The sequence below is a fragment of the Trematomus bernacchii genome, unplaced genomic scaffold (genome assembly GCF_902827165.1).
Source record: "Trematomus bernacchii unplaced genomic scaffold, fTreBer1.1, whole genome shotgun sequence".
In the NCBI taxonomy this organism is placed as follows: domain Eukaryota; kingdom Metazoa; phylum Chordata; class Actinopteri; order Perciformes; family Nototheniidae; genus Trematomus; species Trematomus bernacchii.
Window position 1 is genome coordinate 2,083,615 of NW_022987616.1, and position 144,179 is coordinate 2,227,793.

General features: G+C 40.2%; 3 protein-coding genes across 14 annotated transcripts; 1 reads left to right on the plus strand and 2 right to left on the minus strand.

Moving 5' to 3' along the window:
• Positions 1-1,068: 1,068 nt before the first annotated feature.
• olfm3a (olfactomedin 3a) lies at positions 1,069-17,285 on the minus strand. Its single transcript, XM_034132565.1, has 6 exons — positions 17,071-17,285; positions 4,564-4,707; positions 4,044-4,199; positions 3,254-3,473; positions 2,622-2,728; positions 1,069-2,324 (listed from the first exon to the last, which is right to left on the minus strand). The coding sequence occupies exons 1-6, from the start codon at positions 17,137-17,139 to the stop codon at positions 1,647-1,649; spliced, it is 1,374 nt and encodes a 457-aa protein (XP_033988456.1). The 5' UTR covers positions 17,140-17,285; the 3' UTR covers positions 1,069-1,646.
• Positions 17,286-32,641: 15,356 nt separating this feature from the next.
• On the minus strand, positions 32,642-100,109 carry col11a1a (collagen, type XI, alpha 1a). 7 transcript variants are annotated; one of them, XM_034132603.1, is made up of 67 exons: positions 99,757-100,109; positions 94,972-95,133; positions 94,279-94,492; positions 91,254-91,416; positions 84,884-85,009; positions 83,347-83,439; positions 81,977-82,072; positions 80,037-80,318; positions 78,720-78,785; positions 78,485-78,526; positions 78,295-78,357; positions 76,400-76,474; positions 76,163-76,246; positions 74,899-74,955; positions 73,705-73,758; positions 73,540-73,593; positions 72,436-72,489; positions 72,220-72,273; positions 70,904-70,957; positions 70,430-70,474; positions 70,174-70,227; positions 70,017-70,061; positions 69,418-69,471; positions 68,569-68,613; positions 68,081-68,134; positions 66,756-66,800; positions 66,068-66,121; positions 65,913-65,957; positions 64,414-64,467; positions 64,197-64,304; positions 64,006-64,059; positions 62,959-63,012; positions 62,362-62,406; positions 62,206-62,259; positions 61,955-61,999; positions 61,331-61,384; positions 60,703-60,756; positions 57,602-57,655; positions 57,184-57,291; positions 55,566-55,655; positions 54,611-54,664; positions 52,137-52,244; positions 51,905-52,012; positions 51,352-51,405; positions 51,114-51,167; positions 50,688-50,795; positions 48,629-48,682; positions 48,489-48,542; positions 48,238-48,291; positions 47,690-47,743; positions 46,023-46,130; positions 45,570-45,623; positions 45,348-45,401; positions 44,302-44,355; positions 42,015-42,068; positions 40,682-40,789; positions 40,183-40,236; positions 39,866-39,919; positions 38,927-39,034; positions 37,805-37,858; positions 37,674-37,709; positions 37,420-37,473; positions 37,058-37,304; positions 36,317-36,429; positions 36,014-36,082; positions 34,230-34,463; positions 32,642-33,944 (listed from the first exon to the last, which is right to left on the minus strand). In XM_034132603.1, exons 1-67 carry the CDS (start codon positions 99,869-99,871, stop codon positions 33,798-33,800), a joined length of 5,427 nt encoding a protein of 1,808 aa, XP_033988494.1. In that variant the 5' UTR covers positions 99,872-100,109; the 3' UTR covers positions 32,642-33,797. The 7 variants fall into 7 exon arrangements, with proteins under 7 accessions (XP_033988494.1, XP_033988493.1, XP_033988497.1 ...); XM_034132602.1 differs by having other exon boundaries at positions 94,972-95,136; XM_034132606.1 differs by lacking the exons at positions 80,037-80,318; positions 81,977-82,072 and adding an exon at positions 82,290-82,475.
• An 18,762-nt stretch (positions 100,110-118,871) lies between these two features.
• Positions 118,872-131,930, plus strand: rnpc3 (RNA-binding region (RNP1, RRM) containing 3). 6 transcript variants are annotated; one of them, XM_034132658.1, is made up of 16 exons: positions 118,872-118,888; positions 119,497-119,653; positions 119,748-119,795; positions 119,921-120,030; positions 120,246-120,335; positions 122,913-123,024; positions 123,627-123,695; positions 124,497-124,639; positions 124,878-125,003; positions 125,350-125,492; positions 127,473-127,658; positions 128,357-128,451; positions 128,662-128,720; positions 129,476-129,608; positions 131,361-131,438; positions 131,577-131,930. In XM_034132658.1, exons 2-15 carry the CDS (start codon positions 119,501-119,503, stop codon positions 131,427-131,429), a joined length of 1,536 nt encoding a protein of 511 aa, XP_033988549.1. In that variant the 5' UTR covers positions 118,872-118,888; positions 119,497-119,500; the 3' UTR covers positions 131,430-131,438; positions 131,577-131,930. The 6 variants fall into 6 exon arrangements, 5 of the variants coding, with proteins under 5 accessions (XP_033988549.1, XP_033988544.1, XP_033988545.1 ...); XR_004556081.1 differs by having other exon boundaries at positions 118,881-118,926; positions 128,357-128,455; XM_034132653.1 differs by having other exon boundaries at positions 118,881-118,926.
• Positions 131,931-144,179: the final 12,249 nt, after the last annotated feature.

A 144,179-nucleotide genomic window follows, 5' to 3' on the forward strand; every position in this document is an offset into this window, starting at 1 on the left:
CCTAAAGCCACTTCACGTCTAATATAGTCTGATATATTCTGATATAGCAACCACTGGAGCGTACCCAGCCTGTTCTGTGTATCTTGTGACAGTTTCTGAGCACAGATAAAGATGTGAGTGTGGTCAAACATGCAGATTTTGATCCGATTCTCCTATCTCTATGAGAAAGTGCCCAGCAAACCGAACAGCCAGATCAGATGCAGTGTACAGGGGAGGAAGCAAGGAGGTAGAGTGGGAAGATCAATGCTAATCGAGCTCTCTTCTAAAGCCATTTAATACAGATTTCCTGATGGGAAGGTTTTTTGTTGTTGGCGGTGCAGGTTAATACAGGGATGCATTTTACTGAGGGACACATGTAGCCTCAATCGCAAAATGGGGAATGAATAAAGGAAGGAGAACAGCAGTCAGGAATGTTAAAAACCCAATCACATAGTCAGGGGGTACTGTTAACCCACAGAAACAAAGAGGTCGTGCAGAGGATGAAAAATATTCATTTTCAAACCAAAACAAAATATTATAAAGCTACTATGGTGATACATTCCCTTAAGTCTTTACACATTGATTTGAATCTCTTTTCTAATTATTAATAAAAATCTATTTTGTCTATTTGAATTAAAGGCAGTTGTATTGATGAAAGTAACAGAATACAACCCATCGCAAAACAGTGTGTCAGTGTTGCATGCAAATGTACTTTGCCTCAGGTGTGTTTTACTACATATACGTGACCGGGTTTACCCATTAAAAAAATAAACACCACACTGTGGAGGGAAATGATAGTGATAGGTGTAACCTCAGTGGTTCATTGCCACTTCACGATTGAAATGTCAAAGGATGATCTCAATGCCTCATGTTGACCGCCAAAAAGAGGTTCCGTCTTCAGCATCATCAGTTACTCATATGTACTCATCTTTGTCAAAATATGTAAAAAAGATGAATAGGAAAGATGTCTTTTTATAATCGGAGTTCCTGATTGGAATGGGCTAATATCCTAGAAGATCATGGCAGCCAAAACCATTTGAATGAAATGTACAACATTTTTATTTTAATGAAAATGCACAGATAGCCTCTATGGTTTTCTTTTATAAAAAATACAAATATTTTTCTTCCACAGATACATACATAACAGCAATATTTGACAGGCCCATCTTTAAAAGAACGGCTATTGTACATTATAATCAGCCACCTCAACATGGTAGCAAATATGCAGAAGAGATTGACTTAAAGGTTTAAATACTTTTAAATAGACTTTTTTTTTTAAATAGACAAAAATGCAAACACTGTAAGCAAAACAGATTTGCAACAAAAACACAGCTATATCATAGGAAATCACTGCAGATCAATTTTTGGACATTCATGCAAAAGCTTTTGAGAGTTTTCAGCAGGCAGACCCAACACATAGTGAATAATGCCTTATTCACTATGTGTTGGGTCTGCCAGCTGAATCAGCAGCAATGGAAAAGTGTAAACATTGGTTATAAGGTATCAAGTGATTGGTGTCCATGCTCAATTCAGCCAAAAGACCAGAGCCACACATTAGAAGAGTTCACTTGGTGGCAAGGTAAGATACCATAGTCCATTTTTTGACAAAAGAATACATGGAGGTCCTTGTATCACCAATGAGGTGCTTAAGTTGGAAAAGTGATACTTTAAGAGTCATCATCAGTTTTTATGACATGAAAGAGAGTGACATTAAATATGACCTGGTGTCCGTTATTCCAGGCATACAGTGCTCTCTCTTTGGCGTTGTAGTCAAGCATGGAGATATGAAAGTACTGGTTGTGGAAAGGAATGTCTATGTATTCGTAGGTTGAAGTCTTGGTAGAGTAAGCGTAGTAAACCTTTGCTCCCGACAGGTGAGAGTTAGTGATATAGAGCGTCCCACAGATCATGAACGACTCACCCGCGTTCCTCTTGGAGTATTCGGTGTTCCAAGTCTTCAGGACATGCAGGGTGTCGGGGTCGATCTGGGACACGACGACATTTCCAGCGTTTTGATTGGTTGCGTACACAACCCACATTCCCAGTTCATCAGCCATGACGTCGATGTCGGAGAACCCCCCCCATGTATATGGGTACATGTTGTGGAAGCCGGCGAACTCCAGAGCTCTCTGGGCCAGAACGCTGCCCGTCTCAAAGCTGTACTTCACGATGATGTTGCTCTGGTACTTGTTGTAGTAGAGCGATCCATTGTAGACCATATGATTGGTTCCCTCCCATTTAAATGGGAGGCTGTATGTTCGAGAAACCACCCCCGCTACAAAGTCGTCCATTGTCTTGTACTCACGCACAATCTTGCTGTTGGTGTAACTGTCCATATACCAAACCTACAGCAGAGAGGATGAACAGGAAGGGTAATGAGAAACAGCTGACCCCTGATAGATACACATGTCAAACTGTCTGTTTCTGAGCTCGTTTTTATATCATCTTTAAATCATTCATGTGGTTTTTTGAAGAAATGCAGTTCAGAGAAGATCACTTCAGACACTACTATAATGTTGATTTAATCCTCAAAATACCCTTCACGCAAACAGTCAGGCCCATCTTGTTGTGATATTTACCTACTCTAAAAACACAGATATTGTACTGTACACACAACCATTTAGAAAGCTTTAATAACTCACCCTGTTGTTTCTGGTGGATGCCAGAGGGTCAGTCATCCATGCCCCAAACCGGGTTCCAGATGTCTTTATTGTAACAGGTCCAGTGATTTTCATTAATTTCCCACACGCTGTTAATAAAGAAATGCAGCGATAAGATGTGCTGTGGTGCTTTTGGTCTCTAACTAGATTTCACAAGCCAATTTCATGCCTGTGCCACCAGAGAGTGTGCCCTCTGTGCATACTAAGATAGCATTGGCAGTGAGCTGCTTTATTTAACTGAAGGCTTAATGGTGCTTCTGCTGTTTGTATAGCTCTATTGTTTAAGACATTTCTTTTCCTGCATTTCTGCTGTATTTCATAGTGAGATAGCTTATGCCTTATGGAGAGACAGAAACGATTGCATGGCCATTCAAATATTGTTTTTAAAGGAAACACATTTTTGTGTGGGACATAAGACCAACACAACAAAAAAAACATTACGTTACGTATACAACAAGGATACATACTCTTTCTATGACAGTGGATGTTATATAGCGAATAGCAAATCCAATTGTAATGCCAGTTGTGCAAGTACTATTTGTTCACTTGTACCATTGTTAGAACTATTCCTAATGACACTAAAGAAGACTCTTGAACATGCAGTGTTTACTCACTTAGCTTGCCCATGCAGCTGCGCAGCCTGTTGTCCAGACGCAGGACTCGCTGATAGAGCTCGTCATAGTCGAAGGCCCCGAGCTCCTCCTGGATGCTCGTCAGCACTGCAGAGAGGTTCTTGATCTCCTCTTTGAACAGGGAAATGACTGCAGCATCCATCTTGTACTGCTCCAGCACGGGGATCAGCGGCTTTAGCTCGTCCATCTTGTCGTTAAGCTCCTGCAGAAGTGACAGTAAAACAAAGAGGTGGAACATTGTTGGTAGGTAGGATGGTCATGGACAAACACATCTATAGTTTGTAGACAGAGAAGCAAGCCCTGCTTCAGGCAACGTTGACTTCTTGTTATCTGAACCACTGAAATATCTGAAATGATATACACATCCTTTGTTGTTTCAGAGCTCCATGCTAATATAATAGGATTATAGTCTCAAGTGACTTGCATTTTTAATCATTATCAAATATACTGATATTATGTTTACTGTACAGTAGGAGGCACCTAATGGAGCTATAAGCCAACAAGCCTTGATCCATTTATCATTCCATACATGTTCCTTTTCAGCTTGTTGGAAACCATATATTAATACACAGTAACAGATCAACGTGAGTTTGGAACTCTGATTTTCAGTCTTTCTTGAAGAACTCCATAGAATACTAAGATGAAATAGGATTTAAAACCTGTATACAAGCATCCCGGATGCACAATAGCATCCGTGAATTGAATGCCACATTTAACATTTCAGTTCAGATTTGATTAAATGAGGCAGTGATTAAGCGATGGTGAAGACTACCTGAAAGTTTCTGGCTATGATGGATTTTCTGTCATCCTCGATCTGTCTGAACTTGGTCCTCAGGCCCTTCATCTGGTTTTCCATCTTCATGACATATTGGAAATCCCTCTGGGTCCTGAGGTTCAGAACCTCAATGGACTGAGACATGTTATGCACCTGGAATGAAACAGTGATAAATAATCACCCCTAAGAGTGTAACCACTCACAAATTGGAAATGTAGCGGTGTAGTATAACATTTTATGATGAACTCAGCAGGTGATTTAAGGATGCCTTCCGTTCGCTGCTTCTTTCTTTTCACGGCAAATAATTGAAAGGCACTTTGATGGGTTTTCCCTGGTGAGCCTGCATGTGTACCTGAATGTGTGACAAGCTTATTTTGAAAAAGAACAAAGGTGGTAAAGCCTAGCAGCAGCGAACCTGTGTTTAATAAAACATATAAACTTGTTATTTCCTAATTCCCATATTAAACAGGAGAGTGTATCTGCCTGTGTCAGGGTGCTAAATACCCCCTCTGCTCACCTTCTCCAGCAGCTGGCGGAGCTGTCTGCTCTTGGCATCTCTGGAGCACAGGCTCTGTTCAGGAGCCACCACGGTGCAGATACAGCGGCCATCAGCATCCTGAGCCGAGCTGTACACCTGCCAGCCCTCCTTTGGGCCGATAGTCTGCGAGCAAACAAATGCACATTAGTTTTAGCATTGTATAATCATTGAGTTCATACTTAGGTGACATGGATGTTTTTCGGAAAAGCTGTTTACCTCAATATATTCTAAGCATGGGAACAAAGAAATGCTACAGAGACTAATCGGCTTTGCGTGATGCACAGCTAAAATAGAAGGTATAAAATATGGTCAAATGATCCAGGAAATAACCCTGTAGGTTTCTGAAGAGCTGTTGTGAATAGACTACTACATCCGGTTTTACTTTACTGAGAAAATGCCTTTATTGCTGATCCCTAGCAAAGATATACATTTATCACCGCAATTGAAAGTGGCATTGAACTGGAATGATTTGTTTTTGGAAGAAAGTACAGGACTCAAATCTTCCAAATTCTGGATAGTTACAGCCTCCATTCAAATATCCCTGGAGGCTGTCTGCTCTTTCTATGTTTCTAGGTTACTACGATGCCACTATGTCAGAGCTGTGGGGTAGTAGAAAACATGTTAATAACAATAATACATTAGATTTATATAGCACACTTTAAAAACAACGTCATCTCAAGGTGCTTCACAAAGCTATAAGGAGAAAATAATAAAACAAATAAAATAAAAATATATCTAAGGAGCATATTGAATAAAAGGTTAAGAGCATAAAAGGGTTAAAATAAAATAAATAAATAAAGTAAAGGAAAGTCAGTAAAATGCGGTACGGAACAGGTGGGTCTTGAGGCATTTCCTAAAAACTGAGAGTGATGCCGAGGTCCGTATGTTCTCTGGAAGCTGATTCCACAGACGTGGACCCAGGGAGGAGAAAGCACGGTCTCCCATGCTGGCCAGTTTTGTCCGCGGAACAGCCAGGAGATTGGAGCTGGCTGACCTGAGTGTGCGTGAGGTATGGGAATGTTTTCTGGTTAGCAGTTCCTGTAGGTAGGTGGGGCCAGTGTAGGGCTGCTCGATTATGGCAAAAATCATAATCTCGATTATTTGGGTCAATAATTGATATCACGATTATTAAAAACGATTATCCATTTACTTTGAAAACATCCATTTATTGAAAAAAAAATTGAACAGTATGTTTAGTTTTATTTCGATTACGTTGTTTTCGTAATCGTTGCAAGCCAAAATCGTAATTGCGATTAAAATACGACTAATTGAGCAGCCCTAGGCCAGTGTGGTTGATGGCGTTGAAGACCATTATGAGGACTTTGTAGTTGATCCGGTGTGTTACAGGGAGCCAGTGGAGTGAGTGAAGGATGGGGGTGATGTGCTCTGATTTGCGTGTTTTTGTGAGTATCCGGCCGGCACAGTTTTTTATCTTGCCATTCAGAATGGAGTATTTTGTATTGCCATTACACATTGCACTCCAAAATAATTGTTGTCGAACTGCAGCCTTTGAGTACTTAAATTCATACGACCTGTGGCCATGCGCTCTCCAGCAAATGAAGAGATGTAGCTTACGCTTCAATCAAGCAAAAACAGACAAACAAGCCTGAAGATTCTTTCGTATTCATATCAATATTTATGTACTTTGCCACAAAGGACTCTGCCTGTAAACCCTGCCATCCACTTTAATCCAGGTTACATATCTGAGCGAAAAGGAGGTACAATTGGAAGGAGAGGGGTTTATGAGCAAACATAAGAACTGAAGAGATGTTTATGTAGGAAAACAGTTCATGAAAAAAACAATGAAAAGAGGACAATGCTGACAAAGAAATACAAAGACGACGACTGTCAATTAGGCAGGAAGAGATAGAGAAGGAGACTAGGTATTCTGCCACCGCCACATATATCAATTCAGAGAAAAACAAAGACAGCAAGTATAATATGATGAGATGAGGGATTAACAGGGAGGGCACCAGCGTGAGGAAACAATAAGGGAAAACAGACAGAGAAGCAAAATAGAAATAGGCAGATTTACAGATATGTTTATATAGGCTGCATGGTATGTTCGAATAAATATACCCAGTAGGATAGAAATGTGTCATTGCACTGCCTTCTCTATCAACTATTTAATTGTGTGGTATGTGAAAAAAACGAAAAGGCACACATGCAGTTTAATAGCATTGAGTTTTACTCATAAAAAAGCGCTATTGATTAGGCGAAGGCTAACTTTCAATATTTGTTATCTCTCGCTCCGTTATATAGCAGGCGAGCAGACTCCAAGGCCACAATGGTTTCACAGAGCTGCGCGACAAACTCCAGTCATTAATCATCCTCACAAAAGAGCATCAAGCAGCTCAAAGTTCTCCCCCAGACGCTCAGCATTGTACACACATGTACACACACACACGAGTGGTTATATACAGTATGTACCGCACACACAAACACATTACTAGTGGCAAAGGCACGGTCATGCTCCCTCTGTAGTTTTCTTTTTGATCTACTAGTTTTCAATGGCCAGGGTTAGACTTAAGCCTTTTGAAGGCTGCTATGCTCCAGCCATCAATACTTTTGGAGCCTAGTTGCCAACAGACAATATTGTGTGGGAGTATTCAACCGTAAAACAACAGCAAAATGTATCTCTCTTTTCTTTTTGTATCAAAAAAGGAACCCTTTGGTGCTACAACAATCCGCACTAACCCTCTCTAAACTTCTGACCAGTTTAATGATGTCAATCAAGAGTTTTCATTTAAATTCAAGTTATACAACAGCATCACATATAGCATGTCAAATTACCATATAATTGCCTCTGCATATGTGTGACTGTCTCACCAAATGAGTTACATGATAATCTGAACACAGGTCGCAGAGAAATCAAACATCCAACAGGCTTATCTTGTATTTACACATTTGTTCCCAACAGGCCCTATTATTAAATGAATCAAGGACAGTCCAGTTATCACGCAAATAAATGAACATGACTTTATATGTTTAGTGCTGAAAATGTATTATCATGAGAGGTGCAATATGTAATACCTCCAAAGTAATGGGGGTCAGTATTTCACGTCTACTACTGTGTCCATATCATCTAAAAATCAACAGTCACATTTGTTAATGAATAAAAAGGCAACTTCTTACTAACAGCAGGACAAGAATGTGCAAAAGTGGACCAAACTGCAGAGACTCAGACTGGCAGTCAAAAAAGAAACATTGCTATTTTATAATCTTCACCTGAGGCGGAAGTAACACATAAGTGGCTCGCTCCAGATGGGCATCTGTTTCAAAAAGTTGCAAGAAGCAAGGAGCTCTGCACTGGCAACTTCCTTAAGTGCTTAAACTTGCAAATGCCTTGTTGATTTAAATATTCCCACATGTACCAGATACACCAGCATCAGCTACAGTATGGGTCAAAAAGGATTTCAGATTCATGCCAATGTTCTGGCCTGTATCCAAAATAACCTGTTATATGCCCCAATAGGCTACTACCAATTGTAGAACATGTTGCTGCAATTGACAGCCAGGATAAAGAACTAACACTGGAGAAAGAAATCCTAAAATACCGGGAGGATGTCATATTAGCTGGATCTGACACAAACTGCGACAAAACCTTTGATTTAACCTAAATAATCCTACAATTGGCTACATATTAAATACAATACCTATAACACTGACCATCTGCTGGTGGCCCACCAAAGCTTCCTATCTGGTCCACAAAACATTAACAAATTCATACAATATAAATAGGATTGTTATCTACTGTTCACACAGTAATAACAGTGCTAAACAGCTGGTTTAATCCATATCACATTGTGTTTCCAGAGACCACAAGAATCAGTAACAGTTTAGAAAGGGGTCAGGATATAATGTTAGAACAATGTGATCCACAATCAGTACAAATTCAACTAATTGCATATTGTCGAATGCAGCAACAACGTACGTTTGAAAGTCAATGACCTCGCTCTGCAGTAAGAAACTTGAACTTGAATCCCTAAAAAGAAAAGAACTGTGAAATGACATAACATAGCGAGTTTCTGCCATAATGTCTAGTGAACAGGCTCTCTGTACTTGGCTTAGCTGTGTCACACTTTTAACCTTGTGATCCAGAACTTATTGTGCAGACTACAAATGATTGCCACCGTTGGTTTCATGGTTACACTGCAATGTACTGCGAGCTTTATGCTGCTAAGACTCTGCACCTGAGCCCATTAAATAAACTGAAAACATGACATTCACATACTTCAAAGCACACACCAGCACCAGCTGCACCAGACTCTGAACTACGTTTGTATCTGAATGTGCAAAAGACCAACAGCTCCATCTTGGACATCTCCGGGCAGAAACATGGCTGTAATTACTGCCTGGTGGATTCTATTCTTCTTAAAGGCCTCCTGTAATGTAGAGGATGCATTACAGACCTCTATCCGATTTATGATTCAAGAAAGTTCATTTGAAGTGAAACAAAAAGGTTTTATTTTCTGTGTCAGTTTCATGTATTCTGTACAGCACACCCTTTTCTGGTTGTTATTCTGCCATCAATATGTTTTTTACTTACTTTGACAACATTATCTTTGCCCCATCAACATTTATTTGTGATTGAGGGAAAAACGTAGGGGGCTGATGAGGGGATTGAAAGTGAGTGGATGAGGCAATGCGGGTTAGATGTTTCAGATTGAAGATGGGAGGCATGACCGTGAGCAGTTTAACATTACAGTTTTGAAAACAGTTCTGAAAGGGGAGGCATGTTGGGTTGTGCTCTCTGCTTTACTTTTTTCTGCACAATGTTCCGTTTCAAATATATTTATTTTTTGGATATCTTTCACTCCAGTAAATTAAACGTCTGTGTTAACAGCACTTATCATTTAATAGCAGATCATTTGTTGCTCCTTGAAGCCCTGCATGCAACACTAGTTGGACTCTCGCAGACGAGCGACTCATTTTAGTGCTAAGTGAATCTGTTTTAGCCACTGCCAAGATTCACAGCGAGTCCATACTGTAACCGACTGTCTGCACCCTAAACTAATCTCCACACTGCTGAGTATAGCCTTGCAGTCTTGATCTAATTCCTGTTGCCTGTCTCATGATGGCTGATTCCATTTGTTATATGAGTCTGGCATTGTGAGGAACTCCCCAGAGGGATAGCACAGGTGAGAAAGTGAGGGTGAAAAATGAAATGATTGTCGGTGGCAGTGGCAGAAATCAATCCGTTATAAATACAGTCTAGATGAACAGCGGGAGCTAGCCAACTCGCTCTACCGCCTCAGCTGGAGCTGCAGAGAGGAAACAAATTGACACTAATCTATTTCTAAGGAGCCATTATCATTGTTTTGTCACTGTAGGGTAACATATGGAAGGGGACTATATGAAGCATACTCTCAGCTCCCATAAGTCACACATGCCTTTACATCTTAACTCATTATCTCTACTGGTTATTTATGCCCACATTATAGGACACTATACACACACAGATTGGCAATTCATTTATTTTCACTGCACTGATGTGGCACTTGGATAAAATATTCAGTTAACAGACATGTGTAAGGAACTGTTCTGTATCTACTTTGCTTTGCATGCTGTTACCAAACTTTAGAGGGCATATTTGACTCATTTTCAGTTTCACATTTGTACTTTGTGCCTCTGCTGTGACTTGCATTAATGTTGAAAAAGGTCTTTATTTTATTTACCTCTTTTCACCCTCTGTCTGAAACCAGAGCCCAGTCTGCTGTGATTGGTTAGCTTCAAGGCTCTGTTGTGATTTTCCAACTGCCTACAGATGTCCCGCTCCATATCACGTACAATGTGTTGGAGCCCTAGTAGCATGAGTGTTACGTAGTGATGTCACTATGTTACAGTAGTAAGCAAAGGAGTTCATTGGAGGAGTTTCATGCAGGGGGGACGAACCCTACAGAAAAGGGAAAACCCCCAAAAGCACAATAGGGCACCTTTAAAATGAGTATTGTGTGGTATTATACTTTAAAAAAATCCCTGTAACTACAGTAAATGTAGAAACAAATCCCGCAACCAGTGATGCCAATAAAACTAAATCTCATATCACAGTTCTGCTGCCTTCCTGTCTGCCACAAGACAAAGACCTTAACAGATGCTATCTATTCAGTCATCCATCAACCTGTCCAAACAAAAAGCCGCCAGAGTATTGGAGGCAAGTCAAGTGGAATGTGCATGTCAGTACTATAACTGATGATCATACTGCCTAAATGAGTTAACATTTGAGCTCTAATGGCAGAAGAAGATGAATTTGCACGTGCAGCCAGCTCGGAAGCAGCCTGATGCAGACAGCTGTGACAAACGGTAACACCCCTAAACACAGCAGCAACAGCAATCCTGACAACTATAATCCTGAGGCGGAAAAAAAAGTAAGATACTGACAAAGGGAGGATGCATTCTAGGGAGGGTAAGGGAATTGAAAAAAACAAAGCCCAAGAAAAGAAGATATTTTTCCTCGGATGTGACTTTGATGAGAGCCGTGCAAGGAGATGAATTTCCTAGAGGTGTGCCACCTTCTTGCCCATTTTGCACCCAGCGAAGATGGAATAGATCATTCTGCCCTAGACGGTCTCTGAATGAGCCGGAGCATTATCTTGTTCACCCTCATGCCTCCTCTCCGGGGTGTGCTTCAGTGAGTCTTCTGGCTGAACAAGTCATGTCAGTCATAAGCAAAACGGAGAGTGATAAGGAGACAGTCCTCAAACAATATCTGTGGAGGGAAGCAGGCAAACATCTCCGGGCCACGCCGAATGGCACATGTACACAAGCAGAATACCAAGCAGCTGTGACAGTGCTCTAACATAACATTTCATTTTCAATATGCTGAAATAACGTCAGGTTGAAGACGTCTCAAATTACGATGGGTAGAAGATGTAGATAGTTAAGACTGGTGTATTTGATACAAATGTAAACACCCTCATCTTAAGCCATGTAATTGGACTTTTACTTATCATATTCTAGTTTTACACATGCCGTGATAAGAACCCTTTCTGAATTGATGCCCTGTGTCATCAACATGCACTCATATTGGTCTCAAAGTGTTTTTAAAGTAAGAGTATGCTCATTAGTCTCAAGAATCTCTTAACCACAGATTCTGCAGGCTTTTGCAGCAAAGTTAGTCCACCTGATTATTCCTTGCTCTTTAACAACCTTTGAGTCTTCCCCTAATTATGCTCCACAGCGGCACCAGTGTGTTGGTATTGAAGACTTCGGCCTACATTCTGATGTAGAAGCAGTGTGCAGAAGAAGATTATGCATCACTTAAGGATGTATGTGTTCACGCTGGTTAGGTATCAGCGGGATAATATGCAATAATTGCAATTTTTGGATCTACAAGGATAAAACCATTTGAACACTGCTATAATCTTTTAGATTACATTGATTTAGTTTGTTCAGTGCACTCCCGGAAGTCCTTTGAACTGATACTGCAATATTTAAGCTGTAACGGGCCGTCTCTACGGCAGCGTTAAAAAATCTTGAAACGCTTCTGCCCATTCACTTTGAATGGGGTGACGTCACTTTTTTTCGCTTTCGCCGAAATGCATTGTGGGCAGGCGAGCGGAGATTCTCAGGATTTTCAAGATCCAAAGTTGAACAATGTTCAACTTTTGAAGCTGAGGAGGAAGCGTCAGCCAATCAAATCCCGTGTACGCAAATCTGACAGTTCAAGCTCTAGCCAATCAAACGGCGTGTATGCTGGGAGAGACATACCGCAGGTCATTTCCTCATATTCCAAAAAATGGAGGAGAAATTAGCGGTAGCGAATCAATCACCCGGTGCTTTATGACCAGACCTACCGGGATATAAACCGGAGGAGCCAGGCATGGAGGGAGGTGGCAGAGACAGTGGTATGTTTTCGCCTGTTTTGGGGAGTTTATATCCAGTTTACTTCGGGCTTTTTGGCTTCGTATGTCGCGGGCGGGAGATTCATGTGATTGGTTGATCGCAAAAAAATCCCCAAGCTTCAGATACGCCCACCTCCAAGATCTTTTTAACGCTGCCGTGGAGACGGCCCGTAAGTGTTTCCGTTTCTTAGAATGCTTTGTAGCAACTTTAAGAGAATGTGTCTAAACATGTTGCTCAAATGAAAGCAGCATTTCGAGCGTGCACTGTACATTCACAGATGTAGGATTTTTTGTAGGATCTCCTCTTGTATATTGAAGAAAAGAGCGCGTGTGCAATATTGTGACATAAGAATGAAGCGCTTTTCCTAATGTAGAATAATTAACATGAAAACTCATGTTTAGGTATTAGCAAGCTCCACGGCTAACCAGAGACTAACGAGCTGGAATGTGTAGTTTCTCTCTTACCATGAACTACATCACAGTTTTGTTAAAAGGCGCCGCTGTTGATTTAACATCAACGCTGATCGGACATCCACACAATATTTCTCTTTTAGGTTTTAGGCCATGGAAATCTAATTCAACTCTAGTGCCTGAAAATCAGTCCAGATTTTTGCCTTTGATTAGAGCTAATTAACGTTATTTTATATTTGATCTTCCCTAGTAAGAAATGAACAGGCATAGCCCAAAATCATCTCTCTGGTTGATTGAGTACAGTATACATTTATTGGGACCACGAATGTCTTCCCTTCCTCTCAGGTCCAGCTCTCATTCAGTGATACGCATGTGATATGGAGCCTGCTCGGGCTGTAATTATAGTAATCACAGGGGCCCGAGGGTCCCTAACTATGCCCCTGGTAGTTTCAACATCATGATTTTAAGCATTTCATAATTATACATAATAGTAGTACCTATGTTGAAAGAATAGTATGGACTAAAAGACAGAGGAGGGAAAGGCACATTGCTTATGTAGATGTTATATTACTAATCAACAAGGTGAATAAGCATGTCTGACATACTGTACCATAAGCTCAATCCAATTATCCACAACATGTCTCTGCCCCACATTCCTACTGACACATCATTACAACCTCACACAAACATCTTTCTACGTCCGAGCAGAAAGTGCCATATATTTTCCCTTCTGTTGGTATACACATTTCAAATCTATCATAAGCAGGCTTCCTTTATTTCCAGTCCATCAGCTCCGAAGACCCCCTCCCCTGCTTCAAACATGAAACATGCAGCGTCACGACTAATGACTTTGCTGGCAGTCTGGCGGCTGGCTGCTTGTTTGTGTAGACACAGACTGTTGATATTCAGAGGTCGTCAGCTTGTATTTGGTGAAAACAGTTGTGAGAAAAATAAAATGGCTGTGTGCATTTGTAGGTGTGTGCCCACAGCACGTCTCATTTTTTAATATGACTTTTGTGCCAGTCAAATGTTTGTACAGAACATGTATAACTGCTGATTCTAAAGGATTTGAAAAGCTTCAAAGAATTGCATGTTGTGATTGTGATTAATGATCGACTTCCTAAGAAAAACTCCATTCATCATGACTGCTACTGTTACTACATTTCAAGCTTGAATGAGCACTGTGTAACACAAAAAATGAAAGTAGAATAGAACAAAAACAGTTACAATGAAATATAATGTTGTAAAAACATGAAACATAACTTACATGAAATCAATTATTTTGAAACTCAAATCTCAAATTTGATTCCGAGCCATTAGGTGAAGGAAGATATGTTGTGTGCGTTTTAAGTGATCAATACATTTGGCCTGACATCAGACTCATGGACTCTATTAACTCTCTTTCTCTTGTAATCAATATGTCCCCCAGGTGCAGGACATAATGTGTAATCATAAAACACAAATCCCAGCCATTATTTTGATGCTGTTGAGAGTTAGAAAGTGCCGTTAGCATTCACTGTGTAATTACCCGGCTGGCACAGACCATAAGGGAAAACAAACTATGCAAATATTTCCTTTACTCACAAAGGCTCCTTGGGGATCCATTGTGTACACTGCAGAGGTAATATCTACCAAACCAAGAGAAAGGGGAATACATACCACTACCCCTAGCTTTAGTTTATTCAGAATAGTTCTGGTTCTCAATAGGTTATTTTAAAGTTGCTAAACTGAACGAGGAAAAAAAACCCAGCCCTAACACATGAACGTGAAGGCCAGGAGGTAGAGGCTTCCGCCCCTTACTATAATGAACAAAGCCTTGTGTAAAAGGTCTGACAGCCTGTGAGTGACAGCTTAATCATTTCCAGTTTAGTGTAATACCATAAAAGGTTTGCCTTTCCAGATCATTTTCAAACACTGAAGCAGAGAGGCCTTTTGGGCCGTGCAGCAATTTGCATGCAGCTCTTGCACCAGCAATATCTCATATTCCTCGATGGCAGCAGTGTATTCATCGATTTAATCAAATAGATGAAAGATAAGAACTGAGCTGAATGATGGTCATCCGAGGGAACCAGGGGCAGCACTGCACAAATATATTTCTAAACTAGAAAGAGAATGACAGAGTAGATAATATCTCAAGCTCTTTGTTAACGCAATAACAAAAACCTCCAGACCAGGGGTGCTCAGGGCTGTTACGGTTATTTTCATAAATCAATTAATGTTTCATGGAATTGCTTAAAGGTCCCATGTCATGGCCATTTCAACTGATCATAATTCCATTGTTGAGGTCTACTAAAATAGATTTATATTGTGCAATTTTCCAAACTCACATTGGTTTCTCATACAGCATCTCTGTATAGTATGTGTATTCACTCTCTGTCGTAAACAACTTGTTGGAGCTCCTGCCCCCCCCCCTCCTTATGAGCCCAGTGGCCGTCTGCGAGACAGCGAGACACAGCGAAACCCAGCCCGAACACACACACCCGCAGCCTGGCTGGGAGTTTGTGTGTGTGCTCACACACAGACTCACAGCCTCGCCGCGTCCCGCCGTCTCAGGGAGGAGAAATCGGCAGAGCTGCAGCTGAGAAAAGATTGAGTGTGTGTGTGTGAGGAAGGACGTAACGGCTCCACGGACGTAACGTAACGGCTCCACGGATTGGTCCATTTGGACCAATGGGTCCATTTGGGTACGGGCACTGGTACCCAGGAAGAAAAACAGAAATCTCCAACGAGGCATTCTGGGGCAGCATAGACAGGTCTTTTCTGTGTTAGAGTTTTACTCGCTACAGGGTGTACTTTGAGGGTTTGTGACTTTGCAGACCGTTTACATGAAGAAAAAGCTACATACTGTAACACACAAGGGGACGGGTAATAACCGGAAAAGCATGACATGGGACCTTTAACATATGAAAGCATCAAAGGCTGTTTCTGTATAACCACCACTCAAAGATAGGCATTTGAAATAAAAACTGGCGGCCAATGATGACAATGGAAGAGATTTAACTTGGAGATATTTGGTATTTCTACCTGATGACAATACACTGATTAACAATCAATTACATTTCTCTATGGACTATTTGATTAATCACCTCATTGTTTTAGGACTAGGAGAGGATCAAAGATCTCACTCCTTGTATAAAGCAGTATCTGCTCAAAAAGGTTTGGACAGCTGCATTTGGAATGATGGATAACGTTTCCTTTCTTCTGTGGGTTGCTGCACAGAAAGCGTGTGCGGTGAAGTTTCAGCACCAGAGAGTGGACAGCTCCCCACCCTCACCACCTGAAGACCCCGAGCAACATATAGATGTTCCAATTAATCATAAGGGACTTTGATCAGGCTGGTCCACTGTACTCACTGTTATTCCAGCCTTCCCTTTGTAAACATCTACGGATCCTATGCATGTATGTGATTCCATTTCCCTGAGACATCTGTTCCTGTCTGTATACATCACAGATGGAAGCATCTGTAGGTCTCGCTCAATGCACTTTCTCTCGTAACTGCATTATAAGCTAATCCATTAGTCTTACAAATAAGAAGATGCTCATTAGTTTAAAATGGGTGAATACTAATGTGAGTGTCACAAAGCCAAGAGAACTGTGTTCTACCAGATTTGAACCTTAAGTAAACGCTGGTTAAATGTTCTGCTTATTGTATGACTGATACATACTGTATATTTCCATGTCTTTTTCCTTAGAAATAGGGTGTGCAAAACAGAAAAAAACTGCATGTAAATGAGTCAGTTGTTCCGATAAAACAGCACCAACTAAATATACAAAAAAGGGTTAATTTGCTAATCCGTCACAGGTAACACAATACTTTATTACCCGTACTGGCTCTATATTTTCCCAAAAGTTTTAGAATGGATTCATATGATGTGTTTAAGCCCACCTTTGTGCATGGGCGCTGCAGGCATACCGATTAGGCATAGTTATTATTTGTATGATAATTAGGAGGGAAAAGTCCACGTAGGCCTATAGGTGAGTGTGGATGTGTGACACTTAACGAGCATGCCTTCAAATGTTAATATAAATGATGGAAAAATAAAGGAACATTGAATTGTAGGACTTTTCAGTGAAGTTTGGCATGACAGCCTCCATAAAAGAAACTGGCACGTATCGGGGCGAGGGTTGCTGTCCTCGCGCCCTGTTATAATATCACCGGTAAACAATACTGCGCTGTGTCAGAAATAAGTGGCAACAAGTCATAAGAAATAGAATAAAAAAAGGCACTCACCATAGAGGGATATAATCCGAAGATGGTGAGGGAGAGCACGGGGTACAGGACGCTCAACAGGACCCGCATGGTGACGGGCTCCGGGCGGCCACTTGTCTCCAAGGCGCAGTCCTACAACATGGAGCTCGTGTCCGCTCCGTTACCTCAGCGCCTCTCTACTGCTGTGGATCCACACACAGCGCTCCGACGGCCGCACAGGGTGCACTCGTTCTCCGGCATCACACTCACCGCTCCCGGTGCTCCGACTGAAGGTAGTGCCGAGGGAAAAAGTTTTGAGCGAGTGGGAAATATTCAAATATCTCAGATCTAGCAGACTGCAGAGGGGGCGCGACGAGGATGTGACATCACTGAAGGGTTTTAAGGGGTTATGTCTATCTATCTATCTATCTATCTATCTATCTATCTGTCTATCTATCTATCTATCTATCTATCTATCTATCTATCTATCTATCTATCTATCTATCTATCTATCTATCTATCTATCTATCTATCTATCTATCTATCTATCTATCTATCTATATATCTATCTATCTATCTATCTATGATTACAAAGATTGTGTGACCTTTATATTTAGTTCATTTGACTTAAATGAAAATGCTTTGCTCTTGTTGATTTCAGTGCCAATGGCTCTTTGATTTTCCTAAACACAACTGTACTGAAGAGTGTGTGTGAGTGTGACGTGTGTGTGTGTGTTTGGGTGTTTGGGTGTGAACTGACTCCCTTTGCAAATAGTTAAGACTCAATTGCTATATCATGGATGATAATAACAGTAACATCAAAGAGGAATAAAGTGGATTGATTAAAACTGTCAATATGTAACAATGGGCATAAAGAACTGAATACAACGATCACTTTTTCATCGCGTAATATAACATTCTGTGTAAAACAAGGTACAAATAAAAGTTATAAAAATGTATCGATGTGCAAATTAATTTCACAAGAAACTCATCTTTGGCATGTCATGGCTTTACAAAGAATTGTTTCTGCTCTATGTGATATACTAGCACAAGGTCATCAGCAACGAACATATATTAAGAGCTACAGCAAGTTTCCATCACTGAAAAGACACCACGGTGCCTCAGATTTTTTTTAGAAGAGCGTAGCAACCTAGGGTGCCTGGTTCTTTATGACTCTCATTCAGATCCAGTGCTGAAAGGCTTTTATTTACAGGGCCTGCGGGTGGGTTCTGCACATACCTGCATACAGTTTCATGAATATCTCATGCCAGAGATATTCATGAAACTATTCATCAGTGGAGCAGCAGTGGGGAGATGAGATGCCAGAGCAGTGTGAAGATGCTGCTCCTGGAGAAGCAGCCGTATGGGGCCATGATCTGTTGTGCTGCCTGCAGTGGTAGACAGTTGAAGTCTCGATGATTTGGTCATCAGCAGGGTGACACTGGTGGAATTTGCTCTTCTCATCTTTTGTAATGAAAAACAATATCTCAAAGGCAACACCCTCCTTTTCTTTTCAACTTTGTAAAGGCTTTATATGGTCTACGGCTCCTTTTTGTGTGGTTGCCAATCTTTAAAACCACAGAGAAAATAAAATATAGCTTTATTTCCCTCAGAGTAACTTAGAGTAACAGAAACATTGAAGATTGTTATTGGTCACCCGGATCATCCGTCTTCTTAGCTTGAATACTGTGAGGAATGTGGAGGGAGACAATTGTGAGATAATGATCAAAACAATTCTGCAATTTTTTGCCAATAATCGTAGTTACACGGAAGCACTCTACTGGAGATGTGTTGGAGGTCTTGTTGCTGTAGAAATACAGCCTTGGAAAAAGTCAACTTGTGTCTGGTTACACTTGAAAACACCTAAAGTTGGAAAGGCAGTCTGATGTGGTAACAAAGCCTTCTTTCACTGAACACTAAACTTATAACCTTCATAACTTTGGTAAATCCTAAACGTCGGAAAGATCCTCCTAACCGTCACATTTCACATGCAGTAGGTTGTGGAAAATATTGTATCTAAATACTGGAATTATCGAGAATACATTGTGCATTTTCTGCTGCCCCCATGCAGTTCGTCTGGTAAGTTTCTCCTTATTTAGGTGGCGTGCTGTGCTCAGACTGCAACACAGTGTTCCCTCGGTGGCATATAGAAAAATTCTCCTGTCATAGTACAAAGCAACAGGGAATGAAACCGCTTTTCATTACACCACTTAAAGCACTGCTTACCAATGAGCTGCACAGAGCCATCCGCAGCCCCATTTGTTTGAAGAGGAAACTTTGACACCGGATAGGAAAATAGGCTTACATCTGTGTTTGCATGATAATGAGCCAAGTGTGACCTCTGGTTTTTGAGTGATGTGATAACATGATTCAATCCAATTTATAAAGTAGATTAGGGAAACATAACAATCCAAGCTTAATGCAATGCCTGTTCACGCTCGTATAATTGCGTCTTCATAAAGCAGGTTTTAATAGAGCTGGTTCACACAGTTAAGTTGGAGTAATTAAAATTAAACAGACCTTATGCTGGAGGAGACCAACAGGCTTTTGGGAACATTCTCATTGTGAATTGCACGTTCTGCTGTTTGTTAAGTGTAATTCAGATTTATCTACATATATATTTGTAATTCCTCTGGACTTTTACAACTCCATTAGTGGCCATGTATTGGATGTTGCTATTTATTCTACTAATTAAAAGCCATCTCATATCATCCTGCCTCTGAACAGGTCTCTTATTCCTTCTCATCTATCTATTTTTGTGTGTCCTTTAGCCATCCGTTTCTTTTGATGTATCAAAGAATGTGTGTCAAATATGAGTTTTCTTCGTCAGACGTGCATGTACTGTACAACACCAGATCCTGGGCACACATGTGAAACATGTTAGCACGTGTGTGTCTAAATGTTGTATGTGCATGTCTATCTGCATGTATTTGTCCAGTCGGTCTGGACAGCACTGTTGTCTTCAAATGACTTAGGATCAAATTGTATTGCTCTAGCTAACATGAAAAGCTGATGAACACACAAAGCTGTGAGCATGAGCAGCAGTCCAAATACTCTTGTATCATCATAACCTTTGCCTCTCCTTCCTCCCCTACACTTCAAAAAGTTGACACTCCAGGAGTTGTCACTTATGTTGATGAGCTGATTGACACTTTAAAGCATATTTACAAATCCCTTGAGATAGCCAGTACGCGTGAAGAGACTTTAAATATAAATGTTCCCGCTGTGGGACGAATAAAGCCTTTCTGATTCTGATCAAGCAGAAAGAGACAACATCCAATAAAGAAATGCCTTTTGTTCGCTGGTGTTGAATGGGTTTCAGCAGAGGCGCTAGCTTCAGATTTGATTCAAAGGAAAAACATGCCACTGAAAAGTAACTTAAGCCGTATAAACTGGGGTATTAACATATTGGTTGCTCCAAAAAAGACAGACTGGTTAGGGTTAGGGTTAGGGTTAGGGTTACCAGACCGGCATATGTACTACAGCGTTTCCAGCGGTCTCGTTTGAACAGACACGTTAAATGAAACGAATGCATGTGAACGGAAGACTTTTTTGAAAGCGCATACTGTGCATAAACGCAAACGTTCCCGTGTGCATATGGCCTGAGCATCTAAAATGAACTTGTTATACCTATTGATTTTCATTTTCGGGGATGTATAACATATATAAATATCACCTAGTACAACACATGCTACAGTGAAGGCTGTGTGTTACACGGCCGCCTTGTCTGCAAAACCAAAACATGACAATCCAGACGACAAGAGGAAGTGTTCACTTTTGAAATGTTGTTTTATCCTTTTCTTCATTCAAAAGTGATAAATCTCAAGGAACTCATACAAAACAGCTTTGAGCTTTACCAAACTGTACCGCCAAATCCTCAACAGAGCCAGGGAAGGAGGAACAACTACAACTCCAATTTCCTACCAAAGCCTGTTCACGATCAAATCTCTTTTTTGATCCAAACATTATGAAAATACAGCTCACAGTCACCAAAAGGAAACCAGAACACTCTGCAGAAAACATTCTAACATATGAACTTAGCATCAAGTCCATATAAGGTCATGAGATGTCAGGGATGTTAACATTATGAGATGTTTGAATGTGTATAATTGTTTATGAGGTGTTTATGTCAATCAACAAACAAAGCTAATACACAGACAATAACATGAATGAAGCATGAGTTCAGAGTCCCATAGGATGCCTCTTCAGAACAGTAAGAGTCTCATGTGCCCCCCCCCCCCCCCAGCACGGTAGCCTGGGGGTATTTGAGGCAACCAAAGAAGCACCTGGGGGGCACTTGGACTTTGAGATAGTTTAGTATTGCACTTGAATGGGCCAAGTGCAGCTCTGCAGTGACATGACGCATTGGCAATATTCCACTGGGGAACATACCCTGGTAAAAGGAATGCTTTTGCATTTCAGCACATAGAGCATGAAGTACCTCGGATTGTACCGCAGCCAAAAAAGAGATACGTTCTAATGTTGTATGCAGAAGATGATTTTCATTCAGCAAAAGGTAAAGTGGATAACACTCTGCATCTCACAGTCCTTATACACCATTAGATAGTACCAAATAAAGCAATACAACTGGTGCACAGACTCAGTTTTAAACATGCAGTTATTACACCCATCACTATGGCAGCCGGGTCACAATACACCAGTATCAAGCACGAGCACTGGATAGCATCGAGGCAACAATGAACAATCATCCCTGCAGAAAAGCCTGAAAGAAGGACACTGACTGAACACACACACACACACACACACACACACACACACACACACACACACACACACACACACACACACACACACACACACACACACAAACACACACACTATATATGTACTACTATATGATAACATAAATAATACCATATAGTATTGTTTTGTGAACACATGCATTGATTGTTAAATTGTAGTCTTGATATCTCACACACAGGTACATTGGGCCCCTATCTTCTTTTTCCACGACCACAAAAGAAAAAGTCACAGTAAAAAAAACACCCTATGCACGTGTTCGCATTTTTCGTGTCAGAACTTGACAACATCAACAAACCAATATCCAATTTGTATCAAAATTGTTCCATTACTGCTTACTCTACTTTCCCGTCCCCCTATCCTCTGTTCCAGAATTGCTTTCATGCCCTTTCGCTCGATTAATCTAAAGAAACCTTATATGCTATTGCTGTATCGTCCTTCCTCTGTCATTCCCTCTGCTGTGTTATTCCTTTTCCATTCTCCCCTTGCTCTTTTCTGGCATTAGTTGCTCAGCAACATCAAGTGCTATTTGGTGGTGGAGAAAAATAGAGGGGAAAGAAACAGCACATTCAATGTGAGGGGTCTTTTGTCATTCTGCCGTAGATGGTGGGTCTAAAGAGCTTTGATGTTTGAGTCGACCTAAGGCTGTCATTTACTGATTAAACAATTCAGCAATAATGATAAAAAAACACATTATATTTTCAAATGTAGCTAATTAATGGTCCCCTTTAGTCTTTTTGACCACACTTGGTGTTGCTTATTTCTTTATTATGAGCACAGTTCTACGTGATGCACATTTCTGTGCCAGTTACTGTATGTACAGCTCGGGGCAGCAATAGTTGATGTTGCTAGACACTAAGTAAAAAGAACAGTACATTTCTACCTCAAACCTTATTACACTGTCTCTGTCAACACTTGGAAGCTGTTGCAATATCACACAGCATCTCTACCACCTGCAGATTCAACATCATCCTGAAATACCACTTGCTATTCACTTCTTATTATCAGTCACAATCGCAGGGCCAAATGGAGGCTATGAAAAAAGCATAATTTGTTCTGCGTCCGTTTCAGGGTCTTCGTATTTTGCATGCTGATAACAGTGAATCCTTCATTTTTCAATTAAGTATTTCAATCCATGCTTTCCCTCATGTGATATCGCAAAAAGTCTACTTGTGATACAGGCGTATGTCAGGGAGGGGGGGGGGGGGGGGGGGGGTTAAGCAATGTTGAATACAAATTGTCTACTGAAAGATACGCATCATTAAAAAAAAGAAGAAGTGTAGCTCTTCACCTTATATTTGGCAGGACCTTCACTCTCAGCAGACTTGCCTTTTTCACAGACTTTCCTTGCCAGAGGAAGGATTACTGGTATGATCACTTTAGGATATAATAAAGTGTCCTTGACGTGATGTTGCTTCTTCAAATGAAGCACAGCTAGTTGCATTGTACAGAGCGCCAATTAGCTCTTATATAATTGCCTCTTGAATTCTAGAAGTTGAGTGGTCTCTGGTGTATGACTCCCTCTTTGTTTGGACCAAATATAGATCTCTTTATTGTACACAACAACACTATATGCCTTTGCTTATTAGTCCCATTTGATATCCAAGAAAGTACTGCCCAAGTTCTGATCTGATTAAGGAGTCTAATGCACCCCGCACCCTTTGCAAGATTATGTTAATTTCGCCAATGGGTTATAGAGCAATTCACTGAAAACCAAACAATCTTTTCTCCTATCTATGTTCGAGGAAATGCAAGAATCTCCCGGTGGATATCCTAGAAATAAAGCTGTGTAGTGCAATACAATGCACATGTATAGCTATATGAAAAGATATACCTTGCACAATTAGAGTTCATCCTTTGATCATTAAACCAGTTAATTCAGTTTGGTTTATTCGCTATTGAAAGATCTCAGGGCATTTGTCGAATCTTAACTGCATGGATAATTATATTATATTACAAGAAAATGACGTAAACAGTAAAAGGATGGTTTCAAGGTGAAAAGAAAAGCACAAGGAACATTGCAGATAAACACTCAGCTACTAAAACCTGTTCATCAATGTACTTTCTATTGGTGTAGACTCATGCCTGGGTTTGCAATCTGCTGTCTAATGTTTCCTGCCGACCACTCACTAATATGATGCCTTACAGAAGAACACACTGACTACTGATGAGTATTTTCTCACTGATTGGCCCAACAGTAGTGCTGAATGAGTAATTATATACTGAATGCTTGCAGCAAATGTACACTTGTCTATCTCACTCACATCTACTCGTCGTGACACTTATCCCTCCATGATACTGTTTTGCTCCTGCGTTGGACATGAAAGCTGTTATTCTGCAGAGCTGTGGGGAAAAACAATCTTTCTGCTTCCTTGCATGAGTACAAAGACTTGGGGAAATGTCAGCTTGCCCATGCTGAACCACGGCGGGACCACACTGCTCGTGCATGATCAGGTTCAGCAAAAGTTCATTTATTTGGTCATTTTTTTTAATTGAAGCTACTTTTATCCGTCTAAGACACTTCATGATGAATAACGGACTCAGACACAGCACTTAATGGTCCCATATTGGCGCTATACATCACTCTAACACTAAGTTTATTGAGCATCCAGTTCTCACCTCATATAAAAAACCTCAAAGGCAGAGATAAGGATTCCAAACCCAAAAAAATGCTCATTTACTACTACCGCCACCTACACTCTGCTCTCTCCACCTACACTCCTCTATTGGGATTGTTGGGAGTCCTTTGGGAGACCAGTGGAAATCATTAACTGAAGGAGATATGAAGTGGTTTCAACAGCGGGGGAAATTACAACATTTCATCACCTCTCCTGCCTTATATTGATTATCACATGCTGATCAAATCTCAAAGCCTGAGGTTATTCGAGGCTACTGGTTTCCATTAAGACTCAAGCATACTGATATTAGGGAATATATTAAAAGTGCTGTGGGAGCGGTTAACAAAGACAGCAAACTGTTTCTCCAAATTGAATCCAGTGATTTCAGTCTTCTCAAAACGTGCCCAAACCTTAGAAAACGTTCATATTCTTGGCAAGGAATAAAAACAGAATGACGCCATAACCCACTCACATTTTTAAATATTAGAAATGGAATCAAGTAAACAGTAACAAATATGAATGAGTTTATATTATAGTCATGCTTTTACCGCACAGATGATAGAAGCAAAACCACAAATCCACTGAGCAAAAGCTGATACAGGATCCTATTATACCAGCGTTTATTGTGCTAATGTTAGCGCATAACTAGCTTTATGTAGCCTGCTGCTATCCTCAACTGGTGAGGATGCTGACTTTATGCGTGTTCTGACGCAATGGCATGCAACAGATTTGCCATCGAACGCATATTTAGGACTTCTTGGTACCTGCTTTATTGAGTAGATTGATGCTTTAAATCCTTAGCCATACACAATGATTTAAACCAGCTCATGACGCTAACGCTAGTTTAATTAGCTAGCGATTCATTCGGGGACAGTTGTCAATTCAACCGACAACCTCTCCAGTTGCTAGTGAGAAATGAGAAGTCTGAAACCAACCACCTGTTTAAAAAAAATAGACTATTATTTTGTATTTCTCCTTTGTGAGAATGGAAAGTTTGCCAGGCAGTAACTAAAAGGGATGGGAGTAGCAAACGGTCAATTGCATGTCTAATGCAGCAGAGGGAACATTGAATGAAACTCTAAGAGAATGTTTTGTATGTAGTCAGGGTCCGCTGGCCCGATTTCAGCCTTCACTGCAGCTTAATACTGCTCACTGACTCATCATCCTCCCTGTGTTTAACCCCCATGTCTCCCCTTTCTATCAGCCCAGCATGCATAGGATTTGGTTCTGAATACAGCCATCTCTTCATTATCTCGTCGCTCTAAGCACACACATTCTCTCTGAGTCTGCGTGTCTGTGTGATTAAGGTGAGGGTCAGTTAATTCTCTCAAAAGCCCCGCGAAGAAAAGTGCCGTAAATCCTCCTCCAACGTAGCCACACAGACGTAAAGTGACCCCTGAAACATGTCATTAAAATGTCAGTCTGCCTGGCTCATGGTCAAATGCTCAAAGTCAATGAACCCCTCTGCAGCTGAAGCTCTCAGCTAACCACCGTCCCTGAGCATTTTCATTTCTGATGCGAAATTGCCTCTCCAATTTTTTTAATTGAAATGCAGGAATAGTCCTTGCTCCTCTCTTCATGTAAATAATGCAAATAAGTACAGTTACATTCAGAAATAAAAGCTTGTCTTTAATCAACATGCTCTGAAGTGATTAGGCCGTTATTAGAATCTAGAAAGCTCATAAAAGCACCACGGCTTTCCTTTTGAACTTTGAATATATAGTGTGGTGGGATTCTTCAATCCCTTGAAGGCAGGAACAGAAATGATTCCATATTCCATAACATTAATTTCCTCTTAACTAAATATGACTGGTTATGGGAGGTAGTGAGGCTGAATGGGCATAATAGCTTAGATCACATTATGTCATTTACAATGTGAGAATTTCAAATCGGGAAAAAGGGAGGGCTGCTTCACCTCAAAGGATTAGACCACTGATGTGTGACATCATCGAATTTCAGCTCAAATAGGGTTTAGCTCACATAAATATTCAAGTGCACAACAATGGCCTGGCCCTTTCACTATGTCTGATGCCAGTGCTTTTTGGAAAATGAATGAATTTTATCCTACGAGTTAAAGCTAGTTTTGATGCTGCATGTAAAAAAGTATTATGTATATATAGTGTATTTCAGAGTTTTATGCTAAGGTCATAAGTTCTGCAAATCAACACAATTTCAATGAAAAGAAAAAAACAGTAATAGGAACCAGAAATGGTAATAATTTTCGGCTGTAGTGAAACGTAAAGAGGGTCTGGACAGAATTTGATAGCGCTAAAATGATAACAGCACTGTATAGTTCCTTTCCAAATGAAAATGCCAATCTCCCAGGTAGAATATTTCCCCCTCCCCGAGTGTGACAAGACTTCAAATATCCGTGATGTGAATAAGGCTGTATAGGAGATGTGGGCTAAATATCAAACCCATCAGAGGCAGGTCGATAGGTGTGACCTTGTATGGAATATTCTTTCTAACTTGTGTCGGAGTGAACACACTTATCATGACTGTGACAATAGAAGAGCGTCCTTTCAGGAAGAAACAGTGAATGGGACATATTTCTGTTTCTTATTCTTTCTGTTAGCTATCCAGTGGAATCAAGAGATCAATACTTGAGTTAAAGCACCAAGAAATACTCAAATACAGGCATTATAACTGCACAAAACTGGGTTTGATAAAGTGAGATAGTCACGTACAACCCTGAAGGTCACACGCTTTTATGCAAGTTGTCACAAGTCACAACATGGATCTTCTGATATTTGTTCTATGTAGCTTACTAACTGATTCGTGAATAGCAACTAACCCTGTTAAATAAAAAACAAGTACCCCACATTGTACCCAAGAACAGTATGTGAGTTTCACAGAAAAGCGACAAAATATCAATTTACTTTCATGAAGTTAAATAAAACTACTTTTATGGAAATATAAAGACGACAAATGTTATACCGCAGCGAAGCGTTACCACTTTTTATGTCAACATTGAAAACTGCGGTATGATAATGTGATGTCAAAAAACATGTGATGGAAGAAAGTTGAAACAGATAATGTCATGCGTACAGTATAATGTCTAGCCCCAGTCAGGTTTTAAACAGTGGTGTTAAATGAGGTATAGAGCAGGAGAATGAGTAGCTGTGATATTAAATGTAAGACTGTTTTTGGCAGACCAAACAGAATAGAGTTCCCTTGCTCATAAAGTATTTACTGAATAAATCCTTGCTTTATGTTGCCCTACACTCCGAAACAAAGACTGAGAGAGCGACAAAAGAAACAATTGACAAACACACACAAACCCAAATTATACACATGTACAATGGTAATTGCCAAATCAACTAACACCGGCATTTTCAAAGAATGAATAATTCACAGAATCAATTGTGCAGCCACTCACACAGACACAGGGAAGGTCTGCTTCAAAGACCATAATAACCCTAACTCAATAGACAGCCTTCTCCTTTATAAAACACCCACACGAGGCAGGTAACACCAAAGCAATGTTATTCAATTATTATTATTATCCATCCCCTCCTTGACTTTCATTTTCTTGAGATCTACTCTTTCCCTTTCAAGTAGAGGAATGTCTTTTTGGAAAGTCTACCTATTAAATGTTTTAACAGGTGCTGCCAAGATCTATTGTACGCTGTCTTCCCTCGCCCCGTGAGATTTGCCTCCCTTGTCCTTGGCTGGTAAACACAATCTTCACGCTTGTCCCATACCTGCTATTTAAGAGCTCGCCGGCTCACTACCTCCCGGGAGAAGCACTAGAATGTATTAGCAGGGAGGTCAGAGCGCCTGCTGTCCTGCTCGGGATTCATTGCCATGCACGGATACAATTCCTCGTGCGCAGGATAGCAGAGTGCTCATCTGAACTTATTTAAATGAGAGGGTGTCTTTGAAGCGTTTCACGGGGTTGAGCTTTGTTATGTGTCCCAGTGGATCGGCTGTTGACAGTCTCTCAGGTTTTATAACGAGGGGAGCCTTGGCACCCGCCTAAGGGCTTGTTCACAACCACTTGCTGTGTCTCTCTGATCACTCCCTCCACTTCTATATCTCCTCTTTTAAATATGGCCTTGAAGACGTGAGGATTTTGAAAGGCAAACAGAAAAAGAGCGTATACAAACCAGGTACCGGTTCAGCTCTACAACAGGAGCGCCATTTAGTTCACTGAATCATTGATGGCAGTCCGAGGCTTTCCTACAAGGATGCTCTGGGGGAGTGACTGATGCCTGGAGTCAACTCACACTGAAACAATGGATTCAGAAACTCATACATGTCTCTCCGCTGACACTCCCTATCTGTTACAACCACTGCAGGGTCTGGGATATTAGTATTACTCTTCATGATGTACTGCAGGAAGAGAGGATAGCAGTGATCAACACACAGGGAGCCATTATTGTCAGTGTAATGTAAAACAAAATGCTTGTTTGCTTTCACTCCAGGAGTTAGAAGAGAAGATTGATACCACTCTGTCACCAGTTGTTTGTCCATTAAACACCAAGCTACAGTAAGTAGGCGATTACATTTATGACTTCACTTCCTCATGGATGAAGACGGATAATCTGTCTTTAGCTGAAGCTTCATGTTGCTTTAGATGACAAGAATCCATGAAGCTCAGGTGGCTGATTTACCGAGAGGGAAATGGTTTGAGCAAAAACGACTTAAATCCAAGAAAATCACCTTCTTGTTTGAGAGGCTTTCCCACACAATGTGCAGATGATGCCTCCAGAATGAGAAGGCTATTGTGAAATAATATATGACTTATAAACCTCACATATTTTCTCCAGGAGTTAAAAACTTCGTAAGGTCATAAGGTAATTGTTGTGAGAGTCATTTTTTCTTAATTGCTCCTTACAGTGGTTAATCGTGCCTTTCATGTGCTCTGTAGAGAACACAGTAACATCAGGCCACTGGAGTTGTAATGAACTTAGAGCATGTTACATCCATTCATTTCACTAAGAATGGATGTGATGGGAACAGAGTGGTCGGAGTCAAGAAGTAAGATCATTCCCCAGTGTTTCCCAGCCAGTAATGAGCACATTTCCCAGGATGCTTTCTGAGGACTGTGACGAGCTGAGAGCCAGGATCGTGCTTTAAAATGATTGCCACTCAATCCCTATCTGTGCTGACCGAGCACTCGAGGCTAGTGAGTAATATAGGTGATAGGAAAAGTACAAATGAAGTGGCGATAACCCATCTGTCAAGTGGAGGTGCTATAAATGTTCTGCAGCAAATGTAAAGAAGAGGGAGGGGCATAGTGAACATCAGCAGATTTGTGACAGGAGTTGTTTTAGGGAACATTAGGGGTCTATTAGAGAAGTTAAAATCCCACTCCCACACATGGTGTCTGTCGGCTTCTCTCTCTCCCCTCTCCCCCACAGGCACACATTTACCATGCTGCTTTAAGTTTATTTGAATGACTTTTTGTTATGCACCTTGAACACACTTACACCACTGGTTATACAGACATTACATCCGAACCCCAGACTTTGAATTATCCTAAATTAGTACTTTATTTGACTTAATTTGTTGCTATTTGGTTAAGTATTTGTTTCTGTTTGTTGTTACCACAGAAGTGGTTATCCTCCACCAGGGCTAGATCACTGAGTGTACATATTGTTAGGGTGAGGTTCAGGCTGCATTTTCTTGTGTTTGCACATGTAATCTTCCAAAATGAACGACGAAAGGGTTTACGAGTACATTGGTTTCGTGGTGGATTCTTGTATTTCATAACAATTTGCCCCTGAGGAATTATAAATATTGCCTCAGCTTACCTTTCCTTGGAAATAAACATTGTTTTGTATCAACAATCCCCCTATTTCCAAGACATTTATGCTGTGGTCAGCAGTATTAACCATTACGCATTGATCATGATTGCCTCTAGAGAATTTATTTTGCATTAAAGTTGGAAAGCTTCCACTGAGCTGGTTTACCTCGTGTGACCCAGAGGAGCCGATCAGAGCCCCCAGTGTGACTGTGACAACTCCTGCTCTTCGTAATATATTCAATCATAAGCCCTTTTAACTAAATTACATTTATTTGCAGAACATCAAAAAGCAAATGTTCTTGTTCTACGTCAAAATAAAGTTCTGATAATTGAGTAATACAACATTTAATTAGTGTTTCAATATATTTGTTCTGGTGGGACTCAGAAAGCTATCAGCTCCAGGCTGGGTGTATTTGCCGCTGACATTAAGACCTTTTCAGCCCCTCTTTTTTCTAGCACCACCAGCAGGTTTTCATTTCTGTCTCTAATATATTATATTTACCCAACCTATCAGAACTTAGATCTTTCCAATACTTTAGTTTTTTACCAAATACCCGCCGACATTTTCATCAGCATTACTTTGTGTATAGTTCTGATTGGTATTGTTAGCACACGTATATGCCAAACTTCACATGGTAAACGTTACATCGATATCCTGTTAGCATGCCAGGCACAATTTGCCCCACATCTGCTTTGACCTGAGACACTTCCTGTGAAAGAGTGCTCACGCTGTGTCTCAGGGTGGGGTAATGTGAGTTAGATTGTTCCCTGATGGGTCTTGATGGAGAATTGCTGCTCTTGTCTCAGATGAGTATCTCAGCTTCACTTAAAGCCCACTGTCACCGTGTTCCCTCAGGCTGTGTCGTTCTTTCACATCCCCTGATCCGGTAAATGCTGCAATTTGGAGAGTCGCTAAAAGTTTTCCCTCTCATCCACAGTATGTTGGGGTAACTGGGAAGGTTGCTGAGGAAAAATTGGTCCCCAAGGGTAATGTCCTTTAATTATAGGCAATGTCAACACTCAACAAACAGGTTACAATGAATATAACAGAGCCTGAATATGTCAGTGTTTAATCATGGCTACTTCTTTCTCTTCTTCCTTCACAGAATGCCTGGTTAAGGGAAAAAAACCTTCCAAAAAAGTGACATACGATAATGAAGGAGAATAATACTGTGATCTTCCACAACAACTCAAAGAAGTTTGATTGCTTCATTTAAATAAATTGTACATCCTGAATATGTAAAAGCACCGGTTGAGGATGCAAGTCATCTCCAGAGACAAACAAGCTGAAAGTAACATGAGTGTGGAGTGAATCCTCTCCTGAAGCCATTGGGAGGGTTTCTTGATTGTTTTCCTTGTGTGTGTGCTGTTCCACATGAGTATTCTCTTTGGTCGTTTCTCTACAAAGACCCACATAAGATAAAAAGAAAATACAAAGTCCATTTATTTTGCTGCTCAGCACAGACTTGTCAGTTGTTATTATGTGGATTTCGTTTGCACTCTTCAAGGAGAAAAGAAAAGGTTTAGCAGTGGTCAATCCTTTGAAGTGACACGGGCCACAGCTAACATTTGTTCAAGGAGTCTCAGGCAGACTGAATACTAATGAGGCCTGTTTTTTCCCCTCTGTGGTGTGTAATAGAATCATAATTAGAAATAGGCTACCCATAAACGCAATAGTGTGACGTATTCAGAAATGAGCTTTCTTACTTTTTTGTAAAGAATAACATCTAAGGTTGATAGCACGTGTCCGTACAGTAAACATTTGTTTGGCAAAAAGCCTTATGATTCCATGTTCATTTTCCTTTGCTTCACCGCAGTCCAACTCTTTATCCCACCGTGCAATACCAAATTGAGGAAGACAATTTTCTCACTCAGACGTCAGACATGCAGTTCCTATTTGCATTAACAATCAAAGCACTCACAGGTAATTCCATTATGAGAAAAAAATATATCACATAGCTCGCAAAGCCCACATTGAAATTCAGAATCTGTATAAAGGGTTTTTGTCAGGGAAAATAACTCGCATTTGTCCCACATATGCTGAGATTACTGTGCTAAAAAACCCTCCCCACTCTATTGGAGCATTCAAATCCTTTGTGTAAGATATGCCTTGATATTTCCCATCTGAATGATCAAAAAACACTTCTCCTGTGAAGTTAAATGGCCTAATGCGTGTGCTTCTTGAGTAGGCACTTATTACGCTGAGATACAAAGGGAAATTCATAGCTATTGCTTCCCGGTGACCATGAAAAAAGCAGTAAATATACAAAAATGTAAATTAGATTGAAGTTTAAAATATTGCTATGACAAACAAAATGAGACATTTTATGTACTCAGAATGAAAGGAACTTATTGTAAGATGTCTTTATTGGTTTCAAGAGAGATGGAATTGCACCAGCCCAGTCTTAGTTGAATTATCATATTGATTTAAAGCATGTACAGTAGGTCGATCTTACACAAACCATTGAGACATTCAGTTCACTGTTGTTTAGAATCCAGTTTTTAATATTTAAATGAACTATAAAAAGCACATTAAAACATTTTCTCATTTTAGTTACAAAAATGGGTCACCTAAAGGGCTTCTCATTGCATTCACAGAAGGATTTGAACAGTGGATGTCTAACAGTTAAAGTATTTCTCTCTTAAAAAAAATCCCCACCCAAAATATATAAACTTAATTGCTTAACCAAGGTATATACAGGGCATATCATCCTTGCATCTTACAGGTTATCAAGAAAGTTTGAGGTATACAACCAAAATAAAAAGCCTGTCAGAAAACAAAACAGAAAAAAAACAACAAATGGAATTAAATAAAGGAAAAATGAATGCCATGATTGCTTCCTACAAGCACAGGATCACAACATTAGTGGGAGATGGTGTGATCCTGCCAGTTGTTTCACCTACGGTCACAAGGGCAAAATAGCAAATAACCTCAAGCTTTGGACTGTCAATATATACAAAGGGAATACAGTCAAATTTAGCGATAGAGAATTGTTTGAATGCTCAATTTATTTGCTTCATGACAAATACACAGTATGTGTTGAACAAAAAAATATCAGAATTATAAATGTATTCGATTGAAGGATGTCTTTAACTTACACTGTATAACTTTGAACCAACATTGAAATCAAAGAGCCGGAAGCAGAATCAGATACACATGCAAGTTTTGAAAGTGGATTCAGAAATAACAGTATTGTACAAAATAATAATTACAGTTTTTTTTAATTATTATCAAAATACACCTTCTTTCTTAGCACCTCTTTATATTTTTTGTGTGTTTGAGCAAGCACCATTGAAGTCGTTTTCATACAGCACCTGGAGAAACCAGAGAGGAGGTCTGTGTCCCCCCATGTCTCCTCCAATTCCCCCTCCTCTGCCACGCGTTCAAATGTCCTTCACCTTTGCTCCATAACGTGGTTAAGTCATGTGGTTCGAGCCCTACAAGGGCAACAAGTATTTTCCTGGGTTACAGGTACATACATGGAAAGACATGTTTGCTACACCATCTCTTATTCAAAACTTGCATGTGGCATAGAAAATGGTGGGGGGCTGGAAATGGGGTTTGGTGGTACCCAAAACGTCTCAACTTGACTTTCTTTGCTGGCCCCATCAAGTCCTTTTTTTCTCTTTGTTTTTATTTAGCCAAGGAAGCAGACGGGCCCAACTTCAAACCCAAACTTCTGGTTGGCGTCCCCAAAGTCAGTCAACATGACATCGATGATTGGAACCTGATCGATTTTGGGAGTATTAATCTCCATCACAGTCTTTCCAAAGCCCTTCCTCGTCTGCAACAGGAGAGACACACAAACACAGAGAAAGCCATTAGACAAGCAGAACAATGCACACACATTGGGTCACATGTTCCAAACTGCACAAAACGTTTTACTGTGTGTTCAGGCTCATCATCAGGTCTCCAGACTTGAGCTACTAGGAAAACTTTGCTAATGTGTGTCTGAAAAGAGTTTCACAGCTCCAATGTTAGCCTTCCATTCTTCTTGTTTCACCGCTGATGTGATTTCATTTCAGGAATACATTAGCGCCAAATGGCAGAGACAGTGGACAGGGCTTACCGCACATCCGTCTGAGAGGGCCGTGATGTAAGGGTTGTTGTCGTAGGACATCTCCTCATCGTTGGCGCCCAGGAAGCGCAGCGACTTGTCATAGCTGTCGCTGCTGGCCTCGTGCCACGCCACAGACTGGTGGCAGCTGTAGGTGAAGTTCTGCCTGGCAGAGGCTGTCAGTAGTCTGAGGAAGGTCATCTGGACCATGTTGATTGAGTTTCCATCTGCGTCAACGTAAGAAAGCTAATGGTGGAAAAACAGAGAGAGAAACACAGGTTGAAGGTAAGAAGAAAGATGAGTCTACACTATCAGATGTATTATTCATCAACAGTCAGCATTCACATCAGCATTTGCCATCATTCTGAATTTAAAAGCAATATGAATTTTCCTAAGACTCCCTGGTGGAGTGAATAACTAACATTTATAAAACCCTAACCCTACCCCCAATAATACATACATACTATTATTGGACAGGGTTTTGATAAACATTAACCATTTCTGCCTCTCTTCACCCATTTAAAACCCAAAACAGCTTTGACAATAGTTGCATGGTAACATTAACCCTAGCTGCTTTCCTACTTTTAACATGACTGACTAGGGACACAGTACTTTCATCAAAAGATATCTCCTTAAGAGAGTGAATATGGCCACTAGAAGACATGTTACTCACATAAAAGCCCTCTATACAACAGAGACATTTTGCTCAGACAGACAGATGGATTCAGGCTTCTCGTCCCCCAACCCAAAAGAAAAACTACTTCACAGACTGACGATTTCTACACTCAAGCGTCAGTTATTATGGTGCTTAGATTGTAACATAACCAACATTATCACATTACTTGATCAAATCTGGAGGTTTCATTAGTTGGTTAATTTGCAGTGGAATGGCACTATGTGTTAAGATATTTGGTCCCTTTCTAAATGGAGTAGGATAACAGGGTTTCCAAAAAGGCTGTGAGAGATGCATCAGTGTGTTCTATTGTGTGTGTGTGATGAAACAGTTTTTCTTTTAGTAGTATAAATGGTAGTTTAAAAGCACATGCTTGTTTGTCAGCAAAGGAAAATAAGTTAGTCTCACTTTATTACATTTCAACTTATTTCGACTTGACTTTTTGTCTCTCCAACCAAGTTTGAATCTAAATATCTTCAGGACACACGTGACCCTGACTGAGCCTTTCACTTTGTGTGAACCTTGTCTGAATATGTGCATTAAAAGCACCCTCGATACGTTACCAGGAGATGTACGGTTCTGTACAACGCTCTGTCAACGTCAGACTGTTAAAGTCTGTTTTATGTGGAAATACATCAGCTTGACAATGGTTTGATGGAACAGGACAAACTTGTTTCTCTCATTTCTGACTAGTTGATGTTTACTGGAAAAATGTTTAACTGTTCAAGGACAAAGTGGGGACTCCTGGAATAATAAAATACTGAGGCATTGTTCTAGAATCCTCTGTAATGATTTATTGATGCTCTTTCTATATTAAAATTGTTGTTTTCTTCATGATTATCTGGTTTTGCCTAAAGTATGAATTTACCTAAACCACTTAATATTTAGTTGTTTCTTTTTGGGGAGTATCTTTGGGTCTCTGCCTCACAATTTCAAGGGTAGTGCTGCTATTTGAATATAGATGCTGCTCCTTGCCATTTGCAGTGTCCCTGCACAGGTACAAAGGGGAATGCAGGGGAAATAGGAGATGGAGCAATCCATTCAGTTTAGCACTAAGTGAATGAGGCTGTGTTGTGCAGTAAACTGAAGGGGGGGGGATGAAAGAAGAGGAAAAAAGACTTACTATTTGACCACGCTTAAATTCACTGAACCATGTCCCAGGAAGTTCTTTGGGCCATGAAGATATTTTGACCTGTGAAAAGCAAATCATATTAATACCAGACAGTGCCATGGGTATTACACTTAGTGATGAGATCATGAACATGAGGGGAAACGTCTTGTTGAATGAAGTAAAGCCTTAAGGGTAGCATGAAAGTTTATAATCCAGGAGCAGAAAATAAATACCTTTACTATTTTAACATTTTTGGAATAGTGTTTTCAGAAACTTCCTAGAGTCAAATCATTCTACAGTATTATAGTCACTTACTCCATCAGACTTCTTATCAGGATAGATGCAGCTTTCGCCTCCGGCGGTGAAGTTACAGTAGACTCTGAAGGAATCCCCGGAGCAGCCTTGGTTTGGATCGATCCAGTACTCGCCTGAGGAGAACCAGGCACACTCAAACATCCTGTTTCACTTGTGTCCACAGAAAATGGCTTAATGCTCCTTTTCAAACGAAGGCATGCTAGAAATCCTTGATTCGATGTAAAGTTCTGTTATCCAGTCATTTAATTATCTTTGTCGTGGCTTATAAACTGCTAGATAATAAGATGCTTTTATAGTGATCAGGTATACATTTTGTGCAGCAATTTTCTAAATATTCTCCTCAATTATGTCAACTGAGGGCTCAGAGGTAAAATTGCTTCAATAGAGTACAATTGGGACATATTTTTAAAGTTAGACGAACCAAAAGTAAAAAACTAAAATGTTCTAACATTGCTGAGCCCAATCTTCTCAGGGCAGTGTTTTCAATGTCTGTTTACAACAGAGTTGAAGTTTGATTTTGTTTCTTTCACTTGAGTATAAGTTTGACAGATAAACAGGTGTATTGATGAAGAACAACATTTGAGAAAATGGAGAGAATCTCTAGAGTCTCAACTACATTGGATTGAATGAAGCTCTTCTCTGCTGCAGCCTGTCTTTGTGAAGTTGTTTTGTTGTTATATCAAATCTCTAGCAGCATTTATTTTCTCTAAACTCACACACTGCTGCTTTGGTTGAGCTTACCATCGGGGAACTCAGGTTGGCTGAGCTGCAGGTCCTTGCATGTCCTGGCAGGATTGTTCTGTGTGCCCATGGGGTATTTCATGCGCTCGATGTCTTGTTTGAGGTTGTTGAGTGAGCCGAAGATGTCCTCCATGCCCTCGCCGTAGTCCATGATGTTAGCAGCTGCGTCTGACTGCATGTCAAAGGAGCGCTTGCTTCTCTTTGGAGACCGGATGGGCAGGGGCTGGATAACTTCACCAGGAGGGCCCTGTAGATAAGATTTAATGAAAGAAAACGGACCTTAATTGTTGAACAATTTTACAGTAGAGAGAAAATATGACATAATGGGAAAAGAGACAACAGTAGTAGTCTTAACTACTTACAGGAGCACCAGGAGGACCAATTGTACCGGTGTCTCCCTTTGTACCAGCCGGACCCTGAGAGAAAAGAAACATTTTATCCACGATAAATCAAATGCACTACTATGATTATTTATATAGCACATTTAAAAACAAAAGAAGCTGCCTAAAAATGCTTTATAGTCTCTGCAGATGGGTTACCACATGTTTAAATACGGGGGAGTCTCATACTGTGACGCACAGTGACAGTATGTCTTTCAAAACACGATTGTACTCACAGATGAACCCTTGGATCCCTTGGGACCTTGAGGACCCTGCACAACACAGGACATAAGCACAGCAATTTAAGAAATGCATTCCATCATCAGTGTAGATTCTTAATGAATGACTGAATCAGTAAAATACTTACAGGCAGACCAGGGGGACCTGGAGGACCAAGAGGACCAGAAGCTCCACTGATACCCTGGGAAAAGAAGAAAAGTCAGATATATGTTAAACAAACAAAAGGAATTATTGTGAGGCTTCAATAATGAGTGCAATACAAATATATAATATTGGCACATGATTTGGAAGTGAGATTTAGTTTGTGAGCTGAATAAAAGCAGCATATTAATAGAGAAGAAATCTTTATTTCAGCCATCAAGGGACGGCCAATCACTGCACTTGTAAGATTGTGTTTCTTTGAACCCAGCCATTCACAATCTTAAAGCTCAATTTTGTCAGGAAATAATGCCAAACATTATGAGGCCTATTTTTTTAGAGTCTAAAATAGAAATGGTAAACTGAGTGAAAACTTTTCTGAAGCCTGTGTGCTCTGACAAAGGGGTCATTATGATTTCATTAGGCTTAATCTCCAGATACTTCATCCAACCCATCATCTTAAATCACTAAGCTAGGGCAGTCCAAGGGCCACAGCAGGACAGAATAGCATATTCAGTCATGCTGCAATGTTTATTTAAAAATGGATGAAGGCTGCCATCAGTCCTTTATCCAGACTGAGCCTTAACCTTCTTTCAGGACTGCTGCCTGTTTTTATGGAGGGCAACAACAAATGGTGACTTTAATGCTTTAGTTCAGAAGGAAACTTTTTCAGTGTTTTCCACCATGCAGTTATATCATCAGAGCAGGCATCGCATACACACAAGTGATTACAATCCAAGCAAGAGCACAAAACTAGTTTGTGTTTGCAGTGAAGATGCTCATTGGTAAACAGTGGGAAATTAGGAAGAATAGCTGAATTCCTTCCAACATAGATAATTAACAAAGTTTTATCCTCCCCAGAAATCAATTTTTTTTATACATTCTTTGTAATCAAATCTGCCAAAAGCTAAAACCAACAGAATGTTTGCCCACTGTGGATATTGAGAGTAAAGGGATGCAGTGCATGCTGGGAAGCTGAGCCCCGGACTGCAATGTGTTTTAGTCAACAGAAAGCGACTGTGGAAAGACCCATGAGCCAGAGTGGAAAGACCCATGAGGTGAAGGGCAAATGGCTCGAGGACCATGTGGGAATGGAGTCATTATTACTTACACCGTCACCCTTGCCACCGGAAGAACCTTGGGGTCCGGGCAAACCTCGGTCTCCCTTCTCTCCTTGCTCACCAGGGGGTCCGATCAGACCAATCAAACCTGGATGACCCTGTAGGACGAACACAAATGTGAAAACACAAATAACAGTCAAGTATAACAGCAATGTCCCTTTGTGTCCTCAAACTTTAAAGCCTTTGCATACATTTCTGACATGGGAAAAACTGTAATAGCTCTCTTTCATAAAACTAAAACGCACATGAGAGGCTGTGAAGGGTGAAGTCCATTACCATACAAATCCTCAGGCATTATAATTGAAATGTCTCTCCAGCAAAAGACCCACGAAAAACACTCAAAAAAACACAAACAATCCACAACAAAGATGATGACTTTGAAGTAGGCAAGCTCTAGCCAGGCCCAATGATTTGACAGCATTATAAACGCACTACACGGTGCCACTTTTGTGTGCTTTAAACTGCTCTCTCTCATGCCATCATGTCATTGTGTAGGAGGCAATTTAGATGTGTCGAGTAATATGTGCTGTCTGAATATCCTTTGCAGTTATATTTCACCAGCAAATGACGGCGGCAGCGAAGAAAAATAGTGACGAAAAGATTAGACGGATTAGAGTGATACATCACATTCAGCTGCATATTCAATCCTGCTAAGAGTTTTTCTCTTAAAGTAAGGTAAAAACTAATTTTGTTTCCATAATGTTAACATAAGAGCTATTATCAACGTTGCTTTGTAATACTAAAAGATGTCTTGCATTGATCAAATGCAAAGATTTGGAAGCTGTGTACAGCTGTGAATATAAATCTGAACCTAGATCACGGCCCTGCAGAGTCCTGTCACTGTTTTTGGGTTTATTGTCCAGCCTATTTGGAACCTGGGAACTCTAATCAGCTTGCAATCAGTGACAAGAACATGGGGGTACGCTCACCTTTTCACCCTTAGACCCAGGTTCTCCTTTCAAACCAGGAAGGCCAGGAGGACCCTAAACAACAAAAGCAGAAGTAAAAACTCAATTTCATAGAGAAAGACGGAAAAGAGAGAGGATAAAATAAGTACAACTAGCTAAGACAAAAAATGTCAGAAAATTAGGCAATAAGGACAAAGAAACATGAAATGACAAAATGTCACGTAGGAAACCATCAATGTTTTACAGATATAGGGACAGTTCTGTTTTTTTATTAAACCTCTATAAACTATTCCAAATCAAGAGAGATTGTGAGAAAAAGGGATGTTATGCATACTAACCATAGGACCAGGTGGACCATCTTGTCCTGGGGCTCCAGGCAGTCCTTGTTCACCCTGTGAAAAGGCATTAAATTGCAGTGAGCATTATAGCCTGCTGTATTTTCTCCGGCCTGCCATTGATTTGCTGTGCTCAGCACGATGATTAATAGCCCAAACAGGGGGAAAAAGTGTGTGGAATAAACAAGAGAAACTAAAGTAAAAGCCAAATGGGCGTATTGATTATTCCATGAAGTCTATCATCATGCCTAAGCAGTTCCTTTTTATGTGTACACTGTATGTGTGTGTGTATGTGTGTGTGTGTGTGTATGTGTGTATGTGTGTGTGTGTGTGTGTGTGTGTGTGTGTGTGTGTGTGTGTGTGTGTGTGTGTGTGTGTGTGTGTGTGTGTGTGTGTGTGTGTGTGTGTGTGTGTGTGTGTGTGTGCATGTTTGTTTGAGAGTGGAGCTGGATGAACAAATATTGTATCACAGCGGAAGATCACTGTTGTAGTTGAGACTTACCACAGGGCCAGGGATTCCACGCAGACCCTCTGGACCGGGCTTTCCTGAGGGTCCCTGGGGTCCAACTGGTCCGGTTTTACCTGCTGGACCCTCAAGTCCTGCTTCACCCTGTATACAAATGTTGGAAAAGCATGATGAAAAATATATCACAATTTTAAAGTAGACTACATCTGATGTATTGTTTTTTATATTTTTGAGAATAATTCAAATGTCAATTTCAATCAAATTCATGTCTATATTTATTTACATAAATTACCGACCCAATAGTGCAAAATGTTGTTTTCAGGTTTTCTTTGGAGCCTCTCTGTATCTCAGAGTATTTTTTTATCAAAATGCAGCTGCAGGCTGCTTGCAGCTTTAAATTATGCTGAGACAGTATGCAGTGTGAAGATGGGGTGGATGGGGACAAGTATACAAGAGTCTAAGTTATCAAATGTGCAGAAGTGCTCCGGCTCCTCCAACTGAGGTTGTGAACAGGCACAACAATATATGATGCTACATCAAATAATGTTGTTATTTTAGGTTCATGACACATATTTGCCTCAGCTGACTTTAATCTGAACTACATCAATATGCACACAGACAAACAGAGCTCATGGAAATAAGATACCAAGCTCCAGCTGCAAGGTGTTTAAAGATTACAGGCTTACTGCAAAGTGTTCAAAGTACTTTACTTAGTTTGTTGCATATGTATATTGAGAGTTCAAAATACTTACATAATATAGAAGCATAGCGTACTAGCAACTGAAGTTTTAAATCCATACTGATGTAACCAGAAGGGCGTAGTAGAGAGGTATGTTTGTGTAGTCAGTTGAATATATTCAGCACGCACCAGCTGGGTATATCTGATTGAGCTTATGCACCAACCAACAGAACATATGTATAGATTGAGACTATGAAACCAGTAAGTTGTTGTAAAACACGTGTTAACTCAGGAAAACTTTATTTAGGCTCTGATATAGACAAAAATAAAAATAAATATGATAACTCTGAATACCTGAGGGCCCCTTTTTGTTAGACTAGAACTAAAGTTACAGTACACTGCAAGAAACAAGTGTGTCTTAGTTTTATTTAAATAGGCTGGATCCATACATAACTGTCTAGTGTGTGTGTGTGTGTGTGTGTGTGTGTGTGTGTGTGTGTGTGTGTGTGTGTGTGTGTGTGTGTGTGTGTGTGTGTGTGTGTGTGTCAGGGGGGCGGTGTGGGGTTAAATGACTTTGACATTTTAGCACTTTTAATTCAAGAGAGGGAACACCGTGGGTACGGTGAGGGGGGTAGATGGGGGACTTGCTGAGAGGACTCTACTGTGTGGAGGATGAATTGATTTTGTTACCTTAGCGCCCTTCTCTCCTTGCCTGCCCTCTAAACCAGCAGCCCCCGGGGGTCCCTGAGGAGGAGAGGACACTGCATGTCAACACAGCATCAACACAAACTGACCTTACAAGACCGTACAACAAGTAAATGTTCATCATTGACCTTTCACAATATTTCAGAGAAGAAAACACAACTCTATTCATCTGTTAGTATTTTGTTTCATTATCCCTAACAAGCAATGATCATCACCAATATATATTTTGTAAGGTCATCTCGAGAGCCTCTTACCATTTCAGTTTTTTTTTTTTAAATATAGCTTGCCTGGTAAATACTTGGTGGGTGCTGTTTTTGAACAGGGTAATGATCCAATGCCCTTGAATGTGCACTCCTTGAGTAATTTGAAGATCTATTTGAATGATTGGACATGCCTTTGTCTGCCCTAAAAGACGTAGCCATGTGTGAAAACACGCAGGAAACACACACAGCCTTCTCCAGCCATGCCATGGGTTGGCAGGTTGTCTTGTCTGTCTGGTGAGCTCCACCTCCAGTCGTCCATCTTCAGAACCGCTCTTCATCCAGATTCCACTCTCATCTTTGGCCGACTGAAGCCTGAGTGCTATTGACTGAGAGTCTATAATGTAGGCTCGCCTCCTGTGTTGGAGCTTTCATCTTCTTCTGATGTGTGCTTCAATTGTAGTATGATATAATGCAGCTAAAGTCTTAGTGTAGGTGCGTTCTCTTTTCGAGGTTGCGAGAGCGCCTTTTGGTCGGCTCTGCAGCATCAGGTGTGTCTTAAGTGCGTACAATTGCTATCAGTCCCGAGAATGGATAAAAGGTTAAACAATTAAGTAGTAGAATTAAAACCAGATAAGACTAATTACTTTTTAATGAAGCAAAGGTTAATGCATTTTTAAGCATTAAGGCATTAGCAAATGAGAATGAATACTATTGGCTGTTATGTTAAATTGACTTATTCAGAGGCTGTGCTGGAGAGAGATTGTTGCATTTTTTTTCTACAGGCCGAATGCTGAGAAGACAGATTCTGAGGCCACCTAAACAACTCCTGCTGTAGAATTTTGTATTCTAGAGAACCACCTCTCGGGAGCAGCAGGATTCATGTTAGGTCCTATTTTTTCCCTAAGCGATTAAAGACCTATGAGTGATAAAATAGCCCTATTCCTTCCCATAATCCCGTGGCCATTTAGCTGCAGCATATGCTGATACCATGCTAAATACTCAGAATGCAAATTTCGTTGGGCACATTAGAAAAGCAATCAACCCCGGGTTTTAAAATGCATGACATGTTTTTCTCCCATTGGACTGAGCCTTGGAGTCTTTCTTTGAAATGCAGTCAGTCATTTGAGATAGTGACTTTTCTTTCAAATTCAGGAGAATAGCAGCTCATTTTCATGTGGACTTGGAGCTTCACATCATATTGGAAATATGTTAATGTTCAACCTCAGATGTGTGCATTCAAAAAGCAGCTTACTGGCTTTGATTTCAGTTATCTCAAACTCATACTGTAATATGAGATACAGAGAGAATAAACATCACATAAACATACACTTTTAATTTGGTAAAATCTTAGTTTTTTTACTTGCTTTTTATAACTTTGGAAATACTAACCTAATAACCTAGAAATAAAGTATAACCCACTTCCCTTTTAAAATCACATCAAAAGTGGGCAATCCCAAAGTCCCCCCCTCTCCTGTCATAACCTCCTAACAACTTTAGCTGGTCTATGTAATGCCTTTGTTTTGCTCTGACTGTCAGTCCAGCAGCCACGGATCAATATTGTGTCAGACTTGCTGTATATCTTTCTCGCTTTCTTCCCACAGCCACAAGGGCGTAATGAGTTTGGACCCAGGGCTCTTTTGTTCCAGCTACTTTGGAAAGCCTTTTCAATTTCTTGCTAAAAAAAGATTCATGAATTTCACATCCTGCCATTCATTTCTCAACAGGCTTTAAGGGGGATTTATTTTGCAGACAGCGCAACGCCTTGACCCCTGAAATCTTCCACTTTGTTTTCCCCACTCTACTTTGAATGAAAATGAATCTCTCCTGCTTTTTTCTGACAAGATTGAGCTGTTGAGGAGATGTTGTTATAAAGCAAAGTGGGATACCGGTCTGTTGGCTAAAGAGCCAGATTACAATGCCAACAAATACACACAATAATGTTTACAACACTGTTGAAGGGACAGAGATTTGACTGAATAATACTGAGTAAGAGATTTGATATCAAAACAACACACTCATGCATTGATAAAATGGTCTATCTTGGGATGTTTTGATGGCATCACACTTACTCTTTTGCCAGGTGGTCCAGGTGGGCCAGCTTCTCCTGATGGACCTGGAGGTCCCTGGAAACATGAAAGAGAAAGGAGGATGCTATTACAGACACAAACACAAGTTGTGTTAGCAAATGAGTCAGTGCTGATATGAATTTTGATTGAGCAGCATGCTTCACTAAATCTCCCATTTTTTCTGCCAAAAGGACAATAACAAAGAGAACATATTGACAGCCAGGATCGTCCAGAAGAGTTGAGCCAAAACTCAAAGTTGGATGAGGCACTTAACTGCCTGAAATGATACATACTGTGCTTCCTGACACACTCTCTTCCAATTATGTGAGGTAATTGCAAGCAATCAAACCACTTTTTTTATCATTCGCATTGGTAAATGTTTGGTAGGCAGCGTTATTCAGCTGTTTGATAGGACACAGTTACATGTTAATTACAAATAACTCAAGGATAGATATGGTTTCCTCTTAAATAGCACTGTGTCATTATACAAACGTTTATCAGATTTTAATAAACCTTTCTAAACACTGTTTTCCATTTCAGAATTCAATCAGAGTTCATGAACATTCATTCATTCAAAATTGAAATATGTAACATTCATGGTCAATGGTTTATATTTTTTTGGCATTGATAAAGGCTCATTTACATTCATGAATGTTAATTGAGTTGTGAATCATAGCGCTTTGCACAGAGCCAGGACATCACTGGCTTGTATTTCTAATTACATTTCATGAATCAGAGCAGATAAGTCTATTTACCTTACTCCCCAGAGTATGGACTAAATATCATGAATTAAAACGCTGCAGTGTTCATTTGTTACTGACTAGATGTGATAACAGCTATCACTGCAGTCCACTTTTGGTGGACTTCTTTAATATAAAAATAATGTCAAATGTAAATATTTATACACAGTGGTAAAGTAGCTGAATATGATGAAAGTTACATTATATAAGGTGTTTGTAAAGCGTCCCTTAACTGAATCATAAAAAGTACAAGATGTATGCTCATGCAGTCATTTGCTCTGGCCAAATATTTGTGAAAAATCAACTTACCGCCTGTCCAGCCTCCCCATCATCTCCTTTCTCTCCTGATTCTCCATCAGTTCCCTGTAAAAGAGGGATGTGCTGGTTAGATAATGTATGCCAATCAAAATATTGATCTTATACCTTAGATATCATAATGCTCCAATAATAGAGTTAACATCATTTACAATACGAAAAATTGCATACATGAGCCTGTATGAAGTAAATATGGCTACAATATTTCATACTTACAGCGACACCGGCTTCTCCAGGAGGACCAGGGTCTCCTGGGAATCCAACAGGACCCTGCCAGAGAAAAGGAATGCATCAGAGTGGCACTAGTAACCTGAGGCGCTGCAATTAAGACATCATTTCCTTGAACATTGGGATTAAGGAAATGTCAGTAATTAAGACAGTAATTTATTCTAGGTGCACCCGATGACAACCATTGAAGGCACTTTGATGGACTTAATGATGATGTTGCAAATCCATGAGAAAAAGCCCCCCTCGCATTCCATTACCGTGCGGCATAAAATATAAACTCTGTCAATTAAAAGGCTTTTTAGCTCTTGAATATGTTCTAGGATCAAATTGCCGGATTCAAGGCTGGTGAGGGAGGTTTACTCTAAGCAGTGTATTTGAGCATGTTCGTCTGAGCGCTGGAAAACACTCTTTGCTGATTGTGAGAGTATTTGGCAGACTTACAGGGTTGCCCTTTGGACCGTCATCTCCAGGGGGTCCTTTGGCACCGGCAGGTCCAGCAGATCCAGAGGGGCCAGACTCTCCTTTTTCTCCTCTCTCGCCTTTAGGCCCCTACAGTAGCAGGGGGTAAAAGAGGACATTCATCAGTACAGTACCACAGGGGGCCGCAATAATAGTCTACACTGAACTGGATAAAAACTGATGTGTGGACACAGCCTGCTGAGAGAATGTTGGATTCAAAGCGGATATCAGTGTGAGTGCCAGAGGACCGCAACACTGCTGATGTTGAATAAGGTAGAAAAGTCTACATGTGTTTTTCAGCTGAGGTACGATGTTACTGGGTTTTTACAGTCCTGTTTTGTATTATGCATGAAGGGAATAAGCATAGCAATGTATTGTAATATTGTGTCAAATCATCAAATGAGTCATAACATTTCTTTTTGTGAGTAGTATTTAATGCACACACTAATGATGTCTACAGTAAATTGTATAGTTAGGAATTATTGAGTAATTACTGTCCCAATGCCATTAGTACTTAATGAAACACTTCAATGTAGAATGACTTTAAGGATAACTGAAAGGCTATGGGTTGGGCTGTACTTTTGATTGAGACTCAAGCTGCACACTGACTTTGGCAATGTCAATGACACCAGCCGTTTGCTGGGAAAGTAGCAGGGGACATTATGAATGCTTGTTATCATGCTCCACTCCCACTGGAGATAGGCCATATTTTCAATCTGCTGTTGTACCCCAATAATGATAAATGACACAGCCATCAATGATGGGTGATTGGTAAAAGTCAAAAAAGCGAATCGAATAAATATCTGTGGGGCAATTACATAAGCAAGCACCTGGATATGGTAAATGAACATGCAATCTTTAGAATTGTTTACTTTTTTGGCAATCACCATAACAAACACTAATACGAACAATCTACAAACACGGTATTGAAGTGGAGTAACACACCTTTGTATATCCTTCACTTCTGCACCATTGTGGCTATCGAAATAGGGTATAACTTAAAGCTCTACAAATAGGGTGTGTTGTTTTAATGCCAACTTGCTTCATAGTCGCTGCAATCATTGTTCTTTAGGACAGAAGCACCACAGCGTATCCTCCTGGTAATTATGTCTTAAGAGTCTGGGAAGAGACTCAATTTGGCAGGCCATGTGGACATGGTGTGCAAAGCAGAAGAGCCATGCTGAGATGAACTACCAGCCCCAATGTGAGGAGAAATTACTTTCAGTCTGATGAATACACAGTGCCACACCGAAGAAAAAAAGCCTTCTCGTCAGATTGGATTTTGCTCTATATTTGCCTTAAGCTATCCATTAAGCATCTGTTTTCCTGGCGATAAACTTCAAATGTATATTGCTGTTGTTGCTTATACTGTTTACTACCTTGTTGCAGCAACACAACATTTTACCAACCTTAGTAGGGTGTACTTTTAAGTATTGTAGAATAAAGACAAGGTACTTTTTTATAAAGAAAGGCTCTGTAAATAATCATGCTAAGGGTGATTGGTATGTTAAAGCCTAATAAAAAAAAAACGTCATACGTGTTGATAAGCTACCTACACACACACATAATCATGATGGCATAAACATACATAAAGGAACACAAACATTAGTTACTCCTGTAAAACCAGATTGACAAACAATCTCACTCACCCCAGTTCCAGCCTCTCCGGGTTGTCCTGGGTTTCCAGCCTCACCTTGTTCGCCCTGTGGTTAGACAAATGTCAGAGTCTGGACAAAGAAACCTTTACCCTCCACATGGAGAGTTGCAAATTCACATGAAGTATTTTTAAAAGTTACATTATTTACTGAAATAGTTCTCCATACAGTAATCCATATCAACAAAAGACAGTCATATAACTTTACTATTACAGCAGTTGATACAGGAACTGTATTCAAAGTGGCCCTTTTAAGAGTTGGTAGCCCTTCATTTTTCATATTCCAGACTCATTTCAATTGACATGGTAAGGCATTAAGCATTTACTGTATAGTGCAGCAGCCTGCAGTAAAATGGACGAATCTTGTGTTGTAAAAGGGACATTACTAGGGTCAAGTCACTAAGTCAGACAGAAAGCCTGGGTTTATAAAGGGAAAAGGCTGCTGGTAGTAACAAAGGGGGCTGGAATTAGTTGGCTTGGCCAGCAGTATTTCAGTCTCATTGACAAACGTCACGTCAGGCAGGCTATAGTTGTGACTCTTACCTTCTCGCCAACTGATCCCATGGGGCCCACACCACCTGGAGGGCCTTGGGGACCCTGCAGCAGGAAATGAAGAAAGAGATGAGTCATCCTCCATTTGGTAGTGGAGTACACTTGATGATATCCAGGCAAGACCAGTTAAGATAGGTGAGTTATTGCCACTAATGATGTGTTTAACATTATGTCACAGTCTTAAACACAACAGGTACATTATTATTATATCACTTTATCTGTTATCAATCAGCCATACGTACATCAGCTCCACTAGAACCCTGAGGACCTCTGGGACCAGGGGGACCGGGAGGGCCCTGTAGAAAAAAACACAGTGTTTTTAAAGTGCATTAAACAATTAAAGTAAATGAAAGTGTTTGCAAGAAGCAGAGGAGTGTCTTACCATGGGGCCAACATCACCGTTCTCTCCCTTCTCACCAGGAGGTCCAGGAAGCCCCTGAGGATAACAAAAACAAAGAAAGTTTTATTATCAGTAAAGAAAGTAATCATCATATGAGCACAAGATGCTGTTGGATGAATAAGCAATTGTTATCTTATTGATTTATAATTGTTTTGCTGCTGTTAAATGCATTAACATCAGCTGTAACGGCTTGATATTCATTTTTCAAATTTGATTTGACTGTGAGAATAAATTGCAGTGATGCACTGAAATATGTAATATCTTCGTGGGCCAGAACATGCATGAATGAATCATTTTGAATCCATGTTTTAGCTGCAGTCTAGTCCTATTATATGTTCAATAAAATATTCAATGAATATATCCTGAGCAAGAACAAGTCCTACTAGATTAACTAAACCAGAGACTTTAAAAAACAGACAATGTTGTGCAGACAAACTGAATAGAGGACTAACATAATAAGGAGCAGTGCAATTCAGTGATGACACAAGGAGTCATCTCAATATTTATCCCTAGCACATATACTAAATATATCAAATAGCTATTTGAATGAGGTACAAGGCATAGAAGGGCAAGCATGCTATGCATTGACAAGCCAAACTTAACCAGACTTTCTGAAATATCTTTTGATAGTGAAGAACTCAGTTGTGTATCTGAAATGTTCACATTTGGATGTCAGCAGGGTTTAAACTTCCTTATCAATACTCAGGCAAAGGGGGGATTGTTTTATTCTACAATGCTTTCCCCGGCTCCGCTGACATGTAAGACAAGACTCCTCTTGTGTTTGCTTTTCCTTTCTAGTCAGTAAAGGTTTCATCTTCACACAAAAGGTGCAGACATAGATGTAGCTCACTCATGCATGGGAAATGAGCCGCTTGGTCAAGACCTCATATGTGCGTTTGATCCCTGACATTTCTTCCAGTAATTGCCATGATTAAATAGCTGTACCCTGTTTCGCCTTCTGTGTGTGTGTCTGTTTTTAATTCAGAAGCAGTTTGTCATCAGTGTAAGGTGTATGATTGCAAGGGAGGATATCAGAAAATGCATTGCTTTCCATGTGGTTGGACCATAAACGGACTATACGCTGGCAGTTTGTGTATATGTGCATTGCTATACATCAAAGTTTTGTTTGACATGCCCCTGTTTGCAAGCATTTTCTGTGGGGACTAAAAAGTGTAAGTAGCTGCATGCTGATTCCTTCCGTGATAAGAAATCTCAACTGTGTAAAGGTCGCCCCAGTCTGAGATCATTAGCCGCGCTACTAATTATGCAGCATGGTGAATGTGCTCGATGAGGAACTGACTATTGGAGCAGGTCAATCCCCGCAATTAATGGAATAGCTATGGGAAGTAAATGACTTCCAATTAAAAGTCCATTGAATACAATCCTGCTGAGATAGGATAGTACCTTGGAAGGATGAACAGTAGTTTATGTAATTTCATCAAGACCCCAATCTCTGCAGTAAACTCGTAAGGTTTTTAGCTAAAGGAGATGATTACTTATAAAACCGATAATTACTAACAAATGGGTTACTAAAGAGGGAAAGACCTATCTCGTTAGATTATTATTACAATGATACAAAACATCATTAAGCCTAGTTGTAGCATGGATTGGTTGTCTATACATTAAGTTGTTCTATTTCTTTTTAACCTTAGTATTTTCAGTGGGGCTTAAACTAAATCCTTGGTTGCGTAGAGCCTACTTTACCTTACGCTTATAACATCAAAAAGCTAAATGTAGCACAGATTATCATGCCTTTTTCTCAAGTGGCATCAGTAGATGGTGTTGGCAGGAAATAAAGGCAGTAGATGGAATCTTTGAGGCTAATATCTTGGTCAACATACACAATGCACCAAAGATCTGATCAAAAGGTATACTGCATAGGCGACTGTGTAGGTGTTGACCAGCTTAACCAGCTAGTGCTTTCATTGCAACGGGTGATTTTTGGAGAGCATGCTATTGCAAAGCAGTTACATGACAAACATATCATCCATAGCAGATAACTGTAGTTTAATATATCAGCAAATGTTTGAATGGTACTGACCTGCAGACCAATGGGACCAGGAGGTCCAGGGAAACCTCTGGAACCTTCATCTCCCTTCTGTCCAAACATACCCTGCTGACCTCTGGGACCAGGCTCTCCATCACCTCCCTTAAAAAACACACACATACACACACATTCACTGGGTCCATTCCTCTCAGGTTTAACAGTTAATGCATTTGCATGTGTTGTTAACAAATATGTTCTTCTACAAGCTTTCAAAGCATTGTTGGCAAAGATGGTGTTGCATGCAATTACTCAAATAGTCATTAACATGTGTGTAATGATACAATATAACACAGAAGACACATTCAAAAGTGTCTGGTCTCAATCAGGAAAAACATTTTTCATTTTAGAGGTATTTCGGTAAGTTTTGTGATGCTGCAGACATCATACATTCAATCAGGTATTTCGGACAGTTGTACTTACAGCAGGACCTGGTGCACCTATGGGACCTTGGAGACCAGATGGGCCAGGAGGACCCTAAACACAAACAAGAAAAGTTTACACAAATGTAAAACAATTATGTATTGGGTTAAGTGTGTGGTTCTGTAACTAGGCATCTCTTAAGGAAATCTGTAACACTACTAACTACTTAATTATTTTTGACAAATGGATGTGAAGGTGTGTTATCTATCAAGGAATAAATGGACTTCCGAAAACGCACCTGTTCTCCCTTGTCGGCTTTGCTTCCTTTCTGACCGGGCTCTCCAACCTCTCCCTGGAAAAGAGAAACACACTCAGCTCAGATTCACTTATTTTCCAAATGTCAACAGCTTATGAAAAAAAGACTGCAGCTTTACAAAAACAACCAATATCTGCAGCTATACCTGGTTGAAGGCGCAAATATGGAAATGTGAGATTATTACTGTCCACTATGTTGCATCGTTAAAGTCCTCAGAGACATATGTTTGGCAGCTCAGTAGAATGCCATAAAGTAACATTCAGGGGCATAATTATTACAGGAGATGGAACGAGCAACAGTATTTCACTATAACAAACCTCGTCTAATTGTGTTTGGTGGCACATTTGGTTATGAAGATGGATAGGCAAAAGTGAGAGCGACATATTTCCCATGCAGATGGAAAGTGTGAACTTGGGGATGAAGATTGATTGGCAATCTGGTTCCATCCTTAAACATGTCTCAGTTTTGCAATGGAAAAGGAGTTGTAACTGGGCCAATAAGATGTGGTGGGTGGTGGGGAGTGTGGGGGACTGACCTTGTCACCATCTTCTCCAGGTGGACCCTGAGGTCCAGCAGGTCCGGGCAGACCAACAGGACCCTGGACACCATCACGACCAGCAGGACCTTGAGGCCCTTTCTCACCCTATGTGAACAAAGACATTTGTTTTAATGATATCTTGAAACACCTAGTACAGCAGAACCCAAACACGTTTTAGATAACAGAAAGATTTGTTGTTGGCCACTGTAGCAAAGAAATAAATACTTACAGGTGCTCCCTTCTCTCCTGCAGGTCCAGGGGGACCCTGAGGGCCAGGTCTGCCAGACAGGCCAATTGGACCAGCCGTACCAGCAAGACCTCTTTCACCAGAAGAACCCTGTGAGTGTGAGAAAGGGAGTGATCTTATTTTTTTGTCGAGAGTTTGATACGTATCTTATATAGTTCTGTTAGCCTGAGTCTAAATATAACCTGAGTATTCTGAACAAAGCCACAACCCACTAAGTCCCAGTGCTAATGGATCAACTCACACATACACACCTACATACACAAAGCTCTTTTAAGAAAAAAACTGAGAAAACAGCAGGGGCAGGTGGCTTTTAAGTTCTCAGAAAGCTGTTCTGCTCCTTAAAAGCAGCCAGCATTGTCTGCTCTAGGGGAGCCGACATCTTGGTGGCTCTCTGAGCAGCTCACTGCGGCTGCTGAAAATGCATTTCTGGATGAAAGAGGCTGATGCCGTGTATCAGTACTCAGATACGCCTAAATCCATAAGACATGATGGTGAAAGACACTCTACATTTTGTTGTATCTCTGATGCACTCAATTATCTCAATGTACATTTATACATGTACACATTTATTAAATGTATTTAGTTAATTTTCATAATAAATGCATTTTCCTCATGCAAAGGCTGTGTGGTAGCAAAGTGAATTACACTGCTATCGTGAAAAGAGTGTTCCATTCAAATGTTGGAGGTTTTTCTTTTAAAATAAAAAAGCCTTGAGAAAACACAACTTGACAACAATCTTCAAACTAGTGTAACCCTGTTATTTCTACTCTACAGTGTGAAGTAAGGCACTCTTAAATAAATCACCTATGTATGTCTGCATTACATCATTATAATCTTCATTATGAAAATCAATGAACAATTGCTGATAACACCTGTATTCACTTATGTAGAAGAGTGAGGGAGGCAACGGTCATGAACAAATATTTAACCAACGTTTGTGTGCAGGTTACTTATTTGTCATTTGTGTTGTCTTGAGTAGTATTTTATGAGTCCAATTGATGCTAAATTAATCAAAAAATGTTCAATCAAGATATTGATGCATATCTAAGTGCTAGAGTATATCCTGAGCAGAACATTAAACACAATACACGCACCGTTTTCCATTAACACAATCCTATTATGTGGAAACCTGACTTAAATTAATAACATAACATTTGAAACTTCAATTACTGTAGGGCCGATTTGATGATATAACATGTTTGTTCATATTGTGTCATATGTGTAGCAGCTGGTGTTTTGTGATTTGACTGTTGTCATGGATAGGTGCAAAAAACAACCACAGCATGATTAAGAATGAAAAGAAAAACAATCTATTTTGGCAGCAGCAGCCCGTCACATCATGCTAACCATACCGATCGGTTTTGTGAAGAACCTCTAGAGACTCTGTGACAGTCTGAGAAATATGAACACAGCAGGCGTAAAATGCCACGATTCAGCCTTTGCGACGGGTGAGGCAGGTGTAGGAGCAACACCGGGGATGACTAGACACTGACTCACCGTATGGCTGTGGGGGTGATGTTGTGTATGTTTGTGTATGTGTTTGTTTGGGTCTGTTTCTGTGTGCCAAAGCGCAATGGAGCAGACAGTCTTGATACTCAGATTCTCTTTCGGATGATCGCTCCTACGACAAATCGCTGTGTGCATTGGGACAAGATGACATTTGGTGATGCTTTCATTTGAAAATGAATGATCAAACACTGATTACGTGACCATGATGGCGTAATGAGTTGATGTTTACTACACATGTACTTAGTTTACTAATTTACACAACTAAATGAATTTTCTTTGACTTAAGTTTGATTTTCTCTCATGTCTGAAATGTCATTGTCTGACTCTAATGCTAGTGTGGCTGCAGTTTTAACTGATCTTATTTACCTTCTAATACCTGCTGGATTTGCAAAGTCAGAGGCTCTCCTTTATCTACTTGAGTTTCAGCTGTGATGGTCTTGGGCAAGGCATTTAACAGCTGCTACAGTGCATTTACATAAAGGACAAGACAAGAATGTGTGAGTGTCTGAATTCAACACTGTCCAGCTAAGAAAGAGCATGCAGCTAACCAGATCTTACCTGGGGCAATTGAAGTTTAAATAATCCAAAAAATATATATTCTGTCTGTTCACAAGTTTTCCTAAAATATCCCGTGTCCCTGATGGTTCTGTCCTGGCCAGGTTTCCTTTGGAAAATATTTTTTTCTAATCTCAATGGGGCTTAGCCGATTAAATAAAGGTTTAATTAAATCATAAATCATAAATGAAAAGCAAGTATAAAGATGGGCTGGCAGTTAGGCAAGGGAAATAAGAGGCAGTTTCAAAACTTTCGTCTGATGATGTAAACTGCCCTCTGGTGCTTGGCATATGCAGGCTGCACTGAAACATGAAATACACTGCACAAGCCTTCACGCTAAGCAAGACAGAGAGGAAAGAAGATACTTTGATCTTAGGTAAAAGTATACTTACAACAGGACCAGGTGGACCTTGGGGCCCCTCTCCTCCCTTCAGACCTGCAGGGCCCTGAGGAACAGAAGGGATAATCACATGAGATGTCGGTTGAAAACTGTGTTACATTCAGCCTGCGCATTCTTTCTACAGTATGGCTCTGTATTTAAACATCTCAATCATAAGATACTAATCCAGTCTGGACTGTATGTCTTTGTTTACTACTTTGTTAAATTGGCCAGACAAAATAATTGTGAATTTGAGTTTAATTTGCACATGTGTGTATAATTTGTGATTTCTGGTATGATTTGTAATGCCAATGTTTATGCCTGTGTGTATATATGTGTAGCTACCAAGTGGACCACAAAAGAGCACATGGCAGTATGGGTAATGAGTCTCTGTTGGCTGTGGCTGGGTGCTGAAGTAAATTCCAATTGGAGGAAACAATCAGTAGTGCTGCTGGCCTGCAGAGTCTCCCTGACCTTGAGAATACAGGCAGCAAAACACTCCCTCTCCCCACAGTCTATTTCCAAACACCTCAGTCTAATGCTAACATTTCCCACTTAATAATTTATTACGTAAATAATAACTTTGCTGTCCCCCAAAACACGGTTGGCACTGAATTAAGAACAATTTAAGTCGTTGACCTAAACCAGCGACATTCTTTGCAAATGGATCTCTAACCGACCATTCCCCTACTTCTATAATAGCGGCCCGTGATGCATTGTGGCGGTATAAACAGTGCTGTCAGTGTTGGTGGAGCGATGCATAGGCACGCCTGTTCATTTGTAAGATGTCGCTTTGAGTTTCCTCTGAACCCGATTGATTGCTAGAAGTGAATTCCAGGGCTGGTGTTTCTAATGAAGTGAATGGCTCTAGATAGATGCTGGTTATTTGTTATGTAGCAATGTTCTGTCACTTTCTACTAGCAAACACATGCAGGGGGAAATAGGTTCAGGTGAAGTGTAGCTCTTACCGTGGCGCCAGGTAGACCTCTTTCTCCAGGGAAGCCTCGAAGGCCGGGAGGTCCGTCTTTACCAGCAGATCCCTGGGGTCCTGGGTCTCCCTTTACACAGAGACACACATGTTTGTGTTAGCATGTGTGTACTTAAATGTACTTGCTTTATTCCATGAGTGGAATTAATTGCTACAATATAAAGCTTGGAGATCAGCTAGAGGGAATTCAAAAAATAAAAAGATTATAGATTATACACATCTGACAAATATAATGTATACTAATGGCTTTATACATCCCAGCAGGAACAGAAGTATATTTGTTTTGTAGCTGACATCCATCTCAATGGGCCATTAGCCGCAATTAGTTTGAGATATGTGTGTTTTCTGTGGATTCAATAACAGTCAGCACTCGGTCAACAAGTCTCAACCAAGCTGGTATTGCTTTTACAGAATCAGCTATAACATGAAAAGATGTTAGCCTCAAAACTCTATCCAATCTAGAGACAGAATTGTGTTTAAAATGTTTCATAATATATAAATAAATATGTATTGTTTAAAGGATAAAAAAATCTAAACAAAAGTGTAATATATCAAGGGTGACTGACATCAAAAGCACAAGCACAAATATATGTTTTGACTGAAATGAGCAGACAGTGAGTTTGCTATAAGAAAAGACAATAAAAGCATGTAAGCAAAACTTGGTTCAGATTCTACAACTGTACACATGATCTCAACCTTTCTTAACCCTCACCACAAACACTGAAATAACTTCTAGAGTTAGCGCCGATAATTGCATGGAAACCTTGTTTACTTCTTGGTTGATTTTGAAAGGCACAAAACAAGAACATTTGACTCCAGAAAAAGTTAATTCTGGCTTTGTTCACTTTCCTTCTTAATTGGCAGGCAGACTTATCTGCAAACATGGAGGCAGAGTAGAGTGGGCTTGAGAGGTAAAAGAGGATTTGGGGCTCTGCTGCCAAGACCTCCACAAAGTGTCCCTGGCATACAGATGCACAGGACTGAGTGGAGAGGCGAGGAAAGTGGGACTGTGAGTGGCAGAGGGTTTGGAGTTTGCCGACGGACTTGATTAAACTGTCTGCTTGGCGAAGACGGGAAGAAAATGAAAGCAGAAGACAGGGTGTTTGAGGGAGGGGATGATCAGGGCAGGCTGAGTGCTTCTGGGAGTTAGTTTTTTTCTTTTGGAGCAGCCCATATTTCTACATAATGCCTACTGTCTGCTAATAATGGGCTCTCGATTGCTGGCCAGGGAGGGCCAGGAAGAGAATGCCCCAACTCTTAGCTACTGTATCCTCAGCAGTTGTTTCCAGAGTCTAATAATGTACATAAAGTATTGGTGGGACTCTGGTGTTTGCTGATGTGTATTTCCGGGTTGAATTTAGAATTGAACTCCAGAAATATAACTGTTTGTGAAAGCAGCTGGCCAATCTCCAGAATCGAATCCTGTACGATAATTGCAACATTTCATCTTGCAGCCAACCTCCATACTGTTTGTCGGAAAAATCTGATACAGACAATAACTAAATCTGAACCCACTCTACTATTAAGACCGCAAATGAACATTCATTTAAGAACAATAATTGTTTGGAATACTTTTCTGCTCTAAATACTGAACATACCTTTGCTCCCTCCTTGCCAGCAGATCCTGGAAGACCCTGCTCTCCGGGCGGGCCGGGGGGTCCAGGGTGTCCTCTCTCACCAACGGGACCTGTCTCTCCGGTTGGACCCTAAGATGCCATAACAAAGTAGATTTGCAGTTCAAAATATCAAAATGAGAGCTGTTATAGCTGCATTGAGGCCATTGGTACCCAACACCACTAACACCATACAATACACTGCTTGCTCTACATGTACATACATTTAAAATGTTAGCAATGCCCTGAAAAGCTGTTACAGTTTTAATACACAGACAAATGTGTCTGAGCCACTTTAGTACTGCTGCAGTGATTTTCCAAAAGAATAAGCAGTTGTTTAAGATGATTACAATGTCAGATGTCAATTCAAAAATGTATTCTTTAAATAATAAAGGTCTCTTACCTGGGGCCCGACGACACCTCCTGGACCTGGTGGACCAGTTTTTCCTTGGAAACCCTGGAGAGAAACATTACAAAGGGTTAGTTAAAGGGTTTATAATATCAAAGGGAAGCACATTGTTAATCTACTAAAACCCAAGGAAAGAAACCGAAGGGATTCCACTGGAATTTGTTTCATAATCAGGGAAATATGTCTTGGCTTTGTATTACTATATATATATAATGTAGTAAAAATACATTCTACGGGTATATTAAACAAACAAGGATTAATTTAATAACACTACATTGCTGGCCGGTAATTACCTTAAGGCATACAGTATTGTGATTGTAAACAGAGATCTTTTAATTGATTAGACATTAGGGGGAGATGGGCATATGTCAGAGGGTGTACATAGGTATGTACAGTAGGCTGTATACACATGGGTACAGGGGTGAATATAGATGTGTGTATGTGTGTAGATATTGTATGTTCAACTTTTATATCTATGGATATATATACTACTCAAGTAAAGATGTGGGATTGAAAGTTTCCCTGAGAACTGAATAACGGCTTGCATGCACTGCAGCTTGTAAACCCCTCTTATGCATAAACATATAAAACTGGAAAAGGGTTTTATGTAAAACAGTTAAAAAAGTGAACTTAAATTCAGAAATCCCATTAAAATGTTTGCCTTGGCATGATTATTAAATGTAACATAACACTAGTGGTCATGAATCTTCTCTTTGATATAACCAAATCCGCTTCAAAGAGCAATACAATAAATAAAACCTGAAGCGCATCGTGCACAGTTCTCTGTTTCAAAGCCTAATATGATATCTAGGGAATCAAGCTCCAGTGAAGGTCTCTCGCTAGAATGAAACCAATGCTAATAACAAAGAGCCATCTCTTTCTCTGCTCTACTTCAAAGGAGAGAAGGCTGAAGGCCACAGACCTGTGATCGGGTTGCCATACCTACACAAATCCAGACAACTATTCCATTTGCATCTTGTCTGTTGCACAAGTTTACATTCAAAGCCCATAGTTGATGTGCTTTGTGTACAAATGTAAACAGCAGAATCGGACCAATCAAGAACGATACAAGTTCAACATCTCAAGTATCGACTCAAACACTGCAGCACAAATAAGATGAATTTATGTCTGCTGGGTGAAAAACAATCCAATCTCCATTGGATTGAGATAAGGAAAGACTGGTATCTTTACCACACATTTAGTCGTCTAATAGAGACCCATCTGCCATATATAAGTTGCTAAATGCTGGTGTAAAACCAGGCATGTAAACATGTAGATATCCATTAGTGAAACAGTACATGGGAAGGGATTAGCATAAAGCAAACACATCAAACTCCAAGGTCAGAGTTTTAGGTGCACACTGACACAGTTTGACTTTGCCACTTGATTTTTGAAAACATCATTCATCACACTTTACACAAAACCACTTTTTAACTGAGGCACTGCATTTCTATATCATTTTAAATCATAGTTTATTACCCTAAAACCAAGCAAGAAAGTTTCCAAGCTTAGAAGGCAAATCCTGGCTGACTTATGACTTCCGTCTTATTGATCATTGTGTTGTGATTTATGGAGATGTTTTAGTCAACGGCAACCCTCAAGCCAGGCTGTTCAGCCACAGCCCTGATTCAGAGACACCAATTCAAATCTTTATTTGCCCTTCCTTAAATGCAAGTTGTGTTGCTGGGAATGTGTGCCTTTGAGCGCCTTTATTGCTGTGATCTATTCTCATATTGGATACTTGTGGAGCATGTTCATAAGCGCATAAATCTACAGCCATTACAGTAACACCTTAATGAAGACTCTATGGTTATCGCTTGAATAGCAGCAAAGGCAGGGAAGCACTCATGTGTGGGGTATTCAGTATCTATAGGAAAGAGGCAGGCGGAAAGGGAAGCTTTAATGATAGAGGCGATGATCTGTCAAGCTTTCAGTAGAATGTATTGCTTCTGAGTCTCGTCAAACCGAGGTTCACTGACGCATACAACGTACAGAGGTGTGGCAGTTGAAACAGGGGATTGCAACTAGATGTGATCACAGACTCAAAATTTGACTTGATTCTGTTTTTTTATGTCCCATGGGAAATGCCATCTTTGCACCAATACATCTTCATGAACAGCTTTGAAACTTTAAAGGTTAAAAGCCTATTCTCATTAAGCTCATAACTGCATTCTTTAAACTGCTGAACCACTGTTTTGTGCAGCTGCAACAAATGTATGTCTACTTGTATTGTTTACCTCGGTTACAGTATTATTGCTGAATTATTTTAGAGCAATGACACCTTGTTGCAACTGGACAATCTTAGTTTAGCATCGTTCTATTGCATATTTGTAAACTTGCCAATGTAATAAGAAGGAAAAGCTGATTTCCCAGCTCCCTGGTGTCCATCTCTATGAGATAGGAGTCTGAGCCATCTGCATTTACTCAGACAGAGCATGTGTGTGTGTGTGTGTGTGTGTGTGTGTGTGTGTGTGTGTGTGTGTGTGTGTGGTGTGTGTGTGTGTGTGTGTGTGTGTGTGTGTGTGTGTGTGTGTGTGTGCGTGTGCGTGTGCGTGTGCGTGTGTGTGTGTGTGTGTGTGTGTGTGTGTGTTCTGCTTAAAGAGGAAGGCCTGCCCATTTGGCATCACTCTGAGATGATGCATCAGTGATTGTAATCCCCTGCATATAAGAGCAACAGAGATAAGATGTGGGAGAGGGAGAGTGGGAGATTGAATTGCAGTGCAGCCCACTGATTGGAAGGATCAGGCCTGTCCTGCAATCGAAAGGCAATTTGAAGAATGAGAGCTAAAAATGGTCTTGTTGGAAACGTTTACATAAATAGCAGTGGGTACCAGCCATTAACAAAACCAACCCAATGTATGTGGGATTAAGATTAGAGCAATGTGAGGAGATTCATAATTCAACATTTCAAAAAATATGTTAAAATGACTTGACCCACTCTTGTACTATTTGTTTCAGTGGAAATCTGTCCAGGTGTGATACATTGTGTTTCATTGAGTTTCTAGCTGAATTGTAGTTCTTCTCTTTCTACACTCAGCAGGAAGTCTCAGAGATGACTGACATCTCAAACAGGGTAATGCATCTTTAGGACTCACCGTCTCTCCTCGCTGACCGGGGTGTCCAGGCAGTCCATCCTTTCCAGATGGGCCCTGTCAGGTTGAATTCACAACACACCCTTCGTAAGTTACAAAGTGCATTTATCTTAAATACATTCATATCTCAAGTGAATAACAGCAGTATTTTTCCAAATATTCATATTTATTATAGCAGTATATTGCAAATGTTTTGTAGGCACAGAACAAGTTACAAACATACTTTTCACACTGGCAAAGTCATAGTTAGACAACTGGAACACTCTGATGAAGAAATAACAGGTTCTGTTGAAAGGAACAACATCAGTAGCTAAGGGCTAAGAGCCAGCTATGAATCTAACCTGAATCAATATGTGGAAATTACCACTTGTCTCCTGCCTAGACTGGGGAGTGAGAAAATTGGTTCTGCTTCAGTAAAAGTTTAACTAATGATCCCATCACATAATTAGGGTTATTGCCATATATTACTACACTCCATGAACTTCTCAAATGTAATAATGTAGCAAACTAAGCTAATCTGCAGCTGGAACAGTAGGAAGAGCCGACAGTAGACAGTGAACTTTAGGAGCCATACAGCCGTACTAGTGGTTTTACACTTCGAGTAAAGTGTGAACGCAGGAGGAATACTTACAGGGGGGCCCTTTGGTCCAGAGAAGCCCACTGGTCCCTGAGGTCCTTGAGGCCCCTATTGAACAAAAAAAAGAGTCAGATGAATATGAGATGCACAAAGAATAAAGTTATGCAAAAGATGCTCTGCTAAATGTTCACTGAAACCTTAGCTCAAATCATTAGAGAACTCATCATATTGTATCACCTACTGTACAAAGCGAGGTTTGATCAACTAACAAAACTGGTTGCGACAGAAGGGTTGCGACAAATGGATGTCAAATGAATGAGTAAATATGAATTGTTTTTAATGTATGTATCCCCACAATTGAAGTGCTATTTATTTAATTTGTGCATTTAATAATCTAATGATGGTTGAGAGCAGCTGAAATAAAGAATGCCAGTGAGAAATGATAGAAGAGATAGAGGTTGGATCCCCATCAGCACACATATGCTGATGTCTGGAATGTGTAACTGACAGAGATGTTCATATTCAAAAGTTGTTTGTTAAAATCAATTTATATTACGCTTTCAAGTTTATAATATGTTGAAGTCTAAAAATCATCATCATGTCATTAATATGGGGATATTAGGGAAATATTTAAGATATGAATGACACTGAATGGCCTAAACAGAATAATAGACTTACTCTCTCTCCAGGTCCACCCGGAGGGCCGTCGTTGCCTGATGTACCCTGAAACACACAAAAACAACCATCATCACCTAATAATAATGTGTTTTCACAGTACACGTATTAAGCATGGAGTATAATAGGAGAGTTGAAGCATTGTTTAGAAATGGTTTTCCTTATTTGTATTGCCCAGGTTTAATTTCTGCTTGAAGGAATATTTAAAAATATGTGTGAGTTGTGTTTTGTTGTGAGTGGTATAACTCTTGTACCTTGGCGCCAGGTTTCCCTGTTGGACCTCTGGCTCCTCGACCCCCACGAGGACCCTACAGCGAGAGAACAACAGAGTCAAAAGAAAATCCCAAAAACAAAAAAAGTTATATTAACTAATCACAACATAACATAATCCAAGAGTGAGATATACATACCGTTGGCCCTCTTTGGCCTCTTGGACCAGCTTTGCCTGCAGTGCCCTGTTAGAGAACCAACAGAAAAACACCTTGAGATATTCATTTGAAAAGGATACTTTTTTTCACTATCTCCATGAATTAAGAGTTTTCTGAATGTGAATCAAGATAGGCAATGTCATAGTTTACTGTTGAATGCAAAACCAACATCTTAAACATTTTCTCAGGAATTTTTTTAATTGTGTTGAAGCAACAAGTTTTACAAGTCTAGAAATAAGGGAGAGGGACTCAGTGAGAGCACATTCTTTCCACAGCTTTTGTTCCCTCCCCAATATTGATTTTGTTTTTGTTATTTTCTGTGCCAAGACACAATACAGGTGCCTTTATTATAGCAATCAATTTTCTTTTGTGCAGGGATATCATTGCGTGGTGAATTTGAAACTGAAACAGGTAAAGTGTGTATTTTCAGTGAGTGAGTGAGTGAGTGAGTGAGTGAGTGAGTGAGTGAGTGAGTGAGTGAGTGAGTGAGTGAGTGAGTGAGTGAGTGAGTGAGTGAGTGAGTGAGTGAGTGAGTGAGTGAGTGTGTGTGTGTGTGTGTGTGTGTGTGTGTTTTCTTACCCTTGCTCCTTTCTCGCCATTGGCTCCAGGGAACCCAGGGAAACCGCTTGAGCCCTGTCAATAACAGAGGGAGTTATCATGGAGGGGTAACAAGAGATTCTGGATCGGTCAGGGCATGCATGATGATGACGTTTCATACTGTAATTGTCGGCACTATTGTTAGGTATTATCCTCGGTTATCCACGATTGTTTGACCCGGTAACCTCCATGGCCCTTGATTTTTCAGTTTTCTTAATTTTGTTTTCTAAAAAATATCTTCATGTACTTTTTAAAATTGTTAAACACATCCTAAATATTCCTGTTAAGTGAACGTTTTGCATCAAAATCACATTCCCAGCTTTTTCTACAATGTTTATCAAGTTGGCATAATAGAGGAAGTTTGCCATGCAAATTCTCTAAAGTAATATGAGCACACGAACACATACACAAAGAGAGGAGAACTTAAAAACAAAAGGCTTAGCGTAAGACCATTGTAAACACAAGCCAAGGTGACATGTTTTTGCCTATAGTCAAACTCTGTGAGCAGGGGATTAAGAAGCAGCTTACCCATTGTGCAGCACCTCACCACAGGTTGCATTTGGGACATTCAATAAAAAGTCAATCAATGACAAACCATGACTTCCTCCAAATGTAATAATTCCACAAATCCCTACTTCCAAATAATGTTGAAAACATTGTGTTTAATGAGTTATTGTCTATAAAATGTTGCTCTGTCAAACGTTGATTTGATAATGGCCTTTAATATGTGATCTAAAGAAACCCTTTGGAAATTGTGCCTCATTAGAAAGTGGTACCAATATTTACTAAAGGCACCATCTTTCAAAGGTATGCTTCATTTAAAAAACTGTCATGTTTGAGTATTGCCATATCAAAGCATGATGTAAAATATGTATTTCACAAAAGATCAGCACCATCCCGTCGTTTTCCCTGGGATTGCATGTAACGTTTGTCTGCTTTGACTGTCACTCTGTTGTTTTCATGACAAGGTGCAAGTGCAGATTTAGTTAAAAAAACATCCCCTATTGTTGTGAGAGTGTAGTAAGTTACCTTAGGTCCTTGTCTTCCGGGATAACCTGGCAATCCTGGAACGCCTAGTTTACCCTGAGAGACATTAACAACACGAGACATCAGCCCAGCAACACAACTTAATCACAATGAGAGCAACAACATCAACTCAGAAGAAAACACATGATTCTTGTGACGGCTTTCCATCATCCCTGGTCATTCAGCCATATTACCTTTTCTCCAGCAGGACCGAGGGGACCTGACTCTCCGTTGGGGCCAGATCGGCCTTTAGGACCCTCAGGACCATCCTCTCCACGGGACCCAAGCATGCCAAGCTCACCCTATGACACAAACACAAAGAGTATGAGGACGATGTACGGACATCACATGTGTCAGAAGATCTGGCTGGACACGTAGAAAGACATTTGTATGACAGATGATCTTCCTTACCCGGTCTCCTTTGATTCCCATATCTCCCTTGAAACCTGGGAAACCATCCTCGCCCTAAAACAAGACAAAAAGAAGTTATTGCATCTGCCAGTAATTGTTTGGCTATTTCATTTTATTTGGTTTGAGGCATTTGCTTATTTCCCACCAAGAGACTTAGCATGGACTGTTTTGTAATATTTAATAACTGCAGGAACTACTGAAGTGTTCTGATATGTTGTATTACATCTGTTAAGAATTCAGCCTGCTCATGTTCACTCTGTGGAGGTTTGGTGCTGCCCTCTGCTGGCCAGAGAGTTGAACAGCATGTGCAGGGACTTCTGTTCAGCTGTTGGGCTGTGCTTTATGTACGTATTCTCCAGCACCTGCACCAACTGATTAAAGGCATGTGGAATAGTTTGATGTTATACTAATATCTCATACTCAGATATGACCATTTTAAAGCATTTTAGCAGTACATTGAAAAGAGCTTTTATGCAATAAAACCTTAAACCTTTTAGTGAATCTTAAAATTGAATCAAAAGTGTCTGAATCAAATCAAATAGATTGTGAAGAACACTGTTTAATTTAGCCAGAGCCCTTTCTTTTTTTTATTCTGTCACCTGTCCATGTTTTCATCCTTATCTGATGCATAATGCAGCAAGGAGCATGTTTGTTGCCATCAACTCCCGTCACAAAGACCACACACACACCGACAGGTACACTCACACCTGAGGTAGAGCGCATGCTTAATTCATAAAAAAACCCTTTCTCCTTAAGGTTTGGCTTTTTAATCTCTTTCTTAAGTATAAATAATGTAACAATGCAAACAAAGCATATACCTGATCTTTTTGATCACCCCCCTGTAAATTGATTTTATACAGCAGCATAGTTGTATTGATCTCAAATAAATGTCATGAATATTAAGGGAAAGCTTGCTTACTTTAAATTCTGCATGTTGGCACACACAGGCACACTTCAAAAAGGCTTGAGATGGATTGCAGTGTTCTTTGAAACCAAAAGCCTCAAGCATGACAGCTTTACATTCAACAACTGATTGAGGGTCACTCCAAGAAAGTCTCTGTCTGCTCTGAAGATATCCAGCCATCCACTCCAGCTCAAAAGAGCCAAAACACAGTTGGGAGGGCAGGTGGACAGCCACAGCTACAGACAGAATATCTGTGACATGAATATATTTACAGGCTGCTGTCTTCACCTTTATCACAGAGTGAGGAAAGTTTAGACAAACCCTGACATAGTGCATGTGGATTTGGACGTGTATTCAACTTTAAAGTCTCAACTTGTCCAAGCAATATTTGCTGGATCAACTTAAAGTTTCGGCTGTCATCAGTGGTAAACATATATTAATAATCTGTCTTTACAAAACTGCAAAAATCTTTCTGGAATAGTTTTTGTATTTAGATTCAAATAAACTATATCAATTATAACCTTTGTTGCTGCTCAGTGGCTATAATCAATTGAGAAAAGATGGGAAAAAACGTAGCATTTTAAAAGGTTTATACCTTCTCTCCCTTTCCCCCCTTAAGACCACGGACACCATCAGCACCCTATTTGACAGAAAAGATGGATTAATTAGCATCAAAATCACAACAGAATTCAATACAAGTAATTACAAATAATCCAATCCAATGCCCACATAATCAAAGTGAAACTGTACCTTGACACCACGAGGGCCAGGATAACCAATAGGACCCTGTGGACCTGATGGACCCTGTAGAGAAGAAAACATTGCATGGTCATGATAGTCAATGCTTTACTGTGGTAATACGACAGGTCTTTAGAGATGCAGGGGTGTACCACTGCATGTCTTCATAAGCATATAAGATGCAACTTTGAGGACTTTGTATGAAATAACTTTAGGTTTTCAGTTGTTCTGAGTTTATATTATATTTCCTAATACGTCATGGCGAGTTTAACATTATATCCACATTTGTTATGAAAATGTTGATTATACTAACTGTACTTTAAAATATTAATGTTCATCCATGAAGAAACGCCTGAAGACGTATTACCTGATCTAAATGTAAACAAAAAACGAAAAATTACAATATTGCCTTGTAACCCTAACTATTTTTTAATTAACATGAATTCATTAGAAACAATACAATTTGAATTGACAAAAAACATGTTATTCCTTTCTTGAAACCTAATCTCAATCGCGTTATTTTTCCTAATGCAAGAAATATTGGTAAACGCTAAAGTGACACACATGGTACATTATCCTGTAAACACTACTATGAGTACTTCAACTGTACTAAGACATCTTGGTAATCTTCCCGATGTAGCACACACACATGCATATAAATATCTTACCAAATGATTTCTAAAATATGAAATACACTTACCAGGGCTCCTTTCTCTCCAGGTGGTCCCTCTTTACCAGGATGACCCTGTAAAATAAGCAGTCACAAAGTTGTTAAAAGTGCTTGTCACAATGATGTGTTGGTCGTAAAAGCTGCTCTAGATTGCATGGCAAATCTGAGAATGACAGCAAACACCAGGCAAGGAGCTCACTAACCAATGAACTGTGTTTATGAAACTCACACAGAGGAATCTGTATATACCTTCTCTGGTTGAAAACCATTTTAAAAGGACTTGGTCTGATTCACACCAACAACACAGGTTTTTTTCTCTTTTCTGCTGTACAAATTCGATTGTTTGTGTGGTGGCCAATGGTGGTCTCAAAGTGATGGGACAGGTAGGCATGCCCATACACACTTCTGCACACACATCTTTGCACACACACATGGAGTCCTTCAGCTGTGAACACCTGGCACCTCCAATTTGAGGCACGAGGTTGAAGCAGAAGGCTGTAAATCACGAGGCTTTGGGGCCTGAGGGAAACTAAGGGCTGCCTGCATCTTGAACTTAGACACCTCTCCTAGCGAGGGGAGAGAGGGGGCCATGACATGAGCTGCAACAGGTCGAGAATAACTAAACTCAAAGGCACATTTCTTATATGTTTGCCTTGAGAGATTTCTGGGGGCATGGAAGTATTTGACAAGAAGGCTCTGTGTGTGTGTCATACACCAAAAGGGTAAACCTATCAAAACGAGTGTCCATAGTCTATATATCATAAATAATTGTATTTTGTTACATAAAACAGTTTGCAAACCTTCTTAAGACATATAGTCTAAATGCATTGTTATACTGTATATCTGAATACATTTCTAGATGGAGATTTGTTTTAATGTCAAGATCTTTAAAATAAATAAACACTATAAATTAAGATGAATAATGTCAATTTTGTTTATAAACTGGCTGTTATCTTTAGGATAGCCACGTACACCATGTTACACTATAAGCTAGGGTATCCAGCAACTTGTAAATTAAAATAGTTTTAAAAAGGCAGGACTGTCTATGGAGTACACAATGTCACAAACTACCTACTCCATGCTTATATTGTGCAATCGTTTGATAAGAATATTACAGGTTATCAAATGTGCTTTGAAAAGGTCATACACAGGTCAGCTCTGTGTTGGGAACCGGAGGTTGAACTTGAGCTGAACCTCTACATCCATCACTTAGCTTGCTGATTTAAAAGGGATTATTGTATCCATTGCATGTACATGCGAGAGTAGTGTCTGAGGTTTGGGTTGATTTAATGGGACTTAACGGTGACATATTTCTATTTGTGTGTGTGTAATACTGATATACTAAGAGCACGCACAGGAGGTCCATCAGCTCCAGGTAATCCAGCCAATCCCGACCTGCCGTGAGGTCCCTGTATGGAGAAAAGAAAAATACATATAAGTTCAAAGGTCAGAGGTTACTAGTTTCAGAAAACTATATTACCTAGGTCTATTGAGGTTTAATTAAGAGTATCTCAGACTTACAAAAAAGCAAAACATAAAACATTTTAGCGTTCATTTCCTTTGTTACCTGGAGTTGGCTTTAAGAGAGCAGACTGTCACTGATTAAACGTAGCTAATGAAATGTGTTTAATATCATATGTTTTGCGTAAAATAAAAAGCAGGAAACGTAATGCCAAGTTGTACTAACAATAACTTTGATCTTTTAAAATGATAATAATTATCCGCATACAGTATGATAATATGGTGTAAATTAAACAACGTTAACTCATTGTGACACATATATTGTGCTCGGATTTTAGTTGTACTTTTTCACATACTATAACAAGAAATAAAGGTTACATACTTTTTCCCCAGGTGGTCCAATAGGGCCTTGGGGACCAGGAAGACCCTATAAGAAAGAGACAATAAGGAATGAGTCTGTTGCTATAGTTACAACACACATACAAAGTATTCTCAAACACACATACAAGCTAGATAAACAGAGGAGTTTGTTGGAGCTGTAAATAGTTGAGCTAGTAAATGTTTGTGAGGCTTGTACCTTTGTGTATGTGTATGTGTGTGTGTGTGTGTATGTATGTGTGTGTAATAAGGGGGGTATGTAGGCACATTAGCATCTAGCATACACAGTATTTCTGCATGATTTTTTTCAAATATGTGTTCCTATGTTGCTACCTTGTGTGTGTGTGTGTGTGTGTGTGTGTGTGTGTGTGTGTGTGTGTGTGTGTGTGTGTGTGTGTGTGTGTGTGTGTGTGTGTGTGTGTGTGTGTGTGTGTGTGTGTGTGTGTGTGTGTGTGTGTGTGTGTGTGTGTGTGTGTGTGTCGCAGGGGTAATTTGAGGCACTGAAGCTTGCCCCAACAGGTGTGGCAGCTTTGCAGGAATTCCACCAACATGAATAAGATGCTTTCAACTGGATCAACCCCGAAACATTCCCCTTTCCAAGATAAACCCCTGAAAAATATTTGACAAAATGTGTTTGGGGGGTGCGTGTGTGTGTGTGCATAAATCTAAAGTAAATCTTATTTTCTCTGTGTGTGGAGTTAGTGGAGCACGATATAAACACTCACGAGGCACAAAACAGAATGTATCTGTGGCCACTCCACTGTATAAAGAGATTATGATGCATTTATAGGCAGTGTAGTTTGTATATATTCCTTTGTCTTAGGTGTCATGGGTGTATGATTGATTTGTTCACCTGTGTTCCAGAGATTCCTTGCTGCCCGGGTGGGCCTGGCTCTCCTTGTGGTCCCTGAAAAAAAATGGAGAATGTCAAACACAACAGTAGGCCCAGACTAATCTGGTTTCCCAAAAACTGCCACATGAATAACTCACATTAAAGTCATTGTTAGCAACCTGATGGGTACCATAATACTTGAAATGAGCTGTTTGAGGATCAACCTATTCCACAAATGATTTGACGACATAGTTGAAAGAAGTGTTTTGGTGTATACTATTCTCACTGCCTCATCTACTCCAACATGAATGCCTGCCAGTTTGCCTCTTAACTAACTGGGGCTGTGAAGCTAATGTATTCTATTGTGTCCTGATGTGATGACTTTGTTAAATGTTTTCAAAGGCTTGTTTATTTATTAGCTGTTGCACATTTCAAACCTTGCCAGTTAAACTTGCCACACTACTTTACTTCTCTAAGGTCTGACCTTTGAACTCCAGCTAACCAAGACAGTGCAAAAACAGTCATGTACAGCTCACACATCCCCCTGAAACTCTGCCTAGTGAGTTTATCAAGCAACATACAGTATTTATCAGTTTAGTAAGAGTAAGTTGTGTTTATACCATGTTTCCTTTTGGACCTGGAGGTCCGTCAACTCCAGCAACACCCTGCGAAGGACAGGTGAGAAGAGACTCGTGAATATCTTACATATACAGTATATATTGTATCCATTCATAAAAGGATACCAGAGATAGGTATGTTAAAGGGAATGGTACGTACAGGAGATCCAGGGGGTCCGGGAGAACCGCGAGGTCCCAGCAAACCTCTAGGACCCTATGAAAAATCAGAAGCAATGTCTTGTATGAATGAATAGTTACGTATGAATTATCAGGGCAATTGTGTCCTCTGGTGGATACTTTTATCAATGAGAGATCAGACATCATTGTGATGTTAGGATTGAAGACGATTTTGTTACAACACATTATAATCACATGTTTTGGATAGCCTGATCAAACCAAACCAACAGCAGCCTTACACTCTCGCCAGCTAATCCTCGTGGCCCAATCTCTCCATCCTCGCCCTAAGGGTAGAAAAAGGTCAAAGGCAAAAGATTAAATGTATTGAATTGGTCTTTATCACACAGGGTTATTGTTTCATTTAAACAAATACAATCTGAACAGTAAATATCTATCACCATATTTAATAGTAAGTCATCAAAGGCCTGTATTAGGCAAGGCTTATTCTCAACCTAACCAATATTATTGAATGCAGTAACTGCCTGCGGGTGGAGGTGGAGGTTATTGTGGGGTAGTTAGTTTCATAGGGAGGAAAGGTTAAACACAAACCCTCCTCCTTCCAAGTTAATAGTCTCCGCCCAGCTGCCGCTGCCTGAGGGCTGAGCTGGCGGACCACAGCTAAAGGAGCTGAATGTAGTGGTTCCTCTAAGTTGAGGGCAATTTGCTTATCATTTATCAGGGTTTTAGTACAAAAAAAAGAAGAAAGTACTTACTCTCTGTCCATCCTCTCCAGGGGATCCTGTGGGTCCCATTGGTCCTAGCTCCCCCTGAATAGAGACAAAGATAAATAATAACAGAGATGAGAAAGAGAGACAGATTTAATTTAGTTTATCATTTTATGATACGGGAATAAATCAGCTTGTTACCACTTACCGGTGTAATACTTTGTTCTTTCCATTTCTTACATATTACTTTACATATTCTGCTTAATATGTTGTTTTCATTTTTAAACTCAATAATAATGATAATTCAATATACTTTCTAATCATACTGTTTTACTCGTGGGCCCTGCCGTGGTGCCCTTGAGCAAGGCACCGGACAACCCCCTTCCCCCTCACTCCCATTGCTCCCCGGGCGCTGTACAATAGCTGCCCACTGCTCCTAGTACTAGACTCCTGGTACTAGGATGGGTTAAAAGCAGAGGCCAAATGTCAATGTGTGTGCTGTGTGCTCTGCATGTGTGACCATTAAAGAGGGGTTTCATCCCTCCCATTCTATTCTATGCGTTAATTGTAGGTTACTTAAAAACCTTCATCATTCTTGTGTAACGCTAGTGTGTTGTTGTTCATATATGTTGCTATTGCATCTCCCTAATGTAGGATTTGTAAATATCAGTAGATTTTATCAGGCTCAGTCATAAAACATACTTTGATTTATATATATCCGCCCTCCACAGTGAAGTCATCCCTGCATCCAACTTTATAAACTACAGCTTATTTTACAAACTTGGAATACATTACATGGCTAACCGGCTTTGATACAAAACTGTCATCACATTCTTCCATGTAACAGTTAATAATGTAGGCATATTAGTGGAATGAAACAAATTACAACTTCTCGTTCCATAATTTCCCCCATGTCATTGCAGTATTCCCCCATCACACTGAAATGTATGCAACTCACTCAACATGATCTCTGACCAGTGACCGCAGCCAGATATATTTCATTACATCTAAAATGCTTGCCCTCTTAAAGCTACCCAACCCTCCAGTAAATCATAGTAATCTAAGAATACAAATCCCCAATAACTAAAGGATTTCATTTTAAGGCCAATTTTGCGTCTTATCAAATGAAGAAAAGTTGTTTTGCTCATAAGCTTTCATAAGCCTAAAAACATCTACAGGAGTCATTTTTCAGGCAAACACTACTCTGTTGTTCATGAGGATTCCAAAAAACAAATCTGGTTTATTATTACTTTCAATGGACAAATTTCACAGGTGTTCTACTTCAGTGGAATCAGCAACAGTAAAGGACTTCAAAAACAGTTCAGTTTGATCACAACTGGTCACAACTACCACGCTTTACTTACCCTGTGTCCCTTTTCACCAGGCAGTCCGGGAAGTCCATCAAAGCCTCTGTCACCCTGTAAGGAAACACAGCAGAGGATGTTACCAGACCGCACAGCACCATCACACATCAAAGTCATCATGCACTGCACAATGCAGGGAGCAATGCTGTATGACAGTAATACACTATTTCGTATTAGTGACATAAACATGAACAGTTGTGTGTTGTCATGGGTTACCTTGGATCCCGACTCTCCAGGCATTCCACGGGATCCGTCAGCTCCGGCACGACCCTGGAAACATTAGCAGAATAATTACACATGTAGATAAAGACTTATATTTGTTAGTGGTGAGTTGAAGGAAAAAGCTTTTAAGATGATAAGAAGTCGTTTTATGGTGTTATTGTTGTGTTATCTGTTTGGCCATTTCCTGATGGTTGGTTGGATTGTGCCAGAAATATGAAAAATTAAATCTGCTTAATATTTCTTCAATCAGTCTAAAGCATTAGATAATGCTGGCACTAAAAGTGCAGGTAATAGAGAAAAGTATTGCTGACTGACACATAATGGTGTTAAACGAAGTATTAAACTCAATATACAAATCAATTAATCAATCAAGAGGTGTTACTAAGGAAGAGTGGTAATCTGAAGCCTGCTGCCATTATACATTACTGATGAAGAACTGAATTGATAACTGCTGATAAGAACAGTAAGTATTTGAAATATATTTCTCCTTATATTACTCGGATTTTCTGTTGCATCTGTTTATACAATCCTTTGAAACAATAACCTTTTCCCTTTTTATTCTTTAATAAAAGAAGTAAGAAAAACTGTCCCAATAAAGCAGGACATGAACAAGTAATAAATGAAAATTCACATAGGAGATACTTTTGATCATATTTAATGTCATCAAAATCAGCGGCTTTGTGAATGATACTTAACAGTCATATAAACATTCAAAAACATTCCTTTACGGTTATGAAATTGTGATTTATATTTTTAACTGTTCAAATAAAGTGTTTCCTAATGTTTATTAGTAATCAATTTGGTCAAAAGTTTAGCCATGCAGAGGGGCTGCACTATGCACTATCTTTGTCCCAAATCCAAAGCCAGTTTTCCCATTTTGGCATTTTCAGACAGATTTGCTGCCTGGCCATTGATCCGAGGATTGGAGTGCAGGCCTTTAAGCACATATCAAGCAATTATTTGTTGGATTGGAAATAAGCCTCTCAGCGTTTGAGCAGTGACCACAAGTACAAACAACTACGCAACAACAAACACAGAGACATGTGAGCACACACACACAGAACAGTGAGAGTTGAGCAGGTCAGCGAGTACACTCACCCTCTTGCCAGCTTTGCCAGGTTGCCCTGCAGGCCCTTGGATACCACGGGGGCCCTGTACAGACACAAGAGGACCACTTAGTGACAGAGAACTAATAACCTGGGAAGTTGCCTTCAATCGCTAGTGAGGGATTTAATGTTTGCATTATTAGGATCATCTCTTCACCTGAGGACCATGGTCTCCACCTTCACCTTTAAGTCCATGAGAACCAGGAAGACCCTAAGAAGAGGAAACACAAACCAAACATTAATACTTTGTATTTCAATTGGGAATGTGCAGTTTGCTACAGGGAAGAGAAAATAAAAATTGCACAAAGTAAACAGCAGATGGCGATGTTTAGCTCAGTGTGTGCATTCTGTTTGTGTGTTCATCTGAAGAAAAATGCATCCACACATTCCTGTTACTACAGATGCATGAAGTACCTGAATAAAGTGATGACATTCAAAGACAAAAGGATACTTTGAAGTCTTATAAAGCACTCTTCTATGAAAAGTTTCTAAAATAATGGATTATTTGCCGCTGGCACAAGCATTGATGTTATTTGGATGTAGAACTGAGTGTTTAAAGTTAAAAGACAAGCAGGCACATCAACAAAACAGGGTTTCCTTTAGCATGTATTGTACTTAGGTCTATAATGCAGTGCTACATTCAAGTTATGGGAAGAGAATTGGGGAATATACTATAATCTGTCTGCGGACAAGTGTGGATTCAAAGCTGGTGTTTTGGCAATTACAGACAGAAATGTTACAATCATAAATAGATTGAATGTCTGAAAATGTGGGTTTTAAACATGTTATCAATCAAAAAGGAAAACTTTTTGGAGCGGTACAGTACATTTCAGCAGACACATATTCCTTATCTCATCCACTTTGCTTTGTATCTATTTATTGTCATATCATCATTTCGGATCATTATTCTTGGCCTTGAGTCTGAGGAGAGCAGATTTAACAGAGGGTATTTCTTGTGTCTTTTGTATGGGACTTTTCCTGCAGATAAATAGTGGATCTTGTATCAACAAGCCCAGGAGAAAGGAGGAGTGATTTTCTTGGCAGCTGCTTGCCCCGGCACACAGGCAGTGTGGCCACCGAGCCACCAACCATTAATACAACAACACTTCTCAACTGGTTTCTGGACTCTTCCATTGTCCTGAAAATACTAGGATGGTCATTCTTAGACAATGCAGAACTGTCGACAGCGCGTTTGAATAAAAAAAATGTATTTCAGAAATATTGGTTTGTGTTTGATAAAATGATAATACCTATCTCATGCACCTATCACAGGATGAGTAATAAACAACTGGTGGAGAACAAAAATAGTGTATTTCTAAATTCCTACAAACAAAAGAAAAAGCAGACTTACCACTGGTCCTGATCTTCCTGTCAAACCCATCGGCCCTGAGGGTCCCCTCATGGCCAGCTGTAGGTCAGACGCACAGACAAGAACAATGTCAAAGGTCCACCAAACCTCATCAACATTTTTACTGTATATCCATTTTTAGAAGGAAACTCCACTTTCCAAATTGATCACATATGATGTGTTTTCACCCGTTTGTATAATTGTTCACACTTTTATAGTTTTGTTCCCTTGTAAGGCTTGAATTCTATACACAATAACTTGTTCATCTTAAAACGATATTAGATATTAGTTTCGATGAACTCTTCTTGCATGTTGGTGTTAGGTGCCTAATTGATTCTGTCATTACTTCCTTTTTACTTTGAGTTATTGTTGTTGATATGTATTTACTGTTTTATAACAGAATCCAATCAAGGAAAATAAATACAAATAAATATGATGGCTAATATGAAATGTGTTTAATGTGGTGGTGTCCAAAATATATGTTATTTTTGTCATGATAGGCAAATGGCCAATCATATTTCATATTAGCAATTACATATTCCAATTGGACGTTTACCTTTAAGCAAAACTTTTATTTCTTTACAAAGATATATATTTTATTTTGTATATCTTGCTTATTCTGCTTGCATAGTGTTTAAAAAAAGTTCTTCAGTGCAAAACATGCACAACAATCATTTCTTAATGTATCTACATTGTATAACAAGGTAGCCTATGCAATTACTTTTGGTCTACATCCGTATTGTATTCATTCTGGATCATTCTTTAATTGCTTTCTAATTATGTTGTTTTAAGGTAAAGCAAACTCAGTGATTTATTTTCACAATGAATCTCTTTGTTTACTGCGGTCTTTGACTGCGTAATTCATGTGGGATATTTCACATTAATCCAACAGCTCTCCTAAATACCAACACCAGATTTTCTCCCTTTCTCTTGACCGCCCACCTCCTCTCCCACATATGCACAAAGATATTTTCTACACCTGTTGGTTTAGCTCACCCGCAGGTTGAGAGACCCTAAAGTATTTTTAACAGTCTCTCCTGCCCATCTGTTCAAAGTGGCCTTTTTATGCTCTTCAGCCTGCTCGGCATGTCTCCTTTTAGCCTTGCAAGGCCAACAAAATGCCGTTTTCTCCCCTCCCCTCACCACCAAAATACTGTCTCCTTCATGCTTTCCCCCTACAGCTGTGTGTAAGGAGTGAGCGGGGGTGGAGGTTTGCCCACAGCCCTTTGGCTTCCCAGTGGCTATTTAAATGTCCTTTTCGACTCACTCTGGCCTGGGACAGGATGGCCTGGGCCTGGGCTTCTTGGGCTGACACAACTGGACCCTTCTCACCATCCCCGCCAAAACGGAACTGTTAAACACACACAGAAATCAAACTGTTTATCATGCTGTTTATATGAATAATTCAGTAACCCAGTAATGCACCTTATTATGGAATTACTGTATATTGGTAACATATTTAGGTAGCTGGCATGTTTTCTTTTGCATTATTCTGAACACGTACTGGCAGCATCAGCATGGTACCAGGGGGTCCTGGCACGCCATCAGCACCAGGCAGACCAGCACGACCAGTAGGACCCTGTAATAAAGAGGAGACAGACAGTTTATACAACTTTCTTTAGATTAACTGTAAGATTTGTGTAGGAAATATAATATAAATACAATTATATATTTAATTTTTATCATCAAACATGATGATGGGGATTTGGGTTTCCTCTTCTTGATTGTCAGTGATTTGAAAAATAAAAATGACACATCTGCTTGTATGTATAATGTACACGTTTTCTTTCTGAAATAGCTGGATACAAAAACTGACATGTTTTAAATTAAAGCCGTCTTACTTTCTACCCTGCACTGTTCTACATATGCACTTTTTATTTGTAATTGTTATTAATATTGATTATTAAAAAACACTCTTGATTGCTGTAAGAAGGTTCAACAACAAAGACTAGTCAAAATGAAATAATACACAAACAAATTCTTATAAATGCTGTGTTGTTTCTTTGAAAAATGTCCCTGATCCTATGTTGTTTTCGTTTTACTCTTAAATTGTGCTTTTTCATTTAATGTTGTGGAAGTAATATCTAATATATAATGAAAACACAAACATGAGGAGACACACAGATGAAGCTGTAAAGGCTGGAGGTGTGCTGTTTGTACATTTGATTAGCATATGCTCCTCCTCCATCACACAGACTGGGCCTGTGTATCTGTAAACCACGCTACTGTCTACAGTCCAAAAACAACTTCCTTTTCCACTAAATCTGGTGCGCATGTTTGTGTTTGAGTGTGTGTTGCATGCTTGTGTTTGAGTGTGTGTTGCATGCTTGTGTTTGAGTGAGTGTTGCATGCTTGTGTTTGAGTGTGTGTTGCATGCTTGTGTTTGAGTGAGTGTTGCATGCTTGTGTTTGAGTGTGTGTTGCATGCTTGTGTTTGAGTGTGTGTTGCATGCTTGTGTTTGAGTGTGTGTTGCATGCTTGTGTTTGAGTGTGTGTTGCATGTTTGTGTTTGAGTGTGTGTTGCATGTTTGTGTTTGAGTGTGTGTTGCATGTTCTGGGGAATTATGTGCACCCATATTAAGTTTTAGTATGAGCAGTAACAATTGTGAAAACAAAGGATGTAGTGGAGCTTGCGAATGCCAAATAAATTAAATCAATTCTGTTTTAATAAGAGACACATTGGAGTGCTTTGTTGAGCATAATGGGGGCTTGCAACGCTTGTTTGTGTCAAATTTGACATACATTTAAGCCAAGGTATGGTTATTGTCGAACTGTTGAGCAATATTCACTGCTCCTGGTACTAGGATGGGTTAAATGCAGAGACCAAATGTCACTGTGTGTGCTGTGTGCATGAACATGTGTGACCTTTAAAGAGGGTTTCATCCTCCAATTCTATCTATCTATTCTTAACTGCTGTCCGGCAATCAAAAAACATGTTTTACGGGGCCATTTGGAGTCAATAGTTGTATTGATCTTATTTTAATGCAGCACATACAGCACTGGGCTACTTATCTTTTGTTTATCAAATTGATTTCTGATAAGAATGTCTGACAGGTGACGTTTTGAAGGGATGAAAATATTAAATTGAATAGATTATTGTCTGTAGTGTTAAATGCTAACACATGGAAAGTAAGTAGCATGATTTCAATAGATAATATAAATTAACTTTAGCATCACTAGAAGGACATTTATTTAAACAATACGCAGCTGAGTAAGAACATTTTATGTAGACAATTATTAAACGTATATATATATTACTTACAAAAATGTAATTTGACATATGAGTCCTAGCATGGATTAGCCAAGTCAATGATCTTCCAGTTTGACCTTGGTTGGATTATTTTCGAACACACATTATATTTACGGCTTGAAAATAAAAATAAATAAAAAGACCACTCACCCTGTCACCAGAATCTCCAGAAGGACCTGGGGGTCCCTGAAGGCCTGAGGGACCTGGAAGACCCTAAAAAGACAACGCTCAGTTAGCACACCACTAGCATGCGATCTTAATCAATTCTGACAGCAATGGTGTATAATTAGGCCCAGGTGAAGAACACTGACTGATATTGATGTTTTAACAGTATACTCACATATGGGCCTGGGGGTCCAGGGGGCCCTTCAATCAGCATGCCCTTTAAAAACAAACATTTTGTTTCTCATCACAAACACTGTCCTGTGTAACATCAGGCAAACTGCACGTTTTGGGTGTTTCAAATGATTATATTTATCATTACTTACTTATTTTTTGCAATTTTCAATAAAAGTGTAAGAAAAGCTCACAGTAAATAATAAATTGGCCAAAAATGATACAATCACATCACTTACAGGCTCAATGACAGCCGGCTCGCCCTTGTCTCCCTTCTGGCCGAAGGCTCCTTCAGCTCCAGCAACCTGTAGTAACAAAGCAAGCACAGAGGTGACATTCTTCACACACCAGCTTTAGTCCACAGGTGAATGAATAGCAAAGATGAACAAGGAGGAGGCCGTTTAGCCATCAACAAGAAGGGTTAGTGCCTGAACAATCAATAATTTCATCACTACTGCAGCTATGTCAAAGGGAGAGAGGGAATCAAATAATGTTAGTTGTGATGAGCAAGAATAAACCTCTATGTGCCCAAAATGGAGCAATGCAATCATTGCAGTGCCATTGTGCAGTGTGGCTATTGGTGATCAAATAACATTTTGCTCAACACCAACAGGTTATTTTTGTCATGCAAACCTCACGGAATAATATAAAGAGAGACACTGCCTTACAAAACACCTGTATTTCATTAGTGGTAGAATAAGTTCAGCTGTTGTGTGTTTATGTCTGTTTTGGGTGTAAAATGGGAAGGATTAAGAGGTTCTTGTCTAAGAGTGGGGGGGTGGGGTCAGTGGTAATAAAAACCATGCAAGACCATTTAACGTCTTGTCTATGCAACACTAACAACACTGAGGCCAAAATCGCAATAACAAATGCAAATAAAAGTAGAAAAATAAGCATGTACGACATGAAGTAGGAGGTCTAATGTTTGACAGGGGAGTGAAAGGACTCTATACCATATGGTTTACAATATGTGTGAGAGTGAGAGTGCACTGTGAAGACAGATGCCTTTGAGTTATGGGCTAATTGAAATGCATACAGGGAGGGATATGTCAAAGACGGGCGGGTTGTTAAAATGGCAGAGGAGAAGAGGGAGGGATCAAATCCGACTGTTGAGATAAGGGGTGTGGAGGGGGTGGTATGGCTCGTTGGGAATGTATGGGTGGTGCACAGGTTGGGTCCACATACAATGACAGAACGCTATGAGTGGAGAAACATGAATTTGGAAGAAAGAAGACAATAATATGTGAGTGTATATAACTTTTCTAAGCATACACTGTACAGTATGCTATAATGTGATATACTAAATTAAGATGTAATCAGTTACACCCATTCAAGGTAAACACAGAATCATGCATTGTCTCTTAAAAAAAGAAATCACCAAACACACACCAGTAAGACAGCAGCAAGACCCCACACTCAACATGTCAATGACACATTGCCAAGCAACCAACTAGAAAGGCGTGCACTTGAAGACAGAGTGAGTCCATAACACAAACAAAGTCGCGTGCCGTTCATGCTCACACCCCTCAGTCGCCAGGTTAGGGTGTGGTACTTACGGCGCTCTCAGAAACGTCAGTTTCAGCAGCGACCCCAGGCCCCACCTCATCATGGTAGGTCCCCGTGGGTTTGGGCCCCGCCCTGCCGTACTCATCATATGCCCCGTAATCATACAACCTGCTGTCAACCTCGCTCAAGTCATACTCCTTTAGGTCATAATCCTTTAAGTCATATGCTTCCGCACCAGTGTCCATGTTGTCCACTGTTTCTGGGACAATGGGCTCCGGTGCAATGGGTGTGGCCTCGGTGACATATGCACCGACAACATCCTCCTCCACAGCCTTCCAGGTGTTAACCAGGCGGAGAGGGGGGAAGTAATGGTGACCAACCAAGGAAATAGAGATGTTAGTTAAGCAATCAAGGCAAATTGTCTACTTTAAGATGTTATTAAAGCAAATTCAAACTTCAGCATGATATGCAAAATAAGGAATTTAAAATAGCAACGGTAACACATTATTTATACCAAGAAGAACATTTTGGTTTTTTGGATTGTAATTATGTGATTGTAATTTGAATATAACCAAAGGGCCAAACTATAAACTGTTAAGTACTGAAGCATACTAATAAAAAGTACCAATAAGGATCATTAATTATTTACAACCCTGTTGGTAAACCCTTTCAAGATAGATGTTACCAACACTGTATGCTCTCTTAAATCGCGTACTCAAGGAATACATTATTGCAGTATTTCCTACAGCAATACTTAAGTTCAGTAAAAAGGTATGTTATAACTCAAAGGAATAAATAAAGTGTTACCAAAATGACTAAATGAGATAATGATAAGATGATCAAAATGTTGTTTACTACACATATCAAAACATATGGGATGTTATTTCAGCCTTCTTTTCTTTCTTATCATACACTCATACATGATAAACTGCTACAGACAGTATCAGAAAGAAAGGCTGAAATGGATGTTTGAAATGACACAAGCAGCAATTAGCAAAGGAAAACTTATCAATCATCAGATTGTAGTAGCTGTGCAGATATATAGAGTGCATAAAAAAACTACTACTTGCTACTTTGTTGATTTGTCATCAAATCTGTTTTGATAGAATTTGTTTTAAGCAGCTTGTAATATTACCCTGGTACACTCACACACTGTATTCGGCACAACTAGTACAATCACCTGGCAATTTGTGTTCTTTGATTCTAAACTGATCACTGCTTAGCGTTAGCTTTGAAGAACAGCAAAGTGGATGCAATTACACAATATTGCCAGTACTCCATCTTGCTGAATTAGTTATATTTAAAATTGCCTGTAGAATGACATCCACTTGTCAAACACATTGGTAGATATTGCACATTCATAGCTAGCTGTGAGCAGTTTTAAGCCTTGGTGATCACAGTTCTTTTAGAGGTAACTAGCAGAACTAGAGATCAAAACCAAGCCTAAAATGTGATGGACAGGGCATATGTTGTTAAACAGATAATCTCCACTATCAATTACTTTAACTAGTATTAGCTAATAGAGGCTCTGTCTTTGTCAACCATTTTATTCCTGGATTAGGCTGCAAATCTTGTCAAATCTTTTCTCACATGTATCTTGCTGAGAACTGAACAAAATCTGCAGCTTTATCCAGATATATATGACATGACCTGACAGGAGTAACAAGTAACCTGACCTGACAGGAGTAACCTGACAAGTAATCGCCACATTGTCCACTGCATTATGTAGCATTGCATCCTTGTAAATGCACATGGTGTATGCAGAAGACAATGTTTGTTGCAGCTTTTTAACACAAAGAAAAATCTGCCCACTGTCCATCAGTTCTGTCAAGCACAAAATTAAGTCAAAAGACACATCGATTCATTAGAATGGTTGTGTCTTAGTCATTTCATACCAGATACTTCCTTGGGTCAAAACTTCCTGGCTCACATTTCCCAAAACATCTAACACTGGCTTTTAGAAGCAGATGAGAATGAAGATAAAAATTACCTCATGTGGTCCGCTCGTGGCAAAGGGTGACTGAGTATGAGTATCATCTACAGTTCCGTAGTCAAAGTCTGTATTGTAATCCACTACATTGTTTGGCTGAGTCATGTTGAAAAAAGGAAAGAAATATAAAGCGAGGGTTAACAAGAAGGCTCAAACCAGAGGTTATTTGCTAGGGGCCCTTTCAAGCTGGCTACAGACTCTGCTACTTCTACACAAAAGAGGTTAGGGAGCTTTAAGTCTGCCATCATAGATTTTACCTTCAAGGCAGGAAGATCTTGATGGCATTTAGCCTTTACTTTACATGAACCTTTACCCTAAAATTGCCTCTGGGTCGTGCTGGCGCTGTGGCCTGGTAGCCAGGCATCTGTTGTTTCTTCTTAGCGGCCAACTTTTTAGCTGATGATTTTTTGGCAGCAAAGAACTTTAAGGGCTTGGCCTTAGTTTTACTGAGGGACTTTCTGGTCCTCTTCTTTTTCATGGAGACACTACGTTTCATTCTCTGGAAGAGGTAGCGGCGACAAAGACACCAAGACAAACATGGAATATTTAAAAGTGGAAATGATTTAAAGGCACAATCCGGACTGTAGTTCAACATATTTTCCAACCCAACTGTTAGTACCCATGTGCTCCACTTTCCAAGAGCAGCCCATGTACAGTAGTTGGCCTTCATGGTCTTCCCTAAAACGTTGACCATGAACATCAACTACAAGGGCTGCGTTTGGAATGCCGGCCAGGTTAACATTAGCTTCATATGATGTTATAGTTGGGTGAAGAGCATGCTGAACAACAATGGAGGACTGGGCCTTTCATATAACACACAGGAACATGTTTGGACACATATGAGTTTCCATCTGGGACAAATGCACATATAAAAACACACAGGATTTGCCTTTCAGCAACTCTTTGGAGCAATTGCAGTAATAAAATAGCCAAAGTGCTTTTGCTTTTACACAATAGTTATAAAGACTTGCTGGAATGCAAAAGATAACAATCAAAGCAGATGGCAATTACCAGTGAGAGAATAAAACCGATGTAAGGAGGACTGGCACACTGAGTCTGTTTACTTGCACACTTCAAATGATACCTCGGCTAACCTATTGACCAGGTCAGAATTAGAGTAGGTATAACCATGTTAGGACACCTAGAATATGGCTTATTATTTAAAAGTTGTTTTAACACTTTTGGCTGAAATATTCTTATAACAATATTATTATTAAACTGATTACACCAATTACTTGATTATTGGTGTGCAAGTAAACATAATCTTGAGACACACAGACAACACATAAGACACACGGAGGGATGGGATAGAGTGACAGAAAGAGACATTATAGGAGAAACATATTTTTTCTTTTCCTTTTTTCATTTACCTGTGGTTCAGAATACTCATCGGTTGGAATGGTGTCTGTAGCTCCCTCAGAGTAATCATAGAACTGAGAGTAATCTAAATCATCAGTAGTGTACTAGATAGGTTGAGAGAGAGGGAGAGGAGAGAGAGAGGAATGAAGGGAGGTCTTAGTGTTAGCATTAGTGCTCTTTCAGCAAGAAGATGATACATATGGTACATATCATCCTGGGCATGCATCCTGTTCACAGAGTTAAAGCATTATTGTGATGCTATGGTGCATCACAAAGCATAACTTATAACATATTAAGATTCAGGTCCAAAAATATGTTAACAGCTTTAGTTAATCAAATCCAAGTGTTTCTTCAAACAAATAAACAAATGCTGAAACTAGCCATGTGGGTTTAAGCCTTCAGACACGTTAGCAGGTGGGATGTTTAAAAGGCTCATAAAACACAGGAAAACAACCGGGAAACCTCAAAGACACAAATACCAGCTGCTTTTCAGGGATACGGCAATGAGACTTTCTCACTGAAAGCATATGAATTGTAGACTTTAGGCCCTTTAAGTTCAGCAAAATGAAAGGTGTGCGATTTAAGGAAAGTGGTTCATCTACCTCTGTTATATAGCTCTCTTGCAGTTTTTTTATCAAAGACGAAAAAAATGAAACTATGCAACATCAAAATTCTCAGATAAAGTACATGTGGGAAACCCCAGCTTGTAGTCGCAAAGGTTTATCATTTTATGCTGCAACTTAGAGGTGAAGTCTGAACATGATAGCATGTGCATTTACAATTGTTAGATTATTGAAATATAGATTGATATCTGGAGTTAATCTGGCACTGACTTCGGTTCAGGCTCCATATTGTTATTTTATAGCTGGTCAGTGTCCGTGATTGTTTCATCATGCCCCTACAAATTATTAATAAGCACATTTAAAATAAGTGTTAAGCTGTTGCACTGATGCAGTTTTAAGGGTGTGAATGGTTAAATTGGCTAACACATCTTTGAAATGACAAAGAGTTAAACATAGTGCCCTGTGACCTTGGCAGCTGCTTAGTCTTTTTGATCTCTTATTCACAGGAATAAGAATTATAAATGTAGTTTGTGTTAATAAGCTTTTGTAAATTGCAGAAAAAGATCAGAGAAATAGAATTGATAGCCCTATTGGATGCTTTCATTATAACTTCAAACTTAACATGTTACTCTTCATGTTGATCAGTGCTGATGGAAAACCTCATCTTGGTACTGCTACACAGTTTACCTTATGCTACATTTTGTGTACATGATCTCATGATTCTCTTTTGTATTATAATTATCCTTATTTATATTATAATTGTATAATATAATTTCCAAATATATAGAAAAACCTTATCAAAACACGAAAAATACGTGTTAATCAGTTACATTCATTGACAAACTAAGAACATTAAACAGCAAAAAGCAATGCACGGGTCAAAGTGAAAGTCTTCGACATCTCCTAGTTAGAAAATAGAAATGATCATTTAGGGCACTCAATTAGTTCATTTTTGAATGTCCCCCGCCCTCCCTGGTTGGCTGACCTCATCCTCTGGCTGCTGGGCCTGCAGAGATTCACCGTGGGGGGTTTCACAGTCGGGGCTGTAATGCTCACAGTAGTCATATGCTGCCTTGGGATCAGCCACAATCAGAAGTTGCTGGATGTCACCCTGCAGGAAAGAGAAGAATAAACATGCATTACATCACGTATCTTCACACAGGAACACATATAACACACGGATAGTCTACATCTACAATGACAGTTTGAAAAACATACAGTTGGTATTAGAAATAGCTATTTTAAATTAGATCAATTTACAAAGGTTGATGAAAACAGATCACTAGCCATCTGACGAGACAAGGCTGCACACACGCACACGCACGCACGCACACGCACACGCACACGCACACACACAGTCATGTCTCATCCTGCTCAAACATACTGGGTTAAGTGGCATAAATGTAAATCTTAAATTGTATTGAGTCTGGCAGGGACCCCCCCCCCCCCTCCCCCTGTATGATTAAACAGCTTGTACAAACCCCACAGAGTCCACACTCACATGGTGCAGGGAGGGAGGGAGGGAACTAAGTTCAGACACTGGAAAGATTATTATTATCAGCGCCAGGGGTTTACCTCAGGATATCAAATAAACATGTATCATCAAGACAAAAGCAACACCTGGCATGGCCCTGTGCGCTAAAGGAAAATACTTTTTAAGAGAGGTTTACTCTTCAGCATTCATGTTTGTTTTATTAGAAATATAAATAATGATGTCAAAATACATGACTTTGTTGTAACAGATGTTTTAAATCCTTGCCCTACTGTAAATGTTGTGCAAAAAACATATTTACATTTTTTCTTTCACACTTAATTAACAATATTGCTACAAGCCACAAAATCAATCAAGATCAAAATCCAAACCATTTGTCAACAGCTCCTCATTTTAAGTTTGATGTTTAAGTTTGACCAGAGGGTAACTGATGGTACAATTAGTGTCAAAAGGTATTTTGCTAAAAATGAAGCCTCTACAACTGTCGCTTGAAATAAAGTAAATATATAAAGAAACAATGCACAATGGCTTTGTCTGAAAACTACTAAAATAGCACACAGGAATGAAAATACATGGTTTGGGAACATTACTGAAGCCACAATGTTCTCTCAATGGTCAGGACACCACAATGTTCTGACACCATTCTAGCACTGCCTCGCCTTGTTATCAGTCCTACAGCTCACTGCATGAGAGCAAACATATTGGTGAAAGCATCTGGATTTTTATTTGGAGTCTATAATTGCTTGAACAAGTTCCTTGAGGCTGGTTTTTGAGCCTTAATTCACATTGTAAAGACAACTGGGGGGGGGGGGGGGGTTCTTGGGAGGTGGAAGAAGGGGCATGTCTTTGGTTAGGAAGTTTGGCAGGCGAGCACACGGAGATGCCTGAGCCCAGAGGTAAAATCCTGATGCACTTGTGTGAGCAGGGACACTATATGTTGAAAAGCAGAATAGACATGAGGCAGAAAAACATGAGAGAAATGAAGCAGGCTGCAACATGTCTAGAGAATGTGCGTGTGTGTATCTTCCATGAGTTAAAACTAGATCTATGGATCCTTAACATGTACCTTAGTATAAACATCCATCTGCTAAGGCTTGTCCCATTGGAAAACAAGCAGTGCTCCTTGAAACTTTCTCTCTGCAGCCATCCATCAACATCTCATTACACAGCTCCAGTCTGACAGTGGAGAGATTCCTCACTGTGTGCTCAGGAGGGTGGAATTCTACTTTAACTTGAATGCAACTCTAACAATTTAAGTATATATATTTTATATATATTAACATAACAAATGTGAAACTATAAGCAACCCATCCAGTCATTCTCCAGTCTGAAAGATCAGCTGAGAGTGCAAAAGAACAAATAAATATCACTGTTAAATATAAGTTCAAACCAGCAGCTGTTTAGCTTGAAATCAATAAGCCTGGCTCTGTCTTAACGTAACAAAGTAACTTCCAGCATCTCAAAGTTCACTAATCTAGTCTGATTTATCTGTACAATTAATGGCTCCAGCTTCCCATTCAATGGACACATGTACGAGTGTGAGAATTGTGTGCCATTTTTAAAAGATATAATAAAACGTAACATCTCTGTTAGCCTTTAAAATAAGTCTGCCAAGTCTGGAAAGGCCTCAGCTGAGTGTGTGTCGGTGTGTATGCGTGTTTGGGAAGGCTCGACAGAGGAAGAGAGATCCAGCTTTGCTCTGAGTCAGGTTGACATGTATTACCTCATGTGTCACCCTAAGACCAACAGTGAATGCTTGAACCCTGCCTACAGTCAGCTCTAATTAGTCTAAGTCTGAGAGCCACCCGTCTGCACACAAATAGTCTGTGGAGGAGACATGGTGTTCCACCGCTGGACCAGATCAGGACAACTGGCACACTTTTGACCGTGTCATGGGAGGATAAGAGCAACATGAAAGACACATTAATGTACGCGGAAACAGGAAGAGACATAACCATAAACTGTAGGTGTGAGCAAAAACTCAAAAATACACATAATGTGACAGAAATGACACTTAACAAGTTTTTCCCTCAAGTGTGCATTACACTTCCAGCTGAAAATAAGAGCCAAGTTACCTAACAAACAAGAGCAAACTCACAAAGCCAAAATGAAGCAAGTAAGAAACTGGTGTGAACTCAGGAAGGGCAACCCAAGAGGGATCCAGAGACAGACGGGCAGGGATTTAGAGAGAGCAGCTGGGATGGTAAAATATGTTTTGTGCTGGGAAACACCTGGGGATACTTATGCTGAGGCTCTGGGTCTGTCTTCCATTGTGAACTGCTGAGATAAAAGCCCATGGCAACTTGGAGCAAAGCCAGCGTTCCAAAATATGCCCCTCCTGGCTACAGCATAGCATAGTACAGCAGAAACAGACCCACGAGGCTGTGTTAATGACCGCTGTGTCAGAGGTCAACAAGAAAAGAGAGAAGCTAAAACAGGGAAGCAGGTTCAAGATCAATAGGTGAGACTTGTAAATACCTGAATTCACCTCCATTGAAGCTCATCAAGTATTTAAATACATCATTAACTTTTGAAAAACTTTTAAGGGCATGACAATTCTTACTATCAGAGCAGACATTACATTTTAAAGTTTAAATGATTGCATTATAATACACTGTAGGATTTTTATTGAGATAAGTGCAGCATTCAGTTTTCAAATGGAGGCCTGGTTTATCACTCAAAGAGCTGTCTTGACTTGTCTGTTTAGAACAATCTGTAGTGACCTCATCTTGGGATACCATTGGATATAAATACTCAAAGGGGGGTCAAAGGTTACAGCAGTGCACGGGGTAACCACAGAGGAGCTGCATGAAGACCACCTCCATGTCTTGAATGGTCATTAAACAGCACTGTTTAGTTTCGTTGTGACAGATAGCTCTTTTGTTTTTTCCTCGACTAAAATCCAACCACATGTTGTAATTACAGGGCGAGGGCAGGGCATCACACTGGCCAAATCAAAACATAAGTGGTCGTCACCATTGGTCCTTTGACGTACCTTTGTCCAGGGCAACAAACCTATAGTCCAACCATAGCTAACTGTAATTAGACAGCCCTATACAACAATTAGTCACTTCCCCAAAGCCTATACAGTAGAGTGTCTCTGGCAAGAGAAGAGAACTGAGAGACCAAGAAAAGGCAAAAGGGAGTTTCCACACCAGACAGTTGCAAGATCAACTCTGTAAAACATGAGATCAGAAGATAGACAGAGAAGAGCTCATTTAAAATATAACATTTTTGAAGGCTATATAGTTGTTCAACTCTTTTATGGTATTATAATCCATTCACATTTTTATTTTGCTTCCGGCTATCCAGGCTAGTAGACAAATCAGTATCTTGTTTTTAAAGGCATCTTCTGGCAATACTGGTGGTGTGGGACTGAGACATAGACCACCTCAGCCCAATGTAGTCCTGAAGGTAAGACACTTGAATGTGTGGAGGAGTGCACGGATGAGTGTGTGCTTCCTAGAAATAGAGGGAATAGGTATGTAAACTAGTGTGCTCAATTCAGACAGGTAATGTCAGCGAGGCATGAATAGACGGTCTCATGGCTTTGGCACGGTAGGGAGGCCTCAAGGTGGAGGGGGTGGAGAGGGAGGAGGAGGTGGTGAGCAGGGGAGACTATGCGGGGGGAAATGAAAGACTCCCATTCATCTAAACCAGATCCCTTTGCGACGGTGGTCTACTCAAACGTGGGGCAGGTATGGCATGAATAGACGTTTATGAAGAATGTGGGTCAGCTTGTGAAAGCGAAAGTTAGGGTTTGAATAAGGGAGCAAATGTTTTATTAACACTGAAGTGAATTTACTAGAACATCTACCACTTGAAGAATATATAAAAAAGTCACTGCTATAAGCTTAATCCATGCATTTTGTGCATTCCTACAATTTTGCTATACATAAATTGCATTGTAATCTAATCATGTTTCGTGACAGACTGAAACAAAAAAATAGATGTGAGAAAGAGAATCAGAAAGCCAAGGTATTTCCTTCCTTGGTATATCCCAGCATGCATCAGGCCCTGTGGATCTCTGAGGAGAGCAGGGACAGAGAACAGACAGGAGACCTGTTCGAGGAACCACACAGAGAAGACCCTGTTAACTGACTAATGGCTCCTATTTTCAGCCCTTCCACCGGCCTACCTCTGACTGGACACACAGTTTCATACAAATGTTGGTTTCACTGCCCTTTCATAAATCTAATCCAAACTGACAGGAGATATGAAAGCAATCTGCTCATAAAACTTGCACCTAAATAGTCTCTAGCTCTAACTTGATGAATATTATGACACAGTAACGTCAGTCTCCAATAAGATATAAACTGATTAGAAAATGTCTTCCTAATAAAGGTCCATTTTAAGTGATATCAGTCGAAAAAACATACTTTTTAACTTTATATGCATCATTATACGAATCATAAAACATTTATAATGTTTATATACAGTATGATGAAAATATATTTTCAAACAAATACCATACAACACTTTCCTATAAAGTAAATTGATATTTCTTTCATTATCGCATCTGACGTAGGATATTACCAAATGTATCTCTGAACTCCTGCATGATCCAAATAACCTCACGAGGTGAAACATTTCAAACAATGCAAGACAAAAAAATGTAAAGTATGATATAATGAGCAACACGGAGATTATACAAAAAAAGATTGTGGACACAAACAATGGCTTTAAATATACCCGACCCTCTGTTCCCATGAGGATGACAAAGAATGCCCAAAAAAAAGGGTTTAAAACAAGAGCAGCAGCGTCAATCATTCAAATGTGGCATTTCAATGCAGAGTCTTTACAGCTGACAATAAAGAAACCAGCACCCTCTCAAGCAAACACAATCCTCATACAGCCTTAGTGACGTTTACTTCCCACCAAAGGAGACTATGAGCGTCGTGACAATTCAGCCATTGTCTGTCATTATTTACATCTGCCTGACCCCACGCCAGGCTCCACCTCTGGATAAACTGTGTCTCAACTTTATGTTCAAATCACTGTCTATGGACAAGGGAGAGTGTAGCATACCATGGTTAAAAGTCAATAACTGCCTATTTCTCAAATCTATTACTATTCAAAATTATTTTTTTTACAAAGCAGGTAGAGATAGAATAGTAGAAAAACCTTTTGACATTAATTTCCGGACTCAGAAAAATATTTACTCCAGTGTTCAACACACACTATATGGGAGAGCTAATGTATAGTTGGTGCTAGTTCTCCACAAGTCCAACAAGACCCCCCACCATGATTGCTTGTGGCACAGTGACACCCTTAAGCTTACAACTGACTCAAACTTACAACTGACTCATTGTAAAAGCAGCACTCATTCTTCTCTAGAGACAAGAAACATGTTCTAATCGACAGAATCATAACATGTTTTTTAAATGTATATCTTTGAAATAACATTTGACATAACTGCAGTTGCACTTAGCACTTAGTAGTAAAAGGACAACTTTTTCCATAGCAGAGATTAAAAAAAATGACACCACTTCACTCCATGTCAATTCAAACGATAATATTAAAACATTCCAAGAAAACATTTTAACAAGGCCACATATTTTTGGTAAACCTATTACACGTGAAACTCCCATGGCACTAAGTGTCTCTAATTACAAGGTAAGGAGAAGCTTTAACAACGGATCTGTAAAGTCTGAGAAGTTGACTGATAGCCAATGTGTGCTTTGCAGAAAAACACAAACAAACAAGCAATAACAATGCACAAAGGTGGCAGATTGCATCCGATTAGACATGGCTGAGGTCGAAATATCACCACTTCCATGTGTTAAAGTTTCCACAACCAACAACTAAGTCCTCTTAGAAATGGTGGCAACAAGCAGCTTAACAATCACACCAAAAACCTTACCTGGAAAACGTCCTCATCCATGATCCTGGTGCCAAACACGGTGATGCCATTGGTGCTGATGGTGCCATAGTCACTCCTGAGAAGAGGCTTGGTGATCTTCTTCTTACAGTCTACAATGATGGTGACCGTCTGCTTCTCCACACTGATGGCCACACGATGCCACCTGGTCAAGGACACAAAAGGATCCAAGGTCAATAATTGTAGATTCATTATTTACGAAAGAGTTAGGTTACTAGGAGCACATAGGGCATTGTAAAACATTTTAGGCATGGTAATTACTTAAATCAGAGGTTGTAACATAAACGACACGGTAAAATGAGGACAATTTATTTCTGTGTGGGACAGGTGTTAAGGTAGAAACATGAAAATCCTCACGGACAACACTGTGGTGGTTGATTACATTCTTAGGTAATGTTATCATTACTTTGAATAGGATTATAATCTGCCTTTGATATATCACAACACACAAGTCCAGGAGAGATGAACTCTGGTGTATCATGTGATTCATCACAGAGGTAAATGCTCTAAGGAACATGAACCTCAGAGTTATTTATGTAGGATATATTCTGATAAACACCACCCATAGATGCAAAGGGTTAACCGGGGTCACACGTGAGTCTGACACCTCCGTTGCCTCTGGACCATTTGCCACTGCACTTAAGGGCTATTGCATACCAGGCAGCGGTGGACCACATTCTTGCCCCCACACTCTGGCCCTGTTTAACACAGGATTACACTCATTAAACTCCAAACTTAATCCTTCTGGATTACTCGGCATGACAGACATGGTGAACATTGTGGAAAGTGTGTCTCAGGATCCAGGAAGGCCTGCCTTGCCAGAGCAGGAGACACACAGTCAAAACATTGTTCTGAGGTGGAAGATGAGACCTGGCACCACTGTAGCTCAAGATACGCAATATAAGAAGCGTTTATAGCTTAACTGTAACTCTGACATCATATAGATATATCTGTATGGGAAATCTTGGTATCAGAAGAGGAAACATTTCCAATTCTTTTGAACACAGCTTGATTATACAAACATATTCAAGGGTAGGCAATAGAGCTTGGAGGAAAATAAACATGCAATGCTCTCTAGCCTCAGCAGTACAGCAGGACGGATTACTTGTCACCTTATATGGCAGCAAAGCAAAGGTTGACAGATTTAAGACATTTCTCAAACATTTGAAGTGCATTATGTTAAAAAGAAGAATAGTAACATTTCATTTTGAAAAGCATATTTAAATGCAATCTTTTGAAAACCATGTGTGAACACTGAACAGCTTGAATTAGAAACCTCTGAGGGTATACATTGTACTGTGACAGCTCATTAGAAATCCTCCTTTTCACCTACCCTTCCCTTTAAAGAAAGGATATTGCTCTTTTTAACCTCATCAATTCCATTATTGTGCCTCTCTTTTCAGGCTTTGCAGATGCCTCTTAGTACCAATGAATACATCTCCAAGGATTGTAGTCTGTACACAGCCTGAGCTGTAGTCAATGAAGATTTAGAGAAGGCATGGAGCTGGAATGCATCCAGATCAAGAAGTGTTAAAATCCTCTACAGAGAACACTGCTCCTTAGGCCCCGTCCACACAGAGACGAAACGGGTGTTATCCGCTATAGTTCTTTATCGTATGGACGGTTCGTCCACACGAGGCCGTAACGGAACCGCGGAAACGGAGCCCTCAAACGATAAGGCATCCCAAAGTGGGAAGGTCTGGTAACGTAGCGCTTGCGGCACCGTGTGTACGCCCTAAACAATCATAGCCCCGCCTCTTCCCACCTCTCCTGCTCACCCCCGCGACACCCGCGTCATTGCTGATCCAACAACACAGGGTATCGTTCGTGCTCCAGACGCTACTGACCATGCTACAGATGTTAGTGCAAAATCTACAGCTCCTCTACCACAACCATCAGCAACAAGTGGACATGGAGAACTACATGAACTACATGTTGCTAAATCCACCGCGGAGAATAACCAGAAGGGCAACCAGGCAACCATGGCAACCATGCTCGGGGGGTCTTCTTCGAGCTTTTTTGATATCGACATCAGTTCGTTTTCATTTTCGTCTCCGTGTGGACGGGGGACTGGGTCACCAAAACTACACATGGGACATAACAGCTCTACAAGATGAACACAATATTGGCTGACTTTCTCTTTGTTGCAATCTGCACATTTCTTCTGATAACTGCGTACACATCAAGTCTCATTGAAAGTTAATTTGGGTCACACAACTATTGTGAGGGTTATGACTACCTTCAAAAGCTGAACTATCCTCACATACCGTGTTCGGCAAGTGAAACAATGTGTAGAATAACACTGGAAGACATTATAAAATAAATTTCAAGTGATGCACTATTTCCCAGCAGCCAATCTGTTTTTGTATCCCCTCTTGCCCCTGCACACAGGCTCATGTCAGCTAAGCCGAAGCTCTGAGCGAGAGTTCTGGGATTTCTGAACCTGGGAGCAGATAATCAGGTTTATGCTAAAGGGTTTGGAGCGCTGTTTCTGGTTGGGTAAGGTAATCCAAAGTGGTAAAAAAGGAAGTTTGAGACTGCCCCTTTCCCTCCTTCCTTTCCCCCCCTCTCTAAAATAACAGAGACAGTGAGTTCATGGATGAGGTCAGGTTGCCCATAGCAGTCCCTGCTGTGCCCCAATAATCCAGTGTCTCCCTGTCTCTGACCTGTCTCTTTGCCCATGGACCCATGATGGGATGGATTATCCGGTCATGAGCACCTGTGGCGCAAAAATGGGAAGATGTTGTTTTCTTACTTCTTTCAAGAAGAACAAGTCAGGGAAAGTGTGTTCTTAGCTGATAAATAAAATCAAGTTTTAAGATGATCAAAATGACTCCACCGACAATAACAATGTGAAATCCATTTTTATCTCAGACAACAACTGTACCCCCCTCCCTGCAAGCTGCAACACCCATTCCTTCTGAATCAGCTTAAAAGATGAGTCGGAGGGTGTGTGGGTTAGTTTGAGTGTTATATTACATGAGTGGATGTTTGAGCTTTGACTTACTTTCCATCAGCGAGGTTGAGAGTACGGAACAGAGGGTAGTCCTCCGGCGCTGGCTTGCCGGTCTGATCCTCATACAGGAAGACAGGAGAACGTCCCACCTCCACACCCAGCTGCTGGACTCCCTGCTCATTGTAAATGGACAGCAAGAAGGACTGGAGGCCGGATTTGGGGCGCACTGTGGTCAGGATGGAGAAGTCCTCAGGAAAAACACCTCCTGCACGGCCAGAAGGGGAGGGGTGGCAAAGAAGGTGAATGGGTTAGAGGTATTTAGAGGACACTTCAGTATAACTAGTTAAAAAGTATAAATCTATTATAACAATAATATTGTGGTTACATAACATTGAATTCAATGCAACAAGACAACTACTTTTTTTTGTTAGTAATAAATTGTTTTATTACACTGTACGGTAACACTTATCTTTAAGATTATAATGATGTGACCTACAGATTTCACACATCTTCAATTCATTCTTTATAGATGTCTCGTATGACACTTTATTAAAACATAACTCATTGTTTTGGGCCGTCGTACAGCTCTGTTGGTAGAGCAAGATTTGCTCAGCCTTGAGTCTTACTTAACAAGACAATACACGATCAAAAGAAGAATCCACTGTCAAAAGACACCTTTGAAACACACTTCCTAGTAAACACATAGTGGATGAGAGATGTTAATGGATGAAAAGTTGATCTTACCAGGGAACAACTGCGTGGTGGGGGCACTGATCTGGACCTGCTTGGCAACTCTGTAAGCTGAGTCCGGCTTTGATGCTCTTCGGTTTGTGCAAAGTCCTGATGTTTTCGTCACTCCTTCGGGGTAATTTTGAAATTCTAATACATTTAGCACGTCCACTGGCTCTGCTGATGGGGACACACATAAAAAAAGAGTTAGGTCATAGCAATGGTTGATGGGTAACAATATTGAAAATAACATGCATACTTATCAAAGTATGTTATTGTAAGTTGGTTATATGGTATATTGTTATACTGTTAAAGGGCAGTGATAGTGTCAATGCTTTATTCATGTAAAAAGGGAAGACTAACCCATCTAAGCTGTGGAACATTTGACAGTTACCTTCACTATATCCCTCCTATACCAGTCCATCGATCATTAAAATTGCACTATAGCGCAGTATAATGGACACGGTATACCCAATTAATGATAAGAACAATATACCCCATTGAGCATTACATGTTTAAAGAGTTTTTTGGGGGGGAGGATCCTTATCTTCCTATGGTTCTACAGGCTCATTTAAGGGGACATTTCTCAGTTAATGCCAACCAAAGAGCACAAGGAGCAATGTGCCAACATATATCTAGTTTACAGTAAAACACCTGGATAGGTTTACCTTGATAAGGCTCTCTGGGTTTTCCATTCTTTTAAATCTGATTCACTTTGTATAAAAGAGCCTGTGTGGTGATGGTGCCCATAGAGACCCCTGGGAAAGGATTATAATCATGCGTCTTCATCGAAACACCCTCACAGTATCAACCGTTAGCTTGGTTAATCTGACAAGGGAGAAACCAAAGTGCTGCAGTATATGCACTACTGTAATGTAGGCTATTTGTACCTGGAAGAATATTATCAATGCAAGGTTGAGACAATGTTGATACTTGACAATGTTTTCGTTTAGTGGGAGACCACATTTTGATGCTAAGGACATACTGTGTGCACTATGAATAAAGCCCCACATAAAAACTTCAAAGCCATATGTTAAAATAAAAAAAGGCACTCAATTCAGTCCACAGAGCAGCTTTATCCCACCAAAGCCAGATAATACAATGGCATACTGTTACATGGAATTGCACTAATCTGTTTTTGTGGGGCAAATTAGCATGCAGAGGTGTCTGAAAGCATCAGAAACTATTTTCCTACAGCTCTAAAACCACTGTTTTGATTGGCATGTAGAGGTAAAATCCTTCAGAAAGTTGTTTTTTAACTTCTTGATACAAGGGGGATCTTAAAAAAAATGTGTGATGTTGCTCTCAACACTCTCTGGTCAACATTCCATCTGTGGCATGGAAAAGCTAATTAAGAGCCTGTTCCAGTCTCTTAGGAGAAGCATGTGCTTTGGGGACAAGTCTCGTTTTAGACATGAATATATTCCTGCTAAATATAAGCTTTTAATATCACTTAATGATCCTGAAGGAATTGTCAAATAAAAGGGCTTGTCCTACATCTGGTCTCCTTATCTTCAAGTACCTTATACACCTTCAATGGACCAGATGTATATCATGAATTAAGCAAACCAATCACACATATACTCACAAAAGCAATCTTAACCTGTTGGTAAAAAATGTATGACCTTCTAAGGGAAATCTGTGACATGGTTAAGCTCCTCACTGTGGCAACACAAAAGCTTATAAAAGAACATTTATGTAAAAACATTGAAGAAAAGTTCAAGTTGAGAGCAAAATCAGCAAACTGTTGCTCCATATGAGGGCCATCACTAAGAAAACTTTTTTGAAGCTTGTAAGGATGAACCAGCTACTTACTTTGGAGAGCGAACTGAGGACCTCATTGTGAGTTCCTGCAGAGTTGCTTTCAGTTCAAACTCCAGGACTCATATGTTCCAGATGTGGCAATTTGGCCAGGCTACGACCCTCACACAGAGGTGCTGAGAAAACGTCAATACTGACCAATCCATTAAGGTTGCCAAATGAGTGTGCACAGGTTTTAAAAGAGTGCATCTGATGAGCTGGTGTGAGTTTGCCCTCAGGGCTGAGCAAACAGGCCCTATAGAAACAGGCCAGCAGAACCCAGGTGGCATGAAGGGATGGACCTACCTACGTCTGGAAATGAGTGATCATTCTATCCAACCCTAAGTTCAGTCAAGCCAGCCTCTATCGTTCAGCTGTTAGAGCATCTGAACATCATTATGCAAATGGGATGCTGAGAGGGAAGGTGCAGTGTCAAACATTACCATAAGACATAAATCTACTAATACTATAATCGGCATCATGTTCACAGGTGTACATTGATGTAAACAGTGTGTTCCAAGAGATAACAACACCTGCTCTAGGACAGAGGCCAACAAAGGTCTCTGTCTCAGCTCATGCTTTATCACCTATGACTTGAGCAAACTGATATCATAAATACCCCTCCTGTTGTGTCATTTTCAGCTCTCACATTTTAACAGAAAGGTAGTATTGGCAGATAAACAGAGGACCTTTTCACCTGCAGCTCCCTTAGACTCTAATAATATCTTCAGCCAGAATGTCTCTCTATATATCCCCCCCTCCTCGCTCTCCCACTCTCCCTCTCTCCTTCCTTTAACTTCCACTATGCTGCCGGCTAAAACAAGACAGCTTTATGCTGGTGTCATACCAAAGAAACTTTACAGAGACCAACCCAGTTTTTCAAAGCATTTCCCCCCCTTGCTTTTCCTCTCATTTACTCCTTTTACTGTATGCCTCTATATAACTAACAGGGCATGTTAGTGTTTCTTTTTTTTTTCACCAATCAGGCCATGTTGCAGAAATAGATCTAAATGTAATCCTACACATTTCAGAGTTTGAGTGATAATTTGCAGTTTTTGTACAACTTCCAGCTGTGTTTTTTTAGTGGAGGAAAAAGGGCTTGTTCATTTGATTCATGATTTACAATGAATATGGATATGTGACAGCTACACAGGACAAAGGTCCAGCAAGCAGCTGATTAGCTGATGTTCCCGGGTGAGCACGTTAGGGAGAAGGCTCTGAAAATGCTAGCTTTGTCTCCTGGAATGCACATGCCTGCGCCCCAGGGGCTGCGAAAACGTGTCTGTACATTGCTAGATGGAGTGGGCACCCTGCAGAAATGGTTTTGGTTGACTGAGACCCTTGAACACAGAGCCTGCAGCAGAATGTTTAGGATAAAATATGCAGTAGTTGATGTGTTGTAGAGGTGACATTTTCAATCATTGGAGGCCAGTATCTTCTGAGTTAAAGCCTAGCAGGAAGCAAATTACTGTAAAAAGAATGTTGTCAAATTAATCAACTCAACAATACTTGATTTGTGCTGTACAAATTAAAATAGCAATAACACTGCATTAAATCAAATTGTGGCCATTACTTGCTTTAACTAAATATTTGGTTGAAAGGTTGAGATATCTGACTACTTATGTGCTTATCAAACCTTCCCAAGTGGAGATAAAAATGTAAATGAAGTCTCTAATTCTGTATCTAAATCTGTTTTCAACAATAAATCCTTGCAGAATTGTCTATAAATGAGGTGTGAGGCCTATGTAATCCTGAACCCTGTGACTTGCAGCTATTATAGCTGTAGGCTAGGCCCATACGCAGGCCTGCTCTTTGAAGGCTCTGAAATCATAGGGAAGTACAACAAGGACCATCATCAAATAACTGCTCAGTACTTAGAGGGGAAGCATTCCCACCGCTCACACAACACAGCCTTGTCCAGCAGCCGACAAAACATCTAAGTGCAAAGTTGAGGGGAAGAGCTGGGCACTGGGGGGGTTGCACAAGCCAGCTTTTGGGCTTCAGTGTGGACCAGGGCAGTGTGGAGATAGGGTGAACCTGCCTGACCACTTAGCCCCCTGCAGACACCCAGGGGCTTTGCACTCTGCAACGACAGGTCGGCGATCCACTGAAGCCTTCTTAAAAGGTTATTTTCTAACTACAAATGTTTCATCACATTAATGCTGTTACCAAATAGAACACATTTGTATCTTTTGATCAGTTAAATTGTTGAACATAAAGATATGATTACAGCAGACAACTCAATATCCCATGAAATGAAATATAAGATTGCATTTCAATATAAGAAGAAGAAGAAGATATACTTTATTAATCCCTTAAAGGGAAATTTCTTTGAGGGATCTATGGTTTCAGCTCAATTCCACATCTGTAAGTAGCATGTTATCAAAGTTCAGGTTCTGTCCAGTGTCGTCTGGCTATGAAATCCACCCTAATAACCATGTCCACATCCACCTAGCGGACCATAGTGCAAACAAAGAGCTTTCTTTCAGCCTAAGTGAATCTTAAAAAGTAGGGTACGCTGCTCTGCTCTCCATAAACACATACCAGAGGCTTAGGATGAAATTAATTGGACGAGGTGTTTAATCTTCTGAGAGGATGCTTTCCATTCATGCGTAAAAGTAGCCCGCTGTAAAATCTGTGATAATGATTATTGTGTTCAAGCCACAACATATTTGCACCTTATGCAAGTATCCCCTGATAACATGTAGGCCTACTGTATACGTTGGCTACCGTTTTACTGTACGTTACCGAAGTTTTTTGTTTGGTGTATTCCACATAACGCTCAATCATACAGGTGGCAATAAGGGGTATTCTCGCTTTAATGTTTCTACTCTGGTTGTGGAATGGTGAAAATACACCAATGTAAATGACCACGAAGCTACCGTGACGCTGCTGTGTCCAGGTAAATCTCCATCACAGTTACCGAGTTATCCCAGCCGGTCACCCTCCGTCCGCTTTCGGCCAGATAAAGTTCGAGGCGTTTAATCCTAATAATCTTACCTGCTCTGACATGGGTAGCTTGTAGAACCAGGGTTAACGTGATGAAAGCGGTTACAGTGGAATCCATAAGCCACCTTTTCGTTTTCCACCTTGTGGACCACCTTTGCATCTCCATGGTCGCGCCGACAATTAAATAAAACTTTTGAGCGACTTCAGGTGATCTTTAGTGACGTCCCTTCCACAATTCCAAATGACGATGAAAACTGTCCTACAAAAAAGCCATATGTGAGAAGTTTCAGCCTCTTCTCTCAGCCACACCGAGGCCCCCGATCCTCCTTTCCAGTGCCCAGCCTTCAGAGTGAAGGAAGTCGGGCTTTAACCATAACGCGCAGAGTGCAATCGGTACACTTGGTGCGTCCACGGGCAGGAGGGCTGGGCAAGCTCCACAAACCGGAGCCACGGTTAGAGGGAAGTGACAAGGGAGCCAGCCCCCGATTAGCAAATCACGGGGCTGGAAATTCTCCTTCAGGTCCTCCCATTAGCTTTGTGTGTGCCCCCAAGTCTCTCCCGAGAGCACTGAGTAAAGAGATGAAAAATAAAACCGTGACAAAGTTGGTAACGACCTGAGAGTGATGAAAAAGCAGGATTGTTCATCAAGAGTGTATATTAGGCTACTGATTATATCCTTGGTCCACTAATCTTACACCTCCTAAACTGGCACATATAACTGCAGTTATTCACAGCATAAATACAATATTAAGTGAGTAAGTATATGTATACATTTTTACATTTACTTTATGTATAAACCTTTTCACATGGCGACATTGTATATAGTAGCCCTACACCACAAAAAACCACAACCCCACATAAAGGCTACATCAACTAAAATGCAACAATCATGTTCAATCTTCTCCATAATGAGCTCAATTTGATGAGCATTTGTATGGTGTGGTATGAGAGGAAATCATTGCAGCCAGTACCACTCTGCAGACACTGCATCAGATAACCCTGCTGATGCTTTTCAATTATGAAAGGACATTTGACCAAATGGTGCCACTCAATCTATAAAATGGTGCTTCTTCTTTGCTGTTCTTCAATTTAGTCGTCTTACTATAAAAACAATTCTGTGCACATTTTATATTGCAAAAGAATAGCTGTAGGGAAACATCATTATCATAAAACACCTCAATGCACATGCCACAGTAAACTAATGGAATTCCTAAAGACCTCTCCATTTTTCTCTTGTAGACGAGCTACATGGATTAGGCAACTTGTTTTGTTTCAATTGGCAAACTTCCTCTACTGTCTTTAGTGGTCTATAAAAGACAGACATGACATGTAGCCTATACTATAACTTTTGATCAAACTAAATGTATCGATGCTCCAAACCAATTGTTGTAAATGTGCCTAATTCCACTTTCTCTTTTGCAGCCTTCAAAAGCTTGCTTCATATTCACTTGCCAGCTCAAAGTAAAAATGACTATTGACAGGCCTGATATGCAATTGGTAATTTAAGGGCATTTCCACAACCTATGTCGCCTGGGGTTGTGGAAATGAGGCTTGTGCACCCATTTTGATTAAACAGAATACATTAAACTGACAATGACAGTGACACAAAGAAGCAGGAAAAACAAATGCAATAATCTTCCAGCCGTGTGAGATGAATCAAACTATTCTCAGACCCACTTTTGGACAACCCTAAAGACGATGAAGGATTCAAGGATTCCTCATCTAATATGACCTTTTAGAAACAGGGGTCACTACAGAAGACAGTCAGCTACTTGTATCTCTTGGCTTCCACCGGTAAAAGCATGGATCCTGACCAGGTTCTGTCTGTCAGCCTGCTCGTCCTTCCCAGCCAGCCAGACTGTTTCCTGCCAAGCAGTATCAGATGCTCCTCCTGGATGGCCAGTGGCGAAACACAGAGCAATTTCTCTGGGAACAATTGGTGGCTGAGCAGGAAACGTTTTCATGCTACATCCCATCTTCTCATGGTTCAGAGAGCAGGGGGAGTCATTTCCAGTGCTTGCTCCAGTGTGTTTTGTGGCTTCTCGTAGAGGTCCACATATTATCGAGTAGAATATCTTTACAATTTGGCGCAGAGGATGATTATAATAAAAAAATGAAGAAGTGCTTGGCATTGGGCTGACTTTTCTAGATGAACTTTCTTTACTATTTCCTCAGACAGTTAGATGTGCACTTCAAAAGAGATTTGAGTTCTGACAAGGCACTCAGCATTTGGTGATGCAATTGAAAGATGATGCAGTGACAACAACAGATGGTAGCCTCAGGGATTGTAAAGGGTGCATTTGATATTTTGAGTTTACTGGTTTGATTTCCTGTTGGATGGGGATATCTGGACAAAGAGCAAGTCAAATTCCCCTTCATTCTAGAGACACCGTCAGTACACTTGCCACCAAATAAACCACTGTTTTTCTGTTAGATGCACAATGTGAACAGCTGTAGAAAGTTGAATATATAATGTTAGTACGTTTTTAGTTATTTTATATGTTGGGTGTTAGACAAATAACAAGAAGTTAGATTGAAAAGTTTTAGAACGTCAGCTTTGTGCCTATCAATCAGGTTAGAACAGCAATAATGTATTGTTCTTAATCAAAGAGCATATCATTTTTTTCCCATGATTACCACCAGCATGTGCATGAAATTATAATCAGCCGCAACTATAATAGCAATCTCCCTTTGTCCAAAATTGTTACTGTCCACACTAATGAGATGACCCTTAAACCAACAGATAACCCACCCGAATAAAAGCTACCAGACAAGTGATACATAATCTCTCTAGCAATGCATCTACACACTTTCTTTTGTAGTACTTATAAGGAAGGATTATGTAAAGGAGCGTGTTGTTTTAATGCTATGGTAAGAAGTAAGTTGCTGTGCAATAGCTGTGACTGCCGGTGAGAAAAAAACAAAACTATGTGAGGATTATTTGTTATTCTTATAAATGTATCAGAAACTAGTCACAGGACCAGATATAGCCATCACTGAGTCCAGGTACATTCTGCAATTTAAGCATGTTATACATATGTAATACTACATTTGTAGAACTAATCATCCAAGATGGACCCTATAAGAGGTTGACTAATTAATCAGATTACATATTTATTTAACAAATTGAAAAGTACAATCATAATATCTTGGAAGTACACTTGTGTACGAGAGGTTGTATCAATAGCCTTATGCAATACATACTCAAAACCAGTAAAAGTATCACTTTATAAAATGCTAAAATAATCCCACTGCTGCCCTTTATAATGCACCAAAGTAGCAACAAACCACAGCTTGGCCTCCTACAGCACTTAGTTGCTGATAACTATTTAGTATAACAACATATGATTTACATGGATTTAACATCTGATATTTATATCAAATATATCCTGTTAGTGAATGAGTACTGCATGGTAAAATGAGAATAGTTATTGTACTTGCCATGAGTTTTACCTGACATGGTATTGAAACAGAAGCACTTTTCACAGGCACACTCAAGCCAACCACCCGCCACTGTCTGTCACTGTTTACACACTGCATAGAGGAGAGTATAAAGAGCTCTTTCTCCAGCTCACTATAGTCCTCTGTCAGACAAGCAAGAAAACGTTCCCTAACTTCACTAACATTATTTTTGGCTACCATAGTATTTAATTGAAAATAATACACTTTATAATCTTGTACGAATTGGTATCATCATAGGACCAAAACACTTTTTTAGAACTCTAACCAGGTATTGAGTAGTTTGAGGTAATCTGTGGAAAGCCAGGCCTTTATTTTTAAGGAGGTTTCTTTGCCATGGGTTTTGGTGGCTTTCAGAATGATTTTTGCTCTTGAAATGACTCTTCGTTGATATACATTATTACATTACATTACATGTCACTTGTTAGACGCTTTTATCCAAAGCGACTTACATACTCAGTACTGTGGGCAATCCCCACAGGAGCAATTTGGGGTGAAGTGTCTTGCCCAGGGACACAACGACATGCTGACTGCAGTGGGGTTTGAACCTGTGACCCCCTGATCCCAACACCAAGGCTCTATCCACTGCGCCACACGCCTCCAACACAATTCAACGGAACAGTATCAAACAAGTATTTTGATACTGTGGTCTACCATATTATTAAGAATATATAAAAAGAGTAGTATTGCTTGAGCTACGTAGTGATATAATGAAAAAACTGCGCTACAGGTGTTTGTAATAGGAAGCAGCCTGATTCTGAAACACATCAGAGAAAGGAAGGAGAAATCTTGCAGCCAGACATGCAACCCTTTATATGTCTCAGAAAGGCAGGAATGTTATACACATTGTGGCTGAGGTATCTGCATTGATAGAGAAATTAATTTAATTTAAGGACTGCTGTGCTGTTCCTGTGTGAGATCACTTGATAATTACAGGGTTTTTTATGCTGTATGAGGTACATATCAACCACATGTTGGAATAATAATTGTTGGCAACCAGATCTAAGGTAAGCTAGTCTTAATAGAATTTAGATCTAAATCTCCGGTTGAACCTTTTTCTTTAATACTTCTTTTGGCCCTTAAACTTTGTTTTACAAACTACTCTCCACTTCGTGCTCCTGAACAATAGTCTAACGCAGTCACATGTTTTAATACCGGGCAATTGTGAAATAACATAAAACTGTAGTTGATCTGAAGTTGATGTGAAGTTGATGGGGCTATTGAAAGTTTTGTGAAATTGCTGTGGCACAATAGCTCTTATGTGATGGCTTCATGGACAGTTTGAGTGCTTCAACAATTCCCCTCCTCTAATGGAACACTTTCAGCCAATTATGAAATTCTGAAGGTAGAGCTGTATGTTCACACCACCTGGATGGTGGATCTTCAGTGAGCCCTCTGGTCGAAAATGCAGAGTTGAAGAGTTGCATGACAAAAAAACAGATGGTGGACATATATTGTAGACTCTCTGTTTCACCCTCCCTATTATGGGTGGAAGGGTGAAAGTTAGAGGTCAAAGCTGTGAATATAATCTGATTTGGTATGGCTTGGCACAGACCAGAAATGATGTCAAGGTCATGGAAAAATGTGATTAGGTGGTCAGATTCAACCAACAACTGGGCTTCAGCAGTAACACCTCAGCACAAGATCATTTTGCAACTTAATATACTCAAATATGACAAGCAACAGTAATGAACTCACAAACTGCTGTTCGATTGAATAATGGCTGCAACACAAACACTTGGACTTGGATTCAAATTCATTCCCAGACATGCACTGCAATGGTTAACCATTAGACATCCATGGCAACATTTGTTAATAGACTTGGAATTTGGGTATATTAAATAATAATAGAATGAAGTGGCACTTCTCGATAGGAACACAGCAAGTGCCGAGCCTGTCATGAAAAGGCAGTTTATCTTGCTGTTATTAATGAAATAATAATGTATATAATAACGGCTGAATGTCTGAAATAATAATTTAACATCAACAGAAATGTGGACTTTAATTGAGATAGCGCATGATCATTTTATGATGCAATAGAGCCTCATAATGTGCCTTGGCAGCACTAGTTGGTAATATAGAGCCCAGGTTTGCTTTACTTAGTCGGCACTGGCTAAAATGAGTTTTCCTGGTTTGCTGTGTGCAAGTCAGCCTCGATCACAGAGCTCCTTTCATATGTCTCAGTGTCTCCCTCCCACCCTGCAACTGAGTTGTTGAAAATGCCCTGTAACAGCATGCAGTGTGCACTGACAGGGGCGGCACTGAAATACTGTGGGTCCTAAATGGCCGCCAATGGGACAGGGTGTGCAGACTGTGATGCATTTGAGGAGGTGTACTGTTGAATGTGTCTATTCATATTACAAAATTACAGGCTGTGTTTGCTATAGTAGACATTTGATGTGGTGGAGTACATGTTTGATGCAAGACTGTCTGTCTGTCACTGCTATATAGCCTTTGATTGTACCGGAGCACAGGAGCACAACCAGGTTTTTTTAATTATCTCATTTAAGTGAAATCAAAATCAAACTGTCAAACTAGGCAGAGCTGTTTTTGAGTTTAATTTAATTTGGTAGTTCATTAACCCACTCTCAGTCTGAGGACTGATTGAAAAACATAAAAAAGGTATGCAGTTGTCCTGTTCGAACTTTTGACCACTAAGGGAGTCTAGTGAAGAGGTCACAACCCAGCCCAAGACCGAGTCAAGTAACACTAACCTTTGGACAAACCTGCCTGTCCTGTGCTGCTTGTGCCATCATTTATTCGGTCAGACTCTAATTAATTATCCAACGAAGCCCCTCAAGGCAAGGTTCAAGTACAGGCCCTTGGAGTTCAGGTATGCTGCAGACAAATGTTAGAAAAAAGGACAGGGTGGGTGAGTTCAGTGATGGGACAAAATAGTTCAGCTGTGTTTTAAAAATGTTACCTAGGGTTAGGCAAGTATACAAAATAATTATAACATTATTTTCTTCACTGTTTTATAATATTTTAGCATCATCTAAATTACTTGTCTCCTCATATCACGTTAGGTCTTTGCACATTTCATTGAATAAAGAATTGCTGGTTAATGCAAACCAAAGATTACTTTAAATTACATTTTAAGAAAAAAAATGTAAGGACTACAAATAAAATCCTTTCTATGGTTCAAACCTTTTATGTCGTTATTTTCAAAAAGAACAGGTGTATCAGGGCCTGGGACACATACATGGAATACAGGCATCGTTAATCAGCATCATGGTTATATTTCACACAGGCTCCGCCCTCTACTGGACTCTATGGGTACTACCCTTAACCATGCTATGCGAGCATTCACATACTGAGTTGCATAAACGTAGCCGGCCAATCGGGGCGAGCCTACCTGAATGCGCTCGCACAGGGGCGCCGCCAGGGATTTTGGGCCCCATGAAAAGATATCACATTGGTTACTTAATGTTCTAAAATTGTTTGGGCCCCTGTCAGACCCTGGCCACAGTCGGGTCATGTCACGTGCGGTTGGGACTCACGGCACTTTCTAAGAAAGATCGTGAGGATCTCCTTGGGGCCCCCGTATCCACGGACGGGCTCTTTGGATCGATTACCTCGGTCACACGGTGCTTTAGTCGCTTGGAGGAGGAGAGGGCGCAGCTCAGCCGCATGCTGCCTCTGGTTCCTCCTCAAAGGGAGCGCGGCGCCACGATGAGAAGGAGAGAGAGGCGCAGGTACAGAGCGCCCACGGCTCCCGTTGCCTCTTCTGCCTCCTCGGCGGGTCCCGCGGGGCAGGCTCAATACCAGCACCCACGGGGACAGCCTGTTAGATCCCGACGGGCCTCTGTGCCGGCTCCGCGCCGACAGAGGGCTTCAGGGTGGGGTGGACCGTCCTCCCGGAGTTGACGGGCGGTGGGAGGAAGTGTCCCGGCGGAGATTTACGAAGTAAACTGGATATAAACTCCCCAAACAGGCGAAAACCTACCAGTTTCACCCACTGTCTCTGCCACCTCCCTCCATGCCTGGCTCCTCCGGTTTGTATCCCGGTAGGTAAATAGGGACTGGTTGTAAAGCACCGGGTGATTCCCTACCGTTATAATTAATTTCTCCTCCATTTTTTGTATCTCCCAGCATACACGCGGTTTGATTGGCTAGCGCTTGTACTGGCAGATTTGCATAAACGGGATTTGATTGGCTGACGCTTCCACCGAAGCTTCAAAAGCTTCAAAAGTTGAACATTGCTCAACTTTTTGCAGCGAGCAACGCCAGCCCCATACCTCACCAGCAGGTGCAGTATCTGGGGGTTCTGCTCGATGCAGGCAGACTACGGGCCACCCTGTCAGAGAGCAGACAGGCATCCCTGCTTCGGGCAGTTTGCAGACTGCGACAGGGGGCAACAGTAACAGTTTTGACCATTATGCAGACTCTGGGTCTCATGGTGGCTGCTCACTTTGTGGTACCACTGGGATTACTGCATATGCGTCGCCTGCAGAGGTGGTTTGCCGGTCTTCGTTTAGATCCCAAGAGGCACAAACGACGTCTGGTGACCATTCCCCCCTCAATGGAGGGCAACCTCCGATACTGAGGGTCCCCAAAGCATCTGCGGAGTGGAACTCCACTGGGGCGAGTGACCTCTTACATCACGGTGTTCACGGACGCATCCGTGACAGGATGGGGGGGACCTGCCTAGGGAGAGCTATAGGTGGTGGCTGGCCTCTGACAGAGGCTCGGCACAGCAACCTTCTAGAGCTGTGGGCAGTAGTGTTGGTCCTACAGCACTTCAAACCCTTACTACAGGGCAAACATGTGTTGGTGAGGAGCGACAACAGCACCACAGTGGCGTACATCAACAGGCAGGGCGGAGTCCGCTCCACCGCCTTATTGACCACAGCGGAGAACCTGTGGTTGTGGGCTTCAGAGAATATGTTGTCTCTGAGGGCCCTCCACATCCCGGGGCGGGAGAACAGGGGGGCCGACCTCATGTCAAGAGGCGGGCCCCTGCCAGACGAGTGGATGCTTCACCCGGAGGTGGTGAAGCAGATCTGGGCCCAGTTCGGGAGAGCGGAGGTGGACCTGTTCGCCAACCGGCACAACAGCCACTGTGCCCTGTGGTTTTCCCTGGCTCTGCGGGACAATCCACCCTTGGGGCTGGACACGTTTGCACACGAGCCATGGCCAAGAAAGCTGCTCAACGCCTTTCCACCGCTGCGTCTCATTCTCCCCCTCCTGGAGAGGATGAGACGGGAACGTCTGTCAGTCATCCTAGTGGCCCCAGGTGGCCGTTTAGCGGCATTGGATGCAGAGGTGACACAGATGATGGTGGGCCAGCCCTGGACGGTGCCTAAGGTCTGGGGGGCTTTGTCTCAGGAAGCAGGTGCAATAGGGGCGTTACCCACTCTGGGCCAACCAGGTTTTTATATATCCAGGCTTGGCTCCTGAGAGGGACAGGCTGAGACAGGGGGGACTGACTGACGAAGTTATTCAGACTATCCAAGCAGCAAGAGCAGAATCCACCACAGCCTGTTACAGGCCAAAGTGGTTGGGATTCCAGCGATGGTGTGAAGAAAGGAGTCTCGAGCCTCTGTCTTGTACGCTGGGCTCTAATCTGTCCTACTTACAGTTACTGGTGGACAGGGGGCTTGCTTATTTCATAATTAAAGTGTATGCAGCAGCCATTTCATCCTGCCATGAGGGATTTGGCGGCAGGTCAGCCTTCAGTCAGCCGCTTATAGCGCGGTTTTTGCAGGGGGTCAGGAGACAGCGCCCAGTGGTGCACGCCTGCTCCCCGCAATGGGACCTGCCGTTGGTGCTCGAGGCTCTGGTCACAGAACCATTTGAGCCTCTGGAGCGCTCCTCCCTGAAGGCTCATGTCATTGAAAGCAGCTTTGCTGCTTGCCTTGACTTCGGCTAAAAGAGTATCCAAGCTGACCGCTCTGTCGGTGCACCCGAGTTGCCTTTTGATCCGGGGTGACCATAGCGGGGCGACACTCAGACCGAACCCCTCCTTTGTTCCCAAGAACCTAAGGAGTTCGTTCAAGTCGAGGGTTGTACAGTTAAACGGCTTTAGTCTTCCACCCCATATTGGGGCCAGGGAGGCTAAATTACACCTCCTCTGCCCGGTGCGTGCGCTGGCATGTTATGTAGAGCACACGGCTTCCATTAGGCGCACTGAACAGCTGTTTGTGTGCTTTGGGGAGGGTGTGGCCGGTAAAGCTCTGTCCACGAAACGCCTGACAGGATGGGTCTGCGAGTGCATTTCACATGCCACAGGCGGGGAGGGCCTTCCCCACTGGGCTCCGTGCACACTCTACACGGGGTATGGCCGTGTCAACAGCCTTGTTCAACGGCGTGAGTGTGGAGGACATATGCACGGCGGTGGTTATATAAGCACAGGCGGAGCCCTCTACCTAGGGGCCCTGTCTTTCCTATGCCGCTCGCTGAAGAGGGTGTAGGATGACAGGCAGGAGGTGTAGCCACCTTATATACTGTGGGCCTGCGCGCGCATTCAGGTAGGCTCGTCCCGATTGGCCAGCTACTTTTATGCAACTCAGTATGTGAATGCTCGCATAGCATGGTTAAGGGTAGTACCCATAGAGTCCAGTAGAGGGCTCCGCCTGTGCTTATATAACCAGGGTTACAATACGTAACCCCCTGTTATTGGTTACACCTGCTGTTGCGGCCTCCGCCTTCTATCTGCTCATTAACCTGCCTGTGAGTGTTTGCAGCTGTGTGTGTTATATGTATATGAGCTGTGTTGTTGCCCAGACGCCATTGGATGCCAGCTTTCTGTCCCTCCCCCGGTAGGCGTGACCGAAGATCTGGATTGGGGCAGGTCGGCCCGACTCTCCAATCCCCGCACACACCTGCCGGGGACTGTTACAAGAATGTGTGCATCTCAGTTAGTCAACAGAGGTCTGAATCTGTGTCAGACGTCTCTCGGTACTCTCACTCACTCTGTGTTAGTTCTGTGAGTTCTGTTAACAGTGGTTAACTAGCTTGGCACTCGCTCTGTGTTAGTTCTGTTAACAGTGGTTAACTAGCTTGGCACTCGCTCTGTGTTAGTTCTGTTAACAGTGGTTAACTAGGTTGTGTGCATATGTGTGCTTATGTTTATGAATCTGTTTATCTTAAGTACAACGTAACTGTGGTTAACTTGTACACAGGCTGTGTTTTGTTACGGCCTATTTTCGTTAGCCCTATTCCATTTTCCACTTTAGAAGTGAGGTTCTCTTTTGTTTATGTGTTTGTAGTTTTTGTTTAGTTTAGGTATTAACTTGTGAAAGCTCTTATTTAAAGAGTCTACTTTAGTTCCTTTTGTTTGTTATTTAAACCGGTGCCTTTGTGGCCTTTTTGTTTGTTCCAGGCTGCTTGCTTGTCATTTTGTTATCCTGCTATACAATAAAACTATTTATAATTATTACCAATTTCAACTGGTGTATGTTGCTTTCCTCTTCCCCTAGTCGGGACGTAACACCTGCATTTAAAGAGCCAAAATGAACCACATTGAACAAGTCTACTGTACATGCTAGCTTAGCTGTAGAGCTAGCTTCCTAATTAACACACCTGACATTAAATGCAGTGGAGACATGGTTAATCATACCTATATGAGTACCCTTTTGAAACAAGCTTAACACAAGGTGTTTGTTTTAGAGCAACGTTAGGTTACATTTAACTATTGCTATACTGAATAAAAATAAGGCTCTGAAGATGATGCTAGAAGTTAGCAAACTAGGTTTCACAAAACAAATAGACAGTAGTTGGTTTCTTGTAGTTTCCCTAACTTACACTTTGAGCTAGTGTGGTTAATGTTTATATGTGTTGACATTTGTGACTAGCTGAAGCAACCTGCTTCAAGCTAGTTTTTCCATTACAGAACAAAACCAAACTATTGCTATGCCTTACTTACAACAGTAGCTTAGCTGTTAGCAGTTAGCTAATGATACACCAGCAGGTCGAGGTAATACAGAGAAATGTACACCTTTCTTTAACATGTTTAATTACATAGAGACCAAATAAAGTTAGCTTGGAAAGGAACTTACCCAGTGTGGTATCTTTAGCTGTATTTATTTATTAAGTACTTTTCATATCAAGCCCCCCTGTCACACAGCTGCACTCAATTTCTTTATTGTGTCTTCAATCTTGCACATGATTGGCTCGCTGGCCTAACTGTCAATGCTGCATGCTGGGTAAAATATAAACTAATGAGAGCAGCTAATAACCAGTTTAGGATATTGTCTTACATGTTGGCTACTGTTCTGACAGTTTTCAATCTAATTGAGCAAAATAATCATCATCGGATTGATCAGTTATGACTTGATGAGAAAGTATCCTATAAAAATGCTTGTAAACGCATAATATAATTTTGACTGGCTTACGGTAAGTTATGTACAGTCATTGAGCAAATGTATCCTACTAAGTGAAATTCCACCGCTGGCCACTTGACAGTATCATCAACGACTAACAGGAGAACAATGTTTTTTTTAATTAATAGCACATAATACTGGCTAAATAGTTTCACCAGTCTGGTTTTGAAGACACCATGACGCCCTTGGAGGTAGGCAGGCCTGCTATAATTAAAGAAATGCAGCCAGCCATGGGAGGTTGTGGAGACAAGCAGTCGAGACATGGAACAAGTGGGAATCCTAATGTCAGATTCTTAAATCCTCCCTACATTTGAATTATAGGTCTGTGCTTTAATGGCCATTTGACTTTTTAGCTTGGTTGACAACATATCACTTAACACTTTGTGGAGTGTTGTTGTCATTTTAGATTGCAGGAGGCTACAATAAAAAGATCTATTAAGATCTGGAATCTGCGGCTGGAATCACTTAAAATTGTGAATGATCTCCGTATGTGCATTCTTTCGTAACCAATGCCAATGCACTCTCAGTGGGTATACTTTGTTGCCTGCTCAGATGATGTCAGAGCAATGGAGTGTTTGTATTTAACAGAGATCTTTCTTAATTGATACAAGATTAAAATTGAAGCAGCCAAGAGAAATAGTTTGCATGGCTGGGAATTGCTGTGAAAAGTTTAAAGTTGGCTGGTTTTAGATCTGTGAAGCATGTTTTAGAGAAGGTATTTTGGAAATGTAACAATGCACTGGAGATAAACAGGATTATACATAATTGTTGTGTTACATGTAACGTTCCCTCATTAGAGTCAAACAGCTGCAGCATCATCACCTATAATCAAAACTGTGTTGGTGCATTCATACAGTGACTGCTGTTTAGTTATCTCTTAGTAAAAACCAACGTGATAGGATCTATAATGTCCCCAGATGCTCTTAATAAGTGGAGTTGCTGTAGTCCAGCTGTGTGCCTCCATTCAGCATGTTGTACAGTCAAGCTCATGGAAGTGCCCGGGCATTGAAGACATAATTAACTGTTTGGAGAGGGCAGTGTGGCTGGACCACTGGATTAGCGTGATGTGGAGAAACCAAACATAAAACAGGATGGCAAAGTAGAACAAAGGGTACGAGACTCTATGGTAAAATTGTGATTATGGGATTTGTGCACTGAAATAGAACAGCTGGATCACAGCATATATTTTGGTTTCTAGAAGCTGAAATTTGAAGGATAGGTATGGTTAGTCCTTATTTTCATGACAGGAGGCAAAAAATAACTGGACACAAGCTGACTGTACATCAACAAAGCAGGCAATCATGTATGATGTTGTATAACTACTTCTATTCTGAGAAGGGTTGCATAAAGGTCACACTAACAATGTTCTCTGGGGAAGGCAAAGTCGGACTGCCAGTCTGTCCACCTCTTTCATTCACAATTAAATATCCCAGCTGTTGGATAACCATGAAATTTGATGCAGAGATTTGTGGTCTCCAGGTCATTAACCTCAGTCTTTTTAATGAGCACAAACAGTAAATCAAAGTCTTTAGTTATTCTGTGAAATATCGCAATATCTATTGGATGTTTGGGCCACTTGGAAGCAGCAGTTGATAGCATTTACTTGTTAGCACACAACTGCCTATTTAGGCCATATCAAGCAGTTACAGAGGAACATTATAACGCATTTTGAGCCATGTTGTGTCCATCTGGCATTTGCTAGCCTAGATCACATTTTTTTTTAGCTTTGTTTTTGGAATCTACAAACTGAAAAAGGGAATAGCTTTCAAGCTGTTAAATGCTCCACTATGTTCAATCACCAATGCGTCTTTCTTTATGTTTACCTACGAAACAGCAACATGATATATGTGATAATATGTGTAATACATTGATTTTGTCTTTACATTTACTCGGTTATGAGTTTTGACATGTTCCAAAATATGCAAGTGAGTAAATCACAATGAAAATGATTGAATAGTGTTATTGTAAAACCACACACCATAGGTCTCATGCCAGCATCCTCTGTGGTCTCACCAAACCTCAGAATACATTGAGAACATGTAATAGTATCAAAGCAAACTACTGGAGTAGGAAGGAAATTGACATAACTGTACATGTGTATCTAGTAACTTGCATACATTTATAATGTGGAATAATACATTTCAGCAGTTTCTGTTTTTTATATAATTTGCTGGATGAAATTGAAAATGCACTCATTCAAACAACTTTTGGTGGGAATTTACTTTTTGACCCCGACTCTTGCAAATATCACTCATCGTGATAACTTTGACCCTGAGCCATTACTCTGCAAATCTCTGAATTGTGTCTCTGTGTGGATGCTGGTTATTAGTGTTCAGGTCTGCAGGCAACATTCCTGGCATTCTGCCTTAACCCTGGATTCCTGACCTCCATTCACCCTTGGTAGGTGACACCGTGTTTTATCCCAGCACACCTTTCTACCTTTCCCCACAGAGCCTTCTCATACTTGGACAGGAAGAGAACACATAAGTAGGATGGTTTGAAAGTGCAAGTTGCATTAACAGAAGGCCCTCATTATTATCATCAATCACAGAGAGCAGTTAAGAGCAGAAGTGTGCACTGACAGACTTATGTTCCCACACCAGTAAGAAGTCTAGAGGAGTAGGTGTTCTACAGAAGATTGACATATTTGTCTTGAGTGCTGTGTCTTTACTCTGCCATTCATCCTGACACTGACCATGGTAAAACTCGGACTAACCACACAACGAAACTTGGGCCATATCAACTGTAACTACTGCTTGTATATTTTGGGATGTCTGATGTCAAGTCCAATTTCACAAGCTGTTTTACCACATCACGTTATATATTATGTGTGTTTTTCCTGCACGTTTGGTTATTTCTGGACCTACCATATACAACTAGAAAGGCAGAACTTACCATTTGCCATTTCCTCTACCATCATCATCACCATCCATCACCATGCTTGCTGGGAGTGCTGGTTAAACAGAGACAACCCAAGATCCATATTATTTCTGTCTCTGCCTGGACTCACTATGCCACGATTATCCACATCCATCCACATCCACACCAAATCTCCCTTTTCTAAGCATTGTTTAGGTTTAAGGGCAAAACAGAAATTATCTCTTATTCCATCCAAGGAGTTCTTTTATTTAACAAAGAGTGAGGAAGTGTAAAGGGGGAATGTTAAATATGATCAGTACACTTGTTTTACCTTATAAACAAAATAATACAATAACAACTACTGCAGCTGTTCAAATGATAAGAAACATAATCTTCTTAATATCATTTGCATGGCACACATCAGTCTTTAATACTCTTGCTTAAGAGTGTACATCTGCCTAGAGGATGGCTGTGTCATCCATTCTGACATTAACACATTAGGCAAGCGTTTAATAGTCTTATGTCAACAGCATGTTGTGTGTTGTGGTTGGTTGAAATATCACGCATATGCAGTCAGCTTTGGACATTGATAATTGTGCTTTAGTACGCATATGGGACATTGACTTTAAAGTTGTTGTAATCAGCTTGAGGCACTTTAATTTAGTTGAAGCACTACAAGTGACTTCTTTGTTGCATTTTATATAGATTGTAAATATTATAACCAATAATTTGAATAGTAAACTAGACCATGCTGAAATGGGCCAGAGGCATTAAGTTGGGGGCCCAAAGTGGGACATTTCCCCACTTCCTTGCCCTGTATCTTTGGTTTATCTCAACTTCAAACCTGTAAAGTTATTGAACGTTTCATGTTGACAGAATTGCCCAAAGACAGTGGGAGAAATTACTCAAAATTGCTTCTGTGGAACCTTCTGTAACGGGAAACAATGTCAACCAAACCCTGTCATGGGTGGGTCAAAGATAATGAAAATCAACTCATCGCTGCTGGATGAAAGGAGCCCTGTTTTTTTTTTTAAGTCACAGTTAACGAAGGTTTACTTTGAGTCTACACATTTAAATGGCCAATTCAAACAATTAGCTTGGCTTGTATGCTTCTGTAATCATGAATGCCTGGACTGAAGGCTCACTGGCTCTAAAGTGTAGACTGGAAACCAGTCTCTACGTTCAGGCATTCCACACCAATCTGAGAGATAGGCTTTGTCAAACAAACACACACATGCACAGTGTGCAACAGACTGACTGAAAAGGAATTCTGGGCATTTTGAGAAACGTGCTAATTTCTTTACTTTCTCAGAGTTAGATGAGAAGATTGATACCTCCCTCACGTCTGTCTGTTCATTGTAGCCAACAGCCAGTTAGCTTAGCTTAGCATCAAGACTGAAAACACTAGTCTGGATTTATCCAAAGGAGACAAAATGCTACTACAAGCACCTCAAAAGCTCCCTTATAAGCCACTTTGTTTGTTAACGGTACATAAACAACAATTTTCGGTTTTCCTAGGGGTTTTGTGTAGGGCTATTTCTGGGTCGGCTTTCGGATGCAGTTGTTAAGAAAATATGGCATATTTGAGATGCAAATGTTAAAACTTTAAGATCCCAGCACACCAAGACCACTTTCCAGTGAAATAAACCAAGTCTTGTCTGTGACATATTTGTAGAGGCACAATGGAGGCATGATATGCTCAGGACCTGAGTTTTTCAATGCAGTTTCCATGCACGCTGCTGAAAATACACACTATCCCACCACAGAGGCCCCTGCTGCCCCATTCATTGCCCCAACCATGAAAGGGTCCATTTAAAGCCTCAGAGGCTGGGCATGACCTGAGTTCACTGTCTGGGTGTATTCGCCTTCCCTCTATGCACACTCAGGGAATACACAGGCCATATGGACCTGATGAGGACTGTAGGACCCTGTTGAAGGGGCAGAGCATATTTGTGACCTACACTCCCAGTATTATTTAATGTATATTATTTGTATCCAAATAAGTCACAGGCTTAAGACAATTATGATCTTCATGAAGTATTTATGTTATTATTTTTATTTTGTATTTGTTAGTTCAAAATGTAGAACATTTAATTAGGCATTGTATACAGTTTTCTATTAGTTCAGTAAATGCAATTCCTAAAACGCAGTAATAGTAATGGATGGTTGTAGATGAAAAGTGTTTGCATCCTTTCATCTGAGGGTAGAACCTTATTAAAAAAGTATTTTTGGGGCCAACCCCAGAGAAGAGAGGAAATACTGGAGAGACATGAGAAGAATGTTGAATGTTGACCTTATTTCTAATGTAGCCCTGCTGAACAAACAGGTGGGAAACTTTGTTTAGAACCTTACCACAAATATATAAATAGTGTTACTCAAACATATACCTAAGCCAGGTTCATTTCTGAAAAAATTATAATGTTCATATTTAACTGGTTTGAGTAACACAACAGGGTTCATATTATTGCTAAAACAGTCTCATCTCCAGCCATAGTTCTACAACCGAACAACCAGCATGCAACAGTAACATTACGGGCCCACTTGTCTGCTGTCATTTGCTTAATTTTCAGCACCAGGCAATTTATTTCTCAGTAAAATAGAGAGTCTTCATCTCTCCAACAAAATAAATGAAATCTGTGTCTAATGAAATATCATGCAAGAAGCTCCTGAGCTTTAGTATTAGCCCACTGCATGAAAGAAAGACATGACTATAAACAACTAACGTTCTCTCTAGATGAGAGCCTCAGCTAAATGACTAAAAATACAAATATCAATATTCATCCCAGTGACTGCTTTGTACTTCATAATGTCTTGATGACAGGATCATTACCTCAGGTTGCCAACAGAGGCAGTAATAGTCCTTCTCTGTCTTTTTTGCCACCAGAAACTTCACTTTTTCAGTTTCTACCCTTCCTCCTGTACTCCACACTCACACACCTTTCACTTAAAGTATTTTATTAGACTGATATGCAGACTTCAATTAACATTTTATTAAGAAAAAGTTCTAGAGCTTTTTGTCAACCTAATCTGATATGAAAAACATCCTGTAGTCATGAAAGTTGTCAAATTGTAATATTTTATTTGTACAAAATACATAGTAATGTACAGTTATATCAGCAATGTTGATCTCTTCAAATTGTTTATGTTTATAAGCTAAATCAACAGCAACTAAGTCAGATTTGTTTTTCTTTCTATTTTCCCGGCCGAATCATTCCCAATGAGAATCTCTCTCCTCCTCAGCCTGATGCGTTACGTCGGAGGGAGGAAGGAGGATCGAGTGTCTGACGTTCCTCCCATCACCTGTGAAATTTCAGAGCCAGGCCACGGTGAAAGGGGGTATTGTGTCCCCCTGATGAGGAATGCCCTTGCGTCGCTCCTCAAAGAAAAGGCTTCATTTGGCCAGGAATTTGGAGGCATCTCGAGAAGTGTAGGGGAGATTTTCTCTGGGGGTGGGGGTGGGAAGCTGAAGGTCTTCATAAACCTGGACAGCAGAAGGACAAGCCTCCCTTAACTGATACCCAATCTCTGTGGTTATGATAGTTTTGCATTGATCCAACAGAAACCTCAGAGCTATGGGTGGCAGGCCTACATTTTTTACTTTGTGACCCCCTTAAATCTTTATTGAACAAATGAACCATTTTCATGAAAGTTAATTATAATGGGAGTTATTTTAATTAGTCTTTAAACAAAATGCATAATACAATGTAAGAATATTGTAGTTGAAGAAGGAAAGCAAGTTATGTTATCCTTCATACAGTAGCTGGAAATGTCACATCCATTACTGCTGCAGCAGCTGTTATTTAACATGGCAAGGCTGACACCTGCTGGTGAAAGACAACAACTAAACTTTAAATATGTAGGGCTGTTAATTTTCTTCTGTTTATTAACTTTACAAACACAACAGTATTTTTGACACCTGTAAAACATATAAATAATAAGCATTAATATGTTTATAGTTTGCTTGCTTGTGGATTTGTGCTCAGTGACAACTGGAGAACATTAGACACGATAAATAAATAGATTTCCTCAGTCAGGTCACTGTAAAATATCACCTGAAGTGTTTTAAATTAAAAGACACTACTAGCCTACTAAACAACTGCCCTCCACCAATACACTGTATCAACACTTCCGGTAAGAGACGTATTTGAAAAGTAACTTATAAAATATATTTGCCATAGTTATAGATCATCTTATTAAAAAAAATACAAACATGGGTACTTCACATCAACACACATTACACATTTAGAAGTACACTTTCTTATAATTGAACTCACCAATCTCATGTATTAGTTGCACTAGAGTGATTTGATTAGAGCGCCATTTTAACTATCCCCAAACATTCTCTGTACTTTCAAAACTGTCTCTGCTGTTAACATTTTAAGCACATTTGGTTGAATGTGTGTTGGGGATTCAGAAAGACTCGTTAGTTCTCCTAATCACTGGTCAAATTTGAATGTTACTACTCCAGTCCGAAAGGTGGCTCTGTTAGTTGTCTTCCGCCAGAAATCCGCAATAGAAGAAGAAGAGCCTGGCGGAAGTGGGTATGTTTACTGGCTGCAGTAGCAGGCGGGTATTTAATGTAATATTTTACTTCAGATTTTAACTATTTGTTCAAACATTTTTACTAATGGCTGTATTTAATGTCCTAGAGTCATAAGATATGTTATAGTCAGCAAAAAAAGGTAATAAGGAAAAATACATGCATGTGATATGAGCTTCGTTCACATAGCACGGAGCTAGGTCTGAGCTAGCCCAGTGTAGATGCAGCATTCAGTCTCTTTATTAAAAAAGGCAGTTTATATGTACGAAAACTGTACAAATATGATACAACAACACTTCGGCTTTGTAAGAAGTAATCATGTTGGTTCTTTAATTCGGCAGTTTGTTTGAAAAATAGCTCACGTGTCACAACATGTATGTTAATAACAAGTATGTAAGAATATCTCTTACCCACTTATTATTGTGTTGTAAGACCACATCATTCATGTGGAGGAACTTAATGTCTGTGTTACCAATAATTACCTATTTAATAACTGTTTTAGTTGAATGCTTCACTTTGAAAAAGGTCTCTATTCATCTGGTCACTATTTTTCATATTATTCCAGTAGTGTCGTGTAACTGTTTCTACTCTCTGCCTGCTATCCTACAGGGAAATGGACACAAATGAGGACCTGGTCCAAACAACCAGCAGTAAAACACTGCTTATCCGACACTTACCATCTGATCTAAGCCAGGGCGAGAAAGAAGACCTCTTGAAGTATTTTGGAGCTGAGACAGTCAGGGTCTTCTCTAACACAGGACGCTTGGTAGGTTGTGCTTTACTGAAACTTAGTGTGAGCTTTTACATCTATTAATTAATTGGAGCTGCTGTGTATTCTAATACGATTTTCATCTCCACAGAAACATGCTGCATTTGCAAGCTTTAGAAGTGATAAGTCAGCAGCAAAAGTGAGTTATTTATGCAGTGTTTCTAGTTATACGACATTAAACAAAGCTTTGCATGCATAATAGAGGTAAATGCAATCTGTTAATCCGTTCTGTTCTTTTCCCAATCCCCATTTTGTCTATTTTAGGCTCTTCAGAGGCTCCATCAATTAGAGATTCTTGATCAAACACTTGTTGCAGAGTTTGCAAAAAGCCAAGATCATGTAACAGTATTAAAGGACCCATCAGTTTCCGTCAGGTAAGTGTCCTAAATCATACACATTTGATCTACAAACACTGTAGTTATCAGAAATGTTGCTTTGAACATGGGTGTTAACCTCCCAGTTTTAGTGTAAACATATTCTCATCACATTTAAACTAAATAAAAAGCATTACAAAAACCATCGTATACAGAACCAAGGAGGAGAGCTGCAGTTGAATCCTTTTTCTAACATGTTTCCTTTTTTTCTTCAGTGGAAAGCAAGCCAGGAAGGAGCAGAAGAAACAGGAAACCAAACTACCAAACATTCCCCTCATAGAAACCGGCATTGCACCTAACCTTGGGTGAGTGTTAAATACAAGTTCATTTGGAGTTTTTTTATAGTGTTGGTGTAATATGAGCTAATCTTGATGCAATGATAGCTAAATTGCTAAATTGAACAAGGCATGCTGTTTTTATTGTTCGTTTTTTTGGCTGATATATTTGTTAAAGTAAATACACAACCCATGGGTCATTCTGTAGTGCATCATATTCAGGGTTGGGTTGTAACGGAATACATGTAACGGCGTTACGTAATCAGAATACAAAAATCAAGTAACTGTATTCAGCTCGCATTACATTTGAAAAACGAGTAATCTGATTACAGTTACTTTCGTAAACCTGAAGTGAATACATTTTGGATTACTTATTGGAATTATTGGTGGAAAGATTTCCTCACAACATTTAATATTCAGTACTAAAGGTACAGCCGAATCATCACAGCGCACAAAACCTATTACCGCCGCAGATGGACCAAAAAAGAGAGCGTTTGAAAAAGATTTGCGGGTCCACTCAGTGAAACAATAACAACGAAACATGGAGGAACAAAAGTCTGCGTTTAAATCGTGTGTGTGTGTGTGTGTGTGTGTGTGTGTGTAGAGGTGTGTGTGGTTAAAACACATCAGCCTGCAGTCACTCTTTAGCCTTTCTAATGATTCTGAAGGTAAACACAGTGAAGGCGGTGCGTGAAAGGCGCTGCACGCTCCTCTTCTCAGAGGCTGAGTTAACCCTCCCGCTGCCTCCTTGTGCTGCAGAGATTTCATGAAGTGAAGGAGGTTTTCCTTCTATAAAACAGCTGTGGGCAGCAGATACTGTGAGTGTCACGGACATGAATTCATAGATCAAGGCAGACTGGTGCACACACTCTCCTGTTTTGCCAATCCGGTGCTTCAACAAATATAGCTCTACACCCCTGGCCGAAATGTCCTTAAAATGAAGTCCGAGTTCGACATTTTAATTAATGTCCTGTCAACACTGGCAGGACAGAAGGCGACACGCCCGTTCTAAGCCGTGTCCCTCACTCCTCACATCCCAAGCTGCATCCCCAAAAAGTTTATTATGTTGTTACATCGTTTCAGAGGTTATGTTTCAGTTGTGCTCTTGATAAGCCATTAAAACAGTAAAAACACGTTCAGTTTCCTTTTGCTTTTTGTGTCTCCTGTACACCAAAACATACCCATCTGTGATGGAAAAAGAAAGTAATCCAAAAGTAATCTAAAAGTAATCTGATTACGTTACTTTTTTAAGACACGTAACTGTAACTGTATTCGGATTACTTTCAGAGCCATGTAATCAGTAATCAGTAACTGATTACATTTAGAAAGTAACCCTCCCAACCCTGATCATATTATTATATTATAGGCACCATATTGAATTATAGTACTTGACCTCGCCCTGTCTTGTGAGGTTAAAGAATGGAGTTTGGTATCAGCCCCTGTCTCCCTTTGCCAAATCATTACCCACCCGAGTGATACTAACTACAATTGAACGTGCATGTATGACACATGCTGTCCAAACCTGGAGTTGTCCGTTTATGTGTCTAAACGCTGTCTGGAGACTTGCTGACAATAATCCTGGATGAGAATCTGGGAGCAATTTTCAGGGCTGGCAACAGCCTTGTGTCCAATTAAACGGGCAGGCCGTCTGTGCTGCCAGTTGGTGGGCCCAGGTGGTCTTTGATAGCTCTCGCTCCATCCTATCTTGTGCTCAGATAAAACCTGGAGCAGCAGCATCTCCTGATATGATGCGGTTAGCTTGATTACATATTTGTTGTTTAGCTGATCACTCTTTCTTTTTCTTAGCATCCGAAGCATTCTCTAGTAAAAAAGAGAAAGTCTGGCACTGTGACTGTTACTACAGCTGGGTCTAAAACACATCATTTAAGGGCTTCATTTTTACTTTCACATCCTATGTTTGGATATGTTCTTATTATGATTTTTACTATTTTGTATTTATCATTTATTTTATTTCCCTCTAAAATGGACCAAGCTGTTACAAACCCTGTAATTCATATTTTAATTTTCTTTTTTAGATTTTATTATGTTTTTTTAATCATTTAAGTTACATTTGTGTATTCTCCTATGCATAATTATCCATTTATCTAAATTGATAAATAATTAAATCGGTTTTAAACGTATTAAATTTAACTAACTGACCTACTAGGATTTTCATATTCCTCTCAGTCCGAGCAGAACTGTCAACAGCTTCCTTTGTCACCCAGCCAAATGGCAGATTAAACCAAATTCACTGTCCCCCCCACTTTAAGTCTTTGTTTATTAGGCCTCAGTGGATTTTGGTTTGTTCTCTTGTGCCACGCAGAGTCTTGGCTTATAAAAGTTTTTATTACACGAGGACAAGCTTTGGTGCTGACATGGCATGCTGGTCCCCACGTCCCTTAATGGCTGAATGTCACATTCTGTTGGCTGAGTGCTTGCCATCTAAAGAATAAGCTACCTGGCTGGACCTCATATTCATGTGTCTCTATTATTTAGACATATTTTGTGAGTTGTTAAGTGAAGGCGATAATGTAATGTGTGTTGTTAAAATGCAGCTACAGAGTTTCCTTTGAAGTCATTTTGTTTTTTCCTTCCACTCTCCTACAGGTTGAAATTTCAATCGAATCCCACTTTGAAATATTTATACCCACCACTTTCTAATGGCATTCTGACAAACATAACACACGCCCTCATCAGTGTGCCAAAGTTTTATGTTCAAGTGAGTAAATCCTGCTTCTTTTATATCATTTTCTTCTTCTCCCAGTACCTGCAAGTCTTTGATATGCAGATGTTGGTCAAATGTGTGGATTGTACTTTTTATATTTCCCCTTTTTTGTCGTGGGAATTAGTTAAAAGGAATGCAAATGTGACAGATTCATATTGTTGAATGTACAAAGGAATATCCCAGAGGTTTTTGAACTTAGTCCAGCCTCTTAAGATCAAACGGCAAACATTTGCCTTTTCAATTTCAATTTTGGGACCAAGTATTAATAATAAACCATAAGTGGGAGGCATGAGTTATGGGTTTAACATTTCCCTGGGAGCCATACTGCCTGTGTTTTCAGTGCTGCTGTTTACAGCGTTGGCGTCTTGGTGGTGCTAGTGTGTCGCAGAGAAGCCTCTCCGCTGCTATCTCACTTCAGCCTCTATCTCTGATGCTTGTATTTTTAATGAAAATGCAAACTGTTTTACGTATGGAGTCACATGCTGCCTGTCTGAGAGAAGCAGCATCTTTATATTACCAGCTTTCTGCCAGCTTTTGGTATGAATCATATAAGATACAATTATCACTGTCTCATTCTCATATCTCCAATTCAACAGGTACTACACCTGATGAACAAGATGAATTTGCCGTGTCCGTTTGGCCAAATCACTGCCAGACCCCCCATGGTAAGCTTGAGTGCATTACTGTTGTCTAAAGGAAAACAAACTAGTAGTTTTAGGTGGATGGATAGAATGTATTTGATGTTAAGGCAAGACTTTTTTTATGGACTGGTAACATGTCTTCTTTCAGACTAGTGGGAAGAAACATACAAAATACTTTTAGGTGTTTATTTTTCTACACTTTTACTACACTACACGTCTATTTGCGGCTGTGGATTTATCCTTCATTTATTCAAAAACAGCATTGAATAAGGCTCTTTAAAAACCTTTAAAACTAAATACATAATAGTTTCAATGCAAAATGTTTTTTCTCACGCTCATAGCACTGATACACACCATCTGTACAGTTAGATTACTTTTTATATTCTTTTAATGAAGGGTTTGTTCACATATCATTTGAGTACACATTTTGAAGAAGTCCGCTGGGGCTCTTGTGATGTGAGCATTTTTTGCAGCATTTCATTAACCAAATGATTCATTTAGGAAATAATCATCAGATGAATCGATCATTAAAATCATCATCAGTTACAGCCCTATAAACTACTCTTTTTATAAGTCATATATTATTTGTGTGGCTAATATTTGAACACAAGTAGTGCTTTAATTTAAACATAGTATCTCTCCACCCTACTGTGATAGTAAACATGGATCATGGCTCCATATGTATTTCACTTTGATATTTGCAAACCAATAAATCCGAGTTTTGACCAAACCTACCAGGTACCGCAGCAAGGACAACGCTCATGAAATCCGTCAGTTGAAGCCAGACTGATTGTAACCCTAGCCATGTCGCTTTGTTTCCTGCAGTATGAGCACCTGCCTCCTGCACCACCCTTCCCCATGCCTCCTCCCTTCCCTCCTGAATACCCCCCTTTACCCGAGGAGGACATGGAGATGTCCAGCGGAGAAGAATCAGAGTATGAGAGTGGGGAAGACGAAGACAAAGAGAGGTGCGGAGGAATTGGACATCACTTATCCCTGCACAAACATTTGAGACTCTCATTTAGTTGTGCATTGAATCGACAAAGCCAGTAGATCCAGAGCCTTAACATGTCATTCAGAAGTAATAATGTTTCTGGAAACACAATTGGCTTTAAAATGTCTTTAAATTCCAATAGGTTGGCGATTTTCTTTTTTGTTCAAGGTAGACATTTTTGTCCTTTATTCCCTATGCTTGCTTTATTTCAGGATTGTTCGTCTGATGGGCCTGGTCAACCAAGCATGCAAGAGACCCTTGAGAACAAAAACAGCTTCAAAGAGAAAGAAGCCCAGGATCAAGGATCTACTCTACGCTCCCAAAGCAGACTCTCAGAGGTACAGCAAAAGGCACTCATGCATGTCACAGTCCTCAAGCAGAGACAGTATTCACAGGCAGCTTAAAAAAGGAGGACAAAACCCTCCAGACAATATGTCTTCCTCATAAAGACCGCCTTTAGTGGCTCAGAGACTTATTGTTGCTGCACGCACACACACTCCCTTAATGACAGACCACAAACTCTGTTTCTGAAACTATAAATACACACACACCTCAGTGGGTTTGTGGACTGGGAAATATCTCTGGTTGACCACAACCCTTAAGCCGCTCAGGTGCCGGTTTACTGTGGGTGCTTTTTAGAGGCTTCTGTTGAGGGGGCTGCTGTTTTGTCTCTGCTGTCCTCAGTGCTCCCGTGCTGCAGCCCTCCGACGTGTTCGAGCAGCCCCCCTCCGCCGTGCAGAAGAAAATTGAATTCCACATTGCGGTTCCAGAAGCGGCGGCGTCAGAGAAGGGGAGGGAGCCATGCCAGTCTGAAGATGAAGGCAGAGGTAAGGGACCTTAGATCTTCACCTACTCCAACGTGTGATCACTTTCATATCCACACACTCTTAACTCATTAATCATTTTTTGACAGAGAAAAAAGTACATTCAAGTTTTTTTTAGAGCCCAAAGTGTCAAAGTACTTATTTCACGGTGATTTAAACCAGACAAAAGCAGCAGTTCCTCCATATTTAAGAAGCTTTAATTAGTGGATATCTGTTATTTGTGCTTAAAAAGGCGATTAATAGATTATTACATCTTTTCCCAATTATTCGCACATTTTTGCACTAATCTTGAATGAAATCCAGTTAGCAAAGTGAAGCTGGAAATGTTGAGTACACCAACGTTTTATGTTAGAAATGTATAGTACAGGTCCCCAGCACATAGAAACTGCCAGATGCTAACTTGCATATGATGGGCAACTTGCACAATTAGCATACGTTGCCTTAATTGAAATGAATGGCATTATAGCCTATTTAAACAATACTTTAGGCGGTTATTGAGAATGCTGAATCCATTTCTAACACATCTTCAGGATATAAAATGGCAGTTTTAACCAGAAAGTGGCCATATTTGTAATCCTGCCGGGCTGACTTCATGTCAACTGACTAATACCATGAAGTTTTCATTTAGAATGATATCATCTGTTTCCTATCTTTTATTGATTATATGTGTCTTTGGGAAGACCTTAGCGAAGTTAATCTATAAACTCAATTCACTAATTATCAGTAAGTAACACAAAAAGGCCTATTTTACAACTGGCTAGTAAAAATAAATCAGAGCAATACTATAGTCTGCACACACATTGGGGGAACAGTATAAAAAGAGCACTGCCTCGTCTTTTGAGCAGGAATGTGAGGATTTGATTATTACTATACATCATGTGTATTATCACATTGTAGCAGAAGGTGGTTTGATACTCCTATTGACATAAGTTAAAGCCCTTACCATGGGTGAAGTCAGAGCTGAGTGTCACACAGCAGTATATCACAGCAGAGAAAGTCGCACAGAAAAGCTTTTACCTTTTATCTGTATGAGGAAATGTCATTGGGGCACAGCCTGTGTTACTTGTCAGCTGTGCAGTTCCTCGTCCGCCTTATCTCCCTTCTCTCTAGCTACAACTTCACTCCCTGGCAAGCCTCTGAGAAGTAAAATAGATCTCAAAGTCAAACACAAAAGATTTCCTAAAGGCAGGGAAAGATAAACTATGACAGGTGGCTTTTTGGATTAGTCTTGTTTTGGGGAAGGGGCTGTGTGTGATCCGATAAACAAGCTATTTAAATAGAAAGGGGAGGCGGGAGGTGGCGGACAGATAAGGAGGAGGATAATTTTGAAAGCACTGATCTAGTTCTCTGCCGAGAGTGTATCAGAAAAGCTCCCCAACACTTCTCGCTCCGGTGCACACACACATACATCTTCCTCGGATTTGTACAGCCTCACTGCTCTTAGTAATTCCATCTACTACGTGTGTGTGCTACTCAAAAGTCTGCCAGCGTTATCCCTCCCACTGTCTTTCAAACTCATGTTTGCAAAACAGCAATGGATTTTGATTTGATTACAGTTCCTAATCTGACACACATTGAATGTGCTTATGCCTCTCTTCAAATATCATGCTAAAAGACGGCATTTATCACATTAAAGCAGAAACTAAAATCTTTATTTTCGACTCGATGAGTTTATAATGCCGCCGCGGTTCAACATTATAAACATCAATATGGTGAATTAGGATTTGCTTCCACTATCCTGTCCTGAGTTTGTTTGGTTTACTGGAGGATAAACACTGTGGAAGTGATTACTTCACCATCTGCCTTTGTCAGACACTTTGAAAACTTCCATGTGTAGTTGTGCTGGAGGGAGAGTGTCTGTTTTGTCTCATAGACACATACCGGTCAAATGAAATACAGCTCAGCTTCTGCCAATATTTCTTCCAAAAGTAATATAGTTACAACGTGATAAAGTGTTTTGGAACTTGTGTGCCCCTTTTTTAGAAGTGGATGAGTTGGAGCCCCCCCCCAGCAGTGGTCAGGAGGTGACAGAGTCGGAGGGTTTTGGGAAGCTTTACCCCAGCACTCAGGCGTCCCGACAGGAGGAGGAGCACAGTGACGACGAGGAGGATCTCCCCTCTGATGTGATCTCCAGGAAGGAGCTGGAGAAAGGACGGCTGTCAAGAGATGGTATGCCCCATATTTGCATGCTTTTTTGGGTTTATTCTGGGTTTTATTTACTGCTACCCTAAAGACACGGATGTTGGAATCAGGAAAGGGATTTTATTGCCCTAAGGACCAACAAAACTAGTCTAAAAATGGGAAGTAGTGGCAGGAAAGTAGAAAAACTAGTTGATTGATAATATGAAGGAATAAGTGATTCAGGTTATGGAATACTAACCCAAGAATGATTGTATTCATGCTGTTGATCCTGTACAACAGTGACCTTTTTAAACTTTTAAAAAACCTTTTTTCATTTTCCTTTAGAACCATTTTCTTGCCTCTCACAAATCCTGTTCTTTATAGAAATGATACAAGATGAATGTTTTGGTTCTTTAAAGTAATATCTAAAATTCAAGTCTTCACTACAATAAAACAACATTTGATGATTACTTTTTCTCTGTAACGTAAATATTGGAACAAGTACTGAGCTAGAAATGTATTTGTGGACATTTTAAAAAATGTGTTCACTCACGTCCATTCATTAATACAGCAAACACCAGCTGAGACTCATATCTGAAAATAACTGTAACCATGGCCAAATCACTTTGTATCTAGTTCTTCAGTTCAGTCTATCTTAAAACCCTTGAGGGATGTTATTGAGTTTAGACTATTTTGAATGTACCTTGCATCACGTTTCTTTTTCTTCTTCTCTCCTTTTGAAACAGAGATAAAAAGGATGTCTGTGTATAAAAATTACGACTCGGGTGAGCCAACCTGCAGACTGTACGTGAAGAATATTGCAAAGCAAGTGGAAGAGAAAGTAGGTACATTTATAGCACTTGACCCACTTTGGGTTACTGGATATGAGGCTTATTCTGGAGTTTTCATTTATTGCTTAAGACTGTGCATGTCATCGTATGTCATTCGGTGTTAAAGTTACATTTTGCTGTGGGTTTTAAGATGACTTCTCCTTGAACAAAAGACATATATATTCAATATTCTTTCCTGATATTCGTCATTTGTGTTACAGGACCTGAAGTATATCTATGGCAGATACGTCAACCCTTCATCAGAAGCCGAGAGAAACATGTATGTAAACAATTTCTTTATCTCTTATCAACGTAGCGTGTCCTGCCTTTCATGAGCTATTTTTATACGCTGGCAATTTGTCACTTTCCTCTGAGAGTTTTTAGTAATTCATGCTGACTGCGTGTTATGTTATTAATAAGTATCTAACCTGACATGGAGATCATGAGGGACATGTTATGTTTGTGCATCAGCATTACTTGAAATGAATATTCCACCTGAGTCATCAAACTGAGCTTATGTTTAGTAGAGAGCCAGACTCTGAACGCAGATGTAGGTGATAAACGGGAAGATGCAACTCTGCCAGAAAAACAGTTAGTCCTTTGGTAACCCATCACTGTTTGAGGGTAACTTCAGTTTATAATGCAACTTTCTTATCATTAAACCTATGTGCAAGCATGTCCTTTTGTCTCCTAAACTTAGACTTCTTATAGGGTTGCATGAAATAAAGAATTGCGATTATTTTAAATAATGCAGTTAAGATATGATCTGTACCAAACAGATTCTTTTTTGAAATAATGATGGGACCTTCTCTGCAGCACCAAAATAGTTTATTGACAATGATATTTTTACATATTTTGCCTTAAATATTGCGAACTTGATAACATTTGTATTAATTGTGCAGCCCTATTTTCTTAGTTTCTTATACAGAAGCAGGTGACCTTTGCACCTGTAACACTGGTTTTATCTACGGTATCATGTTGACTCGGCTTTAATCCTGGAGAGATAATGATGTGTCCGTGCTTTTTTCTCCTCAGGTTTGACATTGTGTTAATGAAGGAGGGGCGGATGAAAGGGCAGGCCTTCGTAGGACTCCCCAGTGAGCAGAGTGCCGAGAAAGCCCTGCGGGACACCAACGGCTACGTTCTCTATGACAAACCCCTCGTCGTCGTATCCTTCTACCTCTCACATGAACAGGAAACAAGGACAAGATTTTCTAAGGAGTAGAGGCCTGGGTAGGGTTTGGTTATTTGGGGCAGTTAGACACAGATTTGAAGTATATAAATTGTTATTTTTACTGCAACAATATTTGATCAATTATTTAGACACATTTGAGGAATGGTCTAGAATTGAGACGCGTGTTATTGAGGAAAAAAGGTCTGTGGTTCTACTAAGTTGCCCTAAAACACAAAACAAATATATTGGTGATGCACATAGCAAGTCGGGGCTCATTTGGTTGTGTAATATCAACTTCCTGTTCAATATCAAAAGGCCATTTTATTGAATTAATGAGATATAAACTCTTTGCCTACACCGTTTTGTGCAGTATATTATATTACATGGAAAGTGTCTCACACAAGTGACCAATTAAGACCTGGTATATATACCAATGAACAGGATCAGATGTCACTGAACATACACAAAGGGGCAGTTAGGAGGTGGTGTTTGGGTATAATAAGGTGGGCACCTCCATCACAGCAGCGGTGTTGGCTTTGGTCCTCCGTGCCTTCAGGAGGATGAGCGCTAATTTTCTGGCAGCCCCAACCCTCCACCTGCTGCTCCTCGCCTCCGCTCCCATAATTACACATCAACCTTTGAACTTGTCAAACGGAACACGGCTATTGATTTTGATGCCGTTTTAATTTGCATCCCATAACCAATTAGCTCGGCGACAGCATATTAGTCTTTGAGTTCAGAGAATGAACCGCGAAGTCTGCAGCGTGATTTATTAGTTGGAGATGTCCTGCATGTGGCTTTATTCAGTGGCAGGCTTCTTTGCTAACTGGAGTATGATTTTAGAGGAAACGGCCATCATAAATATTTTTTGAAATTTGAACAGCTATCATACTTTAAATGTTCATATTTGTTCTAATATATGACAAAATAGAGCACAACATTGGTTATAAGCTGCATTTGTATTGGTTTTTAGAGTTTCTTTCCATTTAGAGCATCAAAAAGTCAGGTTCATGTTAGTACAGATGTCTTTTTAAGCAGTCAGAGGACAGCCGGTCCCAGTTCAGATTCCCTGTAATTATTTTTTCAGTGCTAGCTAGAGACTGCAGTATGGCACTTGCCAGAGAATCCCCGAACAGCCTGCTACTGAAATGAGCGAGCCGGAAGAAAAACCTGCAAGGAACACTAGTTGTTTAAAGTGTAAGGTTTATTAAGAGACAACACTACAGTGGCTCCTCTCTCCCTTTATTTAACCTGCCACATTTGCAAAGCGTTTCAATCTATGTGAACAACATTAGCTGTCGCTTAGTGAGTTCCAGAAAGCAGGACACCCAAACTCTCAAAAGGTCTGTTTTTGGTCAGTAGGCTTGTGGCATTTATGAACCAACAGCTGCAACCTTTCCTCAGATTGAATTCATGCTCCAAACCACTCTGGGAGAAAAAAACATGATCGTATATCAGCATGATACGAACTATAAAAGTATGACTTTCCTTCTGTGAACCCTTGCCTACAGCTGAACGTGTATTTTCAGTGAGGTTGCAGTTTTGGTGTATACTTTCTGTGGTGCTATTGAGTTAGGGTTAACATTTGATCATTCTCAAAATAAAGAAGCAGATTATTTCTCCTTAAAGTTACAACAAGTCCTTGCTGAGAGAGAAATGAACTGTGAATTTTATCAATTCAGAATAAACCTTTTCCCATTTAATACAAATGTTTGCTGCCTACAGACCTTAACTTAAAATTCACAGCAATTTGCCAGATCTGCCAGACCAAAAGAAGACACCACAGTTACCAAGAGAGGACCAAAACAAAGGTGAACCCTACAGGTGAGTAATGTATTTGGTGACCTGCAAAAAAACACATTTCTCATTATGTCATAGTGTTTCTGTATATATGGAACAAGCCTTTTTATTTTTGTAATGGTGTTTCTTTTTACATCTGTGTTTACACTTTATATATTCAAGATGCCATGGCTTGATATTGTGGCCCAGCAGAACCATTTGTATCCTTATTGTGGCATATCCTTTGGAAGAAAAAGTAAAGGAAATGGGGGCAGTTTGTGTAGTTATTGTGGCACAATTGGAACTTGAAAACAACTCGACCTGTTTTGTAGTCTAAATTTAAAAAAGACTGAGTGCCTTTCTTTGTTTCTGTAGCTACAGTATGTTACTTTGTTTAGTGTAGACTCTGTAAACATGTGCTATTTTGGAGCTTCTCTTTACACTTCTCTCTACCCTGTTTGACTGAATTTCAGGTGATGGTCGTCGGATGTCATCTTCTTCTTTTATTACTGAATAAAACATATTTTATTAAGATAACTTTTGTCTTGTTTTCTTCCTGTCACAGCTTTGAACATATGTCACCGTTTGTGGGTACACTTCAGTCATACTACCATAAATAATTATCTTTAGTCCCAAACTTGCAGCAGAGTAAACACAGACAGGAAGGTATAGCAGATCTAGATTGGCTCTGCGGCAGATGGTAGGCTGTCAACACGGTGGAAAAACCACAGTCCTGAGGAGACGGCAAACAAACCCAAACAGACTGCAGTCTGGGCAATTGATAGGGCTTGGTTAGCTTACCTTTACGATCCCTGGCTGGCCCCATCTGTGTGATTATAGAGAGTAAACCTTGGAGGGTGAACTTCTCCCCTTGGTAGCTATCATAACTAAAGACTTCAAAATCAAATCTGTTTTTTTAACCTCCTTTGGTGTAAGCAATACTTGGAGTGTACTGGGTGCGTGTCAATCACAGCCAGATATAAAGTTTGTGCTGTCTGATATGTTAGACATCACAAGAGTGAAAACATTACATTTCTTTAGTGAACGCCTGTTCAACTGCGTTCAGTATAACACCGCTTTGGTGGCTTGACCACGGACATAAAAGCAGCCGCATGTTTTTATTATGCATAAGGTACTTAGAGTTTGTACACTGTATATTCCTTTAAGCTTGGGCTGAAAAAAGATCTTGATTCTCGGTTTGCACAGACATTTGAGCATAAGAGAGACTATGCTGGTATGTATTTTCCTAAGAGGATGATTTGAGCTTGCTAGTACACCTACAATAGTATCAGTTAATCACATTGTAACCAATGCAAGGACATTTTTACCTTTTGGACACTCAACATTTTTTGGAAAAACATGTTATAATAAATTATAAAAGTGTAGTTGTAACTAAATTGTTCTCTAAAAACTAAATCTAGTTTGTGGGTGAAACATGCCACTTGCTTGCAAATGCTGTTATGATTTTGAAAGTAAATCACTTTTAACACTAGGATTTGAATGAATGTTTTGGTAATTTAGAATGGATTATTTGCAGTGTGATGGCTTAGTCTTTCTTGAACTGAGTAATTCTTTGAGACAACAAACCCGCTCTTACTAAATGTGATGAATAATCATTTATATTATCTCTCATAATGAATCAAACAGTCGTTACCTTCGCAGGACCTCATATCCCTTTCTCCCAATTTGATCTAATTCCATTCAGTTATATTTATGTTGCAGCTCAGGAAGCTCAATAAACACAAGTCCATTTTGTATCCCTTTTTAGAATATGTGAAATATATTAAAGCCTTGGAATAATTCAGAAAGCAGCCATGATACCAGCAGCTATTTTAATTAACTGACTAACCAGAAGGCACGGGGCGCTTTGTAAGCAGGAACATCCTCACAGCTTTTGTCTTGAAGGCTTTGTTGTTACACATGTCCCTGTTCAGATATGACAGCAGGGGGGGAGTTAAGTTAGTCTCCTTTTGAAGAAGCACTTCTGAATAACTCCATGTAATCCATTTAATATAATGTTTACTTATTTAAAATTGTCATAACATGCTTCCTCTCTCCTCTATAGCCTAATGCAGATTATTTAGCATCACAGCCATGTTTCATCAGATTCACGTGAGAGCATAATTACAATGGCAGGTGTGTTTGTAATGTCTTCAGGAGGGATAATTGACATACATAAACAATTATATTTGCCTAATTTAAATGCAATGTGAGATACAAAATTGTCTTGCAACAGACAAAACTTTTGGAAAGCAACTTCCTCCATTGATCATGTGAAATTGCAAATCCATTGCAGTCCCTTTGATTTTACTTTTGTGTACGTTTTCTGTAAAATCTGCCGTAGTTCATTAAGTTCCAGCCCTGAGTTCAGCGTCTCGCGGTAGAGATCCAGGCGCGAGACGTGATCAATCACACGTGCTCGTCTGGTTCGACCTGCAGCTCATACGTCAACGCCAGCGCGAGGGGAGAAGGTGGGGGTTCCCATCTGTGCCCTACTCCGCCCGCCATCTCAACGATGACAAATGTGCCACCCGCAGTGGAAATATTGAGAGTTACCAGGACATTTATCAGGTAACATTTGAGCAATATGAAAGATAACCTTTTGTAAGTGGACGCAGATAAAGATGTATGTTGTGCCTTTCCTCCACACAGGCTCCGTCTCTGTTTAATAGGCTACTGCAGCTACCCACGAGTAATACTGCCATAATATGTTTCTTATTCAGAGAGCAACCAGGTGTGCAGTCTGTTGGCTGGTGCACAGTGTTGGACATTAAGCACGTGACCTGTTTTTCTGGCAATGTTAACTCACTTTTTCTTTTTTAAAGATAATGCCAGGAAGACTGCAACATAAACACGCCGCAGGCAATAAGGTATCTCCAGACACATGCAATGATGACTTCAACTTCTGAGTTGTTCTCCTGTTTTGTTGGGCGAAGCTTGCAATGCACTATTGCAAGCTTCTATTTTTTACTGAATACTGATGCTCTCACAGGACAGTACATCATTCAATCCATCCCCACTGCAGACACATTTACTGTGAGCATGTTTACTGGGTAGCCCCAGGTTTAGCTGTGTTAGCAAAGTTTGTCACATCAGGGATGTAAGGCTCAATATGAGATAACATCAGGAAACTGGTATTTTATAGCAATTGGTTTTATTGTTAGAATTAGCAAAAAAGTTCTGATTCTCCTAGCTCTCCAAGTTAATCCATCAACACAAAAGATTGACAGTATTACGTTTTTGTGACAAATATTGGAGCCAAAGCTGCACATGTGAACATATTATTATTTGCATTTTATTCAATGTAGTACAACTACAATTGTGCCAACATATTAGAGTTTTGCTTTCTCATTTATTTATGAAGGTGATCACATTTTCCTGGAAATATGAATATTGCTTTTCAAATATGCTTTCTGTACAAATATGTGTTTGTAATGTTTCCCCACCGGATTTGAAGCAAAGTGATTTTATGTTATTTGATATTGGAGCCAACAAACCAAACAAGCAACTAATGGATGTGATGTTATTTATATTTATTATTTATTTGAATTTAAAGAAGCCAACATCACAGGTTCTCTATCTTAATTATAAGGTGTAGTCAAGAGTGAGATTGAAACATTATGAGTCCAATAATGAAAAAGAAAACATAAAATAACAATAATTAAGGTAATAACCCAAGACAAAACCTACGTTTCATGAATTAAAGAAACTTTTGAGTTGAATATTTAAAAAATAAAACAGTTTGGTTACATAATCTGCACTGACACTTTAATGGAAACCTGAAAGCATTTGGGACAAAAATAATACATACATTCATATATTCCCTGACGGTAAGCACATCGTTCCTGGAAACCTAATTGTTTGATTACTTAATACAACTGACAATGAACCTATATGCATAACCGGGGGTTGCAGTCCTGAATGAATAAGTATTAGTGATTAATGCGGTGTGTGTGGAGGGATACACACAGGCCTCTGGTGGGACACAGCTTGACTTGTATTAACATCTTAGCAAATAGATAAGCTTAAAAAGGCATGTCTCAGTTTTGTTTTATAGCAAACAATTGTTTTTTCTACCAATCAACTAATGAGAAGTGCAGTTATACTAAGTGTGATTTACAAATTAATCTCACCCTATATATATACACCCTGTACTTTGCTTGTTCATTTAGGCTAATATTAAGCTCTTTTAAACTGAAAAACTCACATTAAAACGCCTTACCATTTCTACTTCACACTATATTTACGGCTCCTCAAGATACCTCCTAGTCCTAAGTGTGTTTCCTTTTGCTTCAGCCTGGTGAAAATAAAATCTCCATACTACCTTGTTATAAAATCTGCAACAATTAAAAAAAACCATAAGGTAAGAGAACAGCAGGGATGCACATGATGAGCAGTTGGTGAATCTGTGTTGTAGCTGATGGTAAAGCACAGACTAAACCATCACCTACAGCATGGAGTTACAAATTAAACACGTACCATTTGCTATAGCTTTAAGCTTTCCGTCTCCTGGTTTGATGGGGCATGTGTCATCTTTTCTTTTATCACAGGATGGGATAACTCCGCAAATCACCATCTGCCTCTTCCCCGACAGCCATCGCTGCTCTCTTCATGCACCCCCACTGCTGTGTACAGTGAATAAGTGAACAACTTCACAGTTTGGAAAATGCCACTTTTAGTTTGAACTAATTGTTACCTAGTATCCAACATGATCATTGAGGTCCCATCATTTAATGACAGCATAGTTAAATGACGTGAGAATACAAATACAGCCTTAGGGAGTTAGATTATGCCACGCTGTGTACGCTGTGGGCTAAGAAGTAATCAAAGACCATTTTATTGGAATGCTTTTAAACCCTCTTGACCCTGCGGCTCTTCCACCAACACGCATCAATAAATAGAAATGTCTGTTCACCTTTAAATGAAGGAATGCTCATCCTGAAAGAGCAGGATTCTCTAATAGAGTTCACTCAAGGTCATACACACAGAATCGATAAAAGATCTAAACATTTACCTAAATATGATTAGAGCATAAATGCACCATGATGCTGCGTTCATGGCCTGTTAAGACATTTATTGGTGCTTTCTTTCATCATTCATCACATGTTTGTCTCAACGAGGTTAAATTAAATCAAGGCAAGATGTCCGTAAAGACAAATTAGATCTTGGTACACACATGAGCTCTTTCTGAACAATCATTTTGTCCCTCTAGGTGACCTCCGCATGAACTGAAACCAGAATAAACCATTAATGCCCTTTATTGAATTCTCTTCCTTCCTGCACCAACTTAACTGTGAGCTTTTGCTGACTTTGAAGGAGCAAATAGTGGGAGAAAGACACGCAGTGCTTAGTCAACTCTAATGTGTACGTCTGCTCGTCAGTCTTACAACTCTTTCCGAGAGCAAATGTGTCAATTCTAAGGTACGCTTATTCATTATGGACAGAGTGATGGCCTGTCCATGCATATTTTATGCCTTTAAACCCTGCAAGTTTCATGAAGTTGTCCGAATGAGTAGCATTTGAAGCTGAAGTGAAGTAATGTGCTTGCATAATTAATCCGTAATGTCTTTGATAAGAATTACCACCAAGGTCATCAGTTTTTTTGAAGACAGGATGTTTATTTATTCATTCTAATTACATGTTTAACTTGTTTAAGTTAAGCTTCATGGGTGGAATTGATTTGGTACATGTAGAGCGACATAGAAATAGTTGTCCCAGGACTTGAGCTCTTAATGCAGTGGAAATTGAGAGAGATGTTTGTCAGTTATTGTTATGTAAAAGTACACCCTGCTTTGCGATAAAGTGCTCTTCCCCAATGGAACTTTCTTTCTCCCTCTTTTGACATTACACCTCCTTCCTCATTGCTCTGCCCTGTGCTGTCGGGAGTTGCCAACTAAATCTCAGCCTCATCTTGTCCGCCGTAACCTTGTTTATTCCCAACAGTGGCATTAGCAAAGCTGTAAAAGTATTTATGGGGGTACAAATGCGGGACAGCCAATCTAAGGTAAATCTATAAATCCTGGCTGTTGATTTCTCAGGGCCAGGAGGTGCAGGCCGGTGATCAGTAGAGGTAGAAAGTATTCCCCGGGTGACTCTATGTGACTAACGTGCAGAGGCCCAGCAGCATGCCAAGCAGCGCTACCGCGACACTGTTGTGCTTTGCAATATGGCCGAGCTGGCCTTCGCTTCTGAAGCCAAGCGCCGCCCGGCTATCCATCTACCGTGAGCTGGTATCATTAGCTAACCCCCAACAGGGACCTGACTCAGCAATAGTGTGTGTATCGCATTTTGCACCCCGTCCTTGGCTCGTTTGTAGTTAAAGAACAAGCTAGAGGTTGGAATTATGAAAAACAGTGTAAAGGGCACAAACATAATCCCAGGTGTAAATGTTCAGTTGCTCTTCAGTAACTGGGACTTATTATTAGAGCTGCATTTATTAGCTTTTGACCACTAGAGGGCAGACAAACACCCAAACAAGCTGACATAAACAGCCTCCACACACTGAGAAGAATAATTTGGTCTTTAACTATATGCTCATAATCTTCGCCAGGTGTCTGTATTTCTTCAGGTAGTTACTGGAGACAGGTGCCTTGGGGTGTTGGAGTAGCTCAGAGTTTTATGTAAGCATTGTTGCCAAGTCTGTTGTTTTCCCATGAAATCGAGCTTCTGTTGAAGTGTTTTTCACCTTTTGTCTGCAGGTTGGATAGAACTATTTTGCATGCTAGCTATCACCTAAGTAAAATCCACATTTTAAAATCATTCAGTGGCTTACTTTACTTTACATTCATAACTTTGGCACTAAATAAATACACAAATGCACCTTTGTTTATCAGTTGCAAAGTATTTAGCCGGCCATTCAGCAAGCTAGCTATGTAGTTTAGGCCAACAGCCAAACAACAAACCAAGCAAATTTTCTGTAGCTAGACACATCGACATTTGACTAAATGTTAGCTAAGATTTGTTGGTGCGTTGCTTCATGAGTACAAGTATTAAGTATTGAGGTGATAATGGTTTGCATTGATTCTAACTGCAAAAAAGTATTTAAATTGCCAAAGGTTTTCTATAAATCTTTCTAAAGAGGAACCTTCGACTGGCAATTTGTCCACGGTGTTGACCCACCTTCCGCAAAGTAACACTGTAAACCAGAGTTGGTACGGATGGAGATACGAATGCGTTGAAAAGTAACAACTTAGAGCAGGGAAAGAAATTGGTAAGGAAGTTAACATAGAACTGCTCGAAGTTATAAACATTACTCTGTCTGAGAGATATATCCATTTAACATCATCAATTTGTGGCTTAAGGCTACTGTTTAGAGTCCATAAGTATACCACTTTACAATAAGACTAACATTATAAAGGGTTTACGAATAGTTTGTACTTCATTTATTAATTAGGTTGTGAACACTTTATAAATCCTTAATAAGCTTTTATAAGACATGAGATAAACAGGGCAACTGTGACCGGTTGCTTGCCAAATAGTGAGCCCACATTTATCTGTACTGCTAAGCCTTATTAGAAATGGTAGTAACTCATTAATAAATGGGAATTTGTTTTACACTTTACAATAAGGCTCCCTTTTGGCAGTTATAAATGTTAGTAACTCATAAATAAATGGTCTTAAAGAGATGCCAAGAAACATCAAGATGGATGGGGGGGGGGGGAACAACAGATACCAAGGATGTTGGCTGATGAAGAAGACGAAGTAAGCTAGGTAGCCAATATAAGGCTTAGTCCTCTTGCCAAATAGTGAGCCTGTGTTGATGTATGAAAACTATGTTAGAACTGGTTTATAAATGGTTCTTAAGGATTAATAAACTGTTTACAACCTAATTATAAACCCTTTATGAATCCTTTTTAAGGGTAGTCTTATTGTAAAGTGGTACCCAATAAAGTGATTAAAAACCAGGCCAAATAGCACTTGATGGATAATGTACAAACGCCCGTTAACACGTTACAGTTAAGGTGATATTGTCACAATCTCTTTTATATCAGATAGTGAAAATGATCTGTTTAATCACTTAGAACTAAAACATTTCTTTAGTCCGTGTAACAGGCTCCCTCTTATGGCAGGAGTACGTTTAAGACTACACCTTTTCCACTTCAGTGGAACTCGTCTCTTCTTTTAACCTTGTGCTCTTCCTCAGTGCCGTGCGAGGAAGGAGCTTCCATCAGCTCCCATCTCTAATAAGATTTACAGCGAGCATAGCAAAGAGAGCAGGGTGATACGTCTTGGGAGCTCTCCCCTCAATATTGGCAAGGAAATCAATGTGGTGAGTAAACCTACCAGCACAGTTTGCAATCAGCTGCCACGCCAAAAGTAATCACTGAATTGAAATAATCCTGAAAGGTTTCCCCACTGTAGCAAAGTTAATAACAAAAGAGTCACCGTAGCCTGCGCCTTGAATTAGATATTAATCCTTGTATCAAGAATAATTACCAGGAAGGTTTCGGTAACAGTGACCTTGCAGAGTGAGCCTCTGCGGGTGTCCGTCTTGACTCTCTTCAACATTCAACAGGCGCCTCCCCTCCTGGATGTGTACTCAGGGACACAATTTGCAATGGGACGATATAGTGGGAAGAACTGCTTAATTCTTTGCACTCCACTAGCAGGGAACGGTCCCTCAGCAGCTGCAACCTCATCATCAACAATTTCTCACTTGTTTACATTCATCCTATCTAGATATCAGCTCATTCCCCATGGCAGCTCTTTGTAATTCTGCTCTTACGGTTTTGATCGACAGTCGGCCAACTCGCACTAATTAGCGGTGAATATTAGCAGCTCTCTTCTAATGCTCCTTAATGGGAGTCAGTTCATTTGTTAACACTACGAGGGCACATTGAAAGGCTTTACGTGTACACACTCCCATTGAGCTTTCACATAAATCCTGTTCTTTCTCTTGTTTTATTAATTAGGAGCTGTAGCCAGTAAAAAAAAATACACTATAGGGAGGACCAGTTGCATGTTACCTCTGGGATGCATTAAGGCTGCTTTCTGTTGTTTTTGAGTCTCGTTTTCGGAATATAAACACTTGCTATTCCGCAAAGTGTGTCTGCCACTCGATTGTCAGACAGCTAGGTCAGGTCTTTGTCAAAGCCCCAATCACTTTGGCTTATGAGAGGTCAAAGGGAGTTGTGTTAGGCTGAGTTGGAATCCCTCCGGTCTGCTTCCTCAAGTGAAGTCGCAATTTATTTTGATGTTCTGAAAACTTAAATGGCCATTTCTTCGAGGCAATATTTTATGAAAACCTTAAGGTTCTGTTTACCATGAACCACCAAGATACTAATATATTAGAATATATTTAAAAACAGATGCTTCCCGATTTATTTATCTGATGTATTTAAGTTAAAAAATGTAAATTATAATGTTGAGATTTTTCTTGCCCTTTGATCTTCATTGAAAATATTAATTAAGGGATAATTTACTTGTGAAGAAACAACCACCACATGGCACACATTGTTAATGCACACCTCATAAGCTGATATCAATGTATCCATTGCTACTTATATGATCATAAACATAATTATAAAAAACAAGCAATAGTTGTCCACATCAAATCAAATGTGCACCTTTTCCTCCTTAATCCAGTTTGTCATGGCCATTGCAGAAAGGAATAATAAGGCTCACCTGAAACAATCCCACAGCTCCTTCTGCACCAGTGGTGGAAGTGATGGTACATTTCCCTCAGTGTTTAAATCTGTCACAATGACCTTCAGATAGTCAGATTTATAAAAATGACTGAAAATATTTGTTTAAAGTGACCTCCGGTGGGAATCAGTCCTTAACCTCAGCATTAGCATTGAAGGTTAAATAGATTTTACTCGCTACGTCATTTCATGCTTTGATATTGAAGGTTCCTAATACTTAAAATGCAGGCTTTGAGTTTATCCATCAAGCATTCTGCTCATTTTCTTGAGGCATGCACATGTGATTGTGATGCCTCTGCTTGGCCCTGGGACTATAACGCAGCAGTAATCATTATGGGGAAGCAGGGCAGCAGATCTATTAGGTCCACCACTGAACTACCGCCACATCAGACGGGCAGGCATTTCTTACCCCCCGTTTGGCATGTTTGATAGTGTGTGTGTGTACATAGACACTGCTGTGCGGAGCCGTGGCTGCATGGAGCGGCTCGCTACATGCTGCTCCCTGCAGTAGGTCCCAGTGTGGTGTACAATAATGACCTGTCAGAAATGCAGGCCTTTGAAAACAGGCATAATCCACAGAGGCTATCTGACTAAATGAATTCTAACAGGAGCCAAGCCAACCCCTTGAGACCCATGAAAAGCATAATCTATTCCACTGGTCTCTTATCAAAACTGACACGAAAAAAAGAAGCACCAAAATAGCACATGCTTGGCTGGAGGAGGGTGGTTTCTGTTGTAGACACGCTGCTGCCGTTTGGTACAGGATAATTATTCTTTTATATGTTATAATGATGCCTGTTTGTTTATCTGTTTTGCTTGGATAATTCTATAATCGGTTCACTTGGCTCCATTGTTTTCAGCCTTTGAATATTTGAAGAATTTATTTTCTGTTGCAGGATTTACATTTGAATTATTATTAACTGGGACAGCGCTTGCATTGTTTAGCCTAGGTTTCTAGAGAAGAACAAGCCTCACTAACCAGAGGAAATTGAGTGTTTTACATGGTATCATCTCGCTTGCATTGCATAAAGATGACACAGAAGGAAATGCAATGTCACTGTGCTATTAGGTCCCACTTAGCTTGTTGGTAATAAATTGAATTTGAGGATGCTGTGACAGGACAATTTTATGGTTCCAAAGTGGCAGTACCTGTGGCATGAGGCTGGTTTGAACATATTGTATGGGCACACAAAAACAAGCAAGCACTCTAGCTGTTTTTCAAGGAGCAGCTTTAAAGAGGCTGTTTGGGATTCCAATTAGAGTAGCAAAAGGCAAAGATTTGAAGGCACATCATCATAAATCACAAAGTGGGGGCAACCTGCATCCAAACTCTGACTGTAAACTACCTAAACTTGTATTAGCTAGACTGCAAGGGACTGTAATGCTGTATTCAGTCATATTGTTCTGTAAAGTGAAAACTTCCAAATGGGAAAACATGTCGACATCAGCTTTTAGTCGTAATTACAAGTTGGATGTATGGGATTTCGCTGGTGGGAGATATTGTATTGTGCAAGTATATGAACCCGAATAGATTATACTCAAACAAACTCTACTGCTAGAAGAATAACATATGTAGATTGACTGTCATTTTTCAATTCATATATACATACATATATTTGGCATATGGGCGTTCTAATTAAAAAAGAAAGTGTGTAGTAACAACCGAAATCCAACTTGTAAGAGCAGCAACACTTGCAAACAATAAGTACAAGTCTTTTTTGCAAAAGATGGATGAAAATATATAGATGAACTTTAAAGATTGAACACATCCAACCCAAAATATATTCATTTGAAGCACTAAGGCAGTTTTCTATGATATTGCATGATTTATGGGTGATTAAGTCATTTAAATGGTCTTAAAACAGAAATAGTCATCAATCACTGCCACGTCGGGCTGCCAATAATGTGACGCAGTCCAAGGAAAATGGAGAAAGGATCCCTTGATCTCCTGCGAGGTGGTTATTGCCTTTAAGATGTAGCTGTCAGCTGTGTCAAAGGTGCCTTCCCTGTCAGATATAAGTGACGTTGAATCTGAACCCTCAGTTTGCCAAAATGACTTTCTGATGGAATCTTCAGCCCATAATAATCCTTTGCAGTCAAATAATCAGTCTTAGAATGTGAGCGAAGCTAAGCTGTCAGCATTCAATTAGGCACAGATTTTGATCTCCCCTCGGCACAGCTTGTCAAGATGAATAATAAAGCCGTCAGCCCCTGAAGGTGAACGGACGGATGGAGACCTATTGTCTGGAGGATTGACAAGGGTTGATGCAACAGGCTAAAGTGAGTTAAGGCCTTCACACACTGGCGTACACACACATACATCAACACTTCTCCTCACCGCTCGTCCTCCTTCGCCCCCAGAGAGAGTATTTTTCATGCTTTCAAACCACCCTGCAGTGACAAGCCTCTGACAACCTCTGCTTACTGTGACACCTTTGTGGGTCCAGAGGAGGTTTCCACCACAATGCCTCCTTTGACGGGCGTTCTTGAGAGGACACACACATTATTCTGCCATGAAGCAACACTTGATTGATTGGCACAGTCAAACTTTTGAGTGAGAGATGACACAGAAGACTTTGACGCCGATTTATTTATTTTTTATGGAGCCCCAGATAAAAATGTACGGATGCTGCAATAGAAATACTTTTAAAAAAACTTTTATTTCCTATTGTGCACAATTCAACCCCACCTTTTTAAACTTTATTTCTAGAAAAATGGTTGTGGATCCACCTGTAAAGTTATATTTCATTCCCTGGAATAACTTAAATAAAATCCAGGCCGCATATTACATTTATTTCGGAAAATACGAGTAGACAATCGTAATTACATAGACTTAGAGTTAAAATATCTGACTATTATGTTAAAAGCCTAATACACAAACAGAATTATCTGCTTATAGACCTTCCAACCTTGAATAATTTAACAATTAAAAAAAGCCAATTTTGAGCTACATTACGTTATTATTATAGGGGTTGCAACTCCTTCAGTGTGGTTTTATTTTAAAAATAACTCACCTGCTCTGAATGCAATTTCTATCTTTTTTATATTACGTTAATTGCATTCAGGTGCTATTATTTTGAAACTTATTATTTCCTCGAGCCTGACTTTTGTTGATTCTCTCTTCAATTTTCCTGGGCCCTTC

Excerpts from the sequence above, each read along its gene's own strand:
- rnpc3 (XM_034132653.1), top strand. Across the intron at positions 123,025-123,626 it reads TGCCAAAGTTTTATGTTCAA|GTACTACACCTGATGAACAA; the intron begins GTGAGTAAATCC and ends CCAATTCAACAG. Across the intron at positions 125,004-125,349 it reads CCCAAAGCAGACTCTCAGAG|TGCTCCCGTGCTGCAGCCCT; the intron begins GTACAGCAAAAG and ends TGCTGTCCTCAG.
- col11a1a (XM_034132602.1), bottom strand. The coding sequence starts at position 99,871 with ATGGAGATGCAAAGGTGGTCCACAAGGTGGAAAACGAAAAGGTGGCTT. Across the intron at positions 83,440-84,883 it reads CCCAGCAGCCAGAGGATGAG|TACACTACTGATGATTTAGA; the intron begins GTCAGCCAACCA and ends CAACCTATCTAG. Across the intron at positions 54,665-55,565 it reads GAGGTCTACCTGGCGCCACG|GGCCCTGCAGGTCTGAAGGG; the intron begins GTAAGAGCTACA and ends TCTGTTCCTCAG.
- olfm3a (XM_034132565.1), bottom strand. The coding sequence starts at position 17,139 with ATGCGGGTCCTGTTGAGCGTCCTGTACCCCGTGCTCTCCCTCACCATC. Across the intron at positions 3,474-4,043 it reads TCATAGCCAGAAACTTTCAG|GAGCTTAACGACAAGATGGA; the intron begins GTAGTCTTCACC and ends TCACTTCTGCAG. Across the intron at positions 2,729-3,253 it reads CAGCTGCATGGGCAAGCTAA|CGTGTGGGAAATTAATGAAA; the intron begins GTGAGTAAACAC and ends CTTTATTAACAG.